The sequence below is a fragment of the Notamacropus eugenii genome, chromosome 7 (assembly GCF_028372415.1).
Source record: "Notamacropus eugenii isolate mMacEug1 chromosome 7, mMacEug1.pri_v2, whole genome shotgun sequence".
Lineage (NCBI taxonomy): Eukaryota > Metazoa > Chordata > Mammalia > Diprotodontia > Macropodidae > Notamacropus > Notamacropus eugenii.
In genome coordinates, this window is record NC_092878.1 from 117710358 (window position 1) to 117854536 (window position 144179).

The 144179-nt window shown below is 38.0% G+C and overlaps 1 protein-coding gene and 1 pseudogene across 1 annotated transcript; both read right to left on the reverse strand.

Moving 5' to 3' along the window:
- Positions 1–34007: 34007 nt before the first annotated feature.
- On the reverse strand, positions 34008–117421 carry FAM241A (family with sequence similarity 241 member A). The gene is made up of 2 exons (XM_072623914.1): positions 117044–117421; positions 34008–37755 (listed from the first exon to the last, which is right to left on the reverse strand). The coding sequence occupies exons 1-2, from the start codon at positions 117290–117292 to the stop codon at positions 37510–37512; spliced, it is 495 nt and encodes a 164-aa protein (XP_072480015.1). The 5' UTR covers positions 117293–117421; the 3' UTR covers positions 34008–37509.
- Positions 117422–140787: 23366 nt separating this feature from the next.
- Positions 140788–141159, reverse strand: LOC140513878 (ubiquitin-conjugating enzyme E2 C pseudogene; annotated as a pseudogene).
- Positions 141160–144179: the final 3020 nt, after the last annotated feature.

The following is a 144179-nucleotide window of genomic DNA, read 5'->3' on the forward strand; positions in this document are numbered from 1 at the left end:
GAGCTAGAAAAAAATAATATCAAATTTCATCTGGAAGAACAAAAGGTTCAACATATCAAGGGAACTAATGAAAAGAAATGCTAGGGAACGTGGCCTAGCCCTACCAGATCTCAAATTGTATTATAAAGCAGCAATCATCAAAATCACCTGGTACTGGCCAAGAAAAAGAGGGGGTAGACCAGTGGAATAGATTAGGTATTCAAGACACAGTAGTCATTCAACATAGTAATCTACTGCTTGATAAACCCAAGGACCCCAGCTTCTCAGATAAGAACTCATTGTTTGACAAAAATTGCTGGGAAAACTGGATAGCAGTATGGGGGAAACTAGGCATAGACTAATGCCTGTCACTGTACACAAGTATAAAGTGCAAATGAATATATAATCATTTTTTTAATTAATTAATTTAATTTTTAACATTCATTTTCACAAAATTTTGGGTTCCAAATTTTCTCCCCATTTGTCCCCTCCCCCCACCCCAAAACACTGAGCATTCTAATCGTCCCTATTACCAATCTGCCCTCTCTTCTATCTTCCCTCCCTTCCCTTGTCCCCATCTTTTCTTTTTGTCCTGTAGGGCCAGATAACTTTCTGTACTCCATTACCTGTATTTCTTATTTCCTAGTAGCAAGAACAGTATTCTACAGTTGTTCCTAAAACTTTGAGATCCAACTTCTCTTCATCCCTCCCTCCCCACCCATGGCCTTTGGGAAGGCAAGCAATTCAATATAGGCCATATATGTGTAGTTTTGCAAATGACTTCCATAATAGTCATGTTGTGTAAGACTAACTATATTTCCCTCCATCCTATCCTGCCCCCCATTGCTTCTATTCTCTATTTTGATGTTGTCCCTTCCCAAGAGTGTTGACTTCAAATTGCTCCCTCCTCCTATTGCCCTCCCTTCCATCATCCCCCCACCCTGCTTATCCCCTTCTCCCCCACTTTCCTGTATTGTAAGATAGGTTTTCATACCAAAATGAGTGTGCATTTTATTCCTTCCTTTAGTTGAATGTGATGAGTAAACTTCATATTTTTCTCTCACCTCCCCTCTTTTTCCCTGCACTAAAACGTCTTTTGCTTGCCTCTTTTATGAGAGATAATTTGCCCCATTCCATTTCTCCCTTTCTCCTCACAGTATATTTCTCTCTCACCACTTAATTTCATTAAATACGATCCCATCCTACTCAATTCACTCTGTGCTGTCTGTGTGTGTGTGTGTGTGTGTGTGTGTGTGTGTGTAATCCTACCAACTACTCAGATACTGAAAAGTTTCAAGAGTTACAAATATTATCTTTCCATGTAGGAATAGGAACGTAAACAGTTCAACTTTAGTAAGTCCCTTATGACTTCTCTTTGCTGTTTACCTTTTCATGCTTTTCTTCATTCTTGTGTTTGAAAGTCAAATTTCCTTTTCAGCTCTGGTCTTTTCATCAAGAATGCTTGAAAGTCCTTGATTTCATTGAAAGACCATTTTTTCCCCTGAAGTATTATACTCAGTTCTGCTGGGTAGGTGATTCTTGGTTTTAGTCCTAGTTCCTTTGACTTCTGGAATATCATATTCCATGCCCTCTGATCCCTTAATGTAGAAGCTGCTAGATCTTGTGTTATCCTGATTGTATTTCCACAGTAGTTGAATTGTTTCTTTGTAGCTGCTTGCAATATTTTCTCCTTGACCAGGGAACTCTGGAGTTTGGTCACAATGTTCCTAGGAGTTTCTCTTTTTGGATCTCTTTCAGGAGGAGATCAGTGGATTCCTTGAACACTTATTTTGCCCTCTGGTTCTAGAATATCAGTGCAGTTTTCCTTGATAATTTCATGAAAGATGATGTCTAGGCTCTTTTTTTGATCATGGCTTTCAGGTAGTCTCATAATTTTGAAGTTGTCTCTCCTGGATCTATTTTCCAGGTCAGTTGTTTTTCCAATGAGATATTTCACATTATCTTCCATTTTTTCCTTCTTTTGGTTTTGTTTTGTGATTTCTTGGTTTCTCATAAAGTCATTAGCCTCCATCGGTTCCATTCTAATTTTGAAAGAACTATTTTCTTCAGTGAACCTTTGAACCTCCTTTTCCATTTGGCTAATTCTGCTTTTTTAAAGCATTCTTCTCCTCATTGGCTTTTTGAATCTCTTTTGCCAGTTCAGTTAGCCTATTTTTCAAGGTGTTATTTTCTTCAGCATTTTTTTGGGTCTCCTTTAGCAAGGTGTTGACCTGCTTTTCATGCTTTTCTTGCATCTCTCTCATTTCTCTTCCCAGTTTTTCCTCCACCTCTCTAACTTGATTTTCAAAATCCTTTTTGAGCTCTTCCATGGCCTGAGCCCATTGAATATTAATTATGGATATTTGGGTTACAGAAGCCTTGACATTTATGTCTTTCCCTGATGGTAAGCATTGTTCTTCCTCATCAGAAAGGAAGGGAGGAGATATCTGTTCCCCAAGAAAGTAACCTTCTATAGTCTTATTTTTTTCCCTTTTCTGGGCATTTTCCTAGCCAGAGACTTGACTTCTGAGTGTCCTCTCCACACCCACCACGCCTCCAGATCCACCTAGCCAGCACTTGGGGTCTGAGATTCAAATGCTGCTTCCCAGCCTCAGGGCTTTTGGCGGGGGTGGGGCTGCTATTCAATATGAGATTAAGTTCAGCTGCTCACGTGGGGGCAGGGCCACCACATGGGGCTCAGTTCCCTCAGGGGGTTTATGCAGAGACCTTCCACAATGGATCTGAGCTCTTGCCTGCTTTGGGAGCCCTCGTCTGCTGCTGCCTCTGCTGCTGCCTTCCGAGGGGGCCTGTGTTATGGGGACACCCCACTCCCTCAGTGAGCTGAAAAGACCCTCTCACTGACCTCTGGCACCTGTGGGTGGAGGGACCTGCGCTGCTGCTGGAGATTCTGTCCTTGAAGCCTACTCGGATCTGCTCCTCTCGGTGCTGTGCAGCCAAGGCAGGGCTTGGCTCTGCTCTGGGTCTGGGGTGTGATGGACCTTTTGCGTCAGTTTATCAGGTCTCTCTGGAACAGAAATCTCCTCCACTCCATTGTTCTGTGGCTTCTGCTGCTCCAGAATTTGTTGGAAGTTCTTCTTTACAGGTGTTTTCTGAGCTGTGGGTTCAGAGCTAGCATATGTGTATCTTTCTACTCTGCCATCTTGGCTTCTCCCTGAATACATAATCTTGATATAAAGACTGATACTATAAACAAATTAGGGGAGCAAGAATAGTGTGTTTGTCAGATTTATGGAAAATGGAGAAATTTTTGACCAAACAAGAAATAGAGAACATTATGACATGCAAAATGGAATTTTGATTTCATTAAATTGAAAAATTTTTGCACACACAAACAAACCCAATGCAACCAAGATTAGGAGGGAAGCAGAAAACTGGGAAAGGATTTTTGCAACTAGTGTCTGTGATAAAGGCCTCCTTTCTAAAATACATAGAGAACTAAGTCAAATTTACAAGAATACAAGTCATTCCTCAATTAATAAATGGTCAAAGAATATGAACAGGCAGTTTTCAGAAGAAGAAATTAAAGCTATGAAATTAAAGAAATTAAAGTCATATGAAAAAATGCTCTAAATCACTATTGATTAGAGAGATGCAAATCAAAGCAACTCTGAGATACCACATCACGCCTATCAGATTGGGTAACATGACAAAACAGGAAGATGATAAATGTTGGAGAAGATGTGGGAGAGTTGGAACACTAATTCATTGTTAGTGGAGCTGTGAGCTGATCCAAGCATTCTGGAGAGCAATTTGGAACTATGCCCAAAGGGCTACAAAAATGTGCATACCCTTTGACCCAGCAATTTTACTTCTAGGACTGTATCCCAAAAAGATCATAAAAATGGGAAAGGGTCCCACATGTACAAAACTATTTACGCCAGCTCTCTTTGTGGTGCCCCAAACTGGAAATCAAGGGGATGACCATCAATTGAGGAATTGCTGAACAAGTTATGGTATATAAATGTAATGGAATAATATTTTGCTAAAAGAAATGATGAGCAGGAAGACTCCAGAGGGGCCTGGAAGGACTTACATGAACTGATTCTGCATGAAAGGAGCAGAACTAGGAGAACTTTGTACAAAGCAACAACCACAGCGTGTGAGGAATTTTTCTGGTAGACTTAGTCCTTCATAACAATGCAAGGACCTAAAAAATTCCCAATGGACTTGCATCAAAATGCCTTCCACATCCAGAGAAAGAACTATTGAATTAAATCGCAGAATCAAGCAGACCATTTTCTCTTGTGCTATGTTTGGTTTGGTTTTGTTTTATGGTTTCTCCCATTCATTTTAATTCTTCTATGCAACATGACTAAGGTGAAAATGTATTTAATAGGAATGTATGTGTAGAACCTATATAAGATTACATGCTGTCTCGGGGAAGGAATGGGGAGGGAGGGGAGAAAGAGGGCAAGGGAGGGAAAAAAAAATCTAAGATATATAGAAGTGATTGTAGGAACCTGAAAACAAATAAAATAATTTTAAAAATAAAGTAAAACATACTAGACATTGGGTATATAAATACAAGAGCTATACAGTTACTGCCCTCAGAGAGTTTATATTATAATGGAAGATCACCAAAGTTCACAACTGATACCCCAAAATACGATTGAGATATTGTTAGCAGCTACTGATCCATTTACCAACTTTCTCAACTCTTCAAAACCCATGTTTGAAGGGCAAAGGTATATAGGGGATAATGAATATAGATTGAACCCATTAGTTCATTGGCATAGAGAACTTGGAAATTCCCTCCAACAGTTTGGCTCAGTATCTGTTCTACAACTTTTAATCTCAGAGTTGCCTAGAGAAGAGGTGTCAAACATGGGACTTGTGGCCTCAAACAGCTTATAAAACTTCTCAAGGAGGCTGGAACCAGATTAAAATTGTTTGGGAAATGTTAAACAAAAGAAGTAAAAATACAACATAGCTAACATTAGCTTGTGGTTCTTGAAGTCAGTCCTGGGGCTGCAGGGCTCTGTTTCTATTTGAGTTCAACACCAATGACTTGGAGCCCCAGAGGTTTAGTGAGTTAGCCAGTATGTGTCCAGAATAACGCTATGTCTACAAAAAAGCAAAATATGAGAAGGGAATAAGCTGACTTTTGCAAATAATTTCCCAAAGTAGACCATATCTTTACTGTTACACAAATGTATATAGTGACTATAAGTTTCTTCTGTTTATTTGTAGATTACAAAAAGGAAAATGCAATTGACCCACAAGAACCAAATGCAATCTTACATGTTCTCTAAAGAAAGGTGTCTACCGTGCATGTATTTTCCATGACATGGAAATAATTTTTTCTACTGCCTGCTGAATATTGACAACAAGCCAGTAATATGCACAGGGGAAGAGTACACTTAACAAAGGTGCTAATCAATTTTCTAAAGGAAATTCTGCATAACAAGCTGGAGGAAGTGATGGAGTGGTACTGGCTGGTTACAGTACCAATTCATGCAATCTCAACTTCATTGGGCCCCCATTGCAGCAAGGAAGTCCTTTATTCCTCTCTAATTTTTTTTTTTTTACTTGCCCTCTTTTACTTGCCATAGAAGTTATTCAAATTCTTCTCTTCCCTTCTCAAGTTCTGCATATCACCCTACTCTATCCCAGCTAAGAACCTTGTCCTCCTACTTTACTGAGAAAATTGAGGTCGTGAGGCTTTTGTTGTAGTTTAGGCATTTCAGTCATGTCTGACTCTTCATGACCCTATATAGGTTTTCTTGGCAAAGGTACTGGAGTGGTTTGCCATTTTTTTCTCCTGCTCATTTTACAGATGAGGAAACTGAGGCAAACAGAATTAAATGACTTGCCCAGCGTCAGATGACTAATATCTGAGGGCATATTTTAACTCATGAAGATGAGTCTTCCTGATTCCAAGCTCTATCCACTATGCCACCCAGCTGCTCCCAAGTGTTTTAACTGTATTTACTTTTAAATTAGATTTAAATTAGAGAACATTATCTGGCAGAAGTGACAAGGCTGTCATGTCTTCCAATATAGACTGGGCACCATGCTGAATATCTGCTTACCTAGGTCCAGAGGGGTCCACCACAAGCTGTTCCCTATGCTTCCTCTCGTTGTCTCCTCTTGGAATCTCTTGCTTCCTTCAAAGCCCAGTTAGAGCACCTTATCCAATGCTCTTCTCTTCTCCAAATTTCCTTATATCTATTTTGTATTTGCCTATCTTCATATATGTTGCCCTCTCCTCCCTATCCCTTTCCCCAGTAAAGTGTAAGGTCCTTTGAGGGCAAGTATTGATTTGTTTTTGACTTTGTATCCACTGGGTCTAGGACTGTACTTGGCACTTAGTGGGGGTTTAACAAATGTTTGTTGAATTAAACTGAAGACAGTTGAATGAGTTGATACAGTTTTGTTTTGTTTTTTGACTTTTGAAAAGAAAAGCAATTACCTTGTGGTAGGCATCATTGCAGTTCATATCAGTAGAGGGAGTCCCAACACTAGGGAAGTTGAAGGTCCCAGAGGTAGTGAATTATGTGTTTTTTCCTTTGCTGTTGAATTGGAAACCAAGTTTTGATGAGAACGTCCTGGTGTGGATTTTAAGAAATATTGCATTTTGCAAATCACTTTATATGTTACAACTCTGCGGTACTAGAAATTCTAGAATTTGTGGTCCCCTGGAGATCCCTCCCACTGGTACAGCTGCTCTGTGCTCCTCCAATTTGTAGTTTAATTTTTTAAACTGCTTTTATATCTTTTTTCCTCATTTGTTCCTCATAACAACAGTAAGAAATAGATATAAATTTCATTTTCCTTGATGATAAAACCACTATGAATCCAGAAAGTGCACAGCTCCTACAATTATCCTGCTCCATTGCTGCTAATTAAATCAGGGAAGAAGAAACAGTCACGAGAGTAGAAAGGGAAAAGAAATTACACAAAAAATGAGTGCTGGTATATTTGAGCTTGTGAATTTCCATGGACTGAAATGAATTAAATAGTCAGGGCCAATGACAGGGGGAGTGTGAAGCTGGTATAAATTACCTAGTGTGACCACTACGTTGCATGTTTCTGTCTTTTTAAATAGTATCAGTATTTGCTTATTGTTTTTGACAATTATTGTAAAATCAGTTAATTTCAAAGAAAATAATAGTGACATAAAATTCTGAGTCAACATAAAATCCAGTTAATCATATAATTACTAATTACATGTTAAGAATAGAAAATAAACTTAATATAATTCCTATTATATGTGTATGCATGTATTTATGTATATATTTTGTGTCCGATACGTGCACAATTCTGAAATGAACTTGGGCCACAAATTGAGCATTTTTTACTATAGATGAACATTTGTCTTTGGACTTTGATGGTAAGGCATTGAAATCTTGTCTTATTGTGCATAATTGCAACTTTCCTTAATGGATTTTAAAATGGCACACATCCACATATCACTTTCATGAACAAAGTTACAATTTGGGTACTTGGGGTTCAATTTCATTATATATTATATCAAGTATATATTTACAATTTTACTTATTCTTTGATGAATAAAAATAAATAAATAAAAATAAAATAAAAATAAAAATTAAATGACTTACATATATTTTTATAAAAATATAATTTATTTAAAATTTTTTCTTTTTAAAAAAATTAATTTTAGGTTGAGCAACAGAACACAAATATAGAACAGAAAACAAAAACAAAACCATGTCATAAACTTAAGTATTGGAACTTAAAAACAAAGTAAGAAAAAAACCATGTCGTGCATAGCATCTCATGGGAAGGTTCATAATATGGAACAATAAATTTTCATTTCAAGAAAGCCTGTATGACAAACATTACACATTGTATTGAGAACTGTCCATCTTTTCTTTGCTTGCTTGTAAAAATATTTCTAATTTTATTTCTTTTAGTTTTCAATTAAATGAGCTCTCATGGCAAAAGTATAAAAAACTTAATATTCTAGTGAAAAAAATAGTGAGTTGCATTTTGTGAGTAATTAAAATGTCACATTATATTTCACGTTGAAATTTTGAGATTCCATTCTGAGTACTTAATGCAATGAAAATTGTAATAACGTGTCATGATTTTAAGTTTTTTGCATGTTCTTTAATTTTTTAAATGTGGTCATGAAGAGTAAATGTTTTCCATGTCATTCTTTATCTTGAGTCTATCACCTCTCTGTCAGGAGATAAGAACATATCATTGGTCCTCTGGAACCATAGTTACTGCTTTTATTTTGCTTGACCATGCATTTTTATTTTAAGGGTTTCTCTTCCTTCCTCTTAAATTGGAGGCAAGGGATGGGTTTCATATGTATATAAGGTAGAATATACTTGGATATTTTTGTGTGTCAATATCAATCCCATGTAAAGACTTTTAGTTGGTCCTCAGGAGTCTTGTCTTGTCCTTTTTTTCCTCTCCTGTTCTCTCTTCTCCCCTCTGTCTCTAATCATTCTTTCTTCTCTTCCATTTTTTCTGTTCTTGCTGGGGGGCTTAGCTACTTATAGTCTAGTAGTAGGATAAAATAGGTACCCTAATTAGTTCCACTGAGTCATTTTTCTATACAATCAGTCCAGATGAGTTTATCTTCTCTAAATTCCCACTTAAAAAAAAATTCCTTTAGTAGAAATTGTAAAAGGGGTAAAGTTCAAGATATTAAAGAATACTTGGTACTTCTACTACCCTATTTAATACACATGATTCTAATTTACTCATTCCTCATGATTGAAACAGGCCTCTAAGTCACTGATAACAAGTCTACTAATATAAAGACAAATGACACCAAAAGTAACATAATTCCAATTTCTTGCGGATAGACTGACATAGATGGATGGATAGCATTTATTAAATATTTATCAAGTTCTTATTATGCCAGGTAAATGTTGGGGAAATATTAAATGTTGGGGAAACAAAAACAAAAAAGGCAAGAGCTACTGCTAGGAGGAGGAGGGGAGGAGGGGTAACTTAGGTGACTTGAGAGAGGAGAAGACCTCTGTATTCTAGAAAAATCTCTAGAGTCAGTCAGGTAAAAATAAAATGCTTGCCTGACAGTGGTGAGGACCCAACTGAGATATCACAAATATGATATCTCAATCAACACAGTTGTGTGACTTTCTCCTTCAGCATCATCCAGGTAGTGGTGGAGAAGGCAGGTGGTGAAAATGGTCTGGGGCTTGGAAAAGAAAACAGTGAAAGAGAGGTTAGGGAAAGAGTGATGGATTGAGAAGGTAAGGAGGGGAAGTATCACTAGAGACTGCAGTGAGGTAGAGAATAGATTTAGAATGTGTGAGTACAGGGAAAGACTGAAGGACAAGAGACCATGGTAAAGTATTTCAGATTTCACCAAACATAATGTAATACTGTGACTTCCCATTTAAGTTTTTCTGATCCAAGTCTGCAGGAAAGATCTTAATATAACCCCCACCGCAATCCATCTTCTGTTCATGTTTCACTGTATACTGAATAAACAGAATCTTTCCTTTATTGCTAAATGGTTTAAATCATGAGAAGATAGCACAAAATGTTGCATTTTCTATGGTTTGCAGACCTTTGATCAAAAAACATCAGTGTAAGTTTATATATTTCAGTTGCAACAGCAATATATCAGTGATGCATGTCAATAAAATATAAAAAAATTAAGTACCTTTCCCAGATTTTACAATAAAGCAAATTTATAATGTAAAAAAAGGGACTGCATCATTGTTCTATTTGTATCCCCAGTGCTTAGCACATAGAACTTAATAAATGTGTTTAAAAATAAAAAATAAAAAGAAATTCAGACTTCTGGCTCATAGAAATGAGGTGCTTGTATGTGAAGAGCTTAAGGGCACAATTGCCTCTTTGTAGCTGAGATAGTGAAGGTGAAAGCCATAGAAATTGAGGATGATCAACTGGAAAGCAAAGGTATTTGAAGGGACATCTACATACATATTGAATCCCCTTATTATGAGGACGGGTTTTGGAATGGAGAGGAAGATTGTTAGCCAGGTATTGAACCCTTTGGGAAAAGTGATCCTGGTGGAAGTGCCAGCAGGATGTGGATAGGACAATACAGTATGTCTGTATGGAGGGGAGTCTACTGCATGCTAATTTTAGAGGACAATCTGGAGGTGGCTTCAAGGAACAACATGGATGCCTAGCAATGGTCACCAATGTCTTGTTCCAATGGCAAGAGACCAGATGAGCTCTTATTTCTCTGAACTACTCCTGTGGTGCTTACTCTCAGTATGTTTAGAACTAGAAACTACTTTAGAGATTATCTACTCTAACCCTATAATTTTATAGATAAGGGAACAAAGAAAGGAACTTGATTCTCAAAGTACAGAGAATTAAGAGGGAAAGTCAGTATTTGAAGCCAGGTCTTCCAACCCCAAATCCAGGGCTCTTGAACTGTCAACCACAGTTAATCTGGGGTCTATAGCAATTCATCAGCTTTTGTCTGGGGACATAGTTTTCTAAAGTCACAATGCCAAATTATTATTTTCAATTTTGTATTTTCTTTTCCATATCTTTAGGTGTGTGTTTTGCTTTCTAACTAAGTTATGAGTTCCTTGACTGCAAAGATTGTGTTTAAAATTTTATTATATCCCCCATAGTACTCAGGCCATGCTTTGCAAATCTTGGGTGCTCAGAAAATATTTATTGATTGATTTGCCCTTAAGCAGAAATCTAAACCTTGCCCAAACATATCCCAATACTGACGACTCTTTCCCCACATTACTGTAAAGCATTGCCATGACCTGATTCCTAAAGGCTGCTTCATGTCTTGATCCCTATGCATGATAAGTTGCCAAGTAAACATAGAGTTCAATTTCTGGCTTTCGTTTTTGTTTTAGGCACATACACAATAATGAGTTAGTTCTTTAGTCTTCATTTTAAAACTCTTTTTTTGCATATTCATAATCAATTTTAGATATATTGCCATTTAAAGGAAAGATAAATAGGTGATTGTAGTCTTATGCTTAGGAAATGAGACTGGGAGTTTGGAGACATGAAGAGAGAGCATGGAAGATTATTTTACTTCAGTCATCACATCTACAAAGGAAAACAAGCTACTTCTGTTCCCTATTGATAAGAATGTGGCAAATTTCAGTTGGAAGAGGACTGAAAAGCAATTTAAGTTTTTCAGAAACAGATGCTACATGAGTTCAGGTGATTGCATTTCCTTGGTTCCCCTGCTTATTTCATTTTGGTCAGACTCAGAGGAATTACAGGTGTTCTGTTAAGGGAGTTGCTGCGGTGAGGTGGATAGAGAAAAAACCTTGGAGTCAGGAAAACCTGGCTTTTAACTGACATACTGGCTGTGTGACCCTACACAAGTCACGGAACCTCTCAGTATTCTAAGTAGTTCTTTAGAGATCTTGGGGATAGAGGGAGTTCCCCTAGTGGGAATTACCTACACTGACAAAATCACAAGTCCAGACCCTGACAAAATAGGATAAAGGTAGAATTTATTTCCCAATTTTAGAGGTTTTAAAACATCCCCTTTGGATTTTTGGATGACATAGGGAAGTATTCAACAACAACAACAACAACAAAAAACACCTAATAGGTTCCTTTTCTTTTAATTAAGAATTCTTTCTCTTTTATTCTGATTCACTCCTCTCTTTCTTTTTCCTTTCTCTTTTCTCTCTGTCTCTGTTTTTTTTCCCCTCTTTCTCTCTGTAACTCTCTGTATCTGTCTGTCTTCCCCTCCTCTACCCCTATTGGATCTTGGTGGTAGTGGATGGCTGTGGGCAAGTACCATCTGAACGGTGGAATGACGAGGGGAAACTTAAGTTTCCATCACTGCTTAGCAATATGCAAATAATTTACCATATGTTAACAACGAAGCATATACTGGTTTTATAGAAATCACTAGCACAATTCCCACTTTAAATGATTTGCAATGTCACCCAAACATTGTAATCTTTTCCCTAACAACTAATGCAGCATGACCAGCTTTTATAGGCCAGAGATAGTCTAAAGAAAACAACTGTTCAATACACAGTCTTCCTCTGTCCATTTAGACCCCAGAGTCACCAAAGTTTTCCTTCTTTGATCAGGTCTGACTGCATGTGCAGTTTTTATAAAGCAATACCAAGTGAAAACTTTTTGGAAATTTCCTACCTGCAGAAAGGACAGCACCTCATGGAAAGCTTTGAGACACATTTTATTTGTTAACTCAAGCTTAACATTTATTTCTTTTTAAATTCTTTTCCTAATACAGAATTCTTGCATGATGTATTTTGTTTTTTTGCAAATAACCAAGATTTCAAATCAAGAGAAAAACAGTCAGCAGGTGCAGGCATTTCTTGCACTTTGTGTATCTGGTTAGCAGGTTTGTGTTCTTTTTTCCCCTAACAGCTCAAGTGTGATTTAATGATTATACAATAATACTACAGATCATATCTTAGTGGAAATTTCAAATCCCTAATTCAAAAGTCTCTTTTACAAAAGGAAATCTGAAACACAAAGATGGTTCTAGAAAGCAAGGGCCTGGAATAAATGCCAATTCTAGTCTTTGGTTCACCAATAACTCTCTACCCACCTAGTTCTGAAATTCTGTGATTCAAATATTGGTATGTGGAACAATATTTCTCAAGTGCTTTAGGATACTGAAGACAAATGGAGAAAAAAAAAACCTTAAGAGAAAACATATTTCAGAAGCCCAGTTCTAAGTTGAATATTCATTGAGTTTTCCTTATAATCCAGTGATCTTTTAAGGAGAAGAAAACAGCTGTCCCTGTCAAGCACAATTACCAAACTTAGGAGAACCCCATACCCCAGAGAACATCCAACCACCTGCTATTTTTCCCTATGGAGTTGAGTCTTAGAGATACACAGAATATCTATTGAGAATGTTCTATAACAAAGCATGAATGCAAATTGACGTTGCCAGGGTGCAGGGGTCATGGCCTAGACTCCCCCCTTTCCAGGTATTCCTAAGACCACAGCTCCATAACTGAACTAGACCTGGAAAAAAAATCTAAGAAAGTCTACAAAGGATCCAGTCATCCCGGATTCTTTCTTGATGGATTGACTGGTTGTAGGAACTATACACTTGGGATAAAATTTATATCCCTTGTCCATCCTCTCTTCCTAACCCTGGCAGATGAGAACTCTAAGGGGGTTGACCTAAACAAGTCATTCCATCAGAATCCCAAGTGTAGCTTAAGCCTTTGAAGGGAGCATTACAGAACATTATTGGGTATTGGCCATGGATTTAGGAGTATAATTTAGTAAGATATATTTATATGTTATATACGCATGTGTATACATACACACAGACACACAGACACACAGACACAGACACACACACACACATATATATATTTATATACTATATCTACCTATTATGGATTATCTTTTCTATACTATATCTATCTAGTAAGAACTGTATAGCTAAAGCTCCTTGGGGGAGTGCCATTAAAGCCTGAAAGCAGTCCTTTTGGGTGAGTTAACCGTTTTAATATTATCCAAGCTTATCAGAATATATAGCATTCTCTTTCCCCAGTCTTATCCTTGGAAAATTATTAGCAGTCCATCAATAAATATTGATTAAACATCTACTATATGCTAGACACTGTATTAATCAGTGGGAGTACATAGAAAGACAAAGATAGCCACCACTCTCAAAGTGTTCACAATCTAACTGGGGAGACAACGTACAAAAAATTATGTACACACAAAGTTGTACGCAGGAAAAGCTGGCTATAAACAGTAAATGTGAGGTACTGACATTCAACGGGATCAGGAAAGGCTTCTTATACGTGGTAGGATTTTGGTTGGGACTTATCAGGGAAGCCAAGAAGCAGAGATGAGGAAGGAGTGAATTCTAGGCCTCAGGGAGAGCTGGTGAAAATGCCTGCAGTCTGGAGATAGAGTGTTTTGTGGGAGGAACAACATGGATGCCAGTGTCATTGGATCTCAGAGTACATGGTAGAGAGGTGGTATAAAGTATGAGGAATGGAAAGGTAGAAATAAATATGTCATGAAAGGCTTTAAATACCAAAGAGAGGATTTTATATCTGATCCTGTAGGTAGGTGATAGTGTACCACTAGGGTTTACTGAGCAGAACTGACATGATCCGACCTGTACTTTAAGATCACTTTGGCAACTGAATGGCGGATGGACTATAGACTTGAATAAGAGAGATCAACCAGAAGGTTATGTAAAAGTGCTTGGGTGTGGTGCACCAAAGTGGTGGTAGTGTTAGAGGAGAGAAGGGAGCATAAATAAGGGATGTTATGAAGTTAAAATCAACAGATTGGATATACAGGGTAAGAGGGAGACTGAAAAGTCAAAGATGACATCTTGCATTAAATGAAGATGATGAAGTGAGAAGTTGGAAAGGAACTAGTTGATTCACATTTCCATATTACAGTGGAAAGATCTTTGCAGTTACAGGATCTGGATTTGTAATGTTAAGGTAATTTGAAGATCTTCCCTGCGCCTCAATAGATCCATATGACCTGCTTTGAACTTTGGGCCAACCCACAGCTTAGTCACATGAAGCCTATGGTAGGAGATGCTTGTCAAATACGTGGAGCAGGAAGGGTGTAGCAGGAAGAGAGAATGAGGTGGAGCTGAGAGAGAAAGGAGACAGAGCGGAGTAGTTAGTATGAGTGAGAGAGGGAGTGATTTTGCCTAAGAGAGATTGTTTGTGGGGAGGCCTGATGGAGGGAAGGCTTGAGGATGGCTGTGCTCTCTTTATTAGTATTGTGTACAAACTTCATTGTTATCATGGTGGAATTGGCTTTCTGGGATCTGAATAAATATTTTGGTTTTGTCTTTGAGGAAGAGAGTTTATATTTTGAGAATTTACCCTGGAAATATCCATGCATATCCATAGCAACTACTGTGGGTATCATATTGGTGCTACAGGGTTCAGATCCTACCTCTGCCACTAACTACTTGTGTAATCTTACAAGTCACTCAGTGTAGTACTGTGTCAGTTTTTTGTCTATAAAATGAGCAATTTGGAGCATTCTTCATGTGGTTGTTAATAACTGTAATTTTTCTTTTGAGAATAGTTTTTATTGACCACTTATTTATTGGGGAATGACTTTTGGCCATATAGAAAGATAGATAAGAAGAAAGATAGGTACATTCTACCTATATCTATATATGTTAATTGTTTATATACCTTGGATACCAAACCCTATCAAAGAAATTTGATACAAAGATTTTGTTCCCATTCTACTGCTTCTCTTCTTTTCTGGATATGTTAATTTTGTTTGTGCAGAAATTTTTCAGTTTTAAGTAACCAAAGATATCTATTTTTCCTTCCGTAATTGCCTCTTTCCCATGTTTGGTTAAGAATGCATCTACTACTCGTTGCTCTGGGAGGTACATAATCTGCTTCACTTCTAACTTTTTATAGTATGATCTTTAATAGTAAGACCGCATATCCCTTTAGAATGGATCATGAAATACGATGTAAAGTATTGGTCTAAGCCTAATTTCTGCCAAATGATTTCCAGTTTTCCTAGAAATTTATATTTTTTTCTCAAGCAATTTATGCTTTCAGCTTTAATAATGACATTGGGTAATTGAGTTTCATTGTTTCTGGTCCTTGTCTAGTCTGTTCCAAATCTTCTAATTTGTTGCTAAGACCTGTCGATTTCACTTGAATATGTCCCCTTCTCTCCTCTGACACTGCCATCACTCTGGCACAGGTCTTCATCACTTCATGACTAGACTACTAAAAGAGCCTGCTGGTGAGTCTGTCTACCTCAAGTCTCTCCCCATGCCAATTCATCCTTCATTCAGTTAATAAAGCAATTATTCTAAAGCTCAGATCCAATCATGTCATCTTCCTACTCAATAAACTAAACAACCCCCCCCAAAACTTTCAGGATCAAATACAAAATATTCCATTTAGCATTCAAAAAACTTCATAACCTAGCCCTATACTACCTTTTCACTTTTCTTACCCCTTACTTTCCAGTACATACTATTTGAACCAGTAGTATTGGTCTACTGTCTGTTTCATGAACAAGATATCCCATTTCTTGTTAGTCACATGACCTGCACATCTTTGTAGAAATTAATTTAAAAATCATTGGAGGAACTGGAGACAGAATAAAAAACTACAAAAAAATGATGAGAAGAAAATAATGAAACTATGACTGTTGAGATTATACTAAGTAATCTAAAGAGAACAACTAAAATATAACAATGACAAAACCAAGAGAAATATCATTTATAATCATGAGAAAGTTAGCAAACACTTGAGCCTTAATCTAGTAAAACATACAGGAGATTTACATGAAGACAACTTCAAGAAAGACTTGTACAAATGGTAAAAAAATTCCCCTCCTCATGATTAGAATGAACATATTCAGTAAAAATGTCACTACTTCCCAATTAGTTTATGGGTTAGTAGTAGTAGAATATTTCATTGAATTAATGTTACAAAATTTAAAAGGAGAAGATGGACAAGAAAATCAAGAAATATGGAGTATGAAAAGGATGACTTGCCCCATTCTATTTCAAAACTGTAGTATAAAAAACAGTGGAGAATAGATAAATTCAATAAACATTGTAAGGAAAATTAGCTGCATGTTGAAATTTTTTCTAATAGTCTTATATTATATGCTAGAATATACTCCAATTGGATCAATGATCTAAAATTTTTTTTTTAAATTTTTTTTAAATTTTTTTATTTTTTAATGTTTAACAATCACTGCCATACAATTGAGATTTTATCCCCCCAACCTACCCCCCACTACCCCCCTCCCTCCCCATGACTGCATACAATTCTGTATAGATTCTACATATATACTTTCCTATTGAGTATATTTTCACTATAGTCATGCTATGTAGTCAGACTAGAATAGATGAAAGAAATCATATAACAAATCAAAACATGATACACAAACACATACACATACACAAACATGATCTTCTACATTTTGTGAATGACTTCTATATTTCTTTCTCTGAGTGTCGAAGGCATTTTGCCTTGAGAACCACCATTGGGATTTTTTTTTTTTATAAGAAGTTCTTGTGTTATTACAAAATTCCAAGTCTACCAGAAAAAACTCTCACACACTGTGGTCGTTGCTGTGCACAAAGTTCTCCTGGTTCTGCTCCTTTCACTCAGCATCAGGTCATATAAGCCCTTCCAGGCCTCTCTGAAGTCTTCTTGTTCATCATTTCTTATGGCACAATAGTACTCCATTACATTCATATACCATAATTTATTCAGCCATTCCCCAATTGATGGACATCCCCTTGACTTCCAGTTTTTGTCAACTACATAGAGTGCTGCTATAAATATTTTTGTACATGTGGGACCCTTTCCCATTTTTATGATCTCTTGGGGATATAGTCCTAGTAGCGATATTGCTGGGTCAAAGGGTATGCACATTTTTGTAGCCCTTTGGGCATAGTTCCAAATTGCTCTCCAGAATGGTTGGATGCGCTCGCAGCTCCACCAACAATGAATTAGTGTTCCAACTCTCCCACATCCTCTCCAGCATTTATCATTTTCTTGTTCTGTCATGTTTGCCAATCTTATAGTTGTGATGTGGTATCTCAGAGTTGTTTTGATTTGCATCTCTCTAATCAATAGTGATTTAGAGCATTTTTTCATATGATTATAGCTAGCTTTAATTTCTTCCTCTGAAAATTGCCTGTTCATATCCTTTGACCATTTCTCAATTGGGGAATAAAATTTTTAAATACAAAAAATAAATGAAAAATTAATATATTTATCTCACTTGTGAAGAAGAAAATTTTTATGAGTTGAAAAAGGGAAAAAATGATTACTGATGGGATCAAAGTGCTTGCACAAGTAATATATCTAAAAGAAAAAGAAAAGAAAAATGTTGGAAAAACATATTTTCATTTAATATCAGATAAAAGTCTGACATTCATAATAAGTTACTAATATGTATACATAAGACTGATAGACATTCCCCAATGGAGAAATAGTCAAAAGACATAGACAGAAAACATTTGAAGGAGAAAATATAAATTGTTAATAACCACATGAAAAGATGTTCATATTTCAAAATAATGAGAGAGATTCAAATCAAGTATACCTTAAGGTACTCATTAAGTTGACAAAAATAGCACATAACAGACATTCCATTGCATTGCTAATGGGAAGGTATGCTGGTTCCAACTTTGGAGAGCAATATGGCAATATATAATGAGGAATAAAACTAATTTTATGTTTTGACCCAGCAATTTCACTTTTGGGAAAACGTTGGAAGGATGGTATAAAAAAATTAAGGATTTATCTGAGTGAAAATGTTGATAACTACTTTACTTATAATGGTAAACATTCAGAAACAATCTATAGGTCTAGTAAGTTATGAATGGCTCTCCTGTGGCCACAAGCTTCTCCTCACTCTGGGACTAAGACCCAAGACTTCAATCTAGATTCAAGTATAGGCAGTTCAACAGAGTCCTGCCCTCTGCTGCCAAAAAAAAGAACCCCTGTAAATCTTCTTCTGCCCTGTTGAGTCTTACTGCCTGTGAGATGAAAGGTCTGGAAACTGCCACTGCTGCCACTGATTCAGTTACCCCAAGGCCTGCTCCAGATTTGCTGGGACCTGGTCTATGCTGGTATGGTTTGCAATGTATTGCACTTTTCTCTTACCCTGGTGCAACAGATCTTTCCTGTTGACCTTGTAAATTGGAAAATTGTATCACTCCATCTTTTTGTGGATTATACTGTTCTAGAATTTGTTTAGTCATTATTTCAAGGTATTTGGAGGGGTTTGATGGAGAACTCAGATGAGTTCCTACCTTTTTCCCACCATCTTGCCCTGCCCTATCTATCTGATCCAATAATTTTGAAGATCAATCTGGAATTATACCCAAAGAAATACTGAATAACTGGCAATTTTGGCACCTATGGTAAGCAGCACAAAATTTGCCTAGAGAAAAGAGTATGAAACATACTCAAGGCAAGTGGTAGTAAATGAATCCTTGTTAGGGTCAGATTAGGACTGGCTAGGTTGGGTTGGTTTTAGATTAGAATGCAATGGTGAACTTGTAGTCTATATAACAAATAAGAAAAGGGAGTTTACTTAGCCAAGGCAGGGGAAGGACATTCATAGCAGAGAAAAGATATTATCCTAAGGATATAGTGTTAATTCAGTTGAGTAAAGCCTCCTGCTGTGTAAAACCTACTCCAGTATTGCCTAGGGTGGCCTGTTTGAAAAGCCTCAATGAACTGCTGAAGATCTTTATAGATTTTTGGACTTCAGTGACCAGGAAGTCACCCCAACAGCCTGAGCCTCAGTCCCCTGAACTAAGCTGCAAGGGTAGTTTCAGTATCTTTTAAGGAAAAGAATTAGGCAATCTTCCTTGATGAAGGGACTGATAGATATTTCTTCTACTACATGCTACACATTGGTAGAAAGGTCCTAAAGGTTTTCTAAAGGACCTTTCCCCCTTGAATAGCTTTAGAGTTATTACTGGACAACTCTGACCTTAAAGATATGAGAAACCTGACACAGGAGAATGAAAAGAAAAATTAAGACGAAAAGATACCAAAAACAAAATAAAAGATAACAAGCAATATAACCATCCCCAAAGAGGTGACTGAATGGAAAGAGAACCCCAAATCCCAGGCTTCTTCTGCTTTTCTTAAGGATCCAGTTGTAGATCTAAATGATAAACTCCATGTGGTGCAGGATGCTGAATTTTCACAGATTACAGCATCCTGCTATAAAGATGTGACAATGTGCAGTAGCAGCAACAGGAAAATCAGGGCCACATCAAAGATGATGATACTTCCTGCCTAGTCACTAACTCTCATTATGGGTTAGAATTATCTCTTCAATGCACAAAATTTTTACTGCCTAGGAGCTCACAACTGAAGGACTCAGGAGCTTCTGACATCTTAAATTTATAAGGCTGCCACAAAGTCTAGGCACATTCAACTCAGAACTGTCTACCTGTACTCAGAAAAAAAGTCGCTAAGCAAAAGATACAGCCAGTTCAAGTGCTCTTTTCACCATGAATAAGTAGTAGCCATCTCTGCCCAGATGGGAGAGGATACTCAGGGTCTCTCTTCCCCACCCTTCACTGGAAGTCCCAGAGAGAGAGAAAATTGGAGGTCCAAGTTCCACATAGATAGTGGAGGCTATTTCTCTAAACTTTTAAAATCAAAGCAGCTCCTCAATACCCCATAACACAGGTGCATTTATTTATATCCCCAACTCTAGAAAGATCTGAGGACTTCTTAAGGTTAAACACTGTCTTCTTAAGTGCCTCCCAGTACCCTGAACCAAAGAGTTATAATGAAGTCCACATAGCACAGCTTCTAAGGGCTACCCAAATGCTAACTAAAATGTCCGAAGAAATTCCTTAGGAGTTTTAAACAATCTCAAAATTCCAGTCATGGGCAAAGGGAGGCAGAGTCTGGTGAACCTGGAGATCACTATCAACTCTAAATAGAAAAATTATGTAAATACAACAAATGATTCTTTGCTGTATTTATTAGCACACTGTTCTTTTTTTTTAATTTTAAATTATTTTGTTTTCAGTGTTCTACAATCACTTCCATATATCTTAGATTTTTTTCCCCTCCCTTACCCCCCCTTCCCCACTCCCTCCCTGAGATGACATACAATTTTATATAGATTCTACACATACATTCCTATTAAATATGTTTTCATCTTAGTCATGTTGCATAGAAGAATTAAAATGAATGGGAGAAACCATGAAACAAACCAAAACATAACACAAGAGAAAATGGTCTGCTTCATTCTGCCATCCAATTCCATAGTTCTTTCTCTGGATGTGGAAAGTGTTTTGCCTCATGAGTCCACTGGGAATTTCTTAGGTCCTTGCATTGCTGTGGAGGACTAAGTCTGCCAGAAAAATTCCTCAAACACTGTGGTTGTTGCTGTGTACAAAATTCTCCTGGTTCTGCTTCTTTCACTCAGCATCAGTTCATATAAGTCCTTCCAGGCTTCTCTGAAATCTTCCTGTTCATCGTTTCTTATAGCACAATAGTATTCCCTTACATTCATATACCACAACTTGTTCAGCCATTCCCCAATTAATGGGCATCCCCTTGATATCCAGTTTTTGACCACCACATCTGTCTCTAGTCGCTAAATGGCAAAAAAAAGTCCAAAACAAAACAAAACAAAAACCCAACCCCCACCCCTCAGTTTCAATACTTTTTAAAGAAAAGAACTAGGCCAGTCTACATGGCAGGAGAGACTGGTATATGTTTCTCCTACATAATTTTAAAATTCAGAATATGAAAATAATATAAGATGAAGTTAAAAAGGATTCAGCTGAACAGGAGGCGAAATTAATTCTTATAGAAACTTCTATTCTGGGGGAGAAGTGTATGTTGTCACTGTTATTGTCACCGTCATCATCATCATCCTCATCACCATCATCATCGTCATCATCATCATCATCATCATCATCATCATCATCATCATCATCATCATCATCAGTCATCGGTCCTGCCATGTTTGAATAGACTAGAAGGATAGCTGCTGGTTTTGTTTTTGTATGCCCAGCACCTAAGATAGTGCCTGGTCTCTAGTAGGCACTCCATGCTTATTGATGGGCTGGGTTCACTAGTGTATGGAGCTCTCCAGTTAGAAAATTTCCTTTATCATTTTATGTCAGTAACTTCTGCAATTTATGATCCCACAGATTCCCCTGAAACAGTAAGAGATTAAGTGACCTAGCCAGGGGACCACAGACAGTATGTGTCAGAGGGGAGTCCTGAACCCAGGTGTTCCTAATTTAAAATCAGTTCTCTGTCCACTACACCACACTGCCAACATGTTAAAAGACAGATAAAATGCAGCATATTTCTGTTTTTTTTTTTAAAAAGGGGTATATGTGAAAATCAGGTGGTAAGAGATGCATAAGAATATTCTCTCTGTGTTTTTAAAAGAGAATAATGTCCAAGGAAACCAGGCATAATACCCAGTGGATGATAACTCTAGTTTATAAAATATGTGAATACATAAATGACAGAGAATGTGGGAGAACCAGTTTTGCAATGAATAACAAGATGTCATTAAAGATATGACACACCATCAAGGAAATATAAATTTAATATCCTTCAGCTTTTGCCCCTTTTACCACCTTTTACCTAGCTTCCAATTAAGTAGGAGAGAGTTTTCTTTTTCTTTTTCCACTTTGCTTTTCATAGGATGAAATTTACTTTAAAGAAAAAACTAAAAGATCGCATCTTTAGAATTGAAAGGGACCTTTGAAGCCATCAAGTCCAGCCTTCTCATATGACAGCTGAAGAAAGCTGGGAAAAGACTGATTAGGTGACTGCTCCAAGGTCAAAATGGTACTAAGTAAAAAAAACAGGATTTATTCTCAGGCCCTCTGAGTCTAAATCATAATGCTCTTTTCACTGTACTTTGTTGTTCCTAATAGAAAAGAATTTATCAGAATTAATTTAGCTTTAAAAAGACAAACAGCTAAAGTGTTTAAGTTTTTTACTCAGCAAGTAAGAGTCCAAAATGAAGTCCTCTGGTTTGTCAGGCAGATACTCAATGGAAGATCTGTGGAAAGAAATGGATAAGAATCAGATAGGAGGAGGAAGTAAGGATAGATAGTGAGCTGTTCCAGTGGAAGGTGTCTCTACATCAGTGAAACCATAAATTTAAAAAAAAATGGAAGTAGCTTTGGGTTTTAGTAAGACATGAAGAGAAATACAGAAGTACATCCTTCAAAATGTGTGCAATTAAAGATCTTGACTTTTCTACAGTGTTTGACACTGTTGACTTCTCCCTATGCTCTTTTCCCTGGGTTTTCCTGACATGGTGTTTCCCTCCTACCTAATTTGACCATTCCTCCTCAGTCTCCTTTCCTGGGTCATCAACCTTGTCAAATCCCAGAAACATGGGAGAAATCCAGGTATCTGTCCTAGACTTTTGCGTCTGTCTCTCAGTAATTCATTAGCTGCTATGGATTCAATCATGAACTCTATCCATATGACTCCTTGATATATATCCATATACAGGATGTAGGCTACGATGACCAGAAGCCCAGTCAGATCCAAAGACTGATGCAAGGAGCTTTTTATTTCAAACAACCCATATGTCTTACCTGAAAATCGACCCTTTACTGGACATTAAATGTTTTTTTTCCTTTGATTGACTACAGATACTTAGGGGAGAGTGAGACCACTCTTTTTCTGATTTCAAAAAATTACACCTGTTTGCTCTCCTCCTCTCAACTTGGAAGGTCCCTAATCTTTCCTCTAATTAGAAATCAGGTTACCTAATCTTATATCCTGGTTTATAATCTGTTAATTGTTTGCTTTTAATGCATAAAAATCTATCTCTTCATGTATTCGAGCTTCGGTGCCAAACTGAGGAGGACTAGTCCTAATTTGTTATGCAATTGACGTGCACTGCTTAATAAACCAATATACTTGGAAGTTTGGACCTTTGCTTCCTTATTTATTTCAGATTTCACCCTTCACATCGCCACCCGATTTGCATTCTCAGCATCATGCTCAACTCTTCACTCCCACTCACCCTCAGATCCAATCCTACCACCAACTTATTCCTTATCTTTCTTTTTCTCCTCTCACACAGTCACCAGCTTCAGTTCAGGCCCTCATCATCTTTTGTCTATACTATTACTATAGTTTTCTAAGTGGTGTCATTCTAGGCTCTCTCTTCTCTAATCCATTCCCCAGAAATTTGGCAAATTGATATTCCTAAAGCTTAGGTCTAATCATATCACTTAGTCACTCAAGAAGCTTTAGGAATTTCTTATTTCTTCTAGGGTAAAATACAAATATCTCTGTTTGGCACTTACCTAGATCTGACCCATTTTTCCAGGCTGATTGCTCAGCACTCCCCCTTCATGCACTCTATGCTATTACCAAACAAGTTTACTTACAATTTCCCATATACCTCTTTACCTTTGTACAGGTCAACCTCTATGCCTTAAATGCTCTCCTTTCTCATGTGTATGAGTACAATCTGTAATTTCCTTCAAAGGATGGCTTATCTGTGTTCTCCTCTAGGAAGTCTGGCCCAATTCCTCTCCCATCTCCCACCTCTTATTAAGAGCTTTTCTCTCAAAAATTAAATGTGTTATTAAGAATATATGTGTAGAGCCCATAAAAAATTGCATGCCATCTTGAGGAGGGAGGAAAAAAATTTAATACTTATGAAAGTGATTGTTGAAAACTGAAAACAAATAAATGAATAAATTTGAAAAAAACAAAAAAATAATTTGCATTAACTTTGTATAGAGCAATCTGTCCATATGCTATTTTCATAGAATGTAAACTCCTGGAGCGCAAAAAATGCCTATTGAATTGAATTCAACCTGTAAATGGGAAAATATAGTTGAGAAAATAAATTGTGACTTTCTCTTTTTGGCCCGGAGTTGAATACAAAAATCAGATTTGTTCAAATGACAATTCACTTTTCACCATGTTCGTATTGAAGACGAAAACTGTATTATAAAGACTGGGGCAGCTAGGTGGCACAGTGGATAGAGCATGAGTCAGGAGGACCTGAGTTTAAATCCAGCCTCAGACACTTATTAAGCTGTGTGATGATGGGCAAGTCACTTAATCTTGATTGCCTCTTCCCCCCAACAATGCAAAAGAAATTATATAATGTTTAGAAATATTCCAGATTTAAACTGTGTGTGTATACAAGCAATCTAAGAGAATGCTAAGTATGGGAGATGACTGAATGGTGGCTTGAAAGTTAGGTGAGACTTGCATTCTATTTCTGCATTTCATTTATGACTTCAGCCAGTCATACCATGTCAGTTTCCCTGTTTTAAAAAAAATTTATAGATGATTCTAGAAAAAAACATATCACATTTCATTATCCTCCATAGTATCTGGCACACTATCTTGTGTGCTATAACTCAATATATGTTTGTTGAATGAATGCATGCATGCATATATAAGATGAAGGTGATGATAACTGTTCTACTTTATTTATTAAATTTTTATAGTGTGTCAAGCTATTTGGAGGTCTGTATATAAACAAACTGGTGATAGAATGGCAGGAAAAAGAGCAGAAGGTAGTTTCAGTTAAGTAGCAGGATGAAAAAAATGAATGTACAGATAACACACATGCCTATATATTAAAAAAAAAAACAAGAAGGAAGAAATAAAAAGAGAAAGTCTGTTCAAATTAATGACAAAATGCATAAAACATCTATGCATAATCCTACCAATACATACTTAGAATTTAAATAACTACAATTACAAATACTCTTCATAAAACTAAAGGGAGATAAATAATCAGAAAAAAGTCATTCATTATAGTTGGACCATGTCAACATTCTAAAAATGACAATACTATAATACTACCTGAATTATTTAATAGATTTATTGCTATACAAACTAAGTAAAATAATTTTAAAAATATACAAATTTTGGAATTGTAGGAGGAAAAGATCTAGAATCTCAAGGGATTTTTAAAAAAATAGACACAAAGGAGACTAGTATTATCAAGCTATACTACAAATAAGTAACTAATAAAACTATTTGTTGCTGGTTAAAAAATTTTAAAAAAAATGGATGAATGGAATAGATTAGAAAAGCAAGAACCAAAATCAAATGAACACATAGTCCAGTGATAAAACAAAACAAAACAACTCAACAGCACAAACAACTGAGTAAGGGACTTATTAAATGCTAAAAACTGCTGGGCAAATTGGAAAGCAATTTGTCAGAGGAAAAAAATGGACCAGCCTGTTACACTATCTTCCACAATAAACTCCAATGGATGCTGTCTGAGGTGCTGAGTCAGAAAATCAGTTCACACATATCCAAAATATTGACAGCAGCAGATTCTGTGGTTGCCCTTCCCCCACTGGAAACAAAGTGGGTAACTATGGATTGGGAATGATTGAACAAATTGTAGCATATGGAAATAATTCAATACAATTTTGCCATAAAGTTGCAAATAGGAACAGAGAAGCACTGCAAGATATTTATGAACTGAGGCAGAGTGAAGAAAGAACTATTAAGTGAATAATATACATGACCACAATCATGTAATTGAAAATAATAGAAAAAGGTAGCTCAACTTGGAATACATACTAGAACCAAAATTGATTCTTGAAGACATATGATGAAGCATTTGTTCTCAGCAGAGCTGGAAGTTCTATAAATGTTAAATACTACATATATTGAGAGAAATGGTTTCTGTATTCCTTGCTTTTGCTTAACTTTTCTGTATTAACTGGGTTAAAGGGATATATATGACAAGCCACATGATACCATTATACATGCAAAGTCATGTAAATCATATTCCCATATTAGCCACAAGGAAAACTTTTAAAAAAAAATGAGTTTAGAAAAATAAAGCAGAAAAATGGTAAACCTTACATTCCAAGAGGTGGTTTATAGACACTAATTCAATTGTTTATTATCTAGATATGAGACTTTTGTCGAGTAACCAAGTTGGCGTATTACTGGAAGAATAAAAGCACAGAAAGCCACTGGTTTCCAGTTAAGCCCTATGTGCAAGAAGTAGCAGAAAATCTCAAACTGGATAAAGAGGTAAATTTGCCATGCAATGAGAATAAAAGATACCATGTGCTACACTGATATCCATGAAATGTAAAACTACATATAGGAAGGTCTTTAGAACCTTAGGTGGAGGCTCTAGGCAGGATTTATGGGAGAGCATGAACAAGGATTACTCAAGAGGAGAAGGTGCAGATGCATTGTGATTTGTATCAGTGGAGGATGCTGATAAGAACAAAGATGAATTGAATTGATGTATTGAAAAGATGTAAGGATGCATGTACCCACTTGGGGTAGATAAGGTGTCACAGTGGATAGAGCACTGGACCTGGAATCAGGAGGACCTAATTTTGAATCCTGTCTCAGACCTTAACTGTGTGATTTGGGGAAGCCACTTAACTTCACTTAGCTTCAGTTTCCTCATCTGTAAAATGGGGATAATAACTGCACCTACTTCACAGGGATGTTGTTAGGATAAAACGAGATCTTTGTAAAGCATTTTGCAAGCCCTAAAGCACTGTATAAATGGGAGCTATTGTTGTTGTTATTTTTAAGTAGCTACCACCTGCCTTTTCCATCTCATCTCATTACTGCCTTCCATGTTGTCTACCGTCTAGTCAAACTGGATATTTTTCTGCCTCCACTGAATACTCTCATACCTTCATGGCTTTGCTCAGGCCGCTCCCCATGCCTGAATAATACCCTAACCCCCAACTTGTCTGTTGAATTCTTATTCTGCTTTTAAAGCTCAACTCAAATGCTACCGTGTCCATGAATCCTTTGCTTAACCCTCTGGATGCTAACGAACTTCACCCCTCAAACCTTATGCTACACTTTGGCTCCTAAGTCCCTTAGGTATATTCATGTAATGCCATACAATAATCTGTGCTGACACCCATACTAGCCATCTATCACCCTAAGTAGTTCCTTGAGGGCATGACAAAACCACCTCCACCAGCATAATGTTTTATACCAGAAATGTCAAACACAAGGTCTGTCATATTGGGAACCAGATGAAAATATAATTGGGAAATACTTAACTAAATAAAAAAATACAACAGAACATATGTAATGTTAATACAATGTTTTCAAAAGTCAATATCCAGCTTGCAGGGATGCTTATGCGTGGCTTAGTGGCCACTGTTTCTTTCAGAGTTTGACCCACTGTTCTATAATAAAGTAGATATCTAAAATACTACTGATTAGGATTTAGTCAGATTATCCAAGCTACTGGCCAAATAAAAGAGATAAGTGTTTTGGATATCAAAGGCTTAGTCTGGCAACTTCCTTTTACATTTAAGCAAAATTCTAGAAAATATATGTTATTATATTTTTGGCTCATGGAGTAGATTCTTCAATATGTGCTGAAAAATATTTATGGGAGAGATGTCACTTTGCAAATGATTTGTTAAATTGCTCAAATCTACAGCAGCCAGAATCGTATTTGTTTTGAGCTCTGTGGAGTATATCATTCTTGCTTCAGCAGAAAAACATGTGGAGGCAATAGCCCACAGAATGCTTGAAAAGGTCATATTAGTGTAATTAGAATAGGTTAAAAAATAAAGACTCGTAGACGATCAAAAGGGTGCCTCCATTATGTATCCATGTATAACATGTTTATATGTATACACATGTATATGACTCTTTGGCTTCATCAAACAATTTATTTCTACAATTTGTTTGGCTTCCACAAACAATTTTAGCAACCACTGGGTTGGAAAGAGTATGGTTAACTTAGTCTTGTCTCTAGAACTTCCTGATTCAATGGGTGCTAAAATCAGCAGGGGCATTTTATTCATATTTTGAGTGTGGAGAACTTAAAAGTAGGACACTAGACATCAGAGTGCTGGATTGAGGAGTCAGGAAAACTTGAGCTCAGTTTTCTCCTGTGATACTAATTGCATGATCAATTAGAATCAATTAGTTGGGCAAGCCACTTAAACCCTCAGAGGCTGTTTCCTTAGTTCAAGGATCTTTTACTAGTGAAGAAAGTCAAGTCAAAACGCATTCATAAATAATCACCTATAGCACTGATTATGAGCCAGGCAGTGTACTGCCATAGATGGCCCCTTTCCATCTCTGAATTGGTGATGTTATGGAGTGCCCTTGTTTTTAACCTCTTAGCAACAATAGTGATAGTAAGCTCAGTTTCCTGAGACCTGCCGAAGGGATGACAGAGCATTTCTCCTCTGCCCTTCCTGGTTATAAAAAATGTATCCCATCTTGAAAAAGGGAGCGGAGCTAGGATGTACTGTTCTCCCTTGCATAATAGCACTGACTTCGCTCTCATTGTAGATTTCTGTTACAGAGTTGGTGTGGCTAACCAATCATTCCCCATTTCTGATAATTAGAATGTTTTTCCCTCTTAACGTTGCTTTGTATATACTTCCTGCTTACTTACATGCATCAGTTCATGCTGTATCTTCCTCAGTAGAACATAAGCATCTTGAAGGGATAGATGGTTTCATTTTTGTCTATATCTCAAGTGCCTAGCCCAGTAACTGGCAAGCATCATGTTCATTATTGTTGAACTGAATTCTGTGAGATGTTTCCCTCTAAATTGGGATAATAAAGTCAGGGTCAGAAAGATTCAGAAAAGGGTCTTTCATCTATTTATACTAGGAGAATCTGAGGACACACACACACTGCTTGTTGTCTCTTAGATTCAAAGGGGAGAATCATAATAGCAAGTCATCCATTGCCTAAGCTGCATTTTCAGCAAATCACTAGCTTGGGGCCATCTGTTGCCTGCCCTTGCAGACTTCCAAGCTCCCTGGGATAAAAATAGCTGCTAAAAATAATCCTATGGGCTCAAGAACATGCTGGCCCATGTCTGGAGGAAGCTCTTTTCAAGGCCTCCAGAGCTAGCTCACCCAGGCTGCTCAGACCTTTAGTACTAAAAATATCTTTGGGTCAGGTCTTAGGGTTATAAATCATTTTCACTAAGTGGGAACTCATTAAAAGTAGATTTCCTCTGACCACTATGAAGCTCATTCCATTTTAACCCTCAAACTCCTGGGCCTGAAAATGTCTTAGCTGTTTGGAAACCAATCCATAAGAATCAAAAAGGGCTCCAATCTTGTCTATTCCTAGGTCCGACGTTGACTATCTCAGACACTATCGGGTCCCAGTCTATGTCTATTAGGTTGTAAATTCTTCCATCAGATTGTAAATTCCTCAAGAGTAGGGGGTATAATTTTGCCTCTTTATTTTTTGGCTCCTTGGAGCTTAGCACAGTGCCAGCACATAGTGGGTGTTTACTAAATGTTTATTGATTATTGATTGATTGGTAGTCTGATGAATGCTAGATATGGAGTCTAGCCAAACTCCTGAGTCTATGAGATTTCTTTTAGTCTGTTAGTAGACTGAGTTAATCCCAATCTACTAAACAGATTGCATCATATTAGACGTGGAGTGCTTTGGATTAGATGTAGCTTCAGGCCTCACCCCACTTTCTACTCATGCTTAGCTTGAAGCATTGAAGTTCCTGTTAAGCAGTTTCGATATCACTACCAAAGGGTGGCCATGCTGTCTGATAAGAGTGTCTGGCTGTGACAGGTCCCTTCTCTCTAACCTCATCAATCTCAAGCCTTCTTTTAGGCCAAGCCCCAAGAATATAGCTTGGGAAGCAGAATGGGATAGTGGAAAGAATGGTGAATTTAGAGTCAGAGGATCGGGATTTGAGTGTTACTCCACTCAGTACCTGAGAAAATAATCTACAATTGGTGCCTCTACTTTCCCCTCTTCTCTTTTGCTTCTGAATCTTGACTGCCAACCTCATCATTTAACTGAAACTGCTTTCTCCTAAGTTACCAATAACTTCTTAATTGCCACATCTAATGGCCTTATAAAAATTCTTATCTATCTTGTTTTCTCTATGGTCTGTGACACTATCACCTTCCCCTCTTGGAGACTTTCTCCTTTCTGGTTTTTGGGACGCTTTTTTCTTCTCCATCTCCTTTGTGTGATCTTCATTCAAGTCATGCCCACCAACTCTGAGGTTTTGTTCTGAGGCTTCCTCTCTTCTCCCTTCATACCATCTTATTTGGGGATCTTATTACCTCCAGTGACTTTAATGATGATTTCTATGCAAATAATTCTCAGATCTATACAAGGTTCCTCAAAGTCTTAATTTTCTGTTATTAAAAGCTTATATCTGCACTAAGGCTTTTGAGATACCCAGTATAACCAGCCTTAATCTATCCTCTGAGCTCCATCTGCTTCTTGGACATCAGAATTGTATGTCCTATAGGCATCTTAAAATGAAACATGCCCCAAACAGAATTCATTGTATGTCCCTTAAAGTCTTTCCCTCTTTCATACATCCTTACTACTGTCAAGGGCATCACTGTACCCCTGGTCTTGTAGGTCTGCATCCTCAACCTCTCATTCCTACTCACCCCACATCCCCAACCTGTTGCTAAATATTGTTATTTCTACCTTCATAACATCTCTCCATTATGTTCCCTTCTCTTCATGCATACAGCCACTAGCGTCCTGGTGCAGGCCCTCATTACCTGGACTACTGCAACAGTCTTCTGGTTGATCTCCATGACTCGTCTCTCCCCACTATATTTCATCTTCCACTAAACTATTAAAATGATTTTTTACAAGTGCAGATCTGACTATATTACTTTTCTACTCAATAAACTTCAGGACCTCCCTATTATCTTATGTCCAGGATCAAATAGAAAATCCAGTTTAAAGTCCTTTACAACCTGCTTTCTTCCTACCTTTCTTGTGATCTTTTTATTTTCCTCCACGTATCTATGATCTAATAATACTGGTCTCCTGTCCTCTTGGGGTGCTCTTTCTCCCAAATTCCAATTTCTGACTTCCTTAAAGATTTAGCTCAATTCCCATCTTCTGCAGGAGGCCTTTCTGCCTGATCTCCCCCCTTCCCTTTGAAATGACCTTTCACATACCCTGTATGTAGCTTATATGTATACTTTTTTTGCATGTTGTCTCCCATCTTAGAACATGGGCTTCTTGAGAGCAGGGATCATGTCTCCCACTCCTCTCCCCTCCCCCTGTCATTTCTTTGTAGTCTGGCACACAGTAAGTACTCAATAAATGCTTGTTTACTGTTTGATGTTGGGAAACTTCTTTGGGTCTCAGTTTTCTCATCTATAAAATAAGGGGATTGGGTTAGGTGGCCTTTTGGTTGTAAATCTATAATCTACAGTCTTATGACCAAAGGTGTGTGTGAGTGTGTGTGTGTGTGTGTGTGTGTGTGTGTGTGTGTGTGTGTGTGTGTGTGTACTGCCGATGAATCATTAAACATCATAAGTATGGAATCAATGGGAGCAACACCCAGCACAAGAGAAAGAATTCACCCTTTATCAAGGGTTAACTGGACAAGGGAATTTTACAAGCGTCTAAGTAAATAAGGTCAATGTAGAACAAAGAACAATGAGGACTTTACACCTCAAAAAGGGAGAAACCATTAGTAACAAAGTCCTTTGTAAGTGGGACAAGAAGGCCCCAGAGCATACTTGGGAACACACACTAACATCACACAAACCTCCCTCCCCACAAATGAAAACAAAGCCCAACGAAATAAACAAACCCCAGGTAGATTCTGAATATATAACTCAATCAATTCAGGTTTCACCATAGTTTAGGCACTTAGGTGGTGCAGTGGTTAAGATTATTAGACATGGAGTTATATAATGGTACTTAAAATGGGAAGATCTTTGCCATCCATTAATAGGCCCATGTGACCTGCTTAAATCACATGGAAGCCTAAGTTACATGTCATGGGAGGAGCTTGGTGAACGGGTAGAACATGAAGGGGTGGAACAGGAAGAGGAAGAGCTGGAGAAGAGTTGAGAGGAAGTTGGTCAGACTAGTCAGAGCTAGGAAGGGCACAGGGAAGCAGGCAGCTGGCTGTGAGTGAGATAAAGGCATTTTGCTTAAGGGAGTCTTTGTGTGGGAAGTCCTGATAATATGCATAGACTTCTTGGTTACTATGATAGATTTCTTTGTTGCTATAATGGATTGGGTTTCTGGTGTCAGGATTTGGCTTTCTGGTGTTTGAATAAATGTTTTGATTCTGTCTTCCATGTGGTGAGTCTGTTATATTTTGTAATTCAGAATTGTGCTGGCATATTATCATAGCCACTGTAGGTGCTGTGAATATCACTGTGGCGCTACAAGTTAGAAAGACCTGAGTTCAAATCCTGCCTCAGACAACTGCCAGATGTGTGGCCGTAGGCAAGTTACCTAACCTTTCTCAGCTTCATTTTCTTTTTCTGTAAAATGCAGATAATAGTAATTGCCTCAAGGAGTTGTGAGGATCATGAGACAGCACATATAAAATGCTCTATGAAGCATAATGTACTACGTCCATGTTAGTTATTATTACTAGCTATAATTCTAGACATGAATCACATAAGGGAAAGTTGGGACCATACATGACTTTTCTATTATGATTAGAGCTCTTGATAAATGAACTCATAAGTTAAACAAATCCTTCTCTGATGTTAAAAACCTTCAGGATTTCATGCAAGATCAATTTTCATTTAGTTGGGTTTTTCTAGACCTAATGATTCGGTGGCATTCAAATATGTCATTACTTCCTCTTGGTGGTTTATTTAATTTGTAAACTTGCTGCTATGTTTTTAGTGTTTTACAAGCACCAAAGAGCCTGTTTAAACCATACATTGAAAACCTAAAAACAAACATTTCAAATATGATATTGCCATAACTGGGAGTAGGGATAGGGGAAGAAAAAGGAAAATCGGTAGATTGTAAACATTCTCAGAAGGGGCCAGAGTTGCTTTTTTTAAGAAAAAGAAAAAAGAAAATATTCCTGCTGTATGAATAATATAAATTAATAAACTATATGGCTATAGAAACAGCTGCAAAGACGCCATCATTTCTTGGTAAAAACCACTCTATCCTATTGAGATGTAGAGAAGATTTAGAGGAAATCAACGTAATTCTGAAATGTTGCTGGAAGGGGACAAATTAGACTAACGCAGAGAGAGATGGCAACTCTAGTTGAGCAAACATCCTAGGTGTTGTTTAGGTGAGCATTCTGCTAGTGGGGCAGTGGAAGAACACTGAGTTAAAATTAAAATTGAAATTCTTACTAGCTATGTGATCATGGGCAAGCCACTCAATCTGTTTACCTGTTTCCTCAACTGTAAAATGGTGGTAATAATAGCATCTATGTTGGTTTGTTATAAGCAAATGAGCTATTTATAAAGTGCTTTGCATAGTGCCTGGCACATCATAGGCACTATATACGTGTTCTCTCTCCCCTAAATATCCCACAATTCAAAGCTCAGACGTCTTTGCTGTGGCTCATTCATAGAAATTCTATGTTCTATCATCATCACTGGACAGAAATTCTAGAGATAGGTGCATCTGGGCTACTGGAGACACACCCAATGTTCCCAATGTTCACCACTACTGTTCCCAGATTTTTGTTATAGTAACAAGAGGAAAACAGATTTGAGAATTGGGTGCCCTCCAGGTGATGCTGACTGGCCCATTTTCGTAGCTGTTGCATATGGCAGAAATTAACTGATACATGGAACATATAGGCTATTAAAAGAGAGAATATACATCAAAGGATTACAGCAGAGTATCTTTTATTAGAAAGGATAACAAAGAACTTTGTATATAAGTTTGTATAACACAAATGGTTTGGATAACCAAGACAATCTGGTAGAGAATTAATATGGCAGTTTTGTAATAAGAACCATCAGCCCAGATATAAGTACTCTGGATGTTCAAAGTTAAAACATTAAAAAATGTTTCACAGATGAAAACTTACTGTGACACACTGTTAAATATGTAACATTAAAAAAAGTATCCCTTAAATAGCATCTGTGACTATTATTCCCCTTGAAATAAGCATTACAAATAGTGTTGACACATTTGATGTGACCTGTAGGGTGGATTTCCCCCTGAAATATGCTACAATGTGGTAGCAATATTGCGAAGACCCAGGTCATATGAGTGAAAGCTATATATTTCCAACAGAAAGTCAACAAGACTCCTAAATGCTCCCCCTTCTGCACAATAAAAGTATCTTTTGAGCTATAAAATTTTAAAGTATGAAACAACTTTGAGCTAATGGGTTCCAGAGAAAGCATCAATAAATAATGGAGGGTAGATGACCACTTGTCAGGGATATTAAACGCAAGATTCATCCATCAGACAGTAAGATGGACTAGACATCCCTTCCAGCTCTAGGATTCTATGATTACAAGTCCAGAGATATACCTGTAGCCTTATTTTATGAATTAATTTCTTCCAGAGTACATTTTTTATTTGGAATATAATACAGGAACAAAACAGCCTCATTTGAGCTCTACCTTTTCTCCTTTCCCCAGCTAAACCCTATGGGAACTGAGGGCTGCACATAATCTGCAAACTGGATAATTAGTCCTCAATAATAGCAGTGATTATTCCTGTGTCTTCCTGTGTAATTGAGTGGATTGAGAATCATCTTCTCAACAGCATTGTTAACAGTTGGTTTATCCCATAGGTTGAAGTCCCTTGGGGATGTTCAGCTTCTCAAGAGGATAATCAGATCGAAACAAACTGGTTAGTGTACAGGCTGGAATGGCATCCTCCAACCCAAGCACTTGGGCCAAAAGCAGAATAATGACCATGAGATGTCATTTATCTGCGAGAATAGATGCAGGGGTATGGACTGGTAGACCCTGAGTGTGTCCCGGGCCTTTCTTCACATTTTCCAGTGATTTCCTCCCTCTCCAATATTAAAAAGATATCAATAAAAAACAGAAAATGAATTCCAAAACCATTGAAAATGAAGGATAGATATAGTTAGAATACAAAGGTTCTTAACCTTTTATTGTATCACGGACTCCTTTGGAAGGCTTGTGAAGTCTATAGGCTGCTTTTTGGAATAATGTGTTTAAATGCACAGAATAAAATACATAACATTACAGAGAAAACCAGCATAGCATTACAGAAAACCCAAATTTAAGAACCCATATAGGGAACAGAGACAGTACCATATTAATGACTGATTAAGAAATAAGACAAAAATATAACAAAATACCCAGTTATGCCTGATATTTTATTGGAAAGAAAACAGATTTATTCATCCAGGTCAGTTTGTTTGACTACTTTTGATATAAGATAAATATCTTATCTCCCTACCTCCTTTTTAAAGCTGAGGGTTAATAATATAGGTAAATTATATGGTAATTATTATACATCTTATTCACATATAACATCAATTCCGAGACTGATGTGATTCAATATCGCATTTTATCTAATCACTTTATTTCATGACCAGACAAGGTTATAGGATTTTCTTTTATCTAGGGAAATGAGTATAATCTGCATTCCAACACTTCCCAGAGGCAACATCTTATTGTCTCCATTAAATAAGCTACTAGCTAGTTTTTTTTTCCCTCCCGCTTTGATAGTACTTGATGGTATACCATGATGAGTACCAACAGAAGTGTGAAAGGAGATAGTGAAATGTCTGCTTACTTTTTATAATTGGACACACACACATCCCATCAGCATAACAGGGCAATGTATAGTGCTGACTGGATACTAAATAATTTATAACAAAAATGACTCTGAAAAATAGATTCATCATTAGGCACTGGTGGGACCAGAGCTGTTATTAAGCATGTTAAATTTCAGAAATTCAAACTCTCAGCAGCATTCTAAAAGAATGTAGTTATTAATATTTTATACTGCTACAAATTCCCATAATTTCTGTTGTTTTTTTTTAAACTGTACTTGTACATAAATGAAAATACCCTTTCATATAGTTTGCATTTATAGTAGGTAGGTAGATGAAGGATATGCTTGTTAGTATAAAAATATTTGCAAACTCAATGTAAGCACACAGTAGAGTACAAAGACCATTTGTAAAAATAAAAAAGTCATAAGTTTAAAAAAGTCAATATTAAAACAAATGCACTCTATTTTTTAACACCCTCTGGCTGGGATTCTGATTTAGCATTATATGTTCTTATGATATTTTCAGTTACTTGGCTTCTCCACTTGGAGGATTCACAGATTTGGTCTTACTGCATGTATAAGACTGATGATTACACTCCAAATTTAACTATGTCTTTAATATTACGCATCTGTTTTTTCCTCTCTCTCTCTCTATATATATCAAAGGTGAAAGATTTAGTCTTTTCTTTTTGAAAGAGAAAGAAAAAGATGCAGGCAGATTTTGTAACAAGTTAGGGAAAAAAATACTCCACTGTCCAGCTAAGAAACAGATTTTGATTTATATCTTAAAGTAGCAGTTAAAAAAAGAACTATAAAATTGTAAAAGTTGTGAAAAATACACTGAAAAGTGTCCCATGGAAAAATAAAAAATAAAAACTCAAGCTTGTTGGATAGAAGAAAATACCACAGCCTAATCAGGCATGTCACAAGGTAGGTATGTGGCCAGCTGAGCATCTACCTGGCTCTTGTGGCTCCTGGATCAACAAAGAATTCACCAGCACCAAAATATCTAAAACCTTCAATGACATAATGAATTGGCTTCAGGCCTAATGAAGTTTTAATCCACTTGGGCAGTTTCTCTAACAACAGTACGTGTTTTTTTTTTTTTTTAACTTTTGGAAAATGAGTTAGAATGATTCATTTCCACCACAAGAGAAAGATAGCCATAAAGCCAACTATTATTTATACATGGGGATGGGGATGGCAAGGATAACTGAAGTTGACATCCCCCCAAATGCAAGTGGGAATATCTGGGAAATAATCTTCAAGTAAAATATCATTTTAGCTTCTTTTTCCCTAAATTCTTTACAAGGAGTAAAACGGATAGCTCTCGATGTCATAACCTCTGTTGCATTTTTGGTTGGTAGTGTTTATGATTAGTGCTCAATAAGTGGGCAAAAGTCATTACTGGGGAAAAAAGGGGTCTGGATTACCTGAAAATTAACCCCTAAATAAAGAAAAGTTGACTTTATTTTCAAAGAACATCCATTTATAAATTTAATTAGAAAATGGCTGACATAATTTGTAACAAAGCAGATTTCTGTAGCTCTTGTTTGCTTAAATATCCATTAACATACAACATGGCTTCCACATGTTAAACCACACATGGGTCAGCTATGTTTTACTCTTGTACATAAATAATGACAATGCAAAGGACAGCAACTAGTCCAAGGGCTTGTAGGCCAAGAAACCAGAGCATAAACCAAAAGAAAATGACTATGACTGGTTCCACAATCCGTTCTCCGAAATACATCCTTGTGAAGCCCATGTTGATTAGGTTTTTGTTGAGTTCACCAAAAAGGGTTCCCATCTTTTTGTAGTCATCTATAACAGGTTCCACACTATGATTTTGTGATTCTTCTATGTCCTGTAAATAAGAAAAAGGGAAAGTGAATACAGTGTGGCTTAAAATAATTTAACATAATCATGTTATAAGAACAACCACTAGCATGGTTCTAAGCTCATTCAATAAACACTCAATAATAGAGTGACAGATGCATGAGAACTTTTCTCCTTATAATCAGATAGAACTGCTAATATGCTTGCTTTACAAAAAGGTGGAAAATACCCACATCTCCAATCCAATAAATATTTTTTAAGCACCTACTACTATGTGCCAGGCACTGGGCTAAGCTCTGGAGGTACAATGAATAAAAAAAAAGACAGTGGGACCATGGGGAGACAACACACAAAAGGCAAGAAAAGGCGAGAACGCTAGGGAATGCCTGGCATGAGGGCGTTTTGTTTGGTGGAACTGAAACCAGGCAGAGCAGCAGACACAAAATGGCACTAGCGAGCTGAGAGTTTAGTTTCTGCCTTATATAATGGAAGGCATTGGGAAGAGTTTGGTACTGACTTCTAGCCATCCAATCAGAGGGGAGAGAAGGTGAAGGACATAGGGTTAATCAAAGCTAGAATTAGCAGCATGGTGGTAATTCAGAAGAGATGAACTTAACCTGGGAAGGGTATCCTGTTAATTGGAGTATCTCAATATATGTCTTAATTTCTGTAGATTCCAACAAATTGAGCTCACCTAAAGGAACTCTGACCTGTCATGCTCTAGTTTAGTGAGATACAAATAAGTCTGTAGAGACAAGCTGGTTGAAAGCTCAGTTTCTCTTTACTGCAGATTTTTATCATGACAATTTGTTGGAAATCCTCCTAGTTCCTCATTGTTGAATATCATAGATTTCAGCAAGCAGGATGACTCTGGAGAAGTAATCTGTCTCCTTTTCACAGTTAACCTCTTTTATGCTACAGACACATTCATCCACTTATTTCACAAAGGAGTTGACTTGGTAATGACCAGAGCCCTGTTATGGCACAGCAACATCACAGATATAGATACCTTCACAGGTCTCTGTTACTCTTCTTATAACAGTATGTTTTTATCTCCTTTATTGTGTAATCTAAATTAATCATTTAACAGTTTTCTTCACATTTTAGCTATTTTCCTGTTCTCAATTTTTAGTCTATTGTATAAAAAGCAACGTTCACCTTGGTTCTTGTACTTAAATTTCTGATTGAGGTCTAGTTCACTGTTAAAACAATCCAATTCAAAAAGCATTTATTCAGCAACTAGCTACGTTCAAGGCACCAAGCTAGACACTGGAAAGACAAAGACAAAAATGAAATAGTTCCTGCGCTCAAGGAGCTTATATTCTGATGAAGAAAAACAACATATACGTAGATAAGTAAATGCAAACTATATACAAAGAGCTTGTTGGTGCTTAGAGGAAACCACAATGATGGCACCGTAGTTCCCCTTTGCCCTGGTGCCAACTAAAGATTTATTTAAAAGATAATATCTCATCTTCATTTTAGTAGCTAGAGCTGGAGAGTTGGAATAAGTTTTTTTTTAAAATAAAATCAGCCTTGCAATGGACATACTTCTAAATAACTTTTTACATGACTACAAATTAAAATCTCTTCTTTTTTGTTTTTGGCGATTTTCTTAAAAGAATTAGTTGGATTAGAAGGATGATGAGATGGAAATTTGTAATGCAACATGAGGGTAGAATCTGTCACTAGTAGGTACATGCCTAATGTTCATACCACAGTTACTCATAAGTGGAAAGAGTTACTTTGTTTTGTACCTCTCTAAGGTCCTTATTACATATTATGGAACACAGTACGCTTCCTGGGGTGACATACCTTAAAGAGATCGTTTCTTATCTGGACTTTGTATTACCACCAGTCTCTGCCAATGTTCTATGCACAAATTTGGCATTCAGTGTTTGAGGAACTGAGTTATATTTGCTGTGGTTTTGTTGGAGTGATTTAGTTTAGTTGGGGGTGAAATTATATTTTCAAATTGTCTTAATATGCATTTCTTTCTTTAGAAGGAAAGTTGTACACTTCTCAAGTTATCATGTGTTTTGCCTTTTGCATATGTCTCTTCTTATACATTAGGGAATAGATGACTATTCTTGACTATATCAGTTCCTTGCATATTTTCTCATGTAAAAATTTTATCTCGTAGTTCTTAGAAATGTTTTTCTCATCAACTATTTTTTGTTATCATCGTATTATTTTTTGTTCTCCCTTGCCTTCTTTAATCAATATTGTTGAGAGTACTAGATAGAAATGGCAGGAAATAGCTTTGGAGACGCTGCATACCATTTCCCATAACAAATTCCAGTTATGTCATAGATTTAAACATTGAAAAAACATTGAAGCATCAGAGAAAATGAAATAGGCTTGTGTCTACTATGGAGAGAAAGTAAATTTTTATATATTGAACGAATCAAAGACATTGGGAACATTGGTTGGTGGATTTGATTATATCAGAATAAAAATTCTGTACCACAAAAAAAGGTAGAAAATATGGTTCATGAATAGGGAACCAGAGAGGCCCTTTCAACACCATGTCCATTGTTCATCATCTTGGTTAATTTTCCAGTTATGACACAGGTGAAAACAAGAATTGTTTTAATTGGAAGAAGTGAAGTTGTTTAACCTAAAGAAGATCAGATAAGAGGAGAGGAAACGTAACTGCTGTCTTAAAGCATCTGAAGGGTTGTCAGGTGGTGGAAGGATTAGTCTTGCTCTGTTTGGTCTGGGAGAGCAGAATAAAGAACAGAATGAATGGACAGAAGCTACAAAGAGGCAGATTTAGGCTTGATGTGCCTCACAATGAGAGTTGTCCAAGAGTGCAGTGACTTGCTTGGAGAGGTGGTGGTGTCTCCTTCCTTAGAGGTCATCAAGTAGAGTTTGAATGACCAATTGCCACATGTGTTATAGTAAGCATTCCTTTCTTGTACAGATTATACTAGAGAGCTGCTGAGGCCTCTTTCACTTCATGACTTTAATAATTAATTTATGTATCTAGTGATTAGTGATTTGGATCATGCTGTCTTAGAAGGGCATTGATGGTTTGTAATTCTTTTGAAAACTGTTCATACTCTTTGACCACTCATCTATTCAGGAATGGCTCCTGATCTTATATATATATAGATATATATATATATCTATATATATATCTATATATATAGATATATATATACACATATTATATCTATCTATCTATCTATCTATCTATCTATATCTATATATCTGTGTTAGTTGTCTGTATATCTTGAATATTAAACTTTTATCAGAGGTATCTAGTGAAAATTCAACAATTTAACTAGCTGCTCACTTCACATGAGACCCTCTCTCTTCTTTAGCTCCTATCTTCACCTGATATCAGTGACAAAAGCAGTACTTGCACTTCAAAAGTTTTCACGTCCATAGCCAGGACTTTAGAAATAATTAACCTCCTTCTCATTAGTTCTAATAGTATCACCAGAAGCAGATATTAGGTAGCACAGTGGATAGAGCTCAGGTCAGGAACATCTGAGTTCAAATCCGATCTCAGACATTCATTAGTAACATGATCCTGGGTAAGTCACGTAATTTGCTTGCCTCAATCTCCTCATATGTAAAAATAAGGATAATAATAACACCTACCTCCTAGGGTTGTAAGGATCAATGAGATAATAATTGTGAAGCACCCAGTACAGTGTCTGGAACGTATTAAACGCTATATAAACATTAGCTATCATTATCATAAGCCTCCAAGTGGTATGTCTCAGGAGGCTTCCCATATATTTGAGATATGTCCCAGGAGGCTGCCATTATATACCCCTCAGCAAGCAATTGTCACGCACAGACCCAATGAAGAGATATGAGAAGACATTCCCCTCTCACTCTGTCACAAAAGTGGGAGGTAGAACATTGCATATATTTTCAGACTTTTTAAAAATTTTCAGACTTTCTGATACAATAATTACATTTGTTGATTTTTCAGTTTTTCCTCTTTTGCTTTTATTTAAAAAAAATTATTTGTTATGTGGGTTGGCTCTCTCGGAGGGGACAGCAGAGGAATATGGGGAGAAATTCTGGTGATGTAAAAAACAAGAGCTATCAATACTATATTATTTTTAAATGGCAAGGAATTGTCAGCAACCATGAACTGTCCCTTCCTTCTATGACCCATACTAGATGTCCTCTTTACTGGAGTCAAGTATGGATCCTCACCATCATTCCAGCAGAGGAAGCCTCCTATAAGAACCTTAAACCTACTGCAGACTTACAACAGGTCAGGGGCCATTCTTCTTTCATTTCTTCTACTGGGCAGCCTCTTGGGGGTGAGTCTGGATTCTCTTTTGAGCCTTTTCAGAGTTATTTTTCTACTCATTTCTTTCTTATACTATTTCTATTCTTTCAAAGAACACTTCATTCTCCCTGGTAACCCAACAATACACAGGAAACAGAGAGGCATCTCTTTCCCCAGTCCTCAACCTTTCCTTCTTTAAGAGGGCAACCTGCATTTTGTGTGCATTTTGTTTGGCGCTATAAGAAATACAAATAGTTCAATCTTCTTATGTGATGGGGATATCCTATATTTGTAGAAAATGAAATACTCAGCAGTTCTCCGTGACTCTCACTGTTAATTGGCTACGAAAATTGAATTCATTTCATTACTGTTGTTGTTCAGTTATTTCAGTCATGTGACTTTTTATGACCCCATTTGGGGTTTTCTTGGTAAAATACTGGAAGTGGTTTGCCTTTTCCTTTTTAAACTCATTTTACAGATAAAGAAATTGAGCCAAACAGGGTTAAGTGACTCGCCCAGGGTCATACTGCTAGTAAGTATCTGAAGCCAAATTTGAACTCAGGAAGAACAGTCTTCCTGATTTCAAGCCCAGTGTCTTATCCACTATATCAACTAGTGCCCCCAATCTGTCATTTTACTGTTCCTCTTTTTGGGGCTAGGACTGGTTGGTTGGTGGAGGAGGGGTAGAGGAAATTCTTGTCAACTTTTCTGATCAAATCAAACTTCCAGTCACTTCCTTTCTTCTGTTTCTCTGACCAAACATCAGATGTAATCAACTTAAATTTTTGCGTTTTCATTATATCTTTTGCTTCTCTGCTGTCATTAGATTCCTGTACCCCTCTTCTTTTGACCCCCACCATTGTTAAGGCATAGATTAAGACTCACTTTTCCCATCAGGCTTTTCTTCACTATGTTAGTTCTAGGAGACCTTTCTTCCTCTTAAACTTAAGCGTACTGCCCTTACCATTCACTCATTTAATAAACATTACCTGAATACTTACTTAGTTCAAGGCACTATCCCAGGCACTGTACAGGAAATTAAGACCAAGACACTTTGGTCCCTGTCCTCAAAGAAACCATAATCTCCTTGGAGAGGTAAGATGTCTACACAATTCATTTACAGAGAAGAAACTTCTCTATCTTGCTGCCTGGCTTTATCTAAGTGGATTCTAAGTCTATTCTTATTTCAAAATTCTACAGTATCCCTTGGTAACCATAATTCTTGCTATAATTGGTTCAGTTTCTCTATCAATAATTTTTATAACTCCTTACAAGAAATATAGCTAATTCCAAGGGGGTTGATACAGCCCATAATAGTTTTAAAAATAAAGACTTTCTTTTGTTTAGTGGTTAAAATGGGGAATCTTGCTTAGTATACTTGTCTGACACTTGCAAAAACAGAAAATGACAGCTCAATGCCTCCTCACATATCAATCAGGAGGGTGAAAATTTATTATAAATTGTAATGTTTTTCAGTTTTGGGGATTAGACTCTTGTCCTATAATCTGAACAGGATAAATAAGCAAATTAAACTCTGGGATTTATTTCTTCTTATTTCTTCTCCAGCTAGATATTCACATTCCCAAACCATAATGCTGGCCTCTTTTAGAAGTGTTTTTCTAATACTAGCAGATTCTACTCTAATAATTCCACTTGTCTACCTCACTTTTTGGCATAGCTGTTTTTAAGAAAAAAAACTTTTTTAAGATGGCAGCAAAAAGCATAAACACTGCTCTATAAGGTTTCCATTGTGGCTTGTACTGGCTAGCGTGTTTACAGTACGGCTTCTTTTAAACTTGATCAATATCCAATCTATTCATAAACCCTTGGACTTTCCAGTGGACTTGAGGAGAAACCAGAAACTCTTGGAACTATCCAGGATACAGAAAATGTTCTAATGTAATTGACTGTAATTTGACTGATTATGCTCTCTGACTAATCCAAATAGCATGGCTCACAACATTCATGCCTACTCTTATGAGGTCTTCCATAAATTCAATCTTCTACCTCTGAATCTTCCCAAGATACCAGCTATTAAAATGAATAACACTAAAATGGACATCTGGTATTTGTAATTTTCCTTCCTCTTGGAATCCCAGCATCTGGGACTCAGAGGTCATTCTGCCCAGCACATGCCTGAACAAAACCTCCCTGGATGTTATTTCCAACAAGTAGCACAAATTCTCCAGGCCTGCAGAAAATCAACTGCTAGTCCAAACTCTCTTCTGGGACCTTCTAACACTACCCTCACTCTGCTACCAATTCTTGGGGCTGTCCCCACTCCTATTCACTAAGGGCAACCCTCAATCCCTTGACAACCCCATAAGTGTCCTGAAAGACTTAAAAGGTTAGCTTTATCAAGAAACTGAGGAAAACAAAGCAATCAAAGTATAAAAAAGAGGCATCTCAAAGAAGAGATTCTGAACTGGTTTGGATGTCAACGATATTTCAGCCTGAGGCCCATTTGGGATCCTACTGGTACCAGGACAGTGAGAAGGGAGTCCTGAATCTTCTACATCCTCCTTTTGTAACTGAGGGTAAATAGTTGAGTCTCTGTGAACCACAATGAGGGAGGTGGACTAACGGTCCCTAAGCTCTCTTCAAACTCTACATCTGTGATCCTATGAGTGTTCCCAACAGTCCATAAGACTGTCATACATGCCATGACAACATGGTATTATCTGCTTTCATGGCTAAATTCTAGGAATAGCAACTTCTAGGAAGCTTCAATAATGCCTGGAAATAAGAGTAATAATTAGCCAGGATGTTGATAGCATGGATAATTAATTCATCTTTTACATCTGACTACAGTGCCTTATGCACAGCTGACATTTAGCGCACCCTTGTTGAACGAATCAATGAAGGCACAACCTTTTTTTGGTTCAGGACTAGGGTTAATTAACTAGGTTAATTAGGGTTCATTTTCTAGGTTTAAGAATAAATATTAGTTTTAACTTTAAATGTTTTAAAAAAAACCAAACACTAAACAACTCTTCCTGGTTAAGAATCAACCACACCAAACTCAAGAAATGCCTGTAGGAAGGGGAGTCAGTCAGTCAACTAGCATTTATTAAGTAAGTACTTCCTGCGTACCATGTGGGCAGCTAAGTGGTGCAGTCAATAGTGTCAGGTATGGAGGCTGGAAGACTCGTCTTTGTGAATTTAAATCCCAGTCTGAGACACTTACCAGTTGTGTGACTCTTATCCCTGATTGCCTCAGTTTCCTCATCTAGAAAATGAGCTGGAGAGGAAAATGGCAAACCATTCCAGTATCTTTGCCAAGAAAACCCCAAATGAGGTCATGAAGAGCTGGACATGACTGAAATGACTCAACAATAACACCAAATGTGCCAGGTGCCATGCTAAGCTGACGCAGAAACGAAAGAAAGCCAAAAACAGTGTCTTCTCCCCAGGACCAGTCTGATGGGGGAGACAACAATATGTTAAACAATTATGTACAAACAAGCTATATTAATGGTGTCAGAGGGGAGGCACTAGAATTACGGGGGACTGGGAAAAGTTTCCTACAAAAGGTAAGATTTTAGCTGAGATGGGAAAGAAGCCAGGGGAACTAGGAAGCAGAGGGGAGAGCCCGTGAAAATGGCTGAGGCAGAGATGGACTGTCTTGTTGAGCAACAGTAAGGAGGGCCAGGGTCACTGGATCGAAAAGTGCCTGCAAGAGCTTTGTTGGGGAGATGGTGTTATAAGGTATAAGATGACTACAAAAGTAGGAAGAGCTTTAAAAGTCAAAGAGAGGTGAGGTTTCTATAATTAGAATCCTGGAAGTTATATCAATGACACTATTCTGTGTGCACAGATTCTTTCCAGCAAAACAGTCTCATTCTTAGCAAAGAAATCATATTTTCTAAGGCGTCATTAAACAGTTATTTGTATTCCTATTAATTTGAGAATACTCCTTATAGGAATATTTAAACTCAGGATTAAGCTGAAATGTACAAAAGATTTCCTTCTAAAATTTTTTTAGTTCATATTCTTTACAGATTCCACCATTAAAGAAGAGTGCTTCTTTCCTCCACATAGGGTATTATAAGTACAAATGATATTCTAACAAACTAGTTAGTGTCAGTGCAATGATTGGTTAATGACTAAGAGTAGTCAAACTGAAAACCAAAGTCCAAAACAGATAGGCTTTGGGACTAGTCGTAAAGTGAAAACTCTCATGCCTAAAATTCATCATTTAAAATTATTTTAATTTGATTCATATATACTTATTTTAAGTTATAATTGTATTATAAATCGTAAATAATTATTATTTACTTAAAGCATACCAGGTGATGCTAAGAAGTCTTAGAGGTTCTAAAAAATTGACCAAGACTGATTAAAAAAAAACCCACATGGCTTTCTTTCCTATTCCCCACTTTGTCATGAATAATTAAAGAAGACATGGGAAGAAAAAGAAACTGAGATTTTTTTAGGTTCAATTTGCCACAAATTTTATACATTTTCATTTGATATGATCATACTCAAAAAATGGGTTGACCCATCAACCAAAAATGCCATGAAAAGAACTCCATCCCCCACCCAAGCATTATTAGGAGATATTCAAACTCTCAGCAAGAGGTAGCTATTTCTAAAGAAAAAAAATTGTTTAATCTTGTGTGTGGTATCTTGCTTTCTTCTCATCATGTAACAGGATCAATGTTTATAACTCTGAAGTACTACAGACCGATCTGCGGTTATCAAAAACATCTGTTTTGATAGTTAGTTATCTGCAGAGACTCATTTTCTTTTTTTTCCTATACCTCTTGATTACAAAATTTAGGTCCAAAAATGAAGGCTTCCCTGGATATGTAGGGAACTAGAAAACAACGTTTAGACAATTACAGGATTAAATAAGCATTTGATTTTGGCAACATCACGACATGCTTTAAAATTAGGACAAAAATTAAACTTTCTGCTTCCCAGCTGCAATTTCAGGTGTAAAACAATTGTGACTGCTGCAGTTTATTTGTTTCCTGGGTCTTTTTTTCTTTGCAAGCAACAAACCATTTAAAAAGCGATTTTTGCTTTGTTTTGTTTTCCTAATGAAAAGCTGAAATGTCTACAGTGGGGCTGTTTTGAAGTTTAACATCTAGTAGTTCTCTTTTCTTAAATCTATTTTAAAAAAGCAACAGCAATACATGCATATTATAAATAGATGCTCAATGGGTTTTCATTTCTATAATCCCATTTCATTTTTATCAAATGAAAAATTATAAAATACTATAGCTAGAACTGGAAAGGACCTCAGAGGCAGTCCTCTCATTTTTCTGGGGCTTGTGGATGTTATGGGACTTGCCCTGAGGTCACCCAGCATCAGAGTTTAGCTTTGAACGCAAGTTTTTCACTTGGGGGCCAATGGTCCTTCCATTGTACTTCTTTATGGAACTGTCAAATAAATTATTATTATCTAGAGAGCAAGATGTACTTTATTTGACCAGAAGAGTAACAGCTTTATTCTTGTGTTTTCACCTAATGCCTAAACATCCCAATAGACAACAGCCAACTCCCAAGACAAGTAGAATGGCTATGTAGGTGCTATCATGATGAATAATATAGCATTTAATAAATGATTTAATTCTTTTAATGAGAAACAACAGGGTATAGTGGTTGGAGCACTGGACATGGAGTCATAAAAATGATTGATGTAGAGCTGGAAAGGACCTTAGAAAACCATCTAGTCCAACTCATTTTACAGATTATTAAGAAGTGGAAAATATCATCTACCTCACCAGGTTATTTTAAGGATCATGGAGGTGATATATGTAAGGAGCTTTGAAAATCTCAAAATGCTACAGAAATGTGAGTTATTATTGTTAACAGGATATAAGTAGATAGATACATGTCAAGTCAACAAGCATTTATTGTTTGATCAATGCCAGTTCCTCTGCCAAGCTCTAAGAATACAAACACAAACAGAAATAAAGACAGTCTCTGTCCTCAAGGAGCTAACATTTCAATGGGAGAAGAAAATGCATTTAAAAAAAAAAGTTGTAAAGCAAGGATGGAGAGGGGTAGAAAGAGTGGGGAGATACGTGTGTCAGAGAATGATAAAGTCTGCAGAGGAAGGAGTGTGGGAATGAAGACTTGTCCAGCTTGGGAATCTTCCTTACAATGATGTTTCTAGAAGGATTGTGGGAGTTGCTTGTCTTTCCATCTCGAAGAGGACCATGACATCTGGAAGATGATGCCATGACTTATAAGTGGATTGGATTTAAGTGAGGAAGGGCTGTCCAAAGTCACCAGCCTCACTTTCTGCTCTGGAGACATCGGAGTCCAGTGGCAAGAATCAATCAATCAGAGGAATAGGCCAAGGAGGTGGAGGGTACTTCCAGTATGAGAATTCCAGGGGCAGTATGAACTTTCAGTTCCATTAAAGAGGTTTCATGATAGAGAAAGTCTGGACAGTCAGGCGCATGGCCTGGAGTAGAATGGAATAGAGTATTTATTTGGTGTTTACTATGTGCCTAGCACTGTGTTAAGGCCTGGAGAGATAAATATAAACAGGCTCTTCCCAAGATGGTGGTGGGAGGGTTCCTGATTGGGACAAGGTGGCTGGTGAAGAAGGGATATCTGGAGTGTGTCCTGGTTGAATGAGATGAAACATGGCTAGAGCCTTTCCTGAAATAGCTTTCCCTGTATAGAGGATGGTAATTAATCAAGATGGTGGTGGTGGTGGTGATGGGATGTGATGTGGTTTTGGATTCACTGAATGAATGAATGAATTTAAAGCCTTTTTCTCCTATTAATCTCTAAACACCCATTATCACACACATTCTAACACTTTCAAAATCACAATCATAAATTTTTGTTTGTTTTTATAGAGCATGTATCAGCTTTAACAAGGCAGTAACAGCAATGTCCTATACTATCTATCTATCTATCTATCTATCTATCTATCTATCTATCTACATAGATACATATCTATATAGATATCTATATAGACATATATCTAAAATTCCTTTCTTAGCTTCTTTTCTTTATATTCTTATATAGGTGGACAAATACTTCCCTTTCATGTTGAACCTTCACTTCCTGAGCCACTCATAACCTTAGCAGAGGGTCTTGGTAAGTTCCAGAACTTCTCAGCAACCCATCCTCTCTACCACCAATGACATAGCACTAGTCCTCCAGCTATAGATGCCCCTTTGCTATTCTTCTTTTCCAAGAAGCACTCCTCTGGAAGGTTGATGCCTGAACTCAGAAACTTCAGATTAACTCACAACTCCCAAATTGGTGCTGCCCAAGTTTACATGGTGAGAACAAACTGATGAAGGAATTCAAGTACTCCCCTCCTCAAAAAGGTACAGGGTACAGTGTCAAGCACAGGTCAACTACAGGCAGGGCCACATCCTTCTGCTGCAAATCACCACCTACTGCTCTGAGAAGGGAAGCATTTTGCATCTCCTTCCTGCCTAAGAAAGGTCTGTTGCACTCCCATTTTTAAGGCACTTTTATAGCTTGCTTTTGTATACCATTAGGGATGGTTAATGTTCCCTTCCCGATTCTCCGCTGACAATTATCTTAGAAGCAATCCCCACTACAGGAATCAAGTAGAAGAGTTCCCTCTGCTGTTACCGAAGTTACACAAATTGCAGAATCACAACACACACCCAGATGGGAAAGATCTGACAAATACAGAAATGGAAATTAAGACCAAGAGAAAATAAGTGACTTGCTCCCAGGCTCCTGCTTACCACCTCTTGCTCTCAGGCCACAATTCTTCTGACAAGACTTTTAATTCTGCTGTACTAGAACCTATTATGTAATTATAGTTCTATGAATTCAAATACTATGTTCCTTTACACAGAACCACTTAGTGAGCCCTAATTTCTTTATGGTGGCACAGTGCATAGTACACTGAGCCTAGCATCAGGAAGACCTGAGTTCAAATCCAGCCTTAGACACTTACTAGTTGTGTGACCCTGGGCAAGTCACTTAACCCTATTTGTCTCCTCATTTGTTTCCTCATCTGTAAAATGAGCGGGAGAAGGAAATGGCCAAACCATTCCAGTATCTTTGCCACAAAAATTCCAAATAAGGTCTTGAAGAGTTGGACATGACAACAACAATAATAACAATTTACTTATTCTAGTGAATTGAAGTTAGCACTTACTATGGAAATAATTATAATAGCTCTCATTTATAAAGCATCTGTGGTAGGAGCAACAACTGTTTTATGTGAGCTGGGCTGGTTCTTTAAGAGAACAGGGTGGCCATATGGCTTCCTTGCAGCCTTAAACATAAAAGTCCCAGCTCAGGTTTGTTGGTATCTGAAGCTTCACCAGAGTTTTTGCTGCCTTCCTGCTAAGTAGTATTTTATTTAAACTTTAGTGTATTTTAAAAAATGATTCTTTTAACCTATTAAGTAAAGTTGGTTTTATTTATACCCCTCAGTGCCATTTTAAACTCTGAACCTCTTTTTTTAAACATTCATTATTAAAAATTTTGAGTTCCAAATTCTCCCCCTTCTCTCAGTCCTTCCTCCTCCCGTTGAGAAGGTAAGACATATGATACTCGTTATATAAGCAAAGTCATGAAAAATATTATTCATGATATAAAAAGATAAAAATAAAGTGAAAAAATATGCTTCAATCTGCACTCAGAGTTCATTAGTTCTCTCTGTGGCAGTGGATAGTATTTTTCATCATGGACTCTTTAGGTTTGTCATGGATCACATGGATCACAAAGTAGCTAAGACTTTCACAGCTGATCATCCCTACAATATTGCTGTCAAATCTAAATTGTTATACTAACCTGATTTAAGTGAGGCCATAATAGCGTCACATGGTTTACTAAGCACTTTTGCCAACAGGAGAAAAAGCACTGGCTCTGTGGTCAGAAGCAATGTATTCAAAACCTACCTCTGAGATTTTTAGCCAAGTCATCTAAGTCTCAATTAACTTCCCATCAACTCTGCATTTCTGTACCCCATGATGCGCAAATTCTTGCCTGCTTTTAACTCGCTCAGTTGAGAATGAAGATTTAAATGTAAGCAGTTTCCACCATTCCTTTCTCCTTGTTTGTATAGACTTCTACTTGTACATCCTGATTGTGTGAGCTAATTCTGGTTCCTCCCCTAGCATATTCATATTCTCTCTCTTTTAAGAAGATACACACAAACACACACATGTATATGCACACATACATAAACATACATACATACAGACACAGATAGATAGATATAGATATGTATATGAAAGTAAAACATTTCCAAAGCCTTTGTCCTAATTAGACACCATCTATGACCCCAATGATGGTAGAGTTCAGAAAGGACCCAAATATCATCTCCTATTAGAATATAAACAGTTTATCTTTGTTTAATCTCTTAGGATTCATTAATGTTTACCATTTTATGTTTCTCCTCATTCCTGTATTCGTACTTCAAAGTTTCTATGACACTCTGGTCTTTCCAGCAGGAATGCTTGGGAATCCTCTATTTCATTAAAGATCCATTTTTCCCATGGTCAAATTATACTGGGTTTTGCTAGGTAAGTTTTTCTTGGTTTAAGCCAATACTTCCTGGGATATCTTATTCCAATCTCTTTACCCTTTTATAATGGTAGCTGCTAAATCATGTGTGATCCTGACTGTATGGGTCCTTGGTACTTGGTTTCTTTCTTTACAGCTTCCTGCAGTATTTATTCTTTGACCTGAAAACTACGATATTTAGCTACAATGTTATTGTGCATTTTTTATTTGAGAATTTTCACCTTGCCCTCTGATTTTAACAGATATGGCTAGTTCTCCTGAAATATAATGTCAGCTTCTTTTTCTTTTTTTTTTTAAGCCATGACTTTCTGGTAGTACAATGATTCTTAAATGATCTCTCCCGGATTTTTTTTCAGATCAAGTATTTCTGCTAAGATACCTGACGTTTTCTTCTGTTTATTCAGCCATCTTACTTTGTTTTAGCAATTTTTGTTATCTCAAAGATTCATTACTTTCCACTTGGTACCTTCTAATTTTTAAGGAGTTATTTTCTTTTGCAAGGTTTTGTACCCCTTGTGCCATCTTCTTTCTTCCAGTTCTTTCTTTTACAACCTTCATTTCTTTTTGTTTTTTCCCTCTACCATACTCATTTAATTTATATGAAGGTTTCTAAAAACTTATCTAAAATACTTTTACTTCATCTCTTCCAACAATTCTAGTTGAACTTGTGCCAAAGCTGTGTTTTTTTTTTTAAGGCTCTGTTTGTAGATGTTTTGAGGTCATTCTTTTCTTCTGGGACATATCCTAAATAACCCTGTAACCATAACAGATTTTTATTGGGGGATATTTTTTGGACGTGCATTCATCCAATCTACTTCTGACTTGAAACTTTATGTTAGGATCACACTCTGCATACATCTAGAGGGAATGTCTAGACTGGTCTTGCTGCTGTTTTCCTTTTTCCTTGTGTATCTAAGACAAATCCAGGCTGAAGTCTGATGATCACTGTCCCACCTTGTTTCAGCTCTGAAAGTTCCTGATGTGAATTTGGTTTTGAGCAGCACACCTGCTTGGCTTACTCTATTTAGGATTTCAGTAGACTGTTTCTGGATCTGGGTGGAAAAGTCAGGTGGAAAGGTCTGCTGGTTCAGAGTGACAGAATTATAGGCTTCCCTTTGGTCTAAGATGGCATTCCTACTACTGCCATAGGCTCCTGACTAGGCTAGAGTTTAGAGTCTGCTCCTGGTATCTGAACCACACAGATGCTGCTGGCTTCTGAAGTGATTTCATACAGAGGCTAAGGTTCATGGTTACTCCTCACTCTCGAATGCCACACCTAGGCATTCTATGGATCTATGACTCACAACTTGGAAGAGAACAACAGAGCTGCCAGTTGGCACCTGTTCCTGCACAAATTTAGGTCCTCAATGTTAGAACTGAGACCTCTTCTTCTCCTGGTACACAGCCTCTCTTTGTGGTGGAATGCTACCGATGGGTGCTCCTGGCTTAACTCTGTGCTCCACGTCCACAGACCTCCTTGTCTGTCTCTCTATGCTGACCTGGGCTGGTAAACTAGTCCTAAACCACTTCATAGCTAAACAGAACTTTTGAAAGCATTTGTAGGTATTTTATTTATAGGATTGTTTTTCAGGTTACAAAGAAATTACTTTTAGAAATGGTATGAAAGATGGTGGGGTAAAGGAAAGGACTCACTGGAGCTCTCCAAATTTCCCTTCAAACAACTTTAAATTAATACCTTAAAATGAATTATGGAGTGGCAAAGCCAATAAAAGGGCAGGATGAAACAATTTTCCAGCCCAAAACAACGGATCAGTAGGAAATGTCTGTCTCACTGGGACGGGAATAGAGTACCATCCAGGGCAGGTCAGGTCCACAGACCACACCCCAACAAGCCAGCAACAGGTCTTGAGGGCAACTGAATTGATAGTGGTGGTTTTCAGAGCTCCCAGCCCACAGGTCAGACATCTGTTTAGAAGGAGTTTACAGAGGATACTTTGCTGGCACTAAGTGCAGGACTCTGTTTTCTGAGTCACAGCCCCAGAGATAAAAAGAGCAGTAGTATACCAAGGTTTGTGACTGAGGGGAGTGGGGATCTGGTCCCAATTCCAGAGTGGAAAAGAGTACCTATGGTCAATCACAGACCAGAGCACAGGCCACACCTTTTCTTAGATCATACCAACTTAGAAGAACTGAAAACTTACAAACCCTCAGAACTAGTTCTGCAAGTAGCAGCATGAAAAACCTGAAGTGCTCCCTTCACCCCAGGAGCAAAGCCCAACTTTAACATAAGGTTAAAAGTGCAGAAATTGATTGGAAAAAGAGTAAGCAACATAAAAAGAATCTGACCATAGAAAGTTACTCTGGTGACAGGGAAGGTCAAAACACAAACTCAGAAGAAGACAAAAAAAATCCAAACTGCTATATCCAAAGCCTCAAAGAAAAATGTGAATCAGTCTCAGGCCCAACAAGAATTCATGAAAGAGAACAAAAAGGATTTTAAAAAACAAATAAGAGAAGTTGAAGAAAAGTTGAGAAAAAGAAATAAAGTGATGTAAGAAAATCATGAAAAAGAGTCAATGCCTTGGTAAAGGATGCACAAAAAAAAAATACTGAGGAGAATAACACCTTAAAAACCAGAACAGAGTCAATGGGAAAAGAGGCACAAAAATCCACTGAGGAGAACTCTATAAAAAGCAGAATTGGCTAAATGTCAAAATATATGCAAAAATTCATTGAAGAATGCCTTAAAAAGCACAACCAACCAAATGGAAAAGGAGGTACACAGGCTCAATGAAGAAAATAATTCCTCAAAAATTAGAATGGAGGCAACTAGAAGCTAATGACTTCATGAAACATCAAGAAACAATCAAACAAAATCAAAAGAATAAAAAATAGAAGAAAATGTGAAACATTTCATTGGAAAAACAACTGATCTGGAAAATAGATTGAGAAGAAATAATTTAAGAATTCTGGGCTACTTGAAAGTCATGATCAGAAAAAGAGCTTAGACATCATATTTCATGAAAACTGTCAAGTAAAACTTCCATTATATCCTAGAATCAGAGGGTAAAATAGAAATGGAAAAATCCACCAAGCACTTTCTGAAAGAGATCCTCAAATGAAAACTCCCAGGAATATTACAGCCAAATAGCAACCTGAAAGAAACAATTCAAATATCAAGGAGCCACAGTCAAGACAACACAAGATTTAGTAGCTTCTGCATTAAAAGATCAAGAGACTTGGAATATGATATACCAGAGGGTAAAACAACTGAGAATACAACAAGAATCATCTACCCAACAAAACTTTTTTTTCCTTTAGGGGAAAAATAGATATTTACTGGAATAAAGGACTTTCAAGTATTTCTGATGAAAAGACTAGATCTGAATAGAAAATATGACTTTAAAATAAAAAGGTAAACAGGCAAGAGAAATCGTAAGAGCCATTCAATAAAGTTAAACTGTATACATTCCTACATGGGAAGATGATACTTGTAACTCCTACAAGCTTTATAATTATTAAGGCAGTTAGAAAGAGTATACCTAGACAGAGGGCATGGGTATGATGGGATGGTATCTACAAAATTAAAATAAAAGTGTGAGAGAGAGGCATGCACTGGGAAAAGAGGGGAAGGAGCTGTTATCTCACAGAAAAGAGGCATGAAAGAACTTATACAATGGAGGGGAAAACATGGGTAGAGGGGGGTTGACAGACAATACAGAATTGGCTCAAAGAGGAAATAACATACACATTTAATTTAGAAATCTATCTTACCCTGAAGGAAAATAAGAGTAAAATAGGGCAGAAAGGAAAGAGGAAGGGAGGGGGAGAGGGGAGAGGAGAGAGGGGAGAGATGAGACAGAGAGAGAGAGAGAGAGAGAGAGAGAGAGAGAGAGAGAGAGAGAGAGAGAGAGAGAGAGAGAGAGAGGAAACACCATAAGTAATCATAACTTTGAAAAAAATCTACAGCAAGTTTCTTTGATAAAGATCTCGTTTCTCAAATATATAGAGAACTGAGTGAAACTTAAACAAATAAAAGTCATTCCCCAACTGATAAATGGTAAAAGAATATGAACAGGCAATTTTCAGACAAAGTAATCAAATCTACCTGTAATCACATGAAAAAAATGCTCTAAATCACTAATGATTAGGGAAACACAAATTAAAATTACTCTGTGGTACCACCTCATACCCATCAAACTGGCTAATATAGCAGAAAAGGAAAATGACAAATGCTGAAGGGGAAGTGGGGTATTTGGGTGGAGGTGGTATAATGCACTTTTTTGGTGGAACTATAAACTGATTCAATCATTCTGGAGAGCAATTTGGAACTACCCTAAAGGCTTTAAAACTGTCCATACCCTTTTACCCAACAACAAACTCAAAGAAAGAACTGATGAAATCCGAATGCAGATGGAAGAATACTTTTTAAACTTTATTTTTGCTTTTTATCTATGTTTTCTTTTACAACATGACTAATATGGAAATATGCTTTCCAAAGATGCACCTTAAGGAGGGGAGAGGGGAAGAAGGAAGACAGAAATGTTGTTACTCAAAATTTTAAGAGACAAATGTTAAACACTGTTTTTACCTGTAATTGGAAAAAAAGATTTAAAAAGAGAAATGGTTCGATAGAGAGTTTCTGGTGCCAAGATGAGTTCTTACACTACCATTTCTAACAGGAGAAAATTAATATATACACACATATATTTGTATGTATGTATGAGGCCCATGGGCCTTTCTCTGCTTTCTACTCCACTGACAAAGTGTATACACACCAGTAATTCCTAAAAGAGCATATAACACACTTTCATATTTGTGGCAAAGGTTAAAAATTCTGGTCACAGTGAGAATATACGCTCCTCTATTTCCTTGAAGACAAACTTTTTTGAGGACAGGATGGATATGAAGACATGGCAGAAAGGTTGCAACAATGGAGGTTATGACCAAAATCGAATGTCCCCAGTGGGGATTGCCACAAATCTAATAAGAAAAATCACCAATTTCTCCACCTTCAAGACAAACAGCATGAAGAATCATGCTCTTCCAAATTAATCTGTGGCTCAGTAATCTACTTTTAAGTTTGTATAATTGATCAAGTGAAACTGTACACAAGTATATTTACAAGTTTGGTGAGCATATTCCACACATTCCATTGCTTATGCAAATAGTTCTTTAACAGGTACAAAAGCATATGCTCTCGCTGTGACCAGAATTTTCAACCTTTGCCACAAATATGAAAGTGTGTTATATACTCTTTCAGAAATTACTGATGTGATATATACTGTAGTTTTCTCCTATTAGGAATGGCAGTGTAAGAGCTCATCTTGGCACCAGGAACTCTCTATTGGACTATTTCTTTTTAAAAATAATTTATTTTTTTCCAATTACTGGTAAAAACAATTTTTAACATTTGACTCTTAAAATTTTGAGTTCCAAAATCTTTCTCTTCCTTCTTCCCCCTCCCCTCCCTGAGGTGCAGCTATGGAAAGTGTATTTCCATATTAGTCATTCCTATTAGAAATGGTAGTGTAAGAGCTCATCTTGGCACCAGCTGGTAGGATCTAGCAACTGTATGCACACCTATAAGCCAATTTTGTTAGGATGAGTAAAAATCTGCCATTTAAACACCTAAAGGATAACTTTTATTGCCTCCACGTCAATTTACAAGATCTGTAATGCCATCCTTGCTTCAATGTAGTACCTTGCTCAATTTCTTAACAATGTTATGAATAAATGAACATTAATAAGTGCCTACTATGTGCCAGGGGTACTGTGCTAAGTACTGGGGATACAAAAGAAGCAAAAGATAGTCTCTGCCCTCAAAACAGAAGGCACTAGGATTAAGAGGGGTTGGGGAAGTCTTCCGGTAAAAGTGGGGACTTAAAGGAAGCCCAGGAGGTCAGTAGGCAGAGTTGAGGAGGGAGAATATTTGAGGCATGGGGGACAGTCAGAGAAAATGCTCAGAGATGGAGTATCTTAGTAGAACAGACAGCAGGCCATTGTCACTGGGCTGGAGTATAAGTCAGGCAATAAGGTACAAGAAGATTGGAAAGGTAGGAGGGGGCTAGGTTATAAAGAGCTATGAATGCCAACCAGAACGTTTTATATTAGCTCCCGGAGGTAGGAAGTCACTGAGGTTATTGAATATGTATATATTGGGGGGTTAGGGGGGGAGGTGTGACATGTTACAAAAATAGCATTCTTAAAATAGTGTTTCGAGGGTGGCTTTAAGACAGTATATACTACAATAAAATTTCCTATTTTTAAATTTTTGATTACTAATAAAAACCAAGATCTAGTAAAACAATCAAGTTGATTGTTTCCACCCTACACACTATCCAAATTCCCGCCCATTCTAAAACCAAATCCTCTTTGAAAGTGTGAAAACAATTTCAGCAATCTTCTAGTTATAGGGGTTCTTAATGTGAGAATCTGTGATTCTGTTTAAAAAAATTTTTGATAACTGTTTCAAAATAGTTGATTTCCTTTTTATATTTGGATTTAAATACATTATTCCGAGAGGAGGTCTATAGACTTGATCAGACAGTGAAAGTGGTCCATGACACCAAAAAAGATCAAAAACCTCTAATACAGTTCAACTTACTCATTTCCCAGATAAGAACTGATACCCAAAGAAGTTAAATGACCCCATTAAAGTCACTTAGTATGCCATTTATCCATCATTTAGAGCAGAGGTGTCACTTCACGCAGCTCACAACACTCCTGACTGTGTCATAAATGGTTTAAAATGGAATTGGGAAATAATTAACAAAATAAATGAAAGTACAATAAAACATATAGTATCACATTTGAAAACGAAGTCAACATGTAGCTCACTTACTGTTTAGTGACACCACGTCTATTTCAGTTGCATTCCACTAATTTAGAATTCTTTAGAGATGAAGGGATTCAATTGTTTTTCATTAAATAATGTGCAAGAATCAAGTACAGTAGATTAAGAAAACTATGTAGGTTTATGACATTAAACAGAAAGCACCCTTTTAAAATAAGATTCTTAAGGCTACTTTTTTTCAAATGGAGGGAATAATACGCACACTCATAGAACAGAATAAATGGGGGGCAGGATAGGATGGAGTGAAATACAGTCTTTCACAACATGACTTTTATGGAAGTGTTTTCCGTAACTACACATGTATGACATATATCGAATTACTTGACTTCTCAGGGGGGATAGGTGGGGAGGGAGGAAGGGAGAGAAGTTGGAACTCAAAGTTTTAAAAGTGAATGTTAAAAATTGTTTTTACATGCAACTGGGAAATAAGATATACAAGCATTGGGGTATAGAAATCTATCTTGCCCTACAAGAAAATAAAGGAGATGGGGATAAGGGAAGGGAGGGGTGTGATAGAAGGGAAGGTCAGTTGGGGAGGAAGTAATCAGCATACACACTGTCTCGGGGTAGGTGGAAGGGAGAGATGGGGAGAAAATTTGGAACTTAAAATCTTGTGGAAATGAATGCTGAAAACTAAAAATAAAGAAATCAGATTAAAAAATAATAAAAGAAAAAAGAAAAGGAAAAAAAAACCAAATGGACTGAATTAGGCCATTTTATTTTAGGGGAGTAGGACAGGTTAGTTGCCTTAAAGTTTTCATTTTAACAATACCAAATCTGCACTTGTATTCTAGAATACCGATAGCTTAGAAATGTTTGCACCTGCATGTGGTGCAAGCTAAAGTATGCCCCATTTGTGGCAAACTTGCAAAGAACTCGTTGAGTTGCTGTCTATTTCCAGGAAACCACACTGAAAGTTTTGAGGCATATGACAGCTTCCCCTCAGGAGCATTCATCTTTGACTGGGTTCTATAATTCACAGCCTCTCTGACTCACAAAACATGATAGACTGTACAAAATACCATAAGTAATAAAAGTCCCAACCAAACTCTACTGACCAATGGTTGTAAGCTAACATCCTCATTCTCACCGCCAAAGGTTTATAATTGATCAAAAAGATAAATTGCATTAGAGAATGCCACAAAAATATACACTTAAAATAAAATAGTGGGAGAAATAAATAAAAATGATAGTCCCCAAAAATTTTCTGACCTGCAAAGTGAGATGACATGCTAGCAGCAAATGCTAACAGGCTGCCTCCAACTGGGAATATCATGGGCTGAACAAGCCAAAACACATTTCACGCATTTCAAGGTGTACTCACTACTGGAGACCACAATTCTGTCATCTTCAAAAATAATCATTAGAAAGTAGTCTCCTTTTATATCAAGTTATAAAGAGACAGGGAGAGAGAGAGAGAGAGAGAGAGAGAGAGAGAGAGAGAGAGAGAGAGAGAGAGAGAGAGAGAGAAAGAGACAGAAACAGAGACACAGAGACAGAGAAAGACAGAGACAGAGTCAGAGACAGACAGAGAAAGACAGAGATAGAGAGAGAGAGACAGAGAGACAGAAAAAGAGAGAATATTTGAACTATATTAATAATTTTGTCATAGAACGAACAGCATTTTGGCCCAATTCAGGACCATGCATAGCTAAATCCCCAGTTACAAGCTAACAGCTTCCAAAGCTTATTTGTAAATCACATTTGCCTTCTCTACCCAGCAGATGGTGAACTCTAGGTACGGAATGAGCCACATCCAGCAGACATGACCAAGGTCTTGATTTGTTTTATCCTGCTCAGTGATTCTTAACCAGCTTTGTGTCTTGTACCCCATTAGCAGTCTGGTGAAGCCCATGGCCGGCTTCCTTATCAGAATAATGTTTTTAAATTAATGAAATCCATAGGATTATAAAGGAAACTGACTATATGGAAATTAAGATGTAATTTTTTTCCCCATCTAAGTTTGTGGATCTCCTGAAATCTATTTAAGATCCCAAGAACCCCTAACTTAATTATACCATGTTGTTAGGGATGGTTGTGCTGGTGGAGAAGCAGGGGAAATTTACTGGGAAGTGACACTGATGGAAAAAAACATCCCTAAAACATTTATTTATTTTTAAAGTCAGTTGTTTAGAGCTTTCCATTTCTCCACAGAAACAATGTTATAAATGGCAGTTCTCCAGGTCGATTCTGTGCAAGCTTATTTAACCCACAGTGCAGTAAAAGAACTATGCTAACAGAATTCTGATTACTTAAGAGGAGGGAATATAGAAGTGGGAAGGAGGTAGAGATGGAAAGGCAGGAAATGGACTCACTCTCCTATTCATGACTTAGGGAAGGCGCCAGCCAAAACTTCAAATAGGCAGTTAGTCTTTGGTACTCTCTGAAATCTTTTCTGTATCTATCCCATCATCTTGTAGCTAGCTCCCCACCCCCATTATTCCCAGTTCCCTCATGTTACCCAGAATCCCCGTTGCAATGCCCATACTCAAAATAATTTGAGTTTTTCTAGTCAACCCATTTCAGCTAAATTTCCTATGCTCCTGTTAATGTTCAACTCAGTTAAATATTAAGAAGAGGGCAAGCTAAGAAAGAAAATTCACCCTAAAGTATGCAAATATTTATCTTTTCCTTTTCTTGCCCAGTAATATTTATATGAATTTTATTATTATGTTTAGTATTTATATATTAATATTTTACATTTATTTCACAGACACATCTAGGGAAAAACAAACAAACAAAAAAACAACTCCCCTTAATGTGATCCAGACTGAGAAAAACAAACAAAAATGACCCACATAGTGACTGGTATCTGATAATATATATGTTATTCTGTTGTGGCTGTTTTCCTCCTTTCCTGACACCAGGAGAAAGAGATATTTCATTAACAGTCCTTTGGAATCATCACTGGCTTTTCAATTACTCAGATGGCTTCCTTTTTGTTACTCATGGCCCTGGTCCCCTTCAAAGCCTTGGACTTATACAGCCTTTGTCCAGTTCTCAAAGTCAGATCCCAAGGGGGTCACCTTCTTTGCTTTGGTGTGGTTCTCCTCAACCCACTAGAATTGCTCCAAGAAAATATACTAAGCCTAGGATATAATATGTGTCTAGGTTGTCCCAAATTTAGGCAAAAAGAAGTCCACCTCTTCTGTACAAATTACAATATGCATGTTAAGTACAGGATGCCTTTATTTAACCTCAGAAAATCTGCGTAGGATACATAATACAGAGTCCATGAACAGAAAAAGCAATGCATAAAACACTCAAAAACAAATGAATTTAGGGGTGCCGGGTGAACTTTTATGGCTACAAGCCTAGACTTTGGAATCATGCAACAAAATCCTTTTCCTTCCATATGGGAGAAGCTGGAGTTCAGGAATATTTTCCAGGTTCCATTACCAAACATATCTACCTCTGTTGTGTGTTTCTGCTATGAGTGCCCACTCATTGTTCCGGGCGGGAGTGAAGGGGTGGGAGGAAACTGTGCACAGCCATGGGTTACACCCCTCGAACACACAGGTCCCCTCTGCTGCACGCTGATATGCCTTTTCAAAGATAATGAAAGTGACGAGAGTGCTTTCATAGGCCATGGAGCAGGGTGGTTTCTCTAGACAGTTTTAGCTAATGTCTATATAGTACTCTCAGGGGCTTTCTATATATTATGTGATCCTCACAGAAACTCTTATGAGAGAAGTGCTACTAACTTCCTTTTACAGCAGAGAAAACTGAGATTGAGAGGTTAAGCGATGTGCCCAGGATCATATACAACTAGTAAGTATCTGAAGCAGGGCTTGAACTCTGCTGTTCCTGACTTGAAATCTAGAACTCTCTGTATTGTGCCAACTAGCTGCCAATTAGCTAACCATCTTGGGAGTCAATCCCGGTCACAGGGAATGTCTACATCTTCCAAACAGGGTTCCAGAGAGGTATGACCTCATTCAAGGCCAAGTACCCCTCACATGCTTCCAATCCAAAAGCTATCTCCTGTATTCTCATTAGGTTGACTGAGGAACTCATTAAGTTCACCAGGGACTGATCAAGTTTTTATATGTTCACTTACATTTTTGAAGTCATTGTGGATATTGTCATTTGGCTGCATTTTATTTCACTCTACCTGCACCTGCATTTTTAAAAACAAAAGACATTAAAAAAAAAAAACCTCCTTAAATAAGTCTCTAATTGGTAGAACTTTGGGGATGTTTATCTCGCTTGAATGAGGGCTATTTTTAGGAAGGTCAGCTCTGCCTAGAAGCTTGTTCTCAGGGCTGGTGGCTTTATGACAGGTTTACTTTTGATATCTATTACACCTCACTGCTTCTGAACCCAAAAATCCTGCAAAAAATCTCCAAGTTTTTTTCACAGCAACTTTTGGGGTGGTAACAGCAGGAACTCCATGGGTGTGGGATAGCAGAGGACCTTCCAAAAGGTCTAGCAGGTGCCACCATTCATATGCCTGACCCTAAAACCTTCTGTTAATTCCCTTTCCCATTCTTTCTTCCATCTAAGCAAGTCCAAAGTCCTGTCTACTCTACTGCCTGCCACAGGCTATACACAAATTAGCCACAAACTGTTAATCATTCCTATCTGCTCAAGATTCACAGTTCTGGAGCTACACAAAGAAGCCTTCTTATTCACCTTTCCTGAGAGCATCCCCAAATCCTGTGCGAGATGCAGAGTCACTGGAAGTCAGATCAGTAAAGTGTGGAGAAAGAAGGAAATGGGCAGGGATGCAAAGTCATTTTAAATTAAATTTGGCAGTCTAAACAGCATAGAAATACATCTAAGGAGCCGAAGAGGACTTTGAAGCAGAAACATGTTAGGAATCCTGGATCTGACTAGAGACAGATTGTGAGAAACCAGGGTTGCTGGGAATAATAGTTAGAACTGGGGAATGGGGTGAAAGGGATGGTAAGAGGACTGAATAAAAACACTAATGATCTTTCAATTTAAATTTAATCTATCATTTCAAACATAAGTTAAGAGAGGAGTCACCAAATTGCAACATGAACACTTGAGCCAGGAGGCTAACATTTTGTACTCCCTATATATTCACCTTTCTTCTTTTCATTCTTCCACCCCCTTTTTCTAATCCTTGTTTCTTTTTTCCCTCTGCCTTCAGTGACACCCCAGAGCACCCACTTAGCATTACTTGACCCTGCTGGGGGCATACAAGGATAAAGAGATTTCTTTTGTCTTATTTAGGTCTTAGTCTAGAATGGCTATAGTGAAAAAGGAATGAGTGTAGACAAAATTATCACTTCAAATATAATAGGTTTTAGGAAGTTGGTAGGCCATTGGAAAACCAAGGAATTCTGCGTGAAGACAAAAAGGAGAGTTTTTAAGAGTATTCTGGGGTTGGGGAGAAGAAGGAATAATCTCTCTTCAAGGATGCAATCTAGGCTAAGATTGTTTTAGAAAAACAGGATGTATATAGGTGTTCCTGGTGAACATACACACGCACACATATGTATACACGCATATATATACATATACACACATACATTCACAATATACATATATACACACATATACATATACACTCATATATATACACAAATAAATATACACACACATACATATACATACATACATACATATACATTCACACACATATATACATACATACACACACATATAAATACATATACATACACACATATGTGTGTATGTGTAGATGAAGAGAAGCTACAGTAAGAGTCACTACCCTTTCTGTGTGTCTGTCATGGATCTGTCTGGCAGTATGGTGAAGCTTACATAAACCCCTTCTCAGAATCATCTTTTTACTTGCAAACACAAAATAAAATGCTCATGTTACAAAGACAAGAAATTGGGTTGAGATACAATTATCAAAATATTAATAAGCAAGTTCCCAGACCTTCTGCTGAGGACCTCTGTTTTAGGGCTAATGGCAGGCAGGTATAAGGAATATACCTTCAAGGTATATTACTTCAAGGACGATGATAGTCATCTTTGAGGGATTTAAGGAGGCACAGAAATTTTTCTTTTGGGAGCTGTGTTTAGATGGTTACACTTTTAAGCAACTGAATTGATTGACAGGGGGGCTAGAGCGACTAAAGAGTCATATGTTTAAAGCTGGATGGAATCCTAAAGGACAATTAGTCCAATTCCTTCATCTTACATTTGAGGAAACTGAGGCCCAGTGGCTTGTCCAAGGTTACACAGAAAGCAAGCAATAAAACTGGGATTCAAAAAGAGGTCTTCTGATTTCAAGTCCAGCATTCTTTGTAAATTATCCCTCAAGGTAATGAGAAAAGATTTTACTACTGGGAGAAATGAAAGGCCCAGGAAACAAAAAAAACAACTCCCTTACAAAGTACTGCGTGCCTGGTTGCCACACTCCTAAATAGGATATTCATATCGGTGTTTGCTTAACTTGTATTTCAAATTACTCAATATTTATTTAACAACCTCATGTAGGAAAGTAACTATGGGAAATAATTGTTTAAAAACTCTAGAAATAAATGGTACGTAAAGAAAGTTTTTCAGTTTCTAATTTAAAAACAAACAAAAAACCCAACCATGAAATGGGGTTGGCTCCCATGACAGCAGGGGATTCAGTTGGCCAAAGTTCACTACTGAAGTGGGTACTCTATTGGTGGCTAGCCTTTCCATACTTAGCCATGTTGGTCATTTGAAAGAAGACATAAATTATGTCAGAGGTCCAAGAAAAAAGTTTAGTTCTTTTATATTTAGTTCTATCATATTTTAATAGTAATGACAGCAAATTAGTGTGCTATGTTTTATTACTACTGATGCATGATGTTTACATATAGGAAAAGCTGGCAGGAAATTTAGAGGTTGTCAAAAAATGTGGATTTCAATAATTTAGACATTTTTAAGGAAGAGTAAAATGGTATCTATTCTGAATTCCTTACTAATTTCAACCTTGTGAACATTTATTATGGCTATTTAAAGACAGTTTAGATTGACATAATCCTGAGAAGGGGAAAAAGCAAGAAACTTACAGGAAATGTAGAAAACTGAAATAGCAGGAAATGGTGTACAGTGCTCCCTGTGGGGTGGGGAACCGGTGTAAAGAAAGAGATGCTTTTTTTCAATTTTCCCCTTTTGAAATTTCTAACATTTTGCTGAAAAGTATAGTTCTATAAGAGAAGTATTAAAAAAAAAAGGCAACTAATTATTCCTAGATCCCTGGTCAGGTCCCTTAACAGAATTATTAAGGCTTGCACAATAAAACCTCTGGGCCCAATCCAAAAGTCCTATTCAAAATAGTGTATCCCTACCACATGTGAACTTCAATACCTTTAACAACTGGTGTGCTACAGGAAAGAGAGAAAATCACATATAGATAAAGCATTTATTATGTCCTTACTATGTGTTAACCACTGTGCTAATGCTGGGATACAAATATAAGCAAATACGACACACTCTGCCCTCCAGGATCTTACATTCTGATGACAGAAGACACTAAATAAAGGGGAGCTGAGAAGCATGACTGGGGAAGAAAGAGCAGGGGACAGTGTGGGTCATGCAGAGATATAGAAGTCCACAGAGCTAGTCAGCTGGGATTACAATGAATACGGATGGGTCCTCTCAAGAAAATGGTGGCCCAGGTGAGGGAGTTACCAGTCAGGAGAATGGGCTGTAGGGTACAGGTTTTTCCACCCTGGTGTAGACAGTAACTGAGAAGTAGGTGGAAAACACCAGACAGTAAGTAGGCCAGGTAAATATAAAACATAAGAGTGAGGAAGAATGACTGAGCCAAAATAAATCTGATGGAGGTGACACAATTTTGAAGTCAACAGATTTACAATATGTAACAAGGAGGGGAGATATAAAGAGTTGGGAGTGGGGAGGGGAGAATGACAAGATAATATATCACTACTCAAAAAAATAAAAGACATGAACAACTACTGACCCATACGCCAACTATAAAACTCTTTATGAGAACATGAGGATGTCCTTTATGCAAATATGAGAAGCGATGAGGCAGATGATATTAGTAGGTGATTTTTCCACAGGAGATTTCATGTAACTGATAAGAAGGTGTAAAGAATATAAAAGCCAATGGATAACAACAAATTCCATTTGACTCAGCTGAACCAAACAGCCTTAAAATCTCTTCTCTGGGGAACACTTAGTAAGACTGAGGTTGCTTAGAAGAGGCAGTCACAGAGACGTCATTGAGCGGTATCATGATTATCAATATCAAGTGACAGAGGGCTCACCAAGTGTGGACAGTCCTTTGGGTAAAAGCAAGCCTCTTCACAGCATATTACTTTAGGTCAATGGCCTGTGAGGAGAAGCCGTTGTGCTCCCCTTTCTATCATTTTGTGGTTGACCTACTCTACTTACTGTAGAATCCTGTTACAACAACTTGATATATTCTTCTGTCCTTCAAGGATGAGGAATCCATAAACTCTCGAGGCTGCTCATTTCACTCACACCTCTGTTGGAAAGTTTTTCTGACATGAAGCATAAATTTTCCATTTTGGACCTTCCACCCATTGCTCCTAGTTCTTGGGGGCCACAAAGAAAAAAATCAACTCATCTCCCACATGAAAACCTTTGAAATCCTTAGATACCTAGCTACCATTCTCCACCCTTTTTTCTCTTTTCTCCATGATAAACATTCCTAGTTCCTTCAACTGATCTTCATGACATGAACCTGTGGCTTTGCATCATCATCCCAGACATCTCTAGATGTCACTAGCTCCCTCGTATACGTAGTGTGGCTCCCCGGGAACCAGCTAGATGTGCTCTGAAGAGAACAGAATCCCTCTGTTCACACAGATCTCATCACACTGGCACTTTGCACGGCCACATCACCTGTTGACTCATAACGAGCCTGCAGAACACTAAAACCTGCAGATCATTTTTAGACAAATTGCTGCCCTAACTATGCCTCTCACACCATCCTCTATCAGTGAGATCATTTTTTGAATCCTACATTTATCCTGACTGAATTCTATCTTGTTAGATACAGCCCAATCCTCTAGGCTATTAAAGTCATTTTGGGTCCTTGTTCCGTCACCCTATGCTGTTTGATACTCCTCTGATTTCTGTATCATCTAGGAACATGGTGAGCACACTATGCAAGTCACAGATAAAACTGTTCAACAGCCCAGGGATAAGCATAAGTCCCTGGGGTACTTCACTGGAAACCTCTTGACAGGCTGATTTTTATTAATTCAGTTGTTTTTCAGTCATGAATGATATTTTGTGATCGCATATTGCAGTTTTCTTGGCAAACATACTGGAGCAGTTTGTCATTTCCTTCTCCAGAACATTTTATAGATGAGGAAACTGAGGCAACCTGGGTTAAGTGACTTGCCCAGGGTCACACAGATAGTAAGTGTTTGAGGCCAGGTTTGAACTCAGCAAGATGAGTGTTTCTGATTCCAGGTCACTGCACCACCTAGCTGCCCCTACATAGCTTACTCAATCTCTATTCTGGTAGTAGTTATCTATCCGCCCCAAGGTTATTTCCCCTCTTTTCTCAAAGAGTTCATTAACTGGTTTAAAGTGTTACTCTTCACCCCAACTCCTGCCCCAATACTAAGGGACATTACCATATAAACTGATGCCCCTTCAAATACAGTTTTCAATTTATTCAACCCTCATTATTGATACATTTGTATCATTATACATACATATTGATACTTGATACATTTTCAGCCCTACATGAAGGATGTTTATGTCTTTCAGTTCACTGTCATCTACAGGCATTCCACTTCCATGATGAACAATTTCAACATTCCTTTATCTGAATATAATTTTCTATCATTCACCTTTTCTAGTGGTCTATACCTCATCCTCCCTGATAGACAGCAACCCCCTTGAGAGCAGGGGCTGTTTCATCTTTGTCTTTGCATTCTCAGAGTCAAGTATAATGCTTAGCACATAGCAGGTACTTAATAAATGCTTGCCAATTGAAAAACACTTTCCTAAAAACAAGGTAAACTATATCTGTAGCATTTCCCTCACGTCTTATTTTAATAACCCCTTCCAAAAAGGAAATAAGGTTAGTCTGAATCAATATCGTTTTCTGATAAAGTCATGGCTTTATCATTTTTAACGAGACTGAGTCTTTCTGTCATTGTTGTTACGGAAATCCGCATCTGTTATCAGTCTGTGTTTCTTCTTTTGAAAACTAGGTCTGCTCATAGTACTTATCCATTGTGGATTGGGAGTTTTTTATTGAATTTTTAATTGCTCCTTATTTATTCTGTATGATGCTTTTTGCTATTTTTTTGGAATATTTTCCTAGTCTATTTTTTTTCGATTTTAATGTCTTTTTTTTTTTGCATGGAATTTTTTTTAAATGTCATTTTTAGGTGATCCTAGTTATTTTCTCACCTGCCCCCAAGCTCCGCTTGGTTCTATCTCAATTCTGAATGGTGATCATTTTGCCAATCATTTCTTGTTAGTTTCCTCTCTTGGGCTTCTCTCTCTGGATCTGACCCCCTCCTTCATTTCCTCACAGCTACAACAATCACATTTTCTCCCTTTTGTGGAGAGTTGATAACTACATGTTCATACAGTACTTTGTAGTTTAAAAAGTACTTCTCCCTCCTCAAAACAATTTCTCCAACAGGAAAATATAGGTTACATATCTCTCTGAACAATGTTTGTTTACCACAATACATAAATGTCTAAGGCTAGTAGAAATTTGTTTTTACATGCGAGAAGTTGTGTAACATAGGATGTAGATAAATACCCAGTTAGTAACAGACTCTTCCTGTATAGGAACAGTGCCAAAACCATCAATGTTTTGGGAGGTAGTGTCCACAGAAAGGGCTGAATTCAACCTGATTAGGATAAGAGAAAATTCTCTTGGGATGGTGATCAAATCAGAATCCCTAATGCATAATTTTTATTGTAATTTTTTATGTGTTAAAGAAGATCTAACTTTTCATGGACAGGGTGAGAAAGGATGCCAGCCATGTGCATAAAAGAACAATATTGCTTGGTGGAGAGGATGAGTCCCTGCTGAGAAATATGTATGTGGAGCTGACTTGGCTAACTGGGAAGTGTACTATCTTCCTGTGCTGTGTATCTGGGACGTGATGGAGAGCCTGCCAAGACACATCAAATCTGATGCCAAAAACTGTATCCTATTCTGTCCTAAATTAAAAAAAAAATGCTGAACTGATGTTTTTGAACTAATATTCTTTAGTGGATTATCACAAACAGGATTTGTGTGTGTGTGTGTGTGTGTGTGTGTGTGTTAATGGACTTGGTAAAAATCTTTAAAAAAGAGTATCATGCAGTCAAAGGTTAGAAACTAGCATGCCAATAACATATTAAAATATTAAGTTAGCATCATTAGTGCTTAAGATACACTGTTGTGTCAGCTTTACCTTCTTGCCTGATCTATCATTTCTAATACTGTGGACCAATTTCTTTGTACTCTTAAAGAAAATGGTAGTATAATTGCTAAGATGAATGAAGTATCTGAAGCTGACCTGGCAGGAATGTATAAGCAAAGCAGTTAATATGGAAAAAAACAAGGAGAAATGGAGAGACACGTCTCCTCTATTTAATAAAGGAGAAAGGGAAAGCAACAGATAGGAATTGTTTTCTAAGCACAGCACCTTCTCAAGTAGATGCTAGAAGAAGATCATAAGAGAAGAAAATGTTACTAAATAAAAATTATAGTAATCAAATAATTGTTTTAATTAATTTGAACCTACAAAGAAAATCTTTCTCTAAAAAGTAATAGTGGAAGATAACTACATATTAACTACAAAAACAGGAAGAAAGGTAGAAGTAGAGACTAAATTAATCTTTAATTTTTTTAAAGCAAGGAACAGTACTCAAAAAGGAATGCAGAATAGAGAAAATACAAATATTAACCAACTAACATTTAAGAGCTATGTGAGGGAAGTGCTGTACTAGGCACTGGGGACTCAAAGACAAAGAACGAGCTTCCCATTGAAAGAAAGAGAGCACAGGTAAGTGTTTAGATACATGTAGTAACAGGCAGATAAAAGATCACTTCAGAGGGGAAAACACAAGAGGTGGGAATTTGGGGGAAGTCAAGGTCTCTAAGAAGTAGAGGTGATTAGGGAGTGTACATACAAAATCCTGGAGAGGGGAGAATGTTTGAGGAATAATACGTTGGCCAGTGTAGATGGACTGTGGCATGTCCAGAGGAGAATAATGTGTAAGGAGACTAGAAAGATAAGATGGGGACAGTTTGTGAAGGATTTTACATGTCAAACAGAAGAATATGTTAAAATATATGGTCAAAATTCCTGTCTCATAATGTCACAAAAAAGGAAATAATTATTTCTCTTAAAAGTATTTAATTTAATGGTCCTTCTGAGGAAACAATATTTTCTCTAATGCATAAATAATAGCACCCATTTCTAGAACTGAAATTTATAAACTTCTCCCTTACTTCGTACACTGTGTTCTATCCCCAACTTATAGACTAGCAAGTCCAAAGCTTTTAAGTGACTTGCCCAGATCACACAATGAGTTAGTGGCCGACTCAGGACTCTTACGCAAATCTTTTGACTCCGAGTTCAGTGTGTCTTCCATCATAATATGCTGTCTCTCCATGACATTGAAAAAAAGTTAAAAAAAAAAGAAGGAAGAAGGCTTGTTCAAAACCAAATGAGTCCTCTGGCTAGAGATAGGATTTAATGAAATATGGCAATTTAATCTATAATAAAATGTGAAAATAGTCTGTGCACTGAACCCTAATTAATATATGAGAAAGAAACAGGTAAGCTTTTGGCAAAAATTTTACTTATATATGTGTATATGTATGTATGTATGTATGTATGTATATATAGTACCACATTTGTATTTGTTAATTACAAACAACAAAATCCAAGTGGATAAAAATAAAGACTTCCTAAGCATATGCTGAGATTATTCAAGTTTCCTTGGTTCAATGATCTTTGGAGCATCATTATTAAGTGAGACACAAACCAGGGCATATGCTCACGAAAGGTCTTTACCAGTGTCATGAAGGATATCCTGCCCAAAATCCAAACGGAAGGCAGATCCTCTAAGGATGATGAGATTCTCTTGATATATACGTAATGTGTTTTTGTCACATTGTGCGGGCTACTCATCAAGTGCTGGAATAAAACAGCCACTCAAAAGAGTAAACCTATTAATTTGCACCTTAAGAAATCAAGTAGATGAATGATGAGGACTTCTAAGATTCCAACATGCGGTGGCAGGGCAGGCAGAATACTGAGTTAGTCTATAACTAGAGCACTTCAGTTGGAAAATAAACCAGACCTAGAATTGAAAAGAAAGAGGAAAGCAGGTTGGACCACAGGAGGGCTGCCTCAGGAGGTTAAGTATTCCCTCTTCACTGGGGATTTTCAAGTAGAAACTGGCTGACTATTTGTTTGGGACTCATTCTCATTCAGGTACAACTCAGAACGGACTAAATGATCTTGTATAAAACAGTGTAGTACTTGAAATGCTCCCTGCTGCAAAACCTTTTTTTTTTTTTTTTTAAAGAACAATATTCTTCTGGTGATACTGTGAATCACAGAATATCATGATCTTAGAAGAATTAAAATTACAATTGACCTAAAGGGCATTAAAAAAGTAGGGTTTAAGTTTTTTGTACAATCCTGACTGTATCCCTAGCCTCTATTTTCAGATCCTTTTTCTTCTCTCTCCTTCCCATTTCACTTGGTAACCTCATTAACTCCCAAAGATTTAATTACCATTTCTAAATATAGATTCATTTATCTACTCCTAGTCAACCTCCTGAACTCTGATGCTGCATCACCAACTGCTTATTGGACATTTCAATTGGTTGTCCCACAGGCATCTCCAATGTAACATGTTCAAAACAGGCAAAAAGAGTCTTTGTCTTCTCCCTCCCACTAAAAAAAAGAAACCTAACCCTTTGCTGAATTTCCCTGTTTCTGTAGAAGGAACAGCCATCCTTGCAGACATCTAGTTTCTCATGCTCAGTGCAGTCTTCAACTGCCCACTCTTCCCCACCCAATATATCTGATCAGTTGCTAACATTATCTCTTCTTTCTCCACAACTCTTGCATCTGTCCCCTTCTATCATCCACACAGATACCACCTCAATTCAGGTTATTATCACCTTTTACCTGGATACTGCAATAACCTCCTGAGTCTCTCTGATTCAGGTCTCTCACCACTCTAATCTATTATTCACACAACTGCCAAAATGATTCTCCTAAAGTGCAGATATGAACGTCACTACTCTTCTCAATAAAATCCAAATGGCTCCTCATTTCCTCTAGGAACAAATACAAACTGCTATGCTCAGTATCTTAAATCCTTCACAACTTAGCTGTAGTCTACATTTCTAGACTTATAACATACCACCTCTCCGCCTTCCTTTCCCACCATAGAGACCAGCCTTCTTACTGATCCTCATATATGGTACTCCATCCTAGATCTCTGGGTATTCCTGGCAGTTGCCCATGTCTGAAATACCCTGTCTCCTCATCCCTTCCTTTTAGAATTCTCAGTCTCCTTCAAAACTAGATCAAGGGATACCTTCTACACGTGGCCTTTTCAGATTTCCCCTTCCAGCTGCTAATACTTTCCCCATCCCCCCAAATCACCTTTTGCCAATTTTTAATATAATATACATGTATATTTTGTCTCCTTCAGTAGAATGTAAGCTTACTGACAATAGCAACTAATTGAATTTTTATCTCTGTATTTCCAGAACCTAGCACAATGCCTAGATACTCAAATGAATACTTACTGACTGATTGATTGTGGCATATTACCATTGATTTCTAAGCAAGAAACAGTCGAAAAGAAATTCAAGGAGATGTACGACCGGAGAAGAATGTGGACTACTCACATAGCATGAATTAAGAATAATAGGTAAACAGTCTACACATTGTACTTGTGTCCACACATTTTTGAAAATTCTTTTCTTAAACTTTAATTTTATTTTTCCAATGGATATTTATTTTCTTTCTCTCTCACCTGACCACTGCACAGAGGAAGGGGGTTAGGAAGTAGGGAGGGAAGGGAATGGATAGGGGAACTCTTGTGATAAATAAACACAATCAAGGAAAAGAAATTCCCACATTGGCCATGACCAAAAGTGCACATCTCCTTCTGTATCTTGAGTCCCTTACCTTTCTGTCAGGAGGAGGGGAGCAGGCTTTATCACTGACTCTATGGAATCAAGGCTGGTCATTGTACTAACTGATTTTCAAGTCTTTCAAAGGTTGCAATGTTGCTACAGTATAAATTCTTCTGGTTCTAGTCATTTAACCCTGCATCAATTTATACATTCTTGCCAGATTGCTCTGAAACTATCCCTTCAGTCATTTCTTTGGGCACAACAGTGTTCCATTATATTCATATGCTATACTTTGTTCATCAATTTCCCAAATGATGGACACCCCTTTAACATCCAGTTATTTGTTGCCACAAAGAGAGGGCACATTTGGTTATTTTTTTTTACTCTTTTTTTCAATCTCTTATAGTGGCATCACTGGGTCAAAGGTTTAATATCTTTGGGGGGGGGGCATATTTCCAAACTGTTTTCCAGAATGGACAGAATAATTCAGAACTCTGTGCATTAATGTGCCTACTTGCCCATGTTCCCTTAACATCTGTCATCTTTGCAAATGTGATAGGTGTGAGGTGAAATTTTAGAGTTACTTTAATTTGGCTTTCTCTGTTAATGATTTGGAGCTTTTTCTCCCATACAGCTATTTATAGCTTGGACTTCCTCCCTTGAAAACTGATTATTTGTATTCCACAAAGTTTTAAAAGACCTTGAAAAAGGACTCTGGTGAACTGGGTAGATTCTCTGTGAAGGATTTATTGAAAGGCATGGCTGAGAACAGAGGATGGGAAGGCATAAATGAATTGCAATCAACATCTGTGGAAGGAATATCTATGTTAGTGAGATCGTTGCCAGTCTTGTTGACTGTCAAATTCTAGCTTTTTCTAGAGAGTTCTGTAAAATAAAATGTTCTGTCTCCTGCCAATTCACAAAAAGTGCAGCCTTACACAAAATCCGACTAATTACTTTTAAATTTTATTTTAAATCTAAATACATAGCAATGAGTGAAATGTTTATTAACTTAAAAAATATCCTTCTTTCTGTCCCAGAAATGATTACATAAGTCTGAAAAATGGAAAGAGTTTCCCCATCATCCTACCTATCCTCCCTGGCCACTTGGAGAGGAAAACTATTGGCTGTCAGATTAAAATTCAGGATGCCATCTTTTTTTAAAAGTTATGTTCTTATATAAAAGTTAAGAAAGTAGATTAACAATTTTCAAAATTAGAAAATTTTTGCCTAATTATATGCCAATGAAATGGACAAGCTCAACGAAATGGATGAATATTTACAAAAATATAAAATGCCCAGATTAATAGAAAGAGGATTTAACTAAAAAAAAATCTCACAAAAAGAAATTAAACAATCTATAAATGAAAAACCAATAGGGAAAAACAAATAAAAAAAAAAAAAAAAAACCTCCAATACTAGGTATAAGCAAATTCTATCAAACATTCAAGGAACAATTAATTCCAAGATTACATAAACTGTTTAAAAATGGGGAAAAGGGTCCTACCAAATTCCTTTTATGTTACATTCTGAAAATCTAAAATAGGGAGATTAAAACAGGAAAGAAAGCTATAGAGTATCCCCAATGAAGAGTGATGCAAAAAGTTCACAGCAAAATATCACCTGGATTTATACCAGATTAGGAAAACTATTAAAATAATAAACCATACAAAAAAAGGACAAAACATGCATGATCATATAAAGATGTTAAAAAAAACCTTTGAGAAGAAACATTTATTTCTGTTAAAACAAAATAGGAATAAGTGGTTTTTTTCCTTAATGTGATTGGTTTCTGTCTACATCCCAAAGCCAGCATTGTATGTAAAGTGAATAAACTGGAGCCTTTTCAATGAAATCAGTAAGGCAAATATTATCACTACTACTATTTGATAAAGTGCTAGAAATACCGGTCATAGGAATAAGTCAAGCATAAGAAACGCATTGAGCATAGGCAAAGAAGAAACAAACATCACTTTTTGTAGGTGATATGATAGTTTACTTGGATTTGGGTAAAGATTTGGACTCAGGGTAAAGACTGGGACATATATTCTTTGGATGTGGAGGACTACACAAGAATTAGTTTTGTTTGACTGGGTATATTTGTTACAAGGGGTTTGTTTTTTTTTTTTTTTCAATGGAGGGATTGGTGCTTGGATAGGAGAAAAAAATAGATTTTTATCAATTGAAAAAGTTAAATTTTTTAAAAAAGTTATGTTCAACTCAATAGATTCCTAGCTGCTATGGAGAAATGTACATATGAAAGTGATCTACGAAGGTTGGCTAGAAAGAAAAGGAGTAAGTCAATAACAGAGCAGGCTACAACTTGGTTGGTTATGACAATTAGAGCTCAAGATGATGGGAACAATAAACAAAAAATACAAGAGGTTACTGGTTATTATGGTTACTAACATCTTAAATGAGGAACCAAGTACTGACTATTCCATGGCCTTGAGGTCTATGTATGTAAGTCTAAGTAAAACACGACCCTTCCAAAGTAAGGGTGGGAGAGGGGAAAATGTAATTAGAAAAAAAAATCAAAAAACCAATAATACTTTTCACTATGTTCACTGTTGAGTAAATGGAATATATTCTATCATGGGGAAAGATGGATGGATTTTGGAGCAATAGGAAGCCTGATGTAAAGCCATGTTTTTACATAGGGTTGTTGAGAGGATCAAATGAGATACTTGTTTGTAAAGTGCTTATCACTATGCCTGACACAGAGTAGGTACTTAATAAATTCTTATTTCCTTCCTTCTGCAGTACTTTTAAAGTCTTTACATTAGACATTTTTATCTTTACTCTTGGTGGTGGCTCTATACCCTAGGAGTTCCCAAAGAAAAATCATCTTTATTAATACTCTTCCTTAAACTCTACTGGGCTAAATTCTCATGCCCCTCTGCTCCAGTGTGTGTGTATATATAGATGGATAGATGGACAGATGGATAGATGGATAGATGGACGGATGGACGGATGGACGGATGGACAGATGGACAGATGGACAGACAGATAGACAGATAGATAGATAGATGATAGATAGATGATAGATAGGTAGATAGATAGATAGATAAGAGTTTTTTTGCTTTCTCTCAGAGACCATGGCCATACAGGCAACCTTTTAGGTCCCTTCTGGGTTTGACAGGCTATGATTTAAATATGGTGAGGGTATAGAAAGAAGGCTGGGAATGAAGCTATCTGTGCTAAACAAAAACTAGTCTCAGATACATTTTAGTGCAGCTGTTACTTTAGAATGTTGTTTCTCTAGGGTAGAAAGAACTCGTGTCAAGTTAATTTTACTCACAGAACTCAAGTAAAAGATCTTAGATAAAGAAACCAAAACAATACCTCTCATACACATTCATAAGCATCAAAGGAGCATTCTCCAAATCATAGGATATTAGCATTAGAAAGGAGCTACGATATTATCTAATGTGAGCCCTTCACTTTACACATCAAGAAATGGAGACCAATTGAGGTTAAGTGAGTCACTCACAAGGTCACAAAACTAGTTACTGGCAAAGCTGAGAGTAGACTGGGTTTCCTGGATCCTGGGCTGGTGTTCCACTTTTTTGTCCATCCTAACTCCCTCAATTTGACCTTGGTGGTAAAAATATCTGCATGGTGCCAAGTGGCCAGAGAACTAAGTTTTCTAGTAGCACAGAAGGAAATTTCTATTAGATTGGCATTCATACCAGCATCCTTCCCATAAATGAACAGTGATTCTATACTGCAAAAGAAGGGAGAAGTCTGGTCTACCAAGCATGTGTTCTTTATGAGACAGTGATTACTCAAAGCAGGAATTGGACAGAAACAGAGTTTCTATGACTGGAAAAGTATTGTTCAGTTATTCCTACAACTGCTTTGTTTCCTGGTGTATTTCCTCTTACTTGGCTGAAATAAGTGGTGCTATGGTTGAATCAGATGCCCCAACTTTGGACTGAATGGCCAGAGATACCCCAATACTCATTCAGTCATTCCTTATGTATTTACAGAACCTTTCTTCTGCTAAGGCAGCCCTGGAGATGATGAATGAAATAGAGTCCCTGCCCTGAAGGAGTTTATAGTCTACAGTGGCTAGAGTGCTGAACTCAAGAGTCGGGAAGATCTGGGTTTGAGTCATGCCTCAGACACTATCTGTGTGACTGTGGGCAAAAGTCATAACCTTGACTTAAAACTGAGCTTCAGTTTCCTTATCTGTAAAAAGAGGATAATAATGGTGTTTACTTTACAGAGCTGGGAGGTCCAATGAAATAACACGTGAAGCATTTAAGCTAGACTTTAAATGTGCTATATAAATGTTAGCTATTATTATTTTCAGTGTAATAAGGCATACACAAACAGCTCAAATAGGAATAAGTATAGTAGAAGGCACACAGAAAAAGGGGTGGACCACAATTATGCCAGCCACCAAGGAAGGCTTCCAGGCAGAGGCAGGTCCAGGACAGAAGGTGAGGAGAGTGAACTGGGGGGAACAGTATTCTAGACAGATGACATAAATGGGGGGGGGGGGCAGTGCTGTTCTGTTTTGGACATGTTGAGTTCAAGATAGCCATGGGCTACATCCAGATGTAGATATTCAGGTGTTAGCTTATAATCTGGGATTGGAGTTCGGGAGCAAGATTGGGAATACATCTAGAAATCATTTTTATATAGAAAACCAAATGCCCAAGAGTCAATGAAATCAAGGAGAGAGAGAGTATGTAGGGAGAAAAGCTGAGGGCCCAGGCCAGAACCTGAGGGAAGGTGACATTTAATGGGCAGGAGAAGAAGGATGATCCAGAAAAGGAAAGAAGGAGAAAGATCACTCAGATAGGAGGAAAACCAAGAAGGGGGGCAATGTCGCAGAAGCCAAAAGCTGAGCCTATCGACACAGAATAGGTAGTCCACAATCTCAGGCTGATCAAAAAGAATGAGGAAGGAGAAAATGATTGGACTTGATCATTAAAAGATGATGAGTTTAGATTTTATCCTGGAGGTAACCGAAAGAAGAGACGTAATCAGAACTTTGCTCTCGGAATTTTTTATCTGGTACTACCATGCAGGAATGTCAGAGGCTGGAGCCAGATGAGAAGCGTCTGAGCTGGGGTGGTCTCCCAGGGCAAGGCCATAATACTGAGCTCCCTGGGGGTGGGGACTGTCTTTCTACCTTTTTCATATCCCTAGTATTCAGCGTAGTGCCTGGCACATAGTAGGCCCTTAATAAATATGTACTGACTGTCTGAAGTTTAGGAGATATTTCAGAGATAGCGAGGCCAGAAGTTGTTGGCTTATTGGATATGGATAGTGAGGGGGAAGTGAAAAACAACTCAGGTTTTGAGCCTGGGTGCCTAGAAAAATAACCATGACAGTAACAAAAAGAGAGAAATCTGGGATGAGAAATCTTGTGGCCCAGGGAGACGCAAGATAAAGGTTATAAATTCAGTTCTGGAAATGTTGAACTGAGAACATTGTGACCTTACAATTGTCTTCTAGGCTTAAAAAATACCTAAATGCCCAACCCAAGCAACAGGCTTGGGTTTCACAACAGGCGGTAAGAACGTTCTTACAAAAAGAGCGGTGTTGTTGAGATAGGAAGCGCCCTACCCTCAGAAGTATTCCAGCTGAGGGTACGTAACACCGCTTACCAGGGAAGTTATAGCAGGTTTTCAGTGGGAGACCAGGTTGAAATAAACGATCTCTAATGTCCCTAATAATGGTTAAGATTCTTTATAAACTTATGACAGAAACTCAGAAGGGAGAGAAACTAATTCCAAAAAAAAAAAAGGATGACTATGCACCTTTTACCTTTTACTATCAATATTTAAATATTTGCTCTGAAATTTAAAACTTGGACCACAACTCCCATTCCCTTCTGCCCCAATCCCCATGAGTCTTTTTTTTTTCTCATAAATTGTAGAGGGGGAGAGAGAAAAGAGGAATTTGGGGAAAGAGAAAAAATGCTTGTTGGTTAAAAATTCAGTTTTAAAAAGAATGTCATACACTTATACAATGCTTTAAGATTTTCAAAGCTCCTTTCTCACAGTTGTCCTGTAAGGCTCTATTTTCCCCACAAAGCAGATGAAGAAACAGGTTAAGTGACTTGCCCAGGTTTATTCACCTAGCATCAGAGCAAAAACTCAAACCAAGGTCTCTTGTCAGCCCACCCCACCACAAAGCTCTACATTTGGACTTTTCCTATAAATGCTCCTTGGTGACAGGTAAAGTTTGGAAGTTCCTATTGAGTGGGATAGGTTTAGTGAAGACTTCTCAGATTGTAATTCTTCTTCCAGGGGTGAGGTAAGGCCTAAAGGCTCAAGGTTACAATATTTTTAGAAAAGAATAGTTCCATATAGGGATATAAAACTGTGTAGTGTATTAGGGTCTCAATGACTGGACAAAACTTACATAATTCCTCGATGTCTTCATTTCAAAAATGATTGGTTAGATTTCGTGTCTAGAATGTAAGATCATATTCTCAGCTAATGAGGATAATGGTCAGTGCGGGGAGGAGGGACTTGCGTTAGGGTCTATATAAATCACTGCCCTTTTCTTTGTCTTCGGTTTTCCTACTCCTATAGGTTAGCCCCACTTCTCCAGAATTGAATAAATCCCTTTTCTGTCATCACTTTGAGAGGCCTCTGAGTAATTGATTTATGTAGGGACCTGAGCCATCCCACACACTATGTTTGCTAGCCTTTCACCTTCCTTATATTGTAATGGTTCTTCAGCAAAACACACCAAGCAGCACACTTCCTGTTTGAACCACTGCCTGCTTTCCCCAGGGGTCTTTAGCACAATGTATAAATACCACAAGAGTTTCACTTGGGCCACTTTGGCCAAGCCAAAGAGTGAGCTCTGCTAATACACAGGACACAAAATCAAAAGTTTCCACTCCTTAAATTACTTTCAATTTCTGTGATTTCTTCAAGAGAAGAATAATCTCTCGTTTGGGGCATTCTTTTTTTTTTTTTTTGGAACAAGTTTCGAATAGATCTCTACTACAGAAGGTTTAAAAAAACCAAAACAACCCAACAACTTTGTTGCAAAAAAGCAGCATAAAAAATATTACAAAATCTTTGGTGCAATGGGGAAATCACTGGATTTGGAGTCCATCATCTGGGATGAATCCTGACTCTGACTCTTTCTGTCTCTGGGACCCTGGCCATTTCATCTCTGTTTCCTCATCTGTAAGACAGAGAGTTTACATGCAAGATCCTAAAAGTACTTTCCAGCTCTAAATCTGCTATGAAATAGAGAAGTCACCATCAGCTATGCTACAAGGAATATCTATATTTTATATATTGCATGCATATTCACACTATATATGTATATATATGTATATCTATAACACGTGAAACATTTCAATATCATAAAAGGCAAGTTGAGTGACCCAGTAAAGAGCCAGACACAGAAACAGGAAAATCTGGGTTCAAATCCAGCCTTAGACACTAGCTATGTGAACCTGGACATGTCTTTTAGCCTTTGCCTTGGCTTTTCCATCTGTAAAATGGGGATAATAATAGCTCCTACCTCCTAAGGTTGTTTTGAGGATAAAATCAGATTATTTTTAAAGTGTTCTGCCAACTTTAAAGTAAAATAAAAATGCTATTAATATCGTTGTTGTTACTGCCACTACCACCATTATATATACATATATATACATACAGGGTAGTTATTTTTAAAAGTTGAAGCAGACAACCTTTCAGAAATATAGTACCAAGCTGTCTATCCCAATTCTTCTGGGAATAGGAAAGAGAAGATAGTTTAGAGTTAACTACCAGCATAAGAAGAGCCCAAATTATTCATATCTTTCCACAAAGTACAGATTACTTAGGTTAAAGACTACCTTTAAAATACAAATATCTTCAGGGAAGATTAAGTGTCAAATTGACAGCTGATGGAAATTAGCCCTAGTGGTTAGATAGGATTTTTTGGGGGTGGGGTGGGGGTAGAAGAGAATATTTTTGAATTGGAACATTTCTGGTATAACGCATCCAGAAGACAGTGTGAAGACCCTGAGTTCCTGGAGGTGGAATGAGATGGGGAAGGAGGGGAGAATAAAAGACAAACTGTCCTTACTACTTATGACTAGGTCCCTGGTGTTGGCACATTAGTACTGAAACAGTCAAGGGTTTTCCCTTTTGACACTTGCCACATGTTACTGATATTTAACTGACTGATATCAATAGAAAAAAAGATCAGGTTATAGAAGAAATGTCTAAAAAGACAACATTCAAATGGAGAGAGAATAGAAACCAAGGTAAATCCCTAGAATTTTAGGACTAACAACTGTGCTGATGGAACCATCCGAGGAGTTTGGGGTCCCCCAGTGGGGGCCAACTGTCAGTGGGATAAATTTCCTGGATTGGAGATGACAGTTGACCAGAAGGGGATCCTAAGAGCTGGTATGACTAGTCAGAATAGTTTGGAGTTGCCTCATCCGTTAGCAACACAGGAAAGACTTATTTGCCATCTCCTAGAAGGTCCTGATGTCTACATTGACAAAACTGGTATCATGGAAAAGAACAGTGAACTTAGAGTTCAGACACCCAGGTGATACTTACAAGTAACTAGATCTCTCTCATCTCTGTCAGGCAAGATAATTATTTGGGGTCCCTGAGCCTGTCCATCTCACAACTGAACTTCTGATCACTAGGGCTAATTCTCTCTTGAATCCACAGATGGCTCTCTTCTCTGCTGCCAATCATACTCCTTGTAACCCCTTTCACCAAGTCCCCTTTATTCAATAGACCCATTCTACTGGGTGTGGTGTATATGGCTGAGTGGATAGCCCTGAAGAAGGAGAGAGAAATCCCCCTTTCCCCATTGCCCTCTGATGCACAAGGGGAAAAGTAAGGCGCTGGATAATCTTTATTATTCATAGATCTTGTCACATTACTACTATTTGAAAATCTTAAATGTCCCTATTTTGTTTTCTGAGGAAAGTTCAAAATCCTTTGCCTCTTATTCAGCGCAGTCCAGAGTTACGGTACCTTCCTAGTTTTATTTCTTATAATATTCCTAGATGTAGTTTATATTTCAGTCAAATTACAAGCTAGAAGCCTTTCTAATAAGATCAAGGATTTTCATTATTATCATTACCACTATTCAACATGGTGCTAGAACCTCTAGCTATAATGATATAGTAAAAAAAAGAAATCGAGGGGATGAACACAGGTAATAAGGAAACAAAATCAACACTTTTTGCAGAAGATATGATGGCTTACTTAGAGAATTAACTAAAACACTAATTTCAAAAAAAAATAAAAATTTCAGCCAAGTTGCAGAATACAAAATAAACTTACATCATTAATCAGCATTTTGTAATCCCCAAAATCCAGTGGGAAGACCTAGAAAGAACAATTCCATTTAAACTAATAAAATAATTCAAAACACTTGAGAGTCTACCTGTCAAGATATACAAAAGAACACAACCAAGAACACTATTTATACAAATAAAGATAGCTAAAATGAGATAATATTTATAAAGCACTTAGCAAAATGCTTGGCAGATATTAGATGCTTAATACGTGCGTGATTAAAAAATCTTAAGGAATATCAATTGTTCATGCATAGGCTAAGCCAGTGCAATAAAAAAAATGAAATTACTACCTAAGTTAATTTATTTGTTTAGTGCCAGACCAATCAAACTACCAAAGTATTGCTTCATATGACTGAGGGAAAAATATTTTTTTAAAAATTCATCAGGAGGAACAAAAGTTAAGAATCTTAAGGGAATTAAAACAAAAAGTAGGAAGGAAAAAGGCCTAGAAGTACCAGACCTCTAATTATACAACAAAGCAGTCATCATCAAAACCAATTTGGTACTGGTTAAAAAACAGAGAATGATTAGTGGAAAATATTAGGTATTCAATACATAGAGGCAAGTGAACACAATAGCCTAGTGTTTGATAAAACCCAATTCCCAGAGACTGGGACAAGAACTTTGACAAAAACTGTTGGAAAAACAGGAAGGCAGTTTGGTAGAAATTAGAGACAGACAAACTTCTCTCATTGTACAACAGGAAAAGCTCCAAATGCAAAGGATTGGCTGACATCACTGACAAACTGGAAGATCAGTTCTATCAATAGGGGAAGTTGATTTCATAACCAAAGTTGTACTACCAAGGGTCACAGAAGGCAAAATGGGCAGTATATATTACTTCATGTAATAAAATAAAAGTTTTTGCACAAAATCAATGCAGCTAAAATTAGGAAAGATATGGTGAAATGTTGGTGGGGGGGAGGGAAATTTTTGTAGCAAGTTTCTCTGATAAATGTCTTTCTTATAAAATATATAGGGAACTGATTGAAATTTTTAAGAATAAGAACCATTCCCCAGTTGATAGGTCAACAAAAGACATAAGCGGACAGTTTTTAGAGGAAGAAATCTAAGCTACCATTAACCATATGAAAAAATGTTTTTAACCACAAATACAGAAGCAAAAACGAAAACAGTTCCAAGGGTTCATCTCAAACCCATCAGATTTGAAAAAAAAAAAAATGACACATGTTGGAGGGGCTGTGGGGAAAAAGACACATTAACGTGTTGTTGGTAGAGCTGTGAACTGATCCAGCCATCCTAGAAAGCAATTTTGGACCTATGATCTGTGAGAAATGAGTTTTTCTTTCTCGTATTTAATAATTATTATACTAGGACTAAGCTTTTTCCCCTTTTCTACTACCTTATCCAGAAACCAATCAGTGTGGTAAATCTTAGAGATTTACCTAGGCCAAGATCTAATCGGATGGTAAAAGAAATTCTAACTTTGGGCTAGAGGATGTATTCCTGCTCACTGTGTTTGCTCAGACAGATCTGAGAAAATATTGATTATCCCTATTATCAAGGCAGTTAATATGGAAATTGATGTCTCTGACCAAGATTTGAGTGACTTAGGTCTGGTACCCCAATGCAGCCCACCTCCCATTGTGTTAACCAGTCAGAGCTGATTAGGCAACCTTCAGGATCACCTGTTTTCGAAGGGCATATAAACTGTAAACCCATCACTATGAGGGATCTTTGATTTAATAGAGGCGGGACAAGTGATCATTCTTTTGTTAATAACCTTTTCTAACTGCCACAATCCCCAAAACTATTAAACTGTGCTTACCTTTTAACTCAGTCATACTCTTACTAGGTCTTTACTCCAAAGGGATCAAAATAATATTGAGGAAAGGAATTCATTTGTACAAAAAGAAATATTTATAGCAGATTTTTTTTTGTAGGACCAAAGATTGGCAACTGAAAGGCATGCCCATCAATTAGGTAATGGCTGTATAAAATATGGCAAATGAAGTGACAGAATGGTATCATGCTGTAAGAAATGATGAAAAGAGAGGTTTCAGAGAAACCTAGCAATACTCGTATGAAATGATGCAGAGTGGAGTAAGCAGGACTTGTAGAACAATATTTACAGACAATTAATTTTGAATATCATAGGAATTCTGATCATTACAATGACCAACCACAATGCTGGAGGATGCTGGAGAAACAGACTTTCTACTTCCTTCCTGATGGAGAGGTGAGGATGGAGACTTTTTTCTTTTGGGAGCTGACCAATTTAGGAATTTATTTTGCTTGTCTATAAATATTTGTAATTGTTTTCTCAATGGGAGAGCTGGGGAAGAAGAAGTCTGGAATGAAAGAAGGCAGATCTTTATTTGAAAAAAAATTTTTCAAAGCTACTGGAAAGTTAGATTTGTGACTTTTTAACTTGCTCTTTGGCATTTATTTTTTAATTCATTATAATAAATGGTCCTTGTTAATGGTAAAATGGTTAATGGTAAAAAAAAAAAAAAAATATTTACTTCCCTCCCTTCTTTGCAGAAGTGGAAGACTATAAGTGCAGGACGTTGTACTTATTAGGTCAGAATTCCTGGTTTTAGTCAGAGAAATGTTAACAAAAGAAATAAATTTACTTACTGATCCAGGCAATTAAAATGGAGAAATTTTAAAAATATAAAAAAAAATAATTTAACAAAAAATTAAAAAAATAAATAAATAAAAATGGAGAACCTAAATGGGGCCCTGTTCTACTGAGCATTTCTTTGGGGTGGACAAGAAGCCTTGGACACTGAGGATCTGGGTTGAAATCCTGGCTCTAACAAGTGTTTGTTACTTTATGTGACTTTGGGAAAATCACTTTACCCCCTTCTGGGCCTGTTTCCTCACCAGTAAAATGAGGAGTCTGGACTAGACCTAGTTTAATCCAAACAATTATTTCCTATTTATCTTATATATAGCTTGCTGGTAAATATTTGTTTGTTTATTATCTCCCCCCATTTGATTGTAAGTTGTGCAGAGACAATCTTTTACTTTTTCCTTTTTTTTTTTTTGGAGGGGGGGGGGGGGGGGTCTTCCCAGGACTTAGCTTATCGTTTACTGACTGACTGACCGACAAGCATTTAATGAGTGCCCCCAATCTTTTAGGTACTATGTGGGACATGAAAGCTTTAAATGGATAAAAGATCTCTTAATTTGCGATTTCCCTCCATTTCAATTCATCGACACTTGCATGTCCATTCTGGGAGGCTCTTACCCATATCTCTTAAGAATTTGCCACAGGGCAAATCCAGTATGCTGGAGCCCTCCTTCCTTTCTCCTGACATTGAAAGACCATCATTTCGGGGGTCTCCCAGTTGTATGTCTCAACCCGCTCACATGCACCACATCGCTCTCATTTTAACCCTTCAGAGACAGTCCTTTCTCTCAAAGAGTTTTGTTTTCGTAATTCCATCTCTCTCTCTCTCTCTCTCTCTCTCTCTGTTTCTATGTCTCTCTCCCTCCTTCCCTTTCTCTTTTCCCACTCATCATCTACAGGATATCTCAAAAATCTTAGTACAGTTTCACACTAACCTAGCTTCAAACCACACTAAGACTTTTAAGACATTGTATATGTACGTACACATACACACATATATGCAATACACTTACACATATATGTATATATACATGTATACACACTTGTGCACATATACATACACTGCCAGTTAGAGACAAGGCTAATCATGAGCAAAATGAGGAACCAGGTCTTGTATATTTGATCTTTCTCTATCCCCTTTCCCTTTGGAGCTCTATGTCTTCATGTCACAGGCCACAGCAACGCCACCAGGCCAGCAGGGCAGTATTCCTCTACCCCGGACTCTCTGCTTCATAGTAACTGGGAAGTGGAACTGGCTTGGTGGAGAGAACCTGGACTTGGATCAGGAAGTCTGGATCTGAGTCTTTAGCTTCAAGCCTCCTGTGTTGCAATATTGAGCTCCCCTCCTCCCCCCTTTCTCCCTTTCCCTAAAACAATCTTGCCTACTCCATGGGGATACTAGTATTAACATCTATTATTATTCATGACCTCTAGTCTCAGCTAGCTATCTGGATTCCAAGGTGATAATTAGCTAATTGATGCTAAGGTGCCCCTTAAACCCTAGACCTCCAGAGACAGAACACAGCAGTGATCCCAAGGAAAGACTATTTTACCAATTTCAGGCCTCAAAGTGCCTGATTTTTTGAGGGGGGAGGAAACTCTGGGGTGCTCTTCAAATGATATTTAATCTCATTAAGCAAAGAAAGGAGGGCGGGGTATCTATTGAGCTCTCCTTCCAAAGTCTATCTATGTAACTTCCTAACCTCCTGGTTCAAAAGTCAGCAAAATCTATCAATTCCCTTTTGTAAAAGAAGAAGAAATCAAGAAAAGATTAGTGGGATGAAGACAGGAGAGAGGGAAGGAAGAAATGAGCATTTATATAGTGCCTACTATGTGCTAGGCACTGTGCTTAAGCACTTTCACAAATTTACCTAATTTGGTCCTTAAAACAATCCTGGGAGGTAGAAGCTGTTAATATCCTTCTTTTGCACTTGAGTAAACTGAGGCAAAAAAGGAGTTAAATGACTTGCCCAGGATCACACAGCTAGTGTCTGAGGTCACTTTTGAACTCAGGTCTTCTTGACTGTAGGCCCAGCTTTCCATCCACTTTTGCCACCAGCTACCTATAAATGACCCATCCACTCATTCAATTATTCATTCATTTATACGTACATTTATTTATTATTACACTATAGAAGCTCTAAAAGCTGAGGCTGCATTCTAAAAAACGCACTGATAAGTTGGTCATCTGGAATGCAAGATGCATTTTTCCTTAGAAACAAGATAATATTAGTAATGATTTCTTACACTCAAAGTTATATAAAACACTGCTCTCTCAATCAACCTTGTAAAGTCTGTAAGGCAAGCGTATTGATACTTTATAGATGAGGTCATTTAGACAGAGGTTAAATGTCTTGTCCAACAAGATGACATGTCAGAGTTCAGATTCAAGTTTACATTTCCTGATGAATCCAGTGCACTCTTCTCTATATCACCCTGCCCCTTAGGCTCCAAGGTCAGTCACCGAAAACTTATTTACTGTGATACAGCTACAGCATAGAGTAACACGAATGCCACTAATAACTATGGTTTCTACGCAGCAGTCAGAAAGTCTGTGATTCTGAACAGAAGTTAAGACAGGGAATGAGACATAACCACTTGGCCACCACCTAACTATGAAATGAAAGCCTTGGGCTCCAGAATGTCTAAGTTTCCTCTCATCCCTGAGATCCAGATTCTCTGGTCTCTATATTCATACAAAATAAGGCACCTCCATCTAGATGCATGAATGGGGAGGGTTGTTCCTTATGCTGATCATTTCCAAAGAACAAAGAGCATGCTATTTTGAGAAGGAGGAACCACGGAAAGGAGGAAAAGATGGGACTTAGAAGCCTTCAACTTATTCCCTGTATGTACTTATATTCAAGTAAAGTTTATTCAGGTAAATTTGTTCCTATGTGAAGAAAAAACTGAAAGTCTCTTGGATGATGAGTCCCATCCATGTGGGCCACACATTGAATGGTGTTTTTCTTACCCGAGTTAACAGCCTGTACTTGAATGGCTAGAGTGACTCTTGCCAAGAGGAGTGCTTTCATAACATCTTAGGTGCCAATAAGGGTTTTTTTAGGCTGTCGAGTGAGTGGGTGATTATATCCTGTGCAATTAACATCTCTCAAGACAGGTTTCTTTTTTTCAGCCAAATTCTTAAACTTTAGAAATCCTTCTGTTTACAGGAATTCCAGTCACAGGAAGCCTCTGTGACTTCAGCAATATTAGAAACTCCCTGTATAGGAAAACACAGGGAAGTTCCTTCCACCCACACTGATGACAACCCCCCTGTATCTTACTAGATGAACTTAGGGTGGTGCTAGCACAGATGTGGGGAACCTGGGGCCTTGAGGCCACATGTGGCCCCCTAGATCCTCAAGTGAGGCCCTTTGACCCCTAAATTCAGTCAAAGGGATGCGCTTGAGGATCCAGAGGGCCACATGTAGCCTTCAGGCTACAGGTTTCCCACCTCTGTGTTAGGGGCACTTGGGGGTTAAATTATTTGCCTAGGGTCATGCAATCAAAAGTGTATGGATTGGTTATAAAAAAGGCATCATACTTTCTCTGCACCTCAGAGTAATCAGTACAAGCTATATAAACTGATATAAACTGAGAGTTGCAGTTGAACAAACTGACACAGACTTAGCCATGTCTGCAGTATATTTGCTTGACTAAACACTAAAAGGCACACACACACACACACACACACACACACACACACACACACACACACGCACACACACAAGATAGAGTACTGAAATCAGGAAGACCTAAGTGTCACTTCAGTTATAATTGGCAGTGTTAACATAGGTAATTCAGTTCACCTTTCTAACTCTGGATTCTAACCTGTAAAATGGGGAAAATATTACCAGTAGTGCCGGCTTTAGAGAGTTATGGTAAGACTTGAATGAGAAAATTTACGCAAAGTGTTTTTCAAACTTTAAGGCAAAATATAAAAGTCAAAAACAGTTTAAGTTGTGAGCATCCTGTGTAATTTGTCCTCATTATCTTTGAATGATAAAGTGAAGACAGCAGCTCCATACACTAGGGGATTTGCACACCAAATTAGACATTCATGGAAAATACAAAATGCACTTAGAAAAGCAGAGTACTGTAGAAGATGTTTTGAAAACTGAAAATTGATTTTTAAAGGATATTACTAGAATCTTTAAACAAATGAATGCACTTGTTTGTTTTAAATCTAGATGACAGAGAGCTTCCTTTCTTTAGGAGAGGGAAGCAGGGAGAAAGGGGAGGGAAGAGGAAATAGAGAAGGAAAGGGAGAAGACAGGGAGGAGAGAGAGAAGAAAAAAGGGAAAGGAAGTGAGGGAGAAAAAGAGAGGAGAGGGAGAGGGGAAAGAAGGAGGAGAGAGGAGAGGTGAGGAACAGGAGGAGTGGAGGTGAGAGAAGGAGAGAATGAAAGTGAGAGGAGGAGAAGGAGAAGGAGAAGGAGAGAAAAGGAAGAGAGAGAAGGAGAGAGAGAGAGGGAAAGAAGAGGGAGAGGAAAGGAAAGAAAGAGGAAAAGAGAGGGAAAGGAAAGAGAGAAAAGAGAGGGAGAAGGAGAAAAAAGGGAAGCTGGAGCAATAAAGGATTAACTTTAAAATTAAGAAGACCTAGATTCAAGCCTTTCCCCTGACTTATACTGGCTGTGGGACCCTGGAGAACACACCCAGGCCACTCTCTAGACTACAAGCTGCAGTTGAATTGCTGATCCAAATCAGTGGAGAGAGTTCCCAACACACATAAAATCACTCACTGGGCCAAAAAACACCCCCACACAACAGTACTAACAAAGGGAAAATATCAACAGTTAAAAAACAAATCTCCATTCTCCAATATGTTGCATATGGATTTCATACATTTTAAAATGCAATTTCAAGAAAATTTCCGTAAGTCTTGGCTTTACTTTATCATGATAAACATATTGAAAATGTATTTGCAGCTTGTAGTCTAGAGAGTTTAAAATGACAGAAGCACTTTTCCTACAGAAAATGCCTCAAGCCCAAGCCAAGCTCACCTTCCTTGCAAGAACTGTTCCAAATTACAAGTTCTGAATCCCTAGCAATCACACTTTTTTCTCTGTTCTGACTTAATGTTGTGATAACTGACTCCCTCCTTTAAGATTCATCTTATCATATCCAAATATTCCATAATTAAGATGACAAAACAAAGATCTTTAAAAGGTGGTGAAAGACTACCTCCTACCTGCAGATAAACTGCCAAATATTCCATCCAAATTTTGTAATAAGTCATAAACCTAATTTTTTTTTCTGATAGATTGGAGATAGAGGGAAGAGGCTTGCCATACAATAATTCATCTGAAAAAGATCTGGGGGTTTTAACGGACTTCAAACGCAAAGCATCAACTATATGACTTCGTAGTGAGAAAACTTATTATGTCTGCATTAATAATGGCTTGGGTCCCAGAATGCAGGAGATTCTGTGGTCTGCCCTGGTCTGCAGTTCTGGACTTTGTTGGAGGTGCTACATTAGGGGAAGGATACTGATAAGCCCCAAAAGTGTCCAGGGGAGGGCAATCCAATTGACGATAGGATCACAACATCTAAGGGCCAGATGAGGGGATTGGAGATGCTTAACCTGGAGAAAAGATTTACAGGGAGGGGAAACATGACAGTTTATCTGCAAGTATTTGAAGAGCTATGTGGAACAATGATAAGACTAGTATTCCAAATGGAAAGAAGTATATTTGGGCTTGATAGAAAAGAAAATTTCTTAATAATGAGAGCCATTCTACAGTGTAATGACAGTGATGTGTGTGCGTGGGCCTTTGGGTTCCCCTACACTGGACATCTTAAAGCAAAAGTTGATAAGCTATGCAAGAGGGAATGCTGGTTCAGGTACAGGCTGGACTGGGTGGTCTCCAAGGTCCCTTCCAACTCAGCTTCTATGATGAAAAGCCTGAGAAAGGAGGTTATATGTGGTAATAACATCAAAAAGATACACAACCACAGAAAAAAATCATCATAGCTTATTAAAGCAATTTCTTTAACATCTTACTACACTTTGAGTGGTAATTCTGTTTATAGTATTCTGTGAAGCTCAAATAAAATTTTTCTCCATGCTTTTTTTCTTGGCAAATCCAGAGAACTAGCTGCTTCTATAGTGAAAACACACACATATATGCATGCATGCATGCATACACACACACACACACACACACACACACACACACACACACACATATAGCGCCACTATTTCCCTTTTCCATGCTAGGACACAGCTGCCAATAAGGCTAAATGGGGGGTGGAAAGAGCTAAGAAAAAAAAAAACCCTAGAGGACAGAACAGCTCTGCAGAATTATTAAGTAATTAAAAATTCAAACATTAGGTCCATTTGCTTGGAGGAACTAAAGTTCCTGTTATTGTAGCAATAAGTATGCAAAAGTTGCCCTGAGCAGGAGAGATAAAAGTTAGGCAGTGTGGTCCTTAGCTGATAGATGGCAAAAACAGGGAAGCAGAATTTCTAAATATTCCTCCTGGGACAATCCTTATTTAGTATCGATTTATTTTTCACCGTGTAGCCTAATGTTGCCATTAAGAGTTTCCCCCAAACTTTGAGAATCTAGAATTGCTTCCAAAGAAAAGGTGGGGCACTTCTCTCTATTGTTTAATAGAACCATTTTCTCCTTTTGTGGGAGGAAGAGAAGGGGTGGACAATCAATGGTCTCATATCAAAAGCATTTAAGTGCTAAAAAATAATTGAACTTGCCTTAATTAAGAAGAGGGAACATATGGTTGTAGTGTCCTTTTCCTACTACCCTCCAAGTGCTGACATCCCACACCATTTATCAAGAAGTCTACCTCAGGTTAAGTGTATGTGGTGGTTTTATACTCATAAACATTATAGCTCAAGAGCCCTCCACAGATGTCGTACCCTTTGACAGTCAACCAGAGGGTGTACAACCATTTCAACAGAGATTTACTAAAATAGCAGCCCAGTAAGAAAGAAGACTTCCCACAGACTTGGGATCCATTCTGCTCCACCCTACACCCTCCATCAGTGGAAAGGTACATTTATACAGAAGTCACAAGGAGAGATGAATGCACAGAAGAAATACACATGATCAGGACACAGGAGTGGAAGAGAAGGATAGAGTTGAGAAGTAAAAACAAACTACACATAGTATGACGGGGGAATGCACTTATAACTGGGGGATTTAGGCAGCAAAGAAAGGCCTCCTGGGGGAGGCAGCACTTGAGCTAAACCGTGAGGGAAGTGAGCGAGCAAAGGATTCTAAGAGGAGAAGTACATAAGAATTCCAGGACTATCTTCCACAGGGATTCCATCCCTGTGCTAGATTTCTTTCCTGTGGTTGTGCACTGTTTGGACATCATTACCACATATAACCTCCTTTCTCAGGCTTTTCCTTACAGAATCTGAGTTGGAAGGAACCTCAGAGACCATCCAAGTCCAGCCCATGCCTGAACCAGCATTCCCTCTTACATGAATTACCAACTTTTGCTTAAAAATGTCCAGTGTAGGGGAACCCACAACCCCTCGCTGTGGCCCATTCCACTTTAGAATGACTCGTCACTAGGGAACATTCTTTTTCTATGAAGTCAAATGTACTGCTTTCCATCTTCCATGCAATACAAATCTCCTCTCTGTTCCACGTAGCTCTTCCATGTTTTTAGTTCTTGGGGTGTTGTCTAAATACCGAGGGACAGGAGCAGTCCATTGGTTTTCCGCTCAGCTGGATTTCTCTACGGTGGCATTCTTGTGCTACTCTTCTTTGTAATTTCTTAATTGGAAATTTGCTGCCACCATCTTGCTCCAACCATTCCTCTAGTTATAGATTTTAGTGTGACCCATGATAGGAATTCTTCAGAGACTGTGGTGTTACATGACTTACAACCACGCAGCTTCACCAAAAGAATACTGTTTAAAAGATGTACCTTTGTATTGAGGAAAATCTTGGTGCCAGTTAAGAAAAACCCATGCAATTTTCCAAAAGTTATTTAGACTAATTCTCATTATTTAGTAACTTTTTCAATTCTAGGCACAACTAATTTGTAGATATGAGGAAGCTAGGTGGTGCAATGGACAGAGGGCTGGGCCTGGAGTCAGGAAGACCTGCATTCAAGTCTGATCTCAGACACTTACTAGCTGTGTGACTCTGGGCAAGTCACTTAACCCTTTCTGCTGCAATTTCTCCATCTGTAAAATGAGCTGGAGAAGAAATTGGCAAACCACTCCAGTATTTTTGCCAAGAAAGCCCCGAATGAATTGGACATGACTAAAATAACTGAATGACAATTTGTAGATGTCAGTTTACATTTTCAGACACACACATACACCCACATAATTGTACAGTGAGTCAGTATCAAAGGCAGGAAGAACTGGGGTCAAGTCCCACATCTGCATTTTGGCTGTATGACCCTGGGCAAGTCACTTACCTTCTCAATAACTCAGACTATATAAATTATAGAAAAGATACCAACCTGCATTGGTAGAGGATGCTTTATTATCTGGCAACCCCCTATACCAAAGGAATTGCAGGTCAAGTTTTTATAGCATTTCTATGGTTTATCTAGGGGAGGGGAACCTGGGGTCTCAAAGTCACATGTGATCCTCTAGGTCAAGTGCAGTCCTCTGACTGAATCCAAACTTCACAGAACAAATCGTCTTAATAAAAGGATTTATTCTGTAAAACTTGGACTCAGTCAGAAGGTCCCAGCCAAAGACTTAGAAGGCCACAGGTTCCCCACCCCTGGTATTCTGTCCTATGAGTTATCTGTTTAAATAAATATCAGTCTGTAAACTAAGACTTTCTTCATCTGCTACATACATATATAAAAATAAAATAATACAAATAACATATATGTGTGCATACATACATACACACATGCATGCATATATACACATGTACATGTATGTGTGTGTGTGTATATATATACATATATATATATACACACACACACACATGTTGAGAGAGAGAGAGAAAGAGTTGGGCTAACTCCAAAGTGATTATGGACTTCATTTATGAGACTCTGAAATGTTTAGAGTTGAATATAATTAGTATACTCATCTGTATATAGAAGTTCCTGGGGAAACTCTATCTACATTTCTAAGGAACCCTTCTCTGATTTGGATTCTACACCTAACATCTAATCAATCAACAAGCATTCCTTAAGTGCTTACTATGTGCTAGGCACCAGGGCAGGTGATAGGCATACAAAGATAAACATATAGCCATTTCTGCTCCTGAAGAGCTTACATTTGGGGGTGGAGGTGGGGAGGATAGGTACACATACAATTGCACATTTTTAAAAATGGGCACAAGGAATTCACATAGGAAATGGAAACTAGGGAGTTTAAGAGGTGATGATGACAAGGGAGTGCATTCTAGACATGAGGGACACAGTAGAAATGCAAGAAGAATGTTGGCTGGACTGAAAGGAATGAGAAGATGAGGAATATGTAATAACAAAGCTGGTAAAGTATGTTGGATCCAGGCTGTGAAGGTCTTGACATGCCAAACAGAGGAGTTCGTATTAAATTCTATGGGTAACGGAGTGGGGGGAGTTCACTAGACAGGGAAGTGACATGGAAAGGCAAGTGCTGAATGAAAATCCTTGAGGCAGGAAGATCAATTAGGAAGCTAAGATGGTTCAGGCAACAGGTGATGAGCGCTTAAACAAGGAGGTATCCTATGAGTATAGAAGGCAGCTTCAAGAGACGGTGTGGAGGTAGCATGGATCAGACGTATCCACTGAGGAAGAGTTAGGGAGATGCTGCTGGGAACTGGAATGACTGAAAGGATGGTATGTGTGTGGGATGGGAGGGGCATTAAGAAAATGACCTGTTTGGGACCATCACAGTGATAAACACTTTTCATGAGTCTTGCTATTTTATTTCTTTCTTGATACTGGTAATCCAAGGGTCACAGAGATCTCACTGCTTTGTACCCCAAGGAAATCAGAGATAGAAAGGTACTGCATACATCAGAATATTTTCAGCAGCACTTTCTATTGTAGCAAAGTAGATGCTCATCAACTGGGGAATGGATAAACAAACTGTGGTACATGAATAACGGATTGTACAGTGAATATGAAGAATTGAGAGACATGGAAAGACTGTAATACAGGGTGTTCTAAAAGTCTTGGTGCACTTTTAAGCTTGCAAAGCTTATGTACTGAGGTAGAGTCAAATGAACACAAATAGGAAAAGAATTCTGTATATACAACGACCATAACAATGCAAATGGAAAAAACAACGACAAAATGAAAACTGGAATTCTTGGGACTCAAAGAGGGGATGCGAAAATATGTCATGATAATTAACTGGCTGTTGTAATCCTGGGCAAGTTATTTAACTTTTCTTTGCCCCAGTTCTCTCATCTGTAAAATGGGGATAATAGCATCTAACTCCCAGAAGAAAATTTTTAAAAAATTGTAAAGTGCTTTGCAAACTTTAGAGCATTATATAAATGCTAGCTATTATAACTATTATGATAAATACTCCTGATCATGACTAGCAGAGGAAATGTAAATTAAAACAGCTCTAAGATTTCACCTCACTCTCTCAAAATTGGCAAAAAATGACAAAAAAAAAAAACAAAGTCCTTGCTAGGCTCCATGAAGACCGACCTATTATTAATAACATACCTTTTATTGATGGATCTATCCAAATATTCTGGAAAAAAATCCAATATTTTTTGTGTTATGTGAGAGAACTGATTAAACTGCTCCTACTCTTTGATCCATGATTCCACTATTTACATATACCATGAGGAGGTCAAAGACAGAAGGAAAGGGCATATTCATAACACCACGTTTAACTGTTGTAGCAAATATAATGGAAATGAAGTAGGTGTCCATAGATTACACAGGGGTGAGGGAAGCTTGGGGCCTCGGGGCCACATGTGGCCCTCTAGATCCTCAATCAAGGATTCTCTTTTATTTTTAATGAAATTATCCTCATAAAGATTTCATCAAAATGGGAGGGTAGGCAGGTAAGTCAGTTACTTATGTTTTCTCCATACTCTTTTTTGGGAGTAATAATTATGACTGTGATTTTTTTTGCCAAGTATTATCTATTTTCTCTTTTCAGATATCTTGAGAACTGACCCATACACCCTCTAATTATTTCTCCTCCAGCACCAGCCTCTTCTGTGTATGCCAGGTCTAGTTCAGGGGCTCTTCTGATCTTTGTTTTCTTAAGTACCATTTCTAGTTCTCCAGACAGTATAAAAGAGACTGTTGTTAAGTGTGCAGATGTACTGGCTCTACTGTCCTTGATGTAAAAAAAAATAATGTGTTTACAAATTCTTTTCCATTTTTAGTGTGTTCCTGGTCCTCCTTCCAGTTACATCCTTAAACACTCTGGGGATAACATGGCTTGGTGGAATCTCTTGCCAAGCTCTCTTTAAACTTGTTTACTCTTTGCAAAATGATCGTAATGTTTCCTGCTATTTTATGAAGCAATACTGTTCATAATCTCCCACTATCCTCCTTGGTAAGATCTTATAAACAAATTTCTATTGCAAAGCAGGGTAGCCTTTGGCTGCTTTATTATACCAACTGCCAAGAAAATCAAGTGTTTGCTCACTAGAGTGGTTTCTAGGCTCTTTGGGACACCTCATTATGGTGTCTGAGTTCTATCAGTTACACTTCCTTAGGAAATGGTGATAATCAATATTAATGTCTGTTCCTTTAGCCATATCCCATTCTTCAGCACCAACAGTTTGTTAATAATAAATGGGCTGGAAATGCCTCACTTTCAAGGAATGTCTTCCCATTTATATTCTTCTAATTTGGTATTGATTTTTATATTTGCTTTAACAAGTCCACAAGTCCTACGCAGCTGCTGATTTGGAAATGACTCCCACATCGGTTGCTGATTATTTCCCATCAAGATAAGAGCACTTTTGTTTTTGCTGATGTCACTTGATGCTCAACATGTCCAGATTTTCTTTTTGATAATAGCTGATTCTCTTAATGAAATTCTTCATGCTATATATTCATGAGGCTCCTTTTGGTCTATGAACCTTTCTCCTCTTTTGCTTCTTACTCCTGAACCCTATCTCCCAACCTAACTTTCACTGTCCTGTCTTATACCTACCTTTGCAAGGAACTAAAAGACATTCCGACTTAATCTGGAAGATCTTATCAACTTCCACAGAGAATATGCTACCTCCACATCCACTGTAATTGACGTTGGCTATAATAAGCTGCAATTATTTTTAATGGTGATACTAAATCAAGTCAATAAGTATTTGTTAAGCATCTATTATACACCAGGCACTGTGGTAAACAGTGGGAATACAAAGAAAGAAAAACAACAATGTAACAACCATAAAACCTAGTTCCTGCTCTCAAGAAACTCAAATTTTGCAAATGCTTATTAGGAGCTTTGAAATATGAGCCGGATGAGTGTCCTATGGTTAATTTCAGAGACACCTGGGAAGATCTGTCTAAACTGATGCAGAGTGAAATGAGCAAAACTGGAAGAACAAGCTAAGTACACTTACAAAATGTTGCAAAGACAAAAACCATGCAATTATCAGCCATGATTTCAAAGGAAGGATGATTGAACCACGTGAAACCCACCTTCTTGATAAAAAGGGATGCAGAAAGAGGCATACATACATTTGCAGATATAATCAAAGTGGGAATTTAATTTGCTTGTTTACATCTATGTTTTCCCCAAGGGCTTGGTTTTTTCCTTTCTTTTTCCAGGGGGGGTGCAGTGGGGTGATGTGTGGGAGAGACAGGGAGTTAGGAATTCCCCAAACGAAAATAGAACAAAAGGAAAGCTGGAAGGAATAAGAGAAAGCAGGGCAGCTTTGTAAGTTAGATTTTGAATTTATTATATACTAAAAAATGAAAAGCAAGTTCTATATAATAAAATTTGCAGTCTCGTGTACAATCCTATCTTTTTCTACACTATGTAAATATACACTAAATATATGTGGAAATATTCATTTTGTTTTGGTTATGTTCAGTATACAAATAATAAAATGGGAAAAAAGTGCCCATGGAATAGTGTTTCATGCTTTGTTTGATCACTTAAGAAAACTAACTCCATAAACTCCTTTATTTGCCTTTTCAGGTGGTTCTGAGTTGTCCTTCTCCTTAGCTGCAACATCTTTTAGCCTAGCATAGTCCCCTGCATACCGTATGTGTTTAATAAATGCTTTCTTCCACTGATTCATTGTAATCTCATGAAGTGGTCCACAACAATTCTGTGAGGTATTATTATTCCCATTTTGCAGGAGAATGAAAAAGCTTAGAGATGTGACTACCCAGAGTCCCAGGGAAAAGTTAAGTGTCCGAAGTGGAATTTAAACCCAAGTGTTCCTGACTCCAAGTTAAATACTCTTTACATTATGCTATGCAGCAGCTAGGTGATGCAGTGGATGAGCACTGGACTTAGAATCAGGAAGACTCATCTTCATGAGTTCAAATTGCACTTCAGACAGTTGCTAGCTATGTGACCTCAGGCAAGTCACTTAACTCTGTTTGCCTCCGTTTCCTCATCTATAAAATGAGTTGCAGAAGAAAATGGCAAACTACTCAAGTATCTTTGCCAAGAAAACACCAAAATGGAGTCACAAGTGTCAGACATGACTAAACAACAACAATAACCACCCAAAAAGGCAGGTGTGGTCCTTTGGAGGATTTACTCAGACCCCACTGTACAGGATGGAATTTTTTCCAGCACTGGATAGGAGTAGCTTTGGAAGTTTTATGAGAGAAAAAGCATGTTCAAGTAGTACACATTTATAAATACATGCATATATACACATTATACATGTGTTATATGTACATTATGTATGCATATATACTTACATATGTTTGTAGTCATACAAAGTCTAGGTCTATGAAATCACTGATGCAGAGAACACCTAGTGAGGAAGGGTCTTATACCAATATAATTAAGCTTCTTCTCTAGAGCTTACAGATTGAATCTCTAGCCTTATATTGTTGGTCCAGACCTGTGTTTTCATTAGTGTCAGTCAGTTGGTCATCTAGCACTTATTAAGTGCCTACTGTGTGTCAGACATCATAGTAAGTACTGCGGATAAAAATAAAAATACATTAATAATTAATAACTAATAAAAATTAATAAATAAAAGGACTAGATAAAAGTCTAACATGATAGACAACAAGCAAACAACTGTGTACCAATATGACAGATACAGATCAAACTGGAGATTATCTCACAGGGGAGACTGAAGGAAGCCAGGGAAGGTGGGAGGCAGAGATGAAGAGGGAGAGCATTCCAGACATGGAGTACAGTCAAAGAAAATGTTCTGAGTTAGGGAATGGGTGTGTGTGTGAGAGGGAGCCAAGGAACAGTAATATGGCTACTGGCAATGTCAATGACTCATGGTATTGGAAATTCTCTCTACTAATGCAGATTGAAAACTCACCTATAACTCAAGACTCTTAGAGAGTTGTCTACATCAGGGCTTCTTAAACTTTTTCCACGTGTGATCCCTTCAGCACTTCTTAAACTGTGGGTCACTTTAAGAAGTGCTAGTCTACACGACCAAACAAAAGTTTGGTCAGAACCAGCTTAAAATGTAACGGTGAAATGTTTAACAAAATAAATAAAAGTACAATTCAATGTTGTTGTTGTTCAGTTATGTCTAACACTTTGTGACCTCCTGAACCATACCATTCATGAGATTTTCTTGGCAAAGATACTGGAGTGTTTGCCATTTCCTTCTCCAATGGATTAAGACAGAGTTTTAAGTGACTTGACAGGATCCCATAGCTATTAAGTGTCTGAGGCCAAATTTGAACTCAGTTTTTCTTGACTCCAGGCTCAGTGCTCTATCCACTGAGCAACCTCCTACAATATAACATAGATAATACAAATCTGTAGTTTTCTAAATCAATATGTAACCAATGGGGATCCACTTCTATTTGAATCTGACAATATTATCCTAGAACACCGAAAGGTTAAAGTGACTTATGGAGGGTAAAGGAGTCAACATATTTCAGAGATCTGAACCCCAATCTTCTTGGTCCCAAATCAGCTTTATTTGCTATTCCCTGCTCTCTTAGTAGTTATATTACTGGTTACAAAATTTATGGAACTAGAGCAAAATATAATAGAAAGGCATTTACTCACCCCTCTGTCCCATTTTCTCCTCTTCTATCATTAATGAGTACTCCTTGTTATATATAGTAAAGTTAAGGAGTGAGGGTTGAGGTAGTGGGGGCAGGAGACCTAACACTTTTTGAGATCTGCCACTAAACAGCTATGTAGCTTTAGGCAGATTGGAATATATAATCTTGCAGGTCCTTTCCAGTTATAAAAATACTTCTATTTGAGCCAGAAGAGCCTTTTTTTCTCTTAACATCCCTTCTGAGAACACACTAAAAATTTATTTTTCTATTCAACAGAAGATATACAAAAAAGGCTTCTTTTCATTATTGCTGTCAATCTAATATTAACCCCAACATTGGATCGTTTAGTAGCTATAGCATTTAAAATGATTAAAATGATCCCACTTGTGGTGGAAGTGCTGTGGTCTATGTAGACTAGGCAAGATTTTTTCCCTTAAGAGGGAAGGGAGACTTCCGGGAGCTACTATGGTGAAAGAAGCCAAAAATCTCTGTAACTCTTCAATATTCAGCTCCAAACAACCATAAAATACCACCTCAAAACAAATCCTGGAGTAGCAGAACCAGCAAAAAGATGGGATGAAACAATCTTTGAACCCAAGAAATGTGGAACGTTGTCAGAAAAGGTTTGTCTCACTTGAGTAAAAAGGAAATGTAGTCCGGAAGAGGAAGCGTCCCAGGAAGTCAGAAGCAAACCCCACTTTAGCAAACCAGACTGATGAGCCCCAGCGTGGTGGAGCAGGCAAGCATCACCTCTATGACCCACTATGTGCCTCAGCACAGCCAGACTTCAGTTTTGAGAACTGCCACTTGCTTCAGGGGTAAACCCTAGACAAACAGGCAACCTCTAGTGGCCACACCTCCACATGCTTCAGGGTATACCTAAGGAAATGCTGAAACACCCCACTGGCCTTAGCACACACCAGCACTAGGATCTCCAGCTCAGCACCAGGTAAGCTGTCAGAGTGGCCTCCAGCAGTGCCAGCCACACACCCCCAGCCCCTCAGAGTAGCATCAGACAGGAGGGTCCCTGATGGCCGTCTGGGCAATATCAGTGCAGCACTGTGTAAACAGCCAGGTTTAGGGTTATAGGCATAAGAAGTCTGAGACAGCTCCCCTTCGACTCCAGGAGCAGACATTAAGTTTAAAAGAAAGGAAGCAAAAAACAACAAAAAAAGAATCTGACCATAGAAAGTTATTACAGTGACAAGGAAAATCAAGACACAAACTCAGAAAAAGACAACAATGTCAAAACATCTACGGGCAAAACCCCAATGAAAAATGAGAAGTGGTCTCAAGTCCAGAAAGAACTCATGAAAGAGCTCAAAAAGGAGCTTTAAAATTATATTAGAGAGGTAGAAGAAAAATTGGGAAAAGAAATGAAAATGATGCAAGAGAACTATGAAAAGAGCCAACATCTTGGGAAAAAAAACAACTGCTTAAAAAGTAGAACTGACCAAATGGAAAAGGAGATGCAAAAATCCACCAAAGAAAACAACTCCTTAAAAAGTACAAATGGCCAAATAGAGAAGAAGTATAAAAACTGAGACAAACAGCACTTTAAAAGTTAGAATTGAGCAAGTGGAAGCTAGTGATTCTGTGAGACATAATGAATCAATCAAACAAATTCAAAAGAATGAAAAAATAGAAGAACATGTAAAATACCTCATTGGAAAAAAAAAAAAAAACTGACCTGGAAAATCCAGGAGAGATAATATCAGAATCATTAGGAGGCCACAATCAAAAGGACGACCTGGACAGCATCTTTCAGGAAATTATAAAAGAAAACTGCCCTGATATCCTGAAGCCAGAAGGCAAAATAGTCATCGAAAGAATTCACTCATCTCCCCAGGAAAGAGATCTCAAAATAAAAACTCCAAGAAACATTATAGCCAAATTACAGAATTATCAGGTCGAGGGAAAAATACTGCAAGTGACCAGAAAGAAACAATTTAAATATCAGGAAGCCTCAATCAGGAATACACTAGACTTAGCAGTTGTAACATTAAAAGATTGGAGGTCATTCTAGGACTACAACTAAGAATCACTTACCCAGTGATAGTAAGCATAATACATCAAGGGGGAAGATGGTCATTCAATGAAACAGAAGGATTTCAAGGTTTCATAAGGAGAAGACCAGAATTAAAACAAAAATTTGATCTCTAATACTAAATCCCAAGAAATGCATAAACAGGTAAAAAGGGAAGAGCTACATAAGGGACTCAATAGAACCAAACTGTTTACATGTCTATATGTGAAGATGATACCTATAATTCTTAAAAATTGTATCACTAATAGAATAGCTAGAAGGAATATGCATATACAGAGGATACAGGCATAAGGTGAATTTGAAGGAATGACATAAAAAATAATTAAGGGATAAGAAAGAGGAGTACACTGGATGCAGAAGGAAGAGCGGTGGAATGGGGTAAATTATTTCACATGAAGAGATACAAAAGACCTATTACAATGGAGAGAAAAATGGGAGAGTGGGTGATGAGTATTGCTTGAACCTTTCATCAATATTGGCTCAAAGAGGGAGCAAACACGCACAATCAGTGTGTATAGGATATGCATATATAGTGTATACACTGTACAAATTATGTATAAAATGCGTACACAATACAGAAATCTATTTTACCCAACAGGGAAGTAGGAGAGGATGAGATTAAGCAAAGCAGGAGGTGAGGGGCAGGAGGACTGACAGAAGGGAGGACAGATCAGGGGAAGTGATAGACAAAAGCAAAGCACTGTGGAAGGGGGAAAGATGAAAAGAGAAAGTGAGAACAAACAGAAGGAAAAAAGGAAATACACAGTAATCACACCTGTGAATGGGATGAACTCTCCCATAAAATGGAAGTGAATAGCACAGTGGATCAAAAACCAGAATTCTATAATAGATTGTTTACAAAAAAACATACTTAAACATACTTTAAACAAAGAGGCACACACACAGTAAAGGTAGGGGGCTGCAGCAAAATCAATATATAATTATAATAGATATGGTAACACTTCAGCTGAAGGGGCAAAAAAAGCAGGAGTAGTAATCCTCATCTCAGACAACGTAAAAGCAAAAAAAAAGACCTAATTTAAAGAGATAAGGAAGGAAACTACATCTTGCTAAAAGGTTCTACCAATACTAACCATAACCATAACCAAGTGGTATAACATCCAAAAGAAGTTAAGTGAGTTACTGGAAGAAAAAGACAATGAAACTATAACAGTTGGGGGTCTCAACTGTCCCCTCTCAGAACTTGATAAATCCAACCAAAGAATAAACAAGAAAGAAACTAAAGTTAAATAGAATGTTAGAAAAGTTAGATATGACAAACTTTTGGAGAAAATTAAATGGGGGCAGAAAAGAATATATCTTTTTTCTCAGCAGCACATGGCACTTACACAAAAGCTGACCATCTATTAGGGCATACAAACTTCAAAATCACATGTAGAATGGCAGAAATATTAAATGAGTTCTTTTTGGATCACAACCCAAAAAAAAAATACATTTGACCACGGACAGGGGAAGATGGATAAAACAGTAACTGGAAACTAAATAGTCTAATCCTAAAGAATGAGGTGATAAAAGATAAATCATAGAAACAATCAATAATTTCACTGAAGAAAATGACAATGAGACAAACTAAAATTTATGGGATGCGGTCAAAACAGTACTTAGAGGAAATTATATTTTTCTGAATTCTTACATCAATAAAATAGAAAAAGAACAGATCAGTGAATTGGGCATGCAACTGAAAAAAAAAAAAAAACTAGAAAAGCAACAATTTGAAAATTCCCAATTGAGGACCACACTGGAAATCCTGAAAATCAAAGGTGAGATTAATAAGATTAAAAGTAAAAAAAATAACAACTATTGAACTAATAAATAAATCTAGGAACTGGTTTTATTAAAAAAATAAACAAACAAAAAATAAGATAAGCCACTGGTAAATTTGATTTGAAAAAAGAAAAAATTAAATATCCGGTATCAAAAATGAAAAGGGTGAAATCACCACCAATGAAAAAAGAAATCAAAGCAATCATTAGGAAATATCTTGCCCAATTATATGCCAATAAATCAGACAATCTGAGCAAAATCAATAAATATTTACAAAAATACTGATTATCCAGAATAATAAATCAGGAAACAGAATGCCTAAATAATCCCATCTTAGAAAAAGAACTTGAACAAGCCAATTATGAACTCCCTAAGAAAAAATCCCCAGAGCCAAATGGGTTCATAAGTGAATTCTACCAAACTTTCAAAGATGGATTAATTCTAATACTATATAAAGTATTTGGAAAAATAGGCAAAGGAATCCTACTAAACTCCTTTTATGACATTAATATGATGCTGATACCTAAACCAGGAAGAGCTAAAACAGAGAAAGAAAATTATAAACCAATTTCCCTAATGAACATCGATGCAAAAATTTTGAACAAAATACTAGCAACACAATTACAGCAATATATCACAAGAATTATACCCTATGACGAGGTGGCATTTATACTAGGAATTCAGGGTTCATAATGGACCATATCAAGAACAAAACCAACAGAAATCATATGATTATCTCAATAGATGCTGAAAAAGCTTTTGACAAAATACAGCACCTACTCCTATTAAAAACATGAGAGAGCATAGGGATAAAGGGAGTGTTCCTTCAAATGATAAGCAGTATCTATCTAAACTCATCTTAATAGAATGAAGATTATGATAATAATAATAATGAAGATTAGCTAGAAGCCTTCCCAAAAAGGTCAGGGGTAAAGCAAGGATGCCCATTATCACCATTAATATTCATTCTAGTAATAGAAATGTTAGCAATAAGAAAAGAAAAAGAAATTAAAGAATTAGAATAGGCAATGAGGTAATAAAACTATCACTCTTTGCACATATGATGGTATACTTAGAGCCTAGAGAATCAGCTAAAAAACAACTTGAAATAATTAACAACTTTAGCAAAATTGCAGGATATGAGAAAAACCCACATAAATCATCAGCTTTTCTTTATATGAACAACAAAGCTCAGCAGCAAGAGATAGAAAAGAGAAATTCCATTTAAAATAACTACAAATAATATAAAATAGTTGGGAGTCTACCTGCCAAGACAAACTCAGGAATTATATGAACAATTACAAAACACTTTTTACGCAAATAAAGCCAGATGAAAACAAATGGAAAAATATGAATCGCTCAAGGGTAGGCCGAACTAATATAATAAAAAAGACAATTCTGCTTAAACTAATTTACTTATTCAGTGCCTCACCAATCAAACTACCGAAAGACCATTTGATAGAGCTAGAAAAAATAACAACAAAATTCATCTGGCAGAACAAAAGGTCAAGAAGATCAAGGGAATTCATGAAAAAAAATACAAAGGAAGGTGGCCTAGCAATATCAGATCTCAAACTATATTATAAAGCATTAATCATCAAAACAATGTGGTACTAAGAAATACAGTGGTGGATCAGAGGAACAGATTCAGTACACAAGACACAGTAGTCAGTCAATGATCATCGTAATCTAATGTTTGATAAACCCAAGGATTCCAGTTTTTGGGATAAGAACTCACTATTTATTAAAAACTGATGGGAAAACTGGAAAATAATAGGACACAAACTAGGTATGGACCAACATCTCACACCATATACCAAGATGAAGTCAAAATGGGTGCATGGTTTAGACATAAAGGGTGACACCATAAGCAAATCAGAAGAGCAAGGAATAGTCTACCTGTCAGATTTATGGAGAAGGGAAGATTTCATGACTAAACAAGCGATAGAGAGCATTATAAAGTATAACACGATAACTATGATCATGTTAAAATAAAAAAATATTTTTATACAAATAAAACCAATACAACTAAGATTAGAAGGAAAGCACAAACCTGGTAAACAATCTTTACAGCACATGTCTCTAACAAAGGCCTCATTTCTCAAATATATAGAGAAATGAGTTAAATTTATAAGGATATAAACCATTCCAAGTGATAAATGGTCAAAGACAGTTTTCAGGGGAAGAAGTCAAAGCTATCTATTGGCATATGAAGAAGTATTCTAAATCACTTTGATTAAAGAAATGCAAATTAAAACAACTCTGAGGTACCACCTCACACTTAGCAGATTGACTAACATGAAAAAGAAAGGAAAATTATAAATGTTTAGAAATGTTAGATGTGGGAAAAGTGGGACATTCTGTTGGTAGAGTTGTGAACTTATCTAACCATTCTGGAGAGCAATTTGGAACTATGCTAAAGGGCAACCAAACTGTGCATGACCTTTGATCCAGCAATACCACCACTAGGATTGTATCTCAAAGAGATCATAAAAAAGGGAAAATTATCTAAATGTGCAAATATATTTATAGCAGCCCTTTCTGTGGTGGTCAAATATTGACAACTGAGGGGATACCCATTAATTAGGGAATGGCTGAACAAGCTGTGGTATATGAATGTAATAGAATATTACTGTACAATAAGAAATGATGAATAGACAGATTTCATAAAAACCTGGAGAGACTTACAAGAACTGATGCAAAGTAAAATAAGCAGAATCAGGAAAACACCGTATATGGTATCAGACTCAACTTTTAGCAACACAATGATCTAGGACAAGTATGAAGGACTCACATAGGAAAATGCTGTCCATATCCAGATAGAATGGTATCCTCTGAATGTAGATCCAAGAATATTTTTTTTCACCTATTTTACTCTTTCTTATATTTTTTCTTTTGATTTGTTTCATCTTTCACAACTGTAACTAATATGGAAAGATGTTTTACATGATAGCAAGTGTACAACTTATATCCAATTACCTACCATTTTCACAAGACAGAAGGGGAGGAAGGGAGGGAAGAAGAAAAATTTGAAATTCAAAATCTTGGGAAAATGAATGCTAAAAATTGTCTTGACATGTAATTGGGGAAAAACAGTTTTATTTTTTAAAAAACATAAAATAAAATAATTGTAGACAATTTTTAAAAAGGCAAGGGAGTTGTCCCAGAGACTTGATTGGCTCCTGGGGGCTTAAGACTCTATCCCTCCAGGATATAAGGCTAGCCTTGAAGGATTCAGTGCTCCTCAGATTTAGCCTTCTGAGTCACCACACCCAATATACACTGCTGATCAGACAAGTTTGGTATGGAGATAAGGAGTGTGGAGGTGGAAGGGACCTGTCTCTACCTGAATCAGTGCTGTATTCTTGCTGGGCTATCTTCCCCATCCTATGGCTAAGGAAACCCGTTAACTGTTGGATGGTCTGCAGTTGTTTTGTTCCATTCTAACTTTCATACAGCCTGAATCAGACCCAGCCTACCACAGTCTCCAAAGAGTGTGCAGTTGTGCTGAACCCACACAATATCATAAGTATTTTCCCATATAGAAGACAGTTGGACTATAGTGTTAGATTAACGAATATCCATCTAAATTCTACAAGAAATTTGACTCATGATTATATTGATGAATTTCAAATAGAAATCTCAAGGCTGAAAGGTATTCTCAGAAGTCATCTAGTTCAACCCATACTAGAGACTCCTCTTAAGGCTCAAATCATCCACTGTCCTAATGTCTGAGTTGTACTTAAGACATCTCTAATAAGATACCCTGGCTCTATCATGTGTCTACAACATCATGTCCCAGTTTCTTCATATATTTATATGAAGCAATATTTTTATTGCTTCTAAGACTCACTCTTACCTCCCATACTAAGATATAATTGGCACTCTGAACTCCCAAGAAGAAAACTTCCTTTCTGAACTCTTACAAAATGTTATATTCAATAATGAAAAATTTAGAGTAACTCATGGTTATTCAAACTTCACTTGACCTCCATGAGGGGAAACTCACTACATAATGAGGCAGCTCTAATTGTTAATCCCTTGAGTGGATTGGAAATCTGCCTCTTTGAAACTTCAACTTACTTTGCCTAGTTTTAATATCGTTAAAAGATTTAAAGAGTTTTACCTATTAACCCTAAAAAAAAGGAAGGAAGGAAGAGATAAAGAGAGAGAAAAGATAGAGAAAGAGAGAGAGACAGAGAGACAGAGAGACAGAGAGACAGAGAGAGAGAGAGAGAGAGAGAGAGAGAGAGAGAGAGAGAGAAGTGATTAGTCTGGAACAACCTGCTCTTTATGAACCCATGAGGATTTTTACTGATCACCAATTCCCAAACCACTCTTCTGAGGACTGTGCCCCAGGGAAAAATGGGTCCCTACTTGTAACAGTTAGCATTTAAGTTAATGAGTCATGGTTAATTTGAACACTGAGATATTAGGATGAGACAATCTTGATCTAAACACAAAGTGCCCAGAAATGGTATTCTTCCTTTACTCCATGTGTGTGTTCATCCTTCATTGCCGAAGAAGACCATGTCATCAGAGATAGGATGACATACTTGCACTTGACTTTGTTCTGAGTGAGGGAGGGCTGTGCAGGTCACCAGCCTCACTTCTCCTCCTGAGCCATCTGAATCCAGTGACCAGATATTCATCAGGATGAATGGAGATGACCCAAGATGAGGGTTAAGTGACTTGCCCAAGGTCACAGAGCTAGTGAATGACACGTGTCTGAGGTGACATTTGAATTCAGATCCTCCTTACTCCTGCACTGGCGCTCTATCCACTGTACCACCTAGCTGCCCCAAGCTAGGACCAAGGAGTCTTTCTTCACTCAGAATCAGAAAGAATTTCAGGTCATCTACTCTGAAGTTTAGAGGCTAAGTGACTGATTTTGAAGCTATATACCATTAGTTCAAGTTATCTCATAATAATGAATTTTCTTCTAACATAACCAATAGTGATAATATTCTGGTTCTGGGCATTAGAAACTCCTGTTAAGCCCCAGTTCATCCAGTGAATTAAAGTCCAAGATGTACCTAAGATGGCTCTAAAAAAGCTAATAAGAAACCCTGGCTCTATCAGGCTTTGGTGTCAGCAACACCATGTCCCGGTTTTTCTACATATAAAATTCTGCTTCTAAGATTCACTCCTGCACCAAGATACAATCATGATCATCATTTTGGCTCTCCGAACCCTCAAAATGAATATGTCCTTTCAAAATTCTTCTAAAATTTTATATTCAATAATGACAAACTTCTGGAATATTGTAATTAAATTAGCCCTGCCCAGGCCTTTCAAATCACATAAAATTATAATTATTATATGTTATATTAATTATTAACCTACTTTGGAATCCTGCTTATTTACAGAAGCTTATCTTAAGAATTATTAGTTAGAAGGAGAAATTTTGTATTCAAATAGGAAGTCGGGAAACAAAAAAGTTAAATTAATGACTGCAGGTATCATGTAACTGATGAATACCCTGTCCATCCCCGCTGTAGACCCTGTTATGAGAATAATCGTGGAAAAAACAAAAAGCAAAAAAAACAAACCCTAGAAGTCTTAAAAGAATTTATGAACTCAAAAGCAGAAACAGGAATATGAATTTAGTATGTAGTATCCAGTATATAAACCCCTCATTTTACAGATGAGGAAACTGAGTTCCAAAAAGGTTGTGACTTGCTAAAAATCTTACTAGTGGCTATTCTCTTGTTTGTTATCCCTAGAATGGTCCGCTTCCTTTTCTTATGGACTGACTCTGTATGTGAACAATACTGTAGTAAAAACAGTACTGAACCCTGGTCTCAAGCCTCAAATCAGGGTTCTTTCCACTGCCTACCACACTTCCAGGGCTGGAAAAATCTGCCTATACATTCACTTGTCCAAATTCCACTAATGGAGATCTGCAAATTTTTAACATCTATTTTTCAATTTTTCAATTAAACAAATAAATCCTTCCACAGAATTGGTCCTCTCATTCACACATTAACATGAATTAATGTGAAGATAGCTAGGTGGCAAAGTGGATAGAGCACTGGGTTTGGAATCAGGAAGATTCATCTTCCTGAGTCCAAATCTGGCTTCACACACTTACTAACTTTGCAACACTGGGCATATCACTTAATTCTGTTTGCCTCAGTTTTCTCATCTATAAAATGATCTGGAGAAAGAAATGGCAAAGCACTCCATATCTACAGTCTTCTTGAGTCAGATGTGACTGAAAGGATGGAACAATGAAAATGAATTAGTTCATTAAGACCGATTTCTTTCCAGCAACTAGTTCTAGCTGTACTGAAATAAGGGGGATTCTGCTTTAAAAGAGGAAGAAGAACAGAAAGGATGTAATTTGGGAACATGGATTGCTTTGAGGACAAGACAGATCTTTTTGTTTTCAGTCATTTCAGTTGTATCCGACTCTTTGTGATCCCATCAAGGGTTTTATTCAGCAAAGATACTGAAATGTTTTGCCATTTCCTTGCTGGATTTGAACTTAGGTCTTCCTGACTCACTCCAGACCTGGTGCTCTAATCCACTGTGCCAATCAATGCCAAGAGTTGAGGAGGATGTGTGACTTGAAGTGAGTCTTTAAGGATTAACAGGTGAAAGTGGTTGGAGATGAGTATTCAGGGCTACTTTGCCCTCTCCTACCTCAGGAGTCAATCAGTTTGGCATATGGAACACTGGATGATTTGGGGCAAGAGAGATAGGCAGTAATTGGCAGGAAAGAGGCACACACAGGTGGAGTATGTCATAAAAATCTTGCCCTCTTTTAGTTTTGCCTAGGGCTTGTCTCACACCTGGAAAGGCAAAGAGGAGCCTCTACATGCTTCCTTTTATACCATATGGTTCATTGTTTCCAGGACCAATAATTCAGGCTAGTGATTAACTCAGCTACATTATGGGTTAAATGTACCTCTGTGGGCTGGTTTAGAGACCTAACCACCATTTATAACACTGTCTTTTACTCACAAGGAACATCCTGACTTATAACTATAGTCTTTGAGAGATGCCTTATTGACATTTTGAGTATTCTGATACCAGGGGGAAACTGTGATCTCCTCGATGTGGGAGCTCTCTTCAGCATACTGAATGTATGCTCAACCAATCTTATCCTGAGTGCTGGAGGAAAGAAGATATTGGGCATAGACTTCAGCAGACTCACCCTGTTCCCAAGCACACCTACCTTCCTAAGGACTCATCTCTTCCCTAAAATCTGCTCCACACCTTTAATTTCTTTCTCTCATTCTGGTCATCCAGCCTTCAGCTCATCTTTGACTCTTTTTGTCCCTCATAAACAATTAGTTGCCAGCTCCTACTATTCTATCTCTTTAATCTTTTTGCTTCCCTCTCAGCTTCCACCAGTCAAGCACTCACCTCTTGTTAGATTATTATAATAGCCTCCTAAGTGGTCTTCCTACCACATTCTGTCCCCATTCCTGGTATAATGGAAAGAGCTGGGACTCTGAAACCAAGGAAACTGAGACCTGGGAAAGATCTTAACTTAAAAAAGTCAAGGTCCCGCACTGCATCAGAGACCATTACCAAACATCTTGACCTATGCCTTGCCACTGGGCCCAGATGACTCTGGAGGAGAGAATGAGGCTAATGACTTTGCACAGATCTGTCTCACTTAAATTCAATTCACTTGCAAGTCAAGACATCACCCTCCTGATGTCCTTGGTCCTTTTCAAGAATAGAGGGTAAACAACATAAACAAACAACAATAACCATATCCTGAGTGAGTCCCATCAAAAAAGTAATCTTCCATCAAGAATTTGGAGTAGGTAGGTGGTGCTGTAGATGGAGTGTTAAACCTGGAGTTAGGAAGATTCATTTTCCTGAGTTCAAATTTGGCCTTAGACACTTAACAAGCTGTGTGTCTCTGGGTAAGTCACTTAACTCTGTTTGCCTCAGTTTCCTCATCTGTAAAATGAGCTGGAGAAGGAAATGGCAAACCACTTCAGTATCTTTGTCAAGAAAACCACAAATGGAGTTAGAAAGAGTTAGACACAACTGAAAATGCTCATCAACAATGAGGATTTAATTACCTAGCCAGCTTACCTTTTACCAGGTGTTTCTACATTCCAGGGTAGCACTAAGATGACTCTTCTTGTTATTTCCTGAATGGCCTACTTCCTTTTCTTATGGACTGATTTGATACCCTTGAATTGCTTTATAATGCTTCTTGCATGGATGCCATCACTGGTAATATATTGCTATGGCAGCCTACTTCTAACCATTCGTTGACTTTTGGGTCACCCATAATTCTGACTCTTTGGAGATTTCATGATAGTGTTCCATATTTTATAGTCAAAAAGGCTTCACAGGGAGAGTACTGGTTTTAGAAAAAAAAAAGATGGGCTTTTCTGTCAGGGAACAGCTTGGGATACATGAAAAATACTTTTCAAATGCAATTCAGCTCATTCTCAATAACTGATGGAACCCAATTGGGACTTGAAAAAACAGAAAAACAAACTAAATAGTTTTCTGAGTTGTTTTTGTGATTTATTCACTGCTTTCCAAAATTATGTCATTTCATATGAATACCCACCAACATTGCTTCATTTCCATTTCAGGGGATTAAGGGATAAGAATACAAGCTCTTTTGCTACTTGACTCTCCTGTGTTTTCTACCATCCCTCAGCTGCCTTCTCCCCCTGGACTATGCCTCTGCTCAAATCCCTTATGCCATTGGTGAGTTACTTCTGGAGTCTAACCTTTGTTAAGGGCTCAGGGCTGCCATCCTTCATCCCCTTTCAAATTACACTTCTGACTCTCTGGACTTTGCCACAATGACCTTGCCATGGGTACCTTCTGGTCCTTTAAGCTCCCACTCCACCCCACCCCCTCCTTCCATCCTTTTCAACAATTTTTTATGTGCTGTCCTCCCATTAGAGGGAGGGCAGAAGCTGGCTTTCTTTTTGTTTGCATTTTGTATCCCCAATGTCCAACACAGTACCTAGCAAGTAGTAAGTACCTGTTGTTTGCCTGTCCCTGGAAGGCTACCAGAAAAAGAGGGAGGGAAGGTGGTGGTGGTTCAGAACTCTCCTGGTAACAATTTTTTGCTTCTACAGACAACAGGTGAAATTATAAATTACATTTTCATGATAAGATAACAATGAAATGTCTTTATGTTCATAACAGCTTATAAAAAGAGTTGCTTTTCCTCTAGAATTTGCTTCTGTCCCCTTTGAATGAATGCAGTTTCTAATTGCAATGAATTTTAATATGTTCTGGGCTCCTTGACTAAGAAGTATTCAATATCACTGGTATAGCTGTAATATTGACTGAGTAAATCAATCATGACTCCAGTGTAGTTTTCAACTACACAGTACTGTAAATTGCCAGTGGGCTTGGCTAAACACTTTCTTCCAGCCGCCAAATGGAATAATCTATTTCCATTTCAAAAGCCTATCTGAAACTGAACTTTGCATTTATAAAAAGAAGGAAAGATATACATGCCTTATAGTGACATAAAAAAATCTCTAATGCTACTAAGCATATTCCTTTGCTCTCTGGTTCATTTTTTTTTTTTTTGGTCAAAAATAACTTTTCATGACATAAGGGCCACAAATGAAGACTCACCTATATGGGCAACAAGTTGACCTCATAAGAATTGATAGCTAAGTGGAGCGGTAGTTAGCCTACCAGTCATGAAGACCTTCACTTGGGATATTTATTACCTCATGATAATGGGCAAGACCCTTAACCTCTTTCTGCCTCAGTTTCTTTATCTGTAAAACTGGAATAAGAATAACAGCACTGGTCTCACAGAATTATGAGGGTCCCATGAGATAATATAAGACACGTGCTTTACTGTAAACCTGAAAGCACTGTATAAATGTTAGCTATGATCAAATACTTTAGATCCATCTGATCACTTATTTAGGAATTTCTCTCTTGAATATTCCTCTCAGACACTACCCCTCCCCAAATCCCCCTACCCAAACTCATTTCAATTAGATTTCTGATTCCTAGGCTTATTTTTCCATTTCAGGGATTACGGTATAAGAAAGTCAAGTTTTTTGTTACTTAGTCACTGTGCAACCAACTCAGAGAAGGTTCCAGGAAGGGGCTTAGAACCATCCTGGTTACCAGTTCTTGGTTTTAGTCATCCCATAGTCAGCAGTGATAAATTAAGGTTGTCAAAGTTGAACTCAGTGCTAAAGTATATCTTTTTGGGTGCTTTTAAAAAAATTCTTTTTTTTTTTGCTTCATATGCTAAAATAATTTATCTTGATTGGAATATATACATACATACACACACACACACACACTAATTTAGAAATGGAGTTTGTGTTTGAGGAAAGGTAGAGCAGAGCAGGTGAGAAGGAAGAGACGTAGCAATTCTGTTCACCAAACTATAGGTCAGTCAGTCAGTGACCAAGCAATTAGTAGCTGCTGTGTGCCAGGCAATGTGATAAGTGCTAGGGATAAAAAGAAAGATAAAATAAACAAAGAGCTCATATGACATGTAGAAAAATCAAAGAAATGTAATATACAATAAAATATATTCTTGCTAACTAATGTGACTAGTAAGTGATTTACCTAGGTCATTTTTCATGCTACAAATTACTGTATTTACTAGTCAAAATTCACCTTAAACTTTGCTCCATTCCCTTTGACCACTGACCACTTCATTCTGTTTCCATTGCTTTGGTTATATACTGAGGATATTAAGAGACTGGAGCAGCCTAGGAGGGATTTTGGAGTTGCCTACTTTCTCATTTTCCCTTATCTCAGTTCCCTTCCACCTTTGATACTAACATAAACCAGTTTCTCTTTTTTCTTCTTTATCAGCATGCGATTCTATTTGCTTTCAGAGATTAGAAATAACTTGCTTGACATCAAAAAGCATCTGTTTGTAGTTTCAGTTCCTGATCATACACACAAAATACTGTATCTGTGTACCTATATGCTATGTACACAGTGTATATACAATCACATACAGAATTACAGAATGGCAGCATCGGTAGGGACTTTTGAGATCATCAGGCTCACTTCTCTCTTTTTACTCTGGGGAAAATCAGACCCAAAGAAATTCAGTGATTTGGGCAAGGTTATACCGCAAGTGAGCAAATTCAGGATGCTCATCTACATCTTCTGACTGAGCAATAAAGTAGAAAGAATACTGGATTATGTCCTCACATATAAGTCAGAAAATAAGCATTTATTAAGCACCTATTACATGCCAAATACTGGGAGAAGTATGGAACATATAAAGAAAGCAAAATACATATCCACATATATGCGGTGTATAAGGTAGTAAACAGCTGTTTTGAGACTAAAGAAAAGAAAAAAGAACTTGAATGAGAAGGGAGTTAGGCCAGATATAACACATTAGTGCTCTCCAGAATAGGGTAAGTATGGGTATATGTGAATATGGGTAAGTATGAGAATGACCTAAGAGGAAAACATATTTCCCAGGGCCTTTAAAATGTCATTTCACTCTTAAAGGCATGGATTTAGAACTGAAAAGGACCTTGGAAGTCACCCAGTTCAAATCCCTTTGACTGTTTATAGTTTCTGTGTCTATGCTAAAATCTCACCTTCTCTTCAAGAAGCCTTTCCTTTCTCCCATAATGTTAGTGCCTTCCCACTGAGCTTACCTTCAATTTACTTGGTATATATTTTGTGTAACAAATTATCTGCACGCTTTAGAATGTGAACTCCTTGAGAACAGGGGCTGTCTTTACCTTTCTTTGTTTCTCCAGAGCTTAACACAGCAATCAGCACACTTCAACAGCTTAATAAATACTTACTGACAAACTATACTATACAATACGTACACATACATGCATATATATAATGCTACATAGTATATGTCTGTGCATGTATATGATTCTTTGTATTCATACCATATATGCATAGTATATAAAGTGTGTATATGCTTTGTATATATACCATAGAAAGTATACATATGTATACATATTTCTTTGTAAACACACGTAGGATTCTTTGTATACAGACCAGATATGTATGGTGTGTGTGTTTCTATACACACACATACACTTCACATATACACACATGATTCTTATATATGGTACATATATGTTGTGTAGTATACACACATATGTATACATACACAGAACCATATAGCATACACACATGTATGGATAGTATGAGTGTATCTAGGCGTAAGTTACACATACACACATATATTTACCTATACACACACCATACTTATATGGTGTGTATACAAAGAAAGAATCAGGCCATGTCAGAGTTGGAGAGGAGTGTATGGTATGTATACCGGCTCATATAAAACCACACAATCTGAGAGTTGGAAAGGACTTCTGAGATCACTTGGCTGAATATTCTTCCTACCCTATGAGGAAATGGAGGCTCAGAGAGGGCATCAGCGACATGCCCATGAACACAGAAGTGGCAGAGCCAGGCTTCGAACTCGGGGGCAGACACTCCCCTTTTCCCCCTCGCTGCACCTTGCTGGGGGTGGGGAGGCATCCGAGCGCGAGGAGAGGACCCTCGGACTGCGGGGATGCCCAGAGCCGCGGGGCTGCCCCGGCTCCCCTTCGCGCACGCCGGAGAGCAGGCACGCCGCACCCCCTCCGCACCCCCTCCGCGGTCCTGTCCACGCATACACCTTGACCCAGATGCTCCCAGGCTGCCCACATGACGCAGTCCCCGGGCGGCCCCTGGAGAAGTGGCAGAGGGGGCAGCGTGCCCCCCGTACCCGCGCCGAGCGCGGACTCCGAGGCCGGGCAGCCGGGGCGCGGAGCCCGTCAGGAGCGAAACTTCCCCGGCGCCCGGGGTGGAGCAGCGCTGCGCTCCGGTCCGTCCCCCGGCTCCGGGCACGCACTGGCACCGGCCGGCGGGCAGCCCCGGGGCTCCGGCCCCGCTCGCCCGTTCGCTCACCTGCTCGGGCTGCTCCTGGCCGCCTCCTCCAGGACCACGCTGCTGCCGCTGCTGCTGCTGCCGGGGCCGCCCGCGCCGCCTCGGCTGCTGCTGCTGCCCCTCGAGCAGGCTCCGGCCGCCGTCCTCCGGCTCCTCCGGCTCCGCGGGCGCCGGCCCCGGCCCCTCCAGCCCGCACTCGGCTCCGTCCCCGTCCTCGTCCGGCTCCCCGTCGCCGCCCGCGCCGCGCAGCAGCTCCCCGGCGGAGCACATCCCGCCCCCTCCCCGGGGCCAAGTCCGGCCGCCCAGCTGGGAGGGGATCCGGGACGCACGCACGGCCTCGCCCGCTTCCGAGGCTTCCCTCTCGGACCCCCGCGACTGTTGACAAGCCGTTGGGCGGGAGGGCGCCGCCGGCTGGGCTCGGGGCCCCCGAGCGCCTTACGGAATCGACGCTCCGCCCAGCCCCGCCCCGGCTGGCCGGCCCCCAGGGGCAGAAGTGAGAGGCTCTGTCCCGCTCCCTTTGGGCACTCGCGAGCCCCGCCCCCGAGCCCCGCTGCCCCGCCTCTAGGGGCGGGGCCTCGGGGGACTGGGGAAAGGGGGGCGCTGGGGGCGGGGCCTGGGGCTAGCCCCGCTCAGGTGCGCGCCACCTCTGCGGCACCCTGCTCCTCCTGTCCTCCTCTCCCCGCGCTTCTTCCCTTTCTGCCTTCCCCCTTTTCTCTCTCTTCCCCCCACTGTTATTCCCCCCATTCTCCTCCTCCTTCCCTTCCACTCCTCTCTCTATCCCCTCTTTCTGTCTCTCTCCTCTTTTCTTGACCTCCCTGTTTCCCCCTCCCCTCTTTTTTCCTTTCCCCTTTATATAGTCTCCCCTTCCTAGTCTTTGTCCATCTTTACTTTCCCTCTTAATTTTTATTCTCACTTTTTTTATCTTCCAAATTCTTATTTCCCTCGCTCATCTCATTCACCTCTTCTCCTTTCTTCTCTCGGATTTAACCTCCTTTTACTCTTTTCCCTCTTTCTCTTCCCTTTTTTTTTTGCTCTTTACCTTTCTTCTCTTGCCCCTTTCTCTTTCCCTTTCTTTTCCTCTCTCCCCTTTTTCTTTCCGTATTTCTTTTTCTCCCTACATCTTTCTACCTGTTTCTCCTCCTCCTCTCTCCCTCTCTGTATCTCCCGTTTCCCTGACTTTCCCCATCTTCTTTCCTTTCTCCTCTTATCTCTCTTTCTCTGCTTCTGTCTCTTTCTGCCTATCCTTTTCTCTGATCCTTTTCCATTTCTTTTCTCTTCCCCTCTTTCTGTCTTTCTCCCTTTTCTCTTTTGCCCCTCCACTATCCTTTGCCTCCTCATTTTCCCTATGTCTTCTCTTTCTCTCTCCCCCTCCAGAATCTCCCACTCTGTCTGGACTTCCCCTCCTTTCTTTCCTCCTCCCCTCACCTAAGACTTGTTTCCCTTTTCTGTTTACTAACACTTAACTTCACTGGAATGCAGTCAGAAAATCAGCTCTGGAATGGAATCAAAGGACCTGGAATCCAGGCTTGATTCTGCCAACAAAACTAGCTGTATGACCTCCAGCAAGTGAATTCACCTCCCTGAGCTTCTTCATCAATAAAATGAAAGGCCAAAGGATCATAGATCTAAAGTGGAATGGACTTCAAAGATTATTTAATACAACCCTCTCGTTTTATAGATGAGAAAATTAAAATAACTTTAAATGCCCTGGACATTGATTGCCCAAGGACATACAGCTATCAGAGATGTAGATAAATCCTGATTCTCTGACTCCAGGATCAAAGTTTAGACTAGTTGATCTTAAAGGTTTTTCCTTCAGGCTTTAAAATTCTTTAATAGGTGTTTTCTTAGGATGAGCCCAGTGTTTAGGAGATAGAGCTACTTAGATAGATTATTAAATTCAAAATTCTCTTGGCCTTATGAGCTATTAAAAACAACAGAATTTCACAGTGGACAAATATATACTTTTAGACAAGACTTGCTCCTTCTTTCGGGAAGGAGGGGGTTAGAAAATATGTCATTGACTAGCATCAAACAAAAGGGAGGAAAGGTGGTTCCTTTCCTTTCCAAAAGTCATTAAAGCATGAGGGAGGATATTCAAGATTAAATACATAGAATTTAATGCCACCATAGAAGTAAAAGGTTTCTTTGGGACCAATTCCTTTTTTTTCTTCTTCTGATATCAGTACATTCCATTGCTGAAAATTTGTTTGCCATTGTTAATATTTGTGATAAAATCTGACTTGCTTTTAGAATTGGAAAAAAATAGAATTGTGCAAAAGTATAATAACTACACCAGGAGACTTAGGAGGCATGAGTACATTTAAGGATGACTAAGCAATATATCCCTCTTCCAATGACTTATTTTTTCTATCAACCCATAACAATTTTGAGACTGTATTAGCATATAAGGCCTATATCATATAATCCATATTATATATGCATATATACATATATATGTATGTCTGTATATATGTATATATATATATAGAGAGAGAGAGAAGATACTTCTTTACTTTCACCCTAGATCTTGAGACTTTAAAGAAAAGTTCATCTCCTTTATCTTCTATGCCCTTTCATTTCCATAAGCATTTATTGGAGATTTCCTAATATGATATAAAAAGTACTGGTTCTAATAGTTACTATTATCTGGATAATCTTGGGCAGATCACTTACCCTCCATGGGCCTCAATTTCCTCATTTGTAAAAAGCGGGTGCTAGACTAAGTGGCTAAGGTCTTTTCCATCTCTGTTTCAATGATCTACTGAGTGTCTACTTAATTTGATCAAAGCATGGCACCCATCTGATAGTATGATGAAGCTCAAACCCAAGAAACTGTTGTTCACGATATTAGGTGACATACCTTAGATAAATTTCAAATAATAGCTAAATCCAGTGCTTCCCTTTTCAGTCCTCATCCTCCTTGTTCTCTGTCTTCAGAAACTATAGTCTAACCTCCTAGACCCTTATCTCTTAGCGCCAGAAACAGTATACTGGCCTTGTTTTCCAGGCTTAATATTTAAACAAGAGTCATCTCAATAACATATTTCACTAGTGGTCATTCAACCTTTGCTTGTAGACCTCTACTAAGTCAGATCCCACTATTTTCCAGTCCATTCCGTTTTGGAAAATTGACTCTTAATTTCTAGGATTTTTTTTCTTTCTTTCTTGAAAACAAAATTCAATTTGCCTCTGTGAAACTTCTACTCTTTGCTTTCAGTGTTGTCTTTTGGCTCTAAGAAGAACAAGCCTAATGACAGTTCTTCAGTTGCCTGAAGATTTGAGTGTGTATCTAATCTAGACCTGAAACGGACCTTCGAGGTCATCTAGTCCAACTTGTCCAGGTTTCGATAGATAGTAAATAGAAGAGCAAGGATTCATGTTCAAGTTGTGGTTCAAGTTCAGTTCTCCTGTCACTGCACCAAATTATTTTGGCCTTGCTTCCTCCCCCCTTGTCCCCCTCCCCCTACTTCTTTTCTCGAGCTAACAGCTCCAGTTCCTTATGCAATATGCTCTAAATGTGTTTCACTATCTTATCTGTCCTCCTCTCAACATCTTCCAGAGTTTTATGTTATGTAAAATATAAGAGAGGGAAAACTAGCAATTTGGGGGATCAGGCACATGAGAGAAGTAGTATATGAATTAAGCTTTGAAAGATATATAGGAATTTGACAAGAAAATAAGAGGACAACTAAAGAATGAGAAAGGTCCAAGAAAAGAAAGCTCAGTTTTTTTGAGAAAGGAGTCTAATTTGACTGGAAGAGCAGTTCTCAATTTTTTTGGTCTCAGGACCCCTTTAACATTCATGAAAATTATTCAGGATATTCTTCAAAATTTTTTGTTTATGTGAGTTGTATCTATCAATACTTTTTGTATTATGAATTAAAGGTGTTTTTTTTTTTTTTAGTATTTTTAGAAAATGGTTTTGACTTCTTAGACTCCCAGAAAGGTCATGGGGTCTCTATGTTGCAATTCTACTGGTCTTGGGAACCCCAAACTGCAACGGCAAAAGGGCATGAGTCTGCCACTAAAGAATTTGACCACGCAAGCTTCTTTTCAGTCCAAGTTGTTTATTAAAACACCAGTTGGGGTGGGCGAGATTCCTAGTGAGTCTGTGCTATTTGTGATGCCAATACAAGTGGGCCAGATTTTAGGAATCTGAGCAATTTAGTAGGGGATATGGTTGATATTTTATACAGAAAGACTGTGCGAAAGATCTGGATGTGATCTAGGAGCAGAAAGTAGCCTAGAAAGGACTGGAGGTGACAGAGAGGGGTCTAGATGAGATTAAGGAGTGGGAAGTAGTGTGGGGTGGTCCATAGGTAACACATACTGAAGGCCTGCTTGGGTTGGGGCCACAGTGAAAGGACAGTTGGAAGGATTATTGAATATCTAGAAGGGGATGTGTGGGAAAGTTCAGGAGCTGGGTAGCATTTTGGGGTTTCAGGTCCCATACCCCATCATCTAGGAGTCACTGAACCTCACTTTGAGAAACCACTGAGCTAGAAGATAGAATCTGGGGAAGAATGTTATAGGCAATAAGGTTTTAAAGGTTGAGGGGTACCATATTTTGGGGAGAGATCTTGAATTCTAGGTAAAAGATTCAAACTTTATCCAGTGGAAAATGAAAAGCCCTGGAAGATCTTTTGAGCAGAGAAGAGACTGAGGAAGATAAATCTCAAGAATTTGGTATTCAGGCTACATGGGAGATAGTAGAACGAAAGCAGGAAGAGCAGTAAGGAGGCTGTAACAATGATCTAGACTGATAGCAATGACATACTGACAGTGGGAACAGAGTTGGGAAAAATCAATGTAAAAGTAATTGCAAAGGTGGAATCTGCAGTATTCAGTAATGGAGTTCATAGGAAATGTGGAGAAGACAGACAGATCAGGGAAAACACCAAAGTTCTGAAGATGAGAGATTGGGTAAAATGGTGGCATAATCCTCAGAAACAGTGAATTCCAAATTCTTTATCTTCCCTCCCCCACCAAGTCCTTCTACTCTTCCTAATTTTCCTGTTATTGATGAGAGCACTACCATTATCCTCAGTCACCCAGGCTTAAAACCTAGGTATCCTTCTTGACTCGTCACTCTCTCCCACTTTCTGTATCCAATCTGTTGCTGAGTCTTGTTGATTCCACCTTGTGAACTACCTTTTCTTCTCGGACACTTGCCAACCTGGTGCAGGCCCTCATCACATCATGTTTTGACTATTGCTGTAACTTTCTGGTTGGTCTTCCTGCCTCAAGTCTCTGCCAACTCCAAGTCTATACTCCACTCAGTTCTTAAATTGGTCTTGACTGTGTCATCATCATTTATTATTCAACAAACTCCAGTGGTTCACCATTACTTCCTCTGTTTGGTGTTTAAACCATTCATAACCTGTCCCATTCTTACTTTTCTAGTCCTCTAATACCTTACTCCCCTCTCTGTACTCGGTGATCTAGTGACACTGTCCCCATTTCTTGTCTCACACACAAGATACGCATCTTCCAACTCAAGACAATTTTTTCCCAAAATTTATTTATTTGTTTTCAATTTTCAACAATCACTTTCATAAGTTTTAAATTTTATCCCCCAGCTTTCCCTCTCCAAGATGGTATGCAATCTTATGTGGGCTCTACACATACATTCTTCATATTTTCACATTAGGCATATTGCATAGAAGAATTAAAATGAATGGGAGAAAGCATGAGTAAAACTAAACAAAACCAAACATAACAAAAGAGAAAATAGTCTGCTTCATTCTGTGTTCTGACTCCATAGTTCTTTCTATGGATGTGGATGGCATTTTGCATCATGAGTCCTTTGGAAATGTTTTAAGTCCTTGCCTTGCTGTGGAGGACTAAGTCTATCAAAAACAGTTCTTGAACACTTTGGCTGTTATTGTGTGTAATGTTCTCCTGGTTCTGCTCACTTCACTCAGCATCAGTTCATATAAGTCTATCCAGGTATTTTCAAGACTATTTTTATTGGCTGTTTCCTAATGCCTAGAATTCTCTCCCCCCTCATTTCTGTCTCTTAGTCTTTCTGGATTCCTTCAAGTACCAGTTAAAACTCTGCCTTATGCAAGAAATCTTTCCCTAGCCCTGTTAATTATCTCCAATTATTCTGCATATATCTTCTTTGCACAACGTTGTTTATATTTTTGTCTTTTCCACTAGATTGTGAGTTTCTTGAGAGCAGGGACTGGTTGTTTGCTTTTGTATCCCTAGTGTCTATCATAGAGTCAGTGAGTAATAAATGCTTATTGACTGGATTCAAAAGAAGAAATAGGTTCAGGTGGAAAGATAATTTTTTCTTCTGCATATATTAAATCATCTGTGCTGATGGAAAAAGAAGTCGGGGTTGAAATAGATTTGGCAGCCATATGCATCGAGATTGTAGTAAGAGTACTGGAGTAAATGGGACTGTCAAGGAAGAAAGTTGTAGAGGGACATGAAAAGAAGGACCAATGACAGAATCTTGGAGGACATTCATATTGATGTTTTAAGGAGAGTATGCTGTTTCAAGAGCCAGGAGATTAAAAAGTATCTAATAAGATAGGGCCCACAGTGTCAGAAGCTGAAGAGAGGTCAAGGAGGATGAGGAATGAATAAAAGACCGTTGGATTTAACCATTAGGATTGGACCAATTTCAATAAAGTGGTAAGAACAGAAGCCAGATTGCATGGTATTGGTCAGAGTGGGTGGTGAGAAAATGTTGGGTGTAAACAACTTTGTTAAGAAGTTTAATGGTGAAAGGGAGAAGAGAAACAAGATAGGGTAGCTGGAGGGTATATAAAGGTCACAGAAAGGCTTTCTTTTAGAATTGGGGTGACCTAATCTTCTGTGTAGGCAGATGAGAAGGAGCCAGTAAAAGAGACTGGAGATGCATTAGAAAGTGAAATGAAGGAAAAAGCATTTATTAAGTGCTTGCTTTGTTAAAAAAGAACAAAAAATGCTGTACTAAGCTTCAGGATACAACAAGAAAAACAAAACAATCCCTGCTCTCAAGGACTTCATCATCTATTAAAGGAAAACAACACATATGGGAGATTTCAGCTGCAAGTCAGATGGAAAAGCCCCACAGTCCTTGGGATTCAGGGAAAAAGCAAAAGGTAATGCATGTTCTTTAATGTAATTTCCATTAATAAAGCCATATTGATTTCTGATATTGAACCATTTGATAGTGGTATGGCTTTTGGTGCCAAGAACCTTCCTTTCTAAGTCTTTGCTGAGGAGATGGGGCTATATAGCTGCAGAGGATCATTGTTAGGTCACATCTCTACAAAGGTTACTTCCCTGGACTGTGGCTGCAGAGCAGGCTGGAAGTAGAGTCAATGAGTAGTCTGGGGAGTGCTGTTTTCAGGGTTCTTGTTTGGTTGGTGGTAGACATGACAGGCCCCTTCTTCATAAGGGTGGTGTTCCTTGTAAGGGTTGAGTTGGAAAAAATGTGTTTGTAGTCTGAGGGCACAGATGTTCCTGGAGCTCTTGGGCTTACTCAAAATTACCGAATAAATCAAATACATATGTTTAGACTTGCCATTTTTTAGTGTATTAGAAAGTACCCTAATATAGGTAGTGAGGATTTATTAGACTAGTTGAATAGGGTTCCATGTAATTCTGAGAAAGATTGTGTCCAGGAGTGTGTCAGAGCCAGCTTTAACTGGAATTCGAGAGTTGATTATTAAATTTTCAGTGTGAGAAATCAGCAATAACTGCAATTCAGTGCTTGAATGATTGTTTTGTTCAGTCTTAGGAAATTGTAAATAATGCAGATCAAACTTAAAAGTGTGTGTGGATACTTTCCTCTGCCCTTCACATCACCAGACCCTGGGCAAAAAGACAAAGTCAAGCCATGTTGCTAAACATTTGCCAGCACACTCCTATACTGTATTCTTCTCTAAACTCTGAGCTCAGCAGGAGGACAGGAGAAATGAAGTCATCCCTAACTGTAGGCCTGGGGACTGATGGTGGTGATAAGGATAATGATGAATGGCATTTACATAGCACTTTAAAGTTTGCAAGGTGCTTTATAACTGTTATCTCAATCTTTTGGTCTAACTGAGAAGGGAATTATAGTAGGGAATCCTGTTAACACTAACCAAATTGAGATTATTCCCAGACTACAGTTGTTCTTTTTGGCAGAGCTCTAACTAGGTTAAGACAAATGTGGCTTTTCTCCCAGAGTGCCACTGTTTTCAGGAGATTAATGCTTGGGACACTCCAGTCTTCAAATATCAAGATCCTCTGTTGGTCAGTCTGTGATATCTAGCAGGATACCATTGCCTTACCCAGGGGTGGGGAGGTCTTAAGGCCATAGGTGGCCTTCTAGGTCCTTAAGTGTGACCTTTTGACTGAATCCAAATTTTACAGAACAAATCTTTTTATAAAATGGATTTACCCAACTCTATCCCCTGTTCTGTTGCCATGGTACCTTGATTCTTCGTTTCCCTCAGACCCTTATTGGATATTCAATGAATCTTGGTGAGGGCAGAGGAGGAAGGAGTGGCAGTCCCTCTCATATAACACTTGTACCTATTGTCAAATTGTCCTTCATAAATGTTGCCCCCCCCCCCCCCCATCTCCACTACCCTTAATGGCATCCTAAGGGTTATCCACAGGCATCCTTCCTCCCTTCAACCTGATATGAAAGAATTCCTACTTACAACTACTTCTTGCCTCCCTGAGAAGTCAGTATTCTTTATGGTTTTTACCTTAGCTCAGACCAAGAAACCCTCTTCTAGCTAGCCTAGCAAAGACTTGCTCCATTCTCTTAGCTTCTACTGTAGTAGGATACTCCCCTCTACTCCTCCCAAGTCTCCTCTGCCTCTCACTTTATACCTTGATCAATTGTTGTTTGTCCCTCTTCTTGAAGAGGACCCTGAAATCAGGAAGATAATGCCATGATTTGCAAGTGAATTGAATTTAAGTGAGGGAAGGATGCTTAAAGTCATCAGCCTCACTTCCTCCTCTAGAGCCATCTGGATCCAATGACAAGACACAGATCAGGATGGTTGGAGATGGCTGCTCCTTGACCTATTTTTCTCTTGATCAAAGAGCCACTTAGTTTTTTCTTTTCAAATTTTTATGGAAGAATCAGAGAACTATTTCTTGTTGGTCATTACAAATGATTATAGTAAAGGAAGAAGCTAAGTCTGAGGGTTCTAGATTGAGTGATTTACCCCAAATTATACAATATTCTTAAGGTCATACAGTGTTCTTAACCTTGGGTGGGAGTCCATGTATTGCTTTAAGAGAGTCCATGAATGGGGGGGCATAGCCAAGATGGGGTGTAGAAGCAAGGACCTGCTAGAGCTCTCCCACCACACCTCTCAAAAAACCTGCAAAAAATGATGCTAGCAGAAGCCACAAAAAGGACAGATTGAAGCAAATGTCCAGCCCAAGGCAATATGGAAGATTGACAGGAAGAGTCTATTGCACTGGGCTGGGAGTAGAGCACAGTTCAATGTAGGCATGGACAGACCTGGAACAGGCTTTAGGGGACCGAATCACTGGCAGCTGCTGTGGTTTCCAGACTTCTCAACCCACAAATGCCGAAGATAACTTTGAAGGTCAATGGGAATTGTCTCTCACCTGGCTGAGCCCAGCCCCAGGCCCAGCCCCAGCTTCAGGGTTGGTGGCTAAGCAGAAGGAGCTTCTAGAGCTCTCCGCTTAACAAAGTGCTCAAAAGTCAAGTAATTGGCTGGGAAAATGAGCAAACAGGGGAAAAAGAAGCAGACTATAAATTCTATAGAGGTATTTTCTTATATCATTGGTGACAAGGAAGATCAAAATGTACAACCAGAAGAAGCCAAAGCTCCTGCATCCAAAGCCTCCAAGAAAAATAGGAATTGGTCTCAGGCCATGGAAGAGCTCAAAAAGGATTTTGAAAATCAAGTAAGAGAAGTAGAGGAAAAATTGGGGAGAGAAATGAGAGTGATGCAAGAAAATCATGAAAAATGAGTCAATAGCTTGCTAAAGGAAAGCCCCCACAATGCTCAAGAAAAATAACACCTTTAAAATTAGACAAACTGAAATGGCAAAAATGGTCCAAAAGCTCACTGAAGAAAATAATTCCTTCAAAATTAGAATGGAGCAAATGGAAGGTAATGACTGTATGAGAAATCAAGAAATTATAAAACAAAACCAAAGAATGAAAAAATAGAAGACAATATGAAGTAGCTCATTGGAAAAAACAACTGACTTGGAAAATGGATCCAGGAGAAATAATTTAAAAATTATTAGACTACCTGAAAGCCATGATCAAAACAAGAGCCTAGATGTCATCTTTTAAGAAATTATCTAGGAAAACTGCCCAGATATTCTAGAACCAGAGGGTAAAATGGAAATGGAGAGAATGTACTGATCACCTCTGGAAAGAGATCCCAAAAGGAAAGCTCATAGGAATATTGTAGCCAGATTCCAGAGTTTCCAGGTTAAGGAGAAAGTATTACAAGCATCCAGAAAGCAACAATTCAAGTACTGTGGAAACACAATCCAGATAACACAAGATTTAGCAGCTTCTAAGCTAAGGGATCAGAGGGCTTGGAATATGATATTCCAGTGGTCAAAGGAGATAGGATTAAAACCAAGAATCATCTACCTAGCAAAAGTATCATATTTCAGAGAAAAAAAGTGGAACTGCAATGAAACAAGAGTTCCAAGCATTCTTGTTGAAAAGACCAGAGCTAAATAGAAAATTTGACTTTCAAATATGAGAATCAAGAGAAGCATGGAAAGGTAAACAGGAAAGAGAAACCATAAGGGACTTAAAGTTGAACTGTTTGCATTTCTATATGGAAAGATGATATTTGTAACTCAAGAGACCTTTCTCAGTATTAGTATAATTGAAGGGAATACATGTGTATGTATTTGTATGGAGAGAGACATAAAAAGAGAGAGAGAAAGAGAGAGCAAGCATAGGGTGAGCTGAATATGAAGGGATGATATCTAAAAAGTAAAATTAAGTGTTGAGAGGAATTTACTGGGAAGAAGAGAGAGAGGTAGAATGTTGTAAATCATCTCATATAAAAGAGGCAAGAAAGAGCTTTTACAATGAAAGAGAAGAGAGAAAAAGTGAGAGGGAATAAGTGAGCCTTCATTTCATTGGATTTGGCTTCCGGAGGCAATAACATACACATGCAATTGGATATGGAAGTTATCTTACCCTACAGGAAAGCAGGGGGGAGGGGGATAAGAGAGGAGAGATAATAGAAGGAACAGCAAATTGGGAGAAGGGATAATTAGAAGCAAGCATTTTGGTAGAGGGACAGGTCAAAGGAGAGAATAGAATAAATGGAGGACAGGACAGGATAGAGGGAAATATAGTTTCACAACATGACTCTTATGGAAGTGTTTTGCATGACTACACATTTATAACATATATCAAATTACTTGCCTTCTTGGGTGGGAGAGGGGAAGGCAGAGAATGTGGAACTAAGAGTTTTAAAAATGAATGTGAAAAATTGTTTTTACATGCAACTAGGAAATAAGATATATAGGCAATGGGGTATAGAAATCTATCCTGCCCCACAGGAAAATAGAAGGGAAGGGGATGGCAGGGTAGAGAGTTAGGGGTAGTGATAGAAGGGAGGGCAGATTGGAGGAAAGAGCAATTAGAATACCTGCTGTCCTGGGGTGGGAAGAGGGAAGAGATGGGGAGAAAGTTTGAAATTCCAAATTTTGAGGAAGTGAATGTTCAAAACTGAAAATAAATTTTTAAAAAGAGAGAGTCCATGAGATTAGAGGGGAAAAAAAATTCATCTTTATTTTCACTAACCTCTAATTGAAATTTAACATTTCCTTCAATTATTTAAAAACGTTTTTCTGAGAAATTCGTGTGCTTTACCAGAATGTCAAAGGGTTTCATGACACAAAATACATGAAGAACTCCTGAACTAGCTAGTGGCAGATCCAGGGTTCAAACTCAGGTCTCTTAATTCTCATTGATGCATTTTCTACTCCTCTCTCCTCCTGTGCCATGTACCTCCTCCCATAACACATATAAGTAGACAAAAACACACACGCACGCGTATACACTGTTTTTAAGCTTCTTTCCTATTAGATTGTAAACTCCTTGAGGACAGGGACTGTTTTTTTTTCTTTTTTTTGTATCTCTGGTCCTTAGCACAGTGCCTGGTGCATAATAGGCATTTTTTGTTCTTCAGTTTTTTCATCATGTCCAACTCTATGACCCCATTTGGGATTTTCTTAGCAAAGATACTGGAGTGATTTGTCATTTCTTTCTCCAACTCTTTACTGATGAGAAAACTGAGGCAAACAGAGTTAAGTGACTTGCCCAGGGTCACACAGCTGGGAAATATCTGAGGCCAGATTTATACCCAGCTAGTAAGTATCTGAGTCTGAATCTGAACTTAGTTCTTCCTGGCTCCAGGCTCAGGGTCCTATTCACTGTGTCATCTCTCTGCCCCTACATTATTCATTTAACAAATACTTATTGACTGATTGTACACTATCTCTTGTGCTTACCAACATTAACCATCTTTAAAAAAGATATCCTCAATATGATTGCATGCTACAGATAACACAAGCACATGGAGCGAGGTGAGATTCATCACAATGTCCAATGTGAGCATTTAAAATGTAAAAATGCAGCAAAACCAAACGTCCCCCTATATGTCATGTAGGTTAGCAGAATGGGAAATGCAAGGTTTCTGTTACCTTGGTAACAGTGACATGCCAGTCTTATGCTATATGAAGTTCAATTACAATTTTTATTAGAGCATTTGCTGAGGAATTGATATGTGACCAAGAGCAGATGCATAGTCTAAATAGTCACCAAGATATTACTTCTCTTAGAGGGTATAAAAATTCCATTTGTGTAGTTGCTTTGAGAACAAGGACCTTGAGTCTTTCTATTTTCACACTTTGAAGAACATTTCACTTTAATGTGTATTGACAATTGTTGGTTACCTTTTCAGGAGAAAGAAGAAAATTAAATTTAAAGGGAGAAATTAAATTTATTAATTTGTGGTAATTTGAGAGTGACCTTAAGACCAAATAAGTTTATTCATGTTAACTGTTATCCCATTTTCAGTCCCTCCTGGCTGACATTGTTAGTTCCTCTTTGATTGGAGTTTTCTCTATTTTCATGTTCTTACTGCTATTTTCTCCCCTCCATCTTATTATTAGAAGCTGTGGTATTAGAGAATTATTCCTCATAGACCTAGAGTTGGAAGGAGGCTGGTCTCACCCTCATATTTTACAGATGAGGAAACTGAAGCCCACAGACATCAAAGAGACTTGTCCAAGGTCACATCAGAACTGTATCTGAGATATCTCAACTCTAAATGGAACATTCCACTAAGCTCTCTGGCTTCTCTGCAGTATATGTGAGTCTAATGGAAAAAACAAAGAACTGACTCATTTGAAGGGCTATCCAAAAAGTATACACATGATTAAAGATATTGAACGTCTTCCTTTTTTTTACATGTGAGTTATTCTTTCTCCAAAGCAAGATCTGACAGGGTGAGGGAGAAACCTACATTTAATTTTCAAACATTTGTGAATCACTTCTGTCCTGTCTTTTCTGTTTGGTGTCACTGATCACTTTCATTGAATCACACTGTACATAGAATTCTCTCCCTCCATGAAATGAGAGGAGATAAGATTTTAGAACAGGGATGGGGAAAATGAATTCAATCACTTGAGGGTTGAGAGGGCCACAGGTGGCTTCAAGGCTGCAGGTTCCCCACCCCTGTTAGATTAACCTGTGCTTTCCTTGGTTTTATTGTAAAATAAGAATGACCATAAATTTTCCTGTTTGACTTTGCAATGGTTAAGACTCTTAGTACCTTCATTGCTTAATTCTTGACATCTTTGGATATTATATTTTTTTTTGTTGTGTAGTCATTTTTCAGTCATGTCCAACTCTTTGTGACCCCATTTAGGGTTTTCTTGACAAAGATACTGCAGTGATTTGCCATTTCCTTCTCCAGCTCATTTTACAGGTGAGGAAACTGGGGCAAATAGGGTTAAATAACTTGCCCAAAATCACACAATAGTAATTGTCTGAGGCTATATTTGATCTCAAGAAGATGAGTCTCCCTGATTCCAGACTCAGCAATCTATTTACTCCACCACTTAGCTGGATGTTGTATACTTGTGCTCAATTATTAAGGTTTAATTTTGTTATTTAGGAATGGACTATAATATGTTTTCCAAATTTTCTGAATTAATTAATTTGAAAAACTAGCAGGCTGGATCAATTCTAGAACTGATTCTAAAATTAGAAGGTTGAATCACCCTCTCCTAAGTCATTAGGTCCCTAGGTCTATAAACCTTGGCCTGGCTATACTATAGAAAACAGTTCCATTCTTTTGCATAAAGCCTTCCTCCCAGCTGCTAATGACTTTTGCCTCCCAAAATTAATCTGCATTTGTTTTGTATATAATCATGTATTCTCCCTAAATAATATGTAAGCACCTTGAAGGCAGGGATTGTTTCAGTTTAGTTTTTGTAGTCGCACAGTGCCTGGGAACAAAGTTAGTGCTTATTAAATAACTGGTGATTGAGTGAGTGATTGATGTAGGGACTGGGACCTTCAGCTTCAGCCTTACACTCCATGTAGAAATGTTTAAAATATCTGATTGCTATTTACTCTTCTTGCTAAGAGTTTCAGGAATCTTTAATTTGCTCTCTCTGGTTTCCCCAGGCTTCCTCTACCCATCTTCCTCTCTTTGTGAGCTTGTAACAATGTATCACATAGAAAATATTACAAACATCATTTAAAATATTCAAAAGTAAAAATTTAAAAACACTTACAAGAAAAGATGGACAGATGGGTGGTTCAGTGGATGGAGTGCTGGACCTAGAGCCCAGAAAACTCATCTTCATGAGTTCTAATCTGGCCTCAGACACTAGCTGTGTGACCTTGGGCAAGTCATTTAACCCTGTTTGCCTCAGTTCCTCATCCGTAAAATGAGCTGGAGAAGGAAATAGTAAACCACTGCCTTTGCCAAGAAAACCCCAGATGGGGCAATGAAGAGTCAGACATGACTGAAATGACTGAACAAAAGCGACAATAAGAAAAGATTATACAAAACAACATGTCACATGAAAGAAAAAAATTGGGGACTTTCTGCATTTGTCTTTCATAATCCAATATCCTAAGAAGACTTTTTTTCCCCAGAAGAAAGTATTTTGACCTTCCCTGATGTAGGTACAGACAGTTGTATTGTCATACATGTTTTGGCCATCTTTTTATGATGGAAATTGCCTTGCGTCCTCTTTCCTTGAGAGGAGGGGGAGGGCAAAATTATGCCTGTTAGCTTGAATGTATGTTTAAAATCATGTGCTTACTATAAGAACATAATTATTATACTTTGTAAAGAGTCTAGGAGCCTCTGACTGGTGAGACTTCAAAAGGGACCTGCAGAAGTGGGTGCTTGCATACTTTAAGATAGAGTATGCCAGTGATGTAATAAGCAGACAGCGGAAGGTGTTCTTCATACAGGAAATAGAAACTTAGTGGGTGGCCCAAAAGGGAACTTGGGTTTTGAAAGAAAAAAAGAAGGGGAATCTGCTTCTTAGTGTGCCAAGAGAGAGAAGCCACACTGAGCACTTCATCACCCACTATTGTAACTGAATGACTAATAGAGAAAAAACCTAGATGTACCAGCTTAGAACAATGCAAGACTTTGAACTTCACCAAAGAGTAAAGCTAGACTAGGGATGGGTATTTAATATGTTCAAACACACTGAACAGTATAAAAAAAGAAAAAGGGTTGAGTCTCATTTAAAATCCAACTTTTTATAAGAAGCCTTTCTCAGTCTTTAATGACACTTCCTTCTGTTAATTATAATTCATCCTGTATGTAACTTGTTTGTACAAAATGTTTATCTGGCATATAGTGGGTGCTTAATAAATGTTTGTTGACTGAGTTGAAGTGCTGGAGGTTCCTATGAAAGGACAAAAGTGTAACTTTGTCTTAGCCAAATTAGGAAGAAAGGGTACTGAATTTATTCTTGTTATTTTGGTCCATAGGCAGTTTGAGGCAGGGTGCACAAGCAGTTGAAAAGAGAGGAGAAAATTAGGAAAGACTTCATGGAGAAGATGGCCCTTGAACTGTCTTAAAGGAAGTGATCTCTATAGGAGTCCTATATACTCACATTCTGGGTATGTGGGAAAGTCAGAATAAAGTTAGCCCATGGAATGTTATATGAGGAGCAAAGAGAAAGTCAGTTTGGCTGGATCACAGTGTCCTCTCTCTCTCAGCATATAGCCCTGTTGGTCTACTAAGTATGAGAAGTAGCCTTGATGGCTCCCTGAGTCAATGAGCTCCTGGCACAACATTTACTTCTACTATGAGCAGTGGAGGATGGGGACTCAGAGGGCGTAAAGAACAGAGGAGCACCAGATGGATGTGGAGAGAAGTTCCAAATGGCAAGACACTAGAATTGAGATTGATAAGTGATGTCCTTAGCATCAGTTTCCAAATAGGTTTCCTGATATTGAGGCTTCAGGTGGTTAACCAGACTTGCTTTCCTATGCTCAAGACCCTCCTGGTGGTAAGCATTCTCAGAAAGCTATTTCATCTACTCTCATGGTGTGTTGCCAGACATCTTGGGAGACTTCCATCATAGTCTCAGGTGCATACTAACTTTAGGGTCTGGAGCAGTTCAGGAAAAGTATAGGTGAAAAGTATTGTTTACTCATTATATTTATTTATTGATATATTAATATCATATTAATTTATATATTTTTATATTTATTTATTATATTTATTGTATATTGTCTGAGGTACACACTTTATATCACTGGACATACGTATGGATGTCATGTTGCAGTTGCAATCGACAAAGGCAGAGCACTGTCCATTGTACTTCCTCATGACAGATAAGCAGGCATGGCTACAAGTAGAAGGGTGCTTTTGACAATGACCCTCCCTTATCTGTGGAAGTTGTGTCTGTTCAGTAGAGATATTGGTATCCTTCACGCACTGATGACAAATTAGCTATAATATCTTAAGTCAGTGTTTGTGCTCTCTAGAGTGGATTATTCCATTGGGTGGTTAAATTCTGGATTTTGATTATAGTACATCTGCCTATAATCTATAATAATAATCATCTATAAGATTCTGATGTCCAGGAACAAAGGTGATATTATGTACTTTTACATATTTCTTCTGTTAGAATAAAAGATTCTTGAGATTAGGGATTGTTTCATTCTTGTATTTGTAACCCCATCATCTACTATAGTGCTTAATACTTTGTAGGCACTTAATAAATACTTGTTTATTGATTAAATGATTGATTGGTTAGCTCTTTACTAGCCATGTGACCCTGAGTGAGTCATTTTAACCTCAGTCTCTTCATTTACAAAATGGGGATAATAGCACCTCCCTCCCACGGCTGTGAGAATTGAATGAGATAATACTTCTAAAATGCTTTTTAACCCTTAAAGCATGTATGTAAATACTAGCATTACTATTATTATTACTGAAAATCAAAGGCCAAGAGATTTGCCCTAGATTCAGCTGTTGGTCAGTCTGAAGATGTACCTGGTTCTTGTGGTCAGTATGAATGATTTTGGTGGGGCAGGGGTCCCTCAAGATGGTGTCTCTATTCCTTCAATACATCTTTGAATACAAGCAACTCCTGCTCCCAGATGGAGTTATTCTGTACACAGATCACTTTGAGAGAGGTACCCACATGGGACTAAAGTTGGGAGAAGGCTGGTCCCATGTGTGAGATGTTCCCTAGCTCCCTTCCCTGCCCCCATAGCAAGACTGCAAACAGCATTTCTTTGTAATGGATTATTTCAGCAGACCTGAATGCATCAGGGAGAGGGACTGAGGAGTACCCAAGGTCATCAATAAAGGTTAAATTCTATTTAATATGTTTTGTTTAGGAATGCAGAAAAGTATATGGTGCCTTTTAGACAGGTTTCCATCTAAAATGGCTGAAATTAAAAAATATATTTGGTTTATAAAAAGGGAAAGCCCTATAATCCTATAATTTTGGTTATCTAGCTCATGGGATTATAAATTTAGAGTTAATTGTGGCACCTCACAGGCCACTATCTTTCTATAGATGAGAAAAGAGGCCCATACATGCCTTGTCCTAGGTCACACAGGCAGTAACATCAGTGGTAGGATTAGAACCCAGGTCTTCTGACTTCAGAGCCTATGCTCTTTCCATTGTGCAACACTGCCTCCTTCTACCATAAGAGGTATGATGGCTGAAGTTTTATTCTATTTATTCTCTTTAGTTGCCTCTTTGAAGTATTTGTTTCCTTTTTAAAAATTTGTTCCATCTTGAAATTCATTCATTTTCTCAAGTTCCTTTTCTTTTTATATATATATATATTCCTTGTTTTCCCTTTCTCTTTTCTCTGTTTCCTATGAATTCTTTCCGTTTCTCTGTGTCATTTTCTAAACTTCATCTTTTAAGTTTCTTAATACTTTGATTCTGCTATCACTTATTTATGCAGTGGTGTGCTCTGCAGCAAAACTGAAAATCTCCATTTAAAAAGAGCCTGTAAGAAAGGTGATTTTAACTTCAATCTAACACAGACCTGGAGTCAGAAAGACATAAGTTCAAATCCAGCCTTCATTATTTATTAGCTTGGTGACCCTGTGTTAAGCCACCAAAATTCTGCCCATCTCTATTTACTCATCTGTAAAGTGAGGATAATAATGGCAGTAAATCCAATGGTGGTAAGAAACAAATGAGGTAGTATTTGTAAAGTGCTTTGCAAATCTTAAACCACTATATGAATGTTATCATTATTAATGTTATTATTATTATCAGTTTTTTGCCATAGGTCCCACTGAGATGTACTGGGGACGTTTCTCTTGGTATTGCTGGGGGATAGCAGAGTAGATGTGGGTGGGGAGCTGGCTGACTCCACAGTCTCTCCATATGCACTCTCTGCTCCTCATCCTTCATCAGGAAACAGGACTCCATGAGCAGAGCAGGGAGAAGGAAGACAGCCATTGTGTAGGTGGCTTTGAAGAAACCTCCCTCTGTTTTCCTGAGCCCAGCAGGCCTTAAGTTTGTTGGATGTTAATGATTAAAAAATCCTTTAAAGAACATCACGGAGACAGTTAGTACTGGTCATCTGAATAATGGCTGGAAAGGAAAAGTGTGTTTCTGAGTGGTATATGGTATGGTAGAAAGGGCACTGGCTCAGGAGTTACAGGATCCGAATTCAAATCCTGCTTCTAGAGCCAGGAAGTCACGTGTTCAAATCCTTCCTTAGATATTTAATAGCTGGATAAGTCATTTAACCTCTCTCACCCTTAGCTTCTTTGTCCATAAAATGAGGATAATAGTAGCACCTACCTAAGAGAATTATTATGAGGACCAAATGGGATAACATGAATAAAGTGCTTTGCAAACATTATGTTAGACATTACAGGTTTTACCTCTGTTGTTTAATATATCTATGCAATAATGAGTAAAGTTGGGCCTCAGTTTCCTGATCAGTAAAATGGGAGGAGTTAGAGTTGCTGATTTCAGAGATTCCTTCAAAATTTATTCAGCTTGTACTAAAAATTAACTCTACATGAGGACCCATTCCTATTAAAAAAAAAAGTCATTATCTGTAGTTTGTTTTCCTATTCAATGATCAATAGGGACCTTAAAAAGTTGGACAAATGTACTATTATTGTTTGTTTCAGTGAGCAGTTTCTGATTACTTATTTAACCTTTAAAGTTTTTGTTTGTCTGTTTTTCTATCCAGCAAAAACCAACAAAAGAACATGGTGTTTTCTGATTTCTAAATATAAATGTTGGTGTCATTTTAGGTGGAATTATGATTTACTAAGTTAGAATGTTACATTCTCTGTGGAGTTCAGCTCATTGTGACATGGAAAATGATGAAGGTTCTTGAAGACCACACCAAACTTTGACTGTTTCTCTGAACTAGAAAAACTTAGTCTGGTGTAGACATCTGTGTGATGAATAAGTCTATCTGAGCTTGGAAAGGTTCATCGCTATTCTGTGGTGATCAATTTCTCATTGACAACAACTCTTGAAATTTGTCTAGCTAGGTATAGAGGGGCTTCCATTAGCATTGGTGTAGTAACTATTTACATTCATGAAATCATATACTCTTGAAGTTTTGAACACCTGTTTGTTATATATTTTCAAATTTTTTGGAATATGAAAATTGTGCACTTTCTGTGTCCTCATTTTTGTTTCCTGAAAGCTGATGGCTGCGTCTCAATGCTCCTTCTGTGATAATAGGCACAAAAACTCAGCCACTAAAACACAAAACTCAATATAATGAAGGATACAAAACATAGAAATATTTTCTGAAATTCTCATTATATCAGTCTCCATAGAATAGGACAAGGGTGAATTTTGCATTCTTTTTGCTAGCTATCAAAGCATATGCTTAGCGTGGAGTGAAATTGGCATACATGCCAGAATCTATTGTCAGAAAAAAATGACTGGACTCATTGTGTCACAGAGGTCTTTATTCTAACTGATTAATGTAATAAAGAGAAGGAGTTGTCAGATGGATAAATTGCTTTTCTCTAACTCTTGCAAAGTGGTCACAGTACACTACTAAGTATATATGTATATGTAGAAATGCACATACACATATGTGAATATATTTTTATTTTTTTACATGTGTGTATATATGTTTTAAATAACAGATTTGCAAACCTCACAAATCGAAGGCTATCTAATGTTAAAATTAAGAACAATAGCTAATCTTTACATAGAACCTTAAGATTTAAGAAGCCCTTTACAAGTATTATATCTTTTGAAACTCACAACAACCCTTGGAGGTAAGTGCTGTTATAATTCCAATTTTACAGATGAAGAAACTGAGGCAGATAGCAGTTAAGTGACTTGTCCAGAATCACATAGCTAGTGAGTGTTTGAGGCCAGATTTAGTCAGATTTTCTTGCCTGTAGATCCAAAGCTCAATCCATTGTAGCACTTTGCTGATTCAAAGAGCAACCAGGATTTTATTTTTATTTTATTTTATTTCTATTTTATTCTTTTATTTTCATTTCAGACTAATAAATTGTTGGCCAAGGGACGTTAGAGGTCATTGAGTCTAATTACTGTATTTTATAGATAAGGAACAAAGGCATAGAGAAACATACTCACCAGTTAGTACAAGAGCCAATATAAGAAGCCAGGTCTCCTGACTTAGAGTTAACTAATCTTTTCATTGTACCAGGATGAGATTTCATACCAGGGAACTAAAATTCATTATCACTTTTATGTGAAAACATCTGAATTAAAGGCATGATTTTGGAATTAGGACCATACAGTTTTAGAAATGAACTATATTTTAGAGATCACATATAAACTCATTTGTTTGACATTTAGAGATCTTCATAAGTTGGCCTTTTCCTACCTATCTAGTTGTCTTCTACATGACTCCTCTTCAAGAAGTTTAAGGTCTCAGTATTCTGGTTGATTTGATGTTTTGCACACAAGATGCTTCATTCCCTATCTCCATTCATTTGTCCTGGCTGTTTTGATTATTTTTTTTTTGTCCACAGTTGTACATGGCCAAGACAGTAGATACTTAAATGCTCGTTCATTGATTGATCTAGTCCAATGCCTTTGTAACTTTCCTGCAAGTGAAGTCTAATCAAAAGGAAAAATGTTGAAACTTGCTAACTGTTCTTCCATCCTCCATCTGGCTGTTAAAGTGATTTTGCTAAAGGACAGGTCTGACCATGTCATTTCTCTACCCAATAAACTCCAATGGCTCCTCGATGTCTCCAGTAGCAAATAGATAAAGCTCTGTTTGGCATTCATAATCTAGCCCCCTTCTACCTTTCTGGTCATCTTCTTACATCTTCCCATGATATACTCTTCAGTTCAGCAACACTGGCTTCCTGGCTATTCCATGAACAAGACACTTCATCTCTTGGCTCTAGGTGTCGTCTGTGCCTGTCCCCAAGGCCTAGAACACTCTCCTTCCTCTACTCTGACTGCTGTAAGTCTCAACTAAAATCTCACCTTCTTCAGGAGGCCTTCCCTAGTTCTTCTTAATTTCTGCGCTTTCTTCTGTTATTTCCTACTTTTCCTATATTTTATATATTTATATTTTTCCCCTACTTTTCCTATACATAACCCCCTTCCACATTATGGAGGTTAGGGAGAGGAGCACCTTCCACTCCCTGTCCCATCTCTACAATCTGGAAAATATGCATAGCATAAAATTGTTTTGTCCTTTTCATACCTGAGAAGAAGTCTGAATTTTTTTTTTCTTTTATGGGGCTTTTACAGTACCTTATTGTAAAATTTGGGTTAAGTGTTTCATCATAGACTCTTGTCATCTAAACTTCTGCAAAAATTCCCCAAATTCCCATGTAATATCTCATGCCAATTGGCAATATATTAAAACCTCCAATGGAGAAAGTTGTGATGGGAACAAATAACTATATATAGTTTACTCAGTATATATTTGTTTGCATTAGCTCATAAGCTCCTTGAGGGCAAGCATCGTCTTTTGTCTCTTTTTATATCCCCAGGTCTCAGTATAGTACCCGGCACTTGGTAGGCATTGTATTGCCCAGGCAATATTCACAGCCCTGAGGGCAACTATGAATATGCCAACATAGTTCTAAATTTCAAAGTATAACAGATTCTCCATATAGAAGGCAAAAGAAAAACATTTATTCGGACACCAGAAAGGTAGATCCCAACACCAGAAAACCAGATCCATCATAGTAGCCAAGAAGTCAATACACGTTAGCATGGCAGGGGACAAATCCATTCCCAAGCCTTCCCCCACTGCTGAGGCCTTCCACAAGTAGCTGGACCTGCCTGTGTACTCTCTCTCTGCCACCCCCAACCATTCTCACCAACTTCCTCCTAGTTGTGCTCCACCCTTCCTATTCTATGTACAACTATGTAGAGTTGTCCTTGCCCCAGGAGGTCCCATTTGAGAGGTCAGTTCTTTAGCTGACATTCGGAGATTGGTTGATGCCAGGTCCAGGGGTGGCACATCACAGCTGTGGACAGAGGGCAACGTCTGGCTTAAGCAATCAGGCATCTGAAGGTGGAGGGTATTAAGCCTGCAGGAAACAATTCTAGCAAATCAATTTAACAGACAAAAAAGTCAGAAAGAAACAAGGAGACAATAACCAGAAACAGGGTAGATGGGGTCAGCTGTGCTTCTGGAGTCCATGAGTCCCCAGTCATAGCATCATTTATGGTAGAATATATGAGTTAAGGGTACAATTTGGTCATCATCTTCTCCTGAATAAATAGCAGTTATGGTATTATCTTTCCTGTGTGTTATAATTTCCACGGTCTTTGGAACATTGTCTGGCTTCTGTTTTACCCATACTTCAGCTCCCAATTTTATTCTGTCAGTAAAACCCAATCCTTCAGTTCCTCTGCTAGTTATTTTGGAAGGAGGGTCAGTTTTCACAAGTGGTATTGTTTCACAAGGAATAATAATCACTTGAACTACTCTATCATGTTTACAAAACAATATAGGTTCTTCATCTAAATTTTGGAATGTCATAATAATTCCTCCATGATAATTAGAACCTATCACTCCAGCCAATACATGTATTCCTCGAGCTGCTAATCTTGATTTAAAAAAAAAAAAACAACTTTATTTATACATTATTGTTGAGGGCGGGACTAGAGCTTATGATACAGAGTCCTGTACAGAAGATAGAAGAAGAAGACAGATTATGAGGAAGGGAAAAAGATAGATGCACACATATATACATACACACAAGATGAAGGAAGGTGCACTGGGCAGCCACGGTCAGAACTCTTGTCTAGTCACCTGCTTCATGTAGGCTTCCAGAAGGTACTTTTTAAAGGCTGGTAGGGTTTGTCCAAGGTTTAGCAGCAGGTGTTTTCAATGGGTTGTCAATGTCAGGTTCTTCCAGCAGGCTCTGGATAGATAGCAGGATGGTCCGGACATCATACAGAGCTGAGCACTTGTCCTTGAGGATGTCCAAACAGATATTGCCTTGGGTGTCCACATTAGGATGGTAACAAGGTGTGATAAATTTCACAATGATAGCATTGTATAGGTAACCACCAGGGAATTCCAGGGACAGCTTGTACCTTAGGTCTTCATACACTGTTCCAGCTGCCCCATTGATGGTCCCAACCCACTTGAAGAGATTGTCTGACTCTGGGAAGGCAGAAATTCCTTTGTCTCCAGACATCATTAAGATCATAAATTCCTTCTATAAACTCTTGCCCCGGATCTGCGGGCTGTGCCCACCCCAGGTGTGGCCTTCTTACGGGTGGTGTTGCTGGCGTCAGCTGGGTCACGATTCTGCAAGGTCATGGGGGACCAGAGATAAAGAAAGAGAAACTCGCAGGTGGCAACTGCCTACTAATCTTGATTTAGGTAATACCCATGCAAAATGATTTTTAGGCATTTTCATACCTATTCCAGTAGAGATTTCTTATTTCTTTTCTATCCAACCAAAAGTTCTCTAAACAATGTAAATCATATCCTGCTGAAACAGGTGCCCCTGGATATGGTGCTGGGACATCTGGTCTCACAGTCCAATACTCAATATCTGGGATCTTATGCATTCTTTTCTAATATACAGATTTGGGGTCATCATTCTGGCTAGAGGTGTACTTCTTCCCTGTTATTCAAATTACATAAAGCAGTGAACAAATATTGAAAGGAATTGTTAGAACTTAACTTCCTTAACCATTCTTTCAATAATTCATTCACTCCTTCAATTAACCCAGATGCTTGTGGATGATATGGAATATGATATATCCATTCTATGTTGTTTAATACACAATATTTCTGCATTTCATTACCTTTGAAATGTGACTCATTGTCACTTTGGATCTGCATTGGAGTTCCATAATTTAGACTTATGATATCTAGAGTTTTACAGGTGTTTCTCTGGGTTGCATTCTTATAGGGACAAGTCACTAGTATGCCTGAAAAAGTATCAACAGAAGTCAATATAAATCTGCATCCTTTATCTTGGGTAGGGGTCCAATATAATCTGTTTGCCAAGTGTGAGCTGGTACTTTTCCCTTTGCTATCTCTCCAGTTCTAAATCTGTACAACTAAGGTGTTGGACTTGATGGGCTCTATGTCTCTATGATCCTGCGACTTTAGAGTCCTTTCCCCAGCACAGGGCCTCAACAGTCCAAGCTGAGTTATTCCTGGACATTTCAGCCACTTCATAATTGGCCTATTGCCCTAAAAAGGCCAAGGTCTCCCATTCCATCCTGGGCCATCTCCAGTCATCCTGATGAATATCTGGTCATGGAACCCAGATGGCTCTGGAGGAGAAAGTGAGGTTGATGACCTTGCACAGCTTCCCCTCACTCAAAACAAAGTCAAGTGCAAGTCATGTCATGATTTCTCTGATGTCACAGTCTTCTTCAAAAATGAAGGATGAATACAGAGACAGACCCAAGGAACAGTTCATTCCTTTTCCAATTAACATATCTGATATTCACCTGCTACTTGTTTTAGCAATAAATGATACTAATACCTTGGTCTTGTGCCCACTGATGTGTGGGCACTGGGCCCCTAAATGGTCAACTGTCCGATGGATCTGTTTTGCTAGTACCAGCCAGATCATCAGTTGGCGTCAGAGTAGGGACAATATGTTGAGTAGCAATCTTCACTAGTCAATCAGCATGTTCATTGTACTCAAGTTCTGGCATGGTGAGGGCCATGTGAGCATCTAAATGAAAAACTGACAAATTAGGAACCAAAGACATGTTCCATATATCTTCCCATAATTCTTTGCCCCAGACTTGTTTGCCTTGAATTTCCTAATTTTGATTTTTCCACATGGGTATCCATGTAGCTAACCCATTAGCTATTGCCCATGAATCAGTGAATATATGACACTGACCTTGTTCTGTTTTGATAGCTTTATGTATAGCCATAAGTTCCACCTATCCCAATACTTTCCAAAGTCTGCCTAGTACATGGGTTATAGGCTATAGCTTTTCAATGTCGTTTGTGGCCCAAATATTTTGCTGTCCCATCAGTAAATCATGCATGTCTTTTTTGTTCTTCAGTTAATCCATCATATCCCCCATTCTATTTTACCAAGGATTGTACCAACTCTTGCTTTGGTTCAGAGGGTATATCATTTCTCTCAGCATCTATGTTTACTGTAAATTCATGTAAAGCAGAAATCCTACCTTTGTCTGTTTTAGAGCTATTTTGAATATACTATTTCCATCTAATTATACTAGCCTCTTGCACATGTCCAGTTTTGTGAGAAGCTGGGGTACTCATTACCCAGGTAATAATCAGGATTCCAGGCCTTAATATTATCTCATGGCCTAAAATCAGTTGTTCAGTATCTACCAAAACCTAATATGCAGCTAACAGCTGCTTTTCAAAAGGGGTATATTGAACTACAGATGAAGGGAGTTTCCTAGACAAAATCCTAAGGGTACATTTTGGCTTTGTTGTATTTTTGCCATAAACTTTACCATAAATTCCAGTTTTCATGTTCATCCTGTACAGTCACTTGCAATTCCACCAGGCCACTTTGCTTAGGCCATAAATCTAGGGCCTATTGTATAGTGGCCTTTGTTTCTTCAAAAGCTTTACTCTGCTTAAGTTCCTAATCAAATTCACATTTTTCCTAGTAATTTTGTATGAGATGTACAAATGTACATGTAGTTTTTCCTAGATGCAGTATGTGATGTCACCAATTTCCAAATAATCCTATAAACTTTTGGGCCTTTTTCTTTTTGGTGGGTATTGGAAAATCCTGAATCTTTTGACAGACTTGTAAGAGAATCTCTCATAGCTCTTTATTCTTTTGTATACCCCAAAATTTTGTGGTTTGAGCTGGCCCTTGAATCTTTGCAGGGTTAATTTCCCACCCTTTGATTTTCATATGCTCAATTAAAAGCATCAAACTCTTCTCCACTCCTTTTACATTTTTTCCCTGTATCATAATATCATCTATGTAGTAAGTAAGCTACATACCAGGTAGCTCTAATTCATCTAAATATTAAAGCACAAGCCTATGACAAATAGTGGAGCTATGCAGATATCTTTGTGATAAGTGTGTCAAAGTATATTGTCTGCCCTGCCAAGTGAAAGCAAATTGGTCCCTTTGTTCAGAATCTATTGGGACAGTAAAGAGAGCATTGGCTAAATCAATAACTTCATACCAAGTCCCTTCATATTTCTGGATCCTTTCTATTAAGGTATCTGGAACAGCAGCATACAATGGAGGAG

Excerpts from the sequence above, each read along its gene's own strand:
- FAM241A (XM_072623914.1), bottom strand. The coding sequence starts at position 117,292 with ATGTGCTCCGCCGGGGAGCTGCTGCGCGGCGCGGGCGGCGACGGGGAG. Across the intron at positions 37,756-117,043 it reads GCCAGGAGCAGCCCGAGCAG|GACATAGAAGAATCACAAAA; the intron begins GTGAGCGAACGG and ends TCTTATTTACAG.